Here is a 144179-nt window from a genome sequence, read left to right on the forward strand (position 1 = left end):
TGTTGACATGACATTAAAGTTTGCCTGTATAGGGTGCTGGAGAGGCAGTGCAGAAAGAAACGGTTTTGTTTCCTGGTTCAGGCTTCGGCAGCCTGAGTGGCTTCTCTAGCATCCAGTTCCTGCAGTACACATGGCTTTCTCCAGCACCAGGGTCTTGCATGGCAGCCCACAGCACTCAGTGACCAGCAACCGCATATTCCCTGGCAGTTTTGTGCAGAGCACCTCCAGTAAGACACCTCCCCTTGAACAGCTTTCCCTGGTCCCCAGAGAGCACATTTCTAGCATGCTCCAAAAGGTAGACAGACTTCCGGCAAGTTCTGGTGGCACCATGGCAACTTCCTTGCTTCCAGTAACCTGCAATTGCCCTATCCAATAAGGTCTGAATCGGCCTTGGGTGCCCTATCTCAGCCACAAGGGAAGTGGCTGCTTCCTATGTCTGCTATTTCGATATTCTTTAGGGTTCTTTTTACTTCTTCTTAGCTAATGCTCTGTTACTCCAATCCCATCGTAGTTAATAATTATTTATATTAAAATTTACCTGTTCAAATTACTCTGTGGTTTCTCTAACTAGATTGAACTCAGACTCATACAGTAATATAAAGGAATATGAGAATTAGTCATAAGAAGTTATACTTTTCAAATATCCAACTATGTTCTCTTATGTATAAGCATTGGATTTCACATAGGAAATGATTCAAATGCATCTGACCAATTCTCTAACCAAAAAATTTAGAAAAAGGACAGAATGTATTTTATCACTAAATAATTTCATTTTCTGAATCCAAACAATCAGGTTTATAATACCAATAACTGAACCCCAAATTCCTATCTTACATGAAAGACCATGAAATGAGTTGTTGAGAGGATGAAACGAGAAAAATGTGTGTATGATATATATATATTTTTAAATAACTAAAACTCACAGAGTAACTCTGAGAGAGAGAAATACCTTGGTTTTAGAATGCCCCCGCTAATGTGTGTGCTTATTTTTGAAGATGAGACCTTCTTACGGCATTGGTAATGAGTCAAAGAAATAGCTTAAATGTTTTGCGTAAAACAGAATCATTTAGAAGGGGCTAAAGAGGAAGGGAGAAAATGTCGAAGAGAGGGAATCCCAGAAGCAAGGCAGGAGGCTGCAGCCCAAGTAGAAATTACCGGTGGAAATTCTACCATCGTTGTCCCAAAACACAAGTAAATCTGCTTCTTGCTTGAGTCGGTGTTATTTGGCGTCAGGCACTGGGGCAGTCTGGCAGGGAAATACGGAAACAATGAAGGGAAAGCACACATACAAGGAAAAGTGGATACAGAGAAATTGCAGATAACAAATGTTGGACACATTTTACAGTGACTGACACAAAGAAGGCATTCAATAAATATTAATTTCCTTTCCTGAATTAAAGTATAAGGAGTAATCTCTGACCTTGGGGAGTTAACAAATAGGTTGAGAGTTCAAAGATTATAGGCACAAAATTATCAGGAAAAATATGAGTGTACAATAATTGTGTGGTATACAAATTATAGGTATTGTAGAGTTCTGAAAAGCCAGGGATTGAGAAAAGCTTCTGAATTAGAGTAAATAAGGAATTTGAATAATACCTTGTGTATAATAGATGTTCATAGTTCTTTAAAATAATTTTAAAAGGGAAAGAGTAGGAAATACATTACAAACGGAGGTAATGAGGAAGAAGGAAGAAGAGAAATGAATGTGCTTTGCACATCTATTGGAATGCCAGACCGAGCTTGGGTTTGACTGGGTGACCAATACAAATGAAGTCATTCTAGTTTTTTGCGCAGTGGAGTGACGCGTTTTAGAAAAGATGGTCTACAAGGAGTTAACAAGCTAAATCATACTGAAGAGAGAAAACTTGGAAGGAAAAAGATTAAGGAAGGAGCTGGTTGCAGTCATTCGGGCTGAGGTGATGAAAATCTGGACTCGGTCTTTGGCAGTGAGAGTGAGAGAAATGAGTGGTTCTGGATGATGTTGAAATAAAATCACGAGCTGGGGAAAACACGGCTGGCATAGAATTGATGGCAATCAACAAAATCAGTACAAAAGGACTGCTGCACAGTTGGTGATAGAAACAAATACAAGTCACTTCTTTACATTACCTTATTTTTGCTCTCAGTGTGACTCAGTTCTGTTTGGTCGTCATCTAGTGCCGCATGTGGTCATGTTCCTGGCATATGGAGTAATTGTTTCACTACATCCAAGAGCTTGCTCACTGGGCTCCAGCTGTTCCCTGGTCCACCCAAACTGATCACTGAGCTGTGGTAGATACAATTCCTTTGTCCTGAGGAAAAGGTTTGAAATGAGTCAGAATCTGTTGATTTGTGAATAAAGCAAAACCTTTTACTTGCCAGAGGCTCTGGTTCCCAAGGAGGATGGCACAATGAATCTTGCTTACTTCCTCCATCCACTCCCACTCTACAAATGAGGCCCAACTGGTTGTATGACCCAGGTGCTATCTTGGTCTTTCAAGAGCTAAATAAGGCACTTTGGGGTTCCCGTGTTAGTAAGGCCAGGGAAATGAATTTGTTTTATTTATTTATTTATCTATCTATTTTTTTAACATATTTATTGGAGTATAATTGCTTTACAATGTTGTGTTAGTTTCTGCTTTATAACAAAGTGAATCAGCTATACATATACATATATCCCCATATCCCCTCCCTCTTGCGTCTCCCTCCCTCCCACCCTCCCTATCCCACCCCTCTACGTGGTCACGAAGCACCGAGCTCATCTCCCTGTGCTATGCGGCTGCGGGAAGTGAATTTCTGGTAAGGGGGGGAGATGGTTTCTGCACTCCCCATTCTGTGGCCCTTTCAGTGCTGCTCTGTCTTAGGCTGTGGCTTGAGATCATGACACTTTGTCAAGATTTAAGATTATTCTGGACCAGCTCTGTCCAATACACATATGATACACATAATTAATTTAAAATTTGCCAATAGCTGCATTGAAAAAGTTACACAGGTGAGATTAATCTTAATAACACTTTATTTAACTCACTACAACAGAAATATTATATTGATGTTAACAATGTAAAAAGTATTAATAAGATATTTCACATTATTTTTTTCCTACTAAGTCTCCAAAATGCGTGGACTTCTAATACATCTCAGTTTGGACTTGCCATATTTCAAGGGCTCAATCGACACATGTGGCTAGTTGTCATTATAGTGGATAGTGTCCTCAAGTCCTCTAAATAAGATGAGGTACTTAGATCTTGGTTCTCCATCTGATTTTTTTCTCTTACCAAAGTTTTTGTGACTGGTTTAATGTCTGGAGTATTCTATTACCTAATTGTTAAATAGAGTGTAGCAAAATAATGATTAAAAGTGTTTCGTGTCCTGCAAATCTTTTCTAGCCCACAAATTCAAGATTGGATAAAATCTTACACAAGGTCGACAGTGTGCCTTTCCCTCAAAAACCTTGCTGCCTCTTTGGTCCTGGAAACATTCAGAGGGGTGGTAGAAAAGAATTTTAGAGCAAGTGGATGTTTTCCTGAAGTATTATGAAAAAATATTTTTTTCTGGGTATTTTTATCTCATCTATAACTAAGATATGACCATGTTAGAAATACTGAAACCATAGAAGTCTCTGTGCTTCTATGAAATATTAGGCTTACCACTAGGCTGATACTGTAATGGCACCCAGAGGTCAGTGACTATGGATTTTTCAAAGGAGGGACCCTACATTTAGCGAAGGACAAATTGTGTGCATCATACAGATAAGGAGATTCTGGCATAAATAGTACTTCGGGCTGTAAGATTACGTTTGAAAATATCGAGTAATGCACATTGGATATTTTATTTGAATAAAAGCAAAACTAGAGCAAGTCCTCATGCAGTCAAGCATGGCCCCTCCTGTTTTCAACAAAGGGGATTTTCTTCTTTTACCTTCCATCAGGAAATGGGAGTTTATATGGGAGAAGGCAATGTTGTTGTTCCTTTTTCCTGTTACAGTAGGAACAGGGTAACAACAGAATAAAAGGCCATGCCTCTGTATCACAACAAAAGTAATTTCTCTGACCTTCAGTGTTCGCCAAGAGTGAAATTGTGGGTTTGCACTCATGCCTCAGTGTAACCAGTTGTGGTATCACATTATAGGACAACAAATTCATGCCTGACCAGACTGCGTGTTTGCACAGAGTCCACCATCTGCTTTTCCTCTCTCCTGCCTGCTGTTTCCTTCATCCTTCTTCACAACTTCCTCCCCTGTGACAGTTCATCAGTATGAGCTCTGAGGAGGCAGCATGAAAGGGAGAACTTGCTGCATCAGAGTCGGTGCTAATTAGAGGAAAAGCACAATCCCTTAGCCACCAGATGGTCCAGACAGCCCACAGTCTTTTTGGATCCCACAGGCTCCCATACGACTCCTTGACCACATTAGCTAAGCCTTGCCATTCAAATTGATTGTTACACCAAGTCATCCACCATGAGCATGGGACAGTAGCCAATATTTTATGATAACTATAAATGGAGTATAACCTTTAAAAATTGTGAATCACTATGTCGTACACCTGAAACTTATATAATATTGTACATCAAATATACTTCAATAAAAAGTTTTTAAAGTCCTACCAATGTGGCACATGAACTCCACAGACTTTTTTCTCTCTCTCTAGAATTTGATCAAATGATTGCTTTTATAATTAATTATAATATTCTGATACTATTATATGTATATATTTTAAACTACAAGTTGCTGGTGTAAAAAATTAATAAACAGAAACCTCAATTAAGTACAGTTGGGGAGCCTCAAGGGGGAGCTCTCATGCCCTGGAGGATAGCAGAGCCCAACTGGAAGAAGAAAGCCTCCTCTTCTTTCCTGGCAAGGATTCGGCCAATGAAAAGCCATGGACTCTTTGTTTACTATAGCCCTCCCAACTTCCTTTTCCCCTCTGTAAAAGAGTTCTTCTTTTGCTGTGCGGCGACTTGCATGTGGCTCACATTGTTGCAGATCCTGAATTACAGTTGTCTACTGATCCTGAATGAACCTATCTTTGCTACAGAAATATCTGGCAATCTATTTATTTCCAAATAAATATTTCCAGCTACCAAAATGTTGACCTGTACTGGGACCAGAGAAGGCCTCCAATAGCTCTGGGGTTGGTTAGCAAACAGGTGCAGTATCCACAATAGAGCCCATTGTCACTCACTGCTTTCTTGCCAACCCTGGAGTTTGAAAGCACTTCTTTCTCCTGGATCAAAACTCACATCCTCTTTGCATTTGAAGCTCTCCAGGATTTATTTGAGATCTATTTTAAGGTTTTGTCTTTCCGGTTAAAGCCTTGTTCTGTATATGAGTACCTTTTTGGCATTTTGGTTTGATTTTGAGATCAGTCTGTTTCAACTGAAGCTGGCTAAAAAAGCCTTCGGCCAATTCCTTTGGGAACAGGGTCTGCTTCTCTGAAACTGCTGGTTTTCAGCCTTTGGCCTATTCCTTTGGAAGGGGCTATTCTCTGGAAACTGGCTGAAAAAGCCTTTGGCCTCACTCTTCTGGGACCAAGCTGTTTCCTTAGAATTGGCTGGTACTGCTTGCAAGCTGTTTGAATTGAGCTGTTTGTGCTATAAGCTGTTTAAGCTGTTTGAAAATTGTTCTCTACTCGAGAGAAAAACCTCTGAGAATAGGATCCCAGTTATCTAAATATTTTGAGGGTGTCCCCCTACAAGGTCTCTGGTCAATTTTATGTTTAAAAGCTGTGCTTTTTCCTCATGTTCATTTCTAACAAAATGGACCAACCTGACCAAAGGCAATTTAGAATATCAATGGCCATTATGGAGAACTTTCGGAATCTCTAAATTTAATTTCCTTAAAACTGAATTGGACTGCAATAGCTCAAAAATTTCCAGAGCTTAGTGGAATGCTTATTTCAATTGGTATTTTAAGGCTTCTCAACATTATCAGGAGTCTAAAATTGCTTCTCTGCAAAATAAGATTTTTAAGATTAACTGAGGCACCAGTCACCAGCACCATCTTCCTCCTTTCCTTCTACACCACCCACGTCTCCTCTATACCCTCAGTTCCCTTATACTCATTCTCTTGCCAGACTTCCCCTTTTCTGAAACTCTACCCACTCCCTTTTCCTCTGAACTTGTCAGAAATTGTCCTTTTTAAATTAAGCCTTCTGTGGATTCAGAGGCTAAACCTTTAAATTCTTATATCCCCTGAATCAAAGCTGAACTGCGAGCCATAGCCAAAGATTTTTCCAAAGTAACTGAAGATCCTCACAGATTTGCTGAGGAATTTAATATAGTCATTCAAACTTGTTGACCTGGTTTCTCTGACTTATATCATCTAGTTCATATATTTGTCAGTGAAGGTCAAGCCCAACATTGCATGAAAACCACTAACTGGGAAAATCCTGAAAGATCTCTAAAATTACATATGGGAGACCAGCCCCCTAACTTATTATTTGATCAGGCTCAAGCAATCACCAGGCAACTTCATGGAGTCATTCTTAGGGCTTTTCCAAAGCCTGTTAGTTGGAACAAATTTCAAGTTTGCACATAGAATCTGATGAATCTGTTCATGATTCTTACAATCGACTTCAGATTATTTTTAAAGAAAATTCTGGCTTTTTTTTTCAGATGCTGATTCTACCTAAGTAGCTTTTAACTTTATGCTTATTAATGAGCTGAACTGTGACCTTTCCCTTCTAGTAAAAAGGACCAGAATGGAATGGGAAACTATGCTTATTCCAGATTTAGCTAATCTGGCAAACCAGCTCTCTCAAACTCCAGATGAGTCACCTCAAAAAAATACGGCCAAAATTCTTCAACTCCAGCAAATGAAGTGTCCTAAACAAAACAAAACCTTCCTAGTTTTTTCTACTGTTACAAAGAGCCAGGACATTGAAAAAGAGATTATTGCAAATGTAAGCACTTTAGGCGCCTTCAGCCTTCTAACCAGCCTTTCCAATATCCTCCTGATTCTCAATGACATGGCTCCGAGGAACTACAGGGGCTCTTCTCAATCTTCTTCACTGGCTTGGAGAAACATTTCTCTAGACTGAGGATGACTCTCTTCCAGTCCTAAATAACATCAGAACCACACTCTTGGTGCTCAGCCCCACTACAACAAAGCAGCCCCTGTCTTGGAGTACTAAAACAGTCAAAATAGTGGGGATCTCTAATGAACCTTAAGAAGTTCCTGTCTTTGAACTTATTCCCTTGTGTTTAGACCCTTTGAGAGATACACCCCCTTTCCTCCTTTGTTCCTCCACCCTTATTCATTTATTAGGCTGAGACTTCTTAGAGAAGTATCATGCTGGTATTTCTTTCTCCCAAAAGTGGAAAATAATTCTGAGATTTGACAGTAGTCCTCAAAATAATCAACCAGGTGAATTAAATAACCCTTTGACATTATTTATTTGTCCAGTCCCTGAAGAGACTAGAGCTGTCTCTGAAAACACTGATCTTTTGTCCCTATTGAATAAGCTACCACTTTCCTTATGAGCAAAATCTCCAAATGAAGTTGGCAAAATTCACAGTGTACCTCCCAACAAGTTTCAAATACAATCCTCAAGACCTCTTCCCAAAATTATCAATACCCTATAAGTAAAGAAATCCTATAACGCAGAAAGCCCATAACAAATGATTACAAGGCTCAAGGCCTCATTAACCCTCATACTAGCCCAATTTTCTCACCTGTGAGAAAAACTAAGGGCCAAAGGTGGAGGTTTGTCCAGGACCTCCAAGCAATAAACAACAGTGTTATCCCTTGACACCCTGTTTTTCTAACTCTCATACATTACTAACATCCATCCCCACCAGAAGTAAATTCTTTACTGTAACTGATTTATGCAGTGCATTCTCTAGTATTGCAGTTGGTGAAGCTAACCAATACATTTTTGCCTTCACTTGAGAAGAAAAATAATTCACCTGCACAGTAATGCCTTGGGCTTTTACTGAGAGTCCTAATTCCTCACAAATCCTGAAGTCTGATCTGGAAAACTTTCCCTGCGCTTACTAGCCCCAATCCTCTGGTTTAGCTGAATGCATTAACGACATTATTAAAAAAAATCTCAATTGGCAGAATTGGTCAAGGCCCCCCAAATACCTTGGTCAAAAGCATTGCCATTGGTCCTTCTAAATCTCAGATCCACCCCTTTTGGAGCTCACAAATTCTCACCCTTTGAGACAGTCATGGGATGCCCAGTGAACTTGGCTCCTGCTTTTTTTGACACACGACTGTGAAAAGGAGATATATTCCAATATTGCAAAGGCCTAATTGCTTCTAATAAAAATAATAATGCTTTGGTAGAGCAATATTTTCACAGTGTGCCCTTGGGAGATGAAGACCTTAAGCATCATACCTTGCAACCTGGAGTTTCATCTACTGGAAAAGGCACTTCCAGAATACCTCTCTTCAACCTTTCTCAAAAGGTCCCTATCAGGTACTACTAACCAACCCTTGTGCTGTCAAACTCCAAGGAATAGACTCTTGGATTCACAAGACACACCTAAAGAAAGCACCAAACATTGACTAGATCATCATCTGGTGACCTAAAAGTAAAGATTTCAGAGAATTGAAGTAGATGACCTCTGATAAGACAGCTTTCCTAAAATATCCAGACTAGGCATGTTGGAAGTTTGTTGCCAAAACTTTGATGATGACATAATGCTTCAGATGATCTCCAGTGTCTATGATCTTGATAGCATATGGACTTGAGATAAAAAATGCCTGGGAGTTCTCCTTCCTACTCCTCCTTGTTTCTCTAATGTGACCTTAATAGTTTTCTAATCTGGACACTAGGTATGATATATAAGATATTATACCTAGGAAAGGTCCTTCCTGACAGTAAAAGATAAAAGGTCACTGAAACCAGAAAACCTAACTGTTGATAAGCAATGCATTCAGAGATTTTTTTTTGGCTGTGCCATGAGACATATCCCTGACCAGGGGTAGAACCTGTGCTCCCTGCAGTGTAAGCTCGGAATCCTAACCACTGGACTGCTAGGGGAGTCCCTCAGAGGAAGATCTTGATCAAAAGGGGGAGATGTAAAATATTAATAGACAGAAACATCAATACAATTGGGAGACCAGAAGAGGGAGCTCTCACGCCCTTCAAGGATAGCAGGGTCCAACAGGAAGAAGAAAAAGTACTCTTCTTTCCTGGCGAGGACTCAGCCAATGAAAAGCTATGGGCTCTTTGTTTACTACAGCCCTCTCAACTTCCTTTTCCTCCCTATAAAGCATTCTCCTTTGCTTGCTGTGCAGGGGAACTTGCACTTGGCTCATCATGGTCACGGACCCCAAATAGCAATTCTCTGCTGATCCCGAATAAACCCCTCTTTGCTGGAGAAGTATCTGGCAGTCTATTTATTTCAGGTCAACATTAGAAAAATTATCAGAGTGGAACACAGAATTGATTAGATTATGTATTAATTGAAATTTCACTAATTAGAATGTCAAAAGGAAGTAGACATGAAGTTCAACTAATTCTCACTTTACTAATCCATAAAACAGATACTTCTCATCCATAGTTGGTAATCTTCCCTCAGTTCTCAGGAAAAAATAACTGAATATCTGCAGTAAAATCTCCTATTACTAATTCTCCATGTTATAATGAACTAAACTGCAATTCACGTTGAAAGGCACGCTAAAACAGTAACACAAGGATTAAGCGATAATTGTTAAGACAACAATTGTTAATATCTGATTGTTTAATAATCATGAGCTTGGCCCTTTACTGGTCACACCTGGAGGTGCTCTCTTTGAGCCATATCTAGCTTGGGCCCACAGTGAGCAGCCAGCGAGCACCAAATCCTCTATATTCTTCTTCATGCATTCATTCAGATAACAATATTTATTAAGCACTTACCTTACACCAAGAATTGTTCCTATGTCCTTGGGCTATATGAGTGAAACAAGCCAAAAATGGAGATAGTATGTGAGGTAAAGAGGAATAAGCAATAAAAATAATACATACATATATATTCCAGGATATTGGGAAGTGGCAAAATCTATGGAAGAAAAGAAGAGTAAGCTAAGAAAAACTGGAGGTGGAGGGGGGTCAATTTTAAGGGAGTGATTGAGCCTCATTGAGAAGGTGACACAAGCAAAAACTTGAGCCCATGTTGGTAATGTCTTTCCTATTTTCTCATCCCTAAATCTTACTTTGCTATCGTAATCTTTCCCTACACCGTCTGCCAGACACGTTTGCTCCATAGCACAATAGAAAAAAATAGGTAAATGGTAGAAACAGGCAGTTTACCCAGGCAAATCCACAAATGTCACCTACTGTATGAGACTACTTAGTGAAGAAGACCTGCTAATTCATCATATTCATTTTCAGATTTATCTTTTAAACTTTCTGAAACAATATGAAAAATCACATGGTTCTATATTTCTACTAAGGTAAATATTCCCTTCCTACACTGTGCCCTCAACACCATTTGGAGATGACATGGCAGGGACAGTTATGTGTACTTCCAATTCTTATTCTGTTCATCACTCCTATCTCTTGACTGCCTGCTTTGGGAGATGAGGGCATGTGTTTTCTTATCCATCTATCTGTGTTTCTTCACCCCCCTTCCACTTTCCAACTTTGTTAGCTATACATTTAATTTTATTAACATATAAATAATAAATCATTCTGATCAATAATTTCTGACTACAAAATAGTCTTTTGTGATTTGTCCACATGAATTGTAAAAACGTAAAACCTATAAACACTCAAACTATTGTGACTAGGTAAGTATTGCTTTTGAGCTAAATGGTTTAGCAGGATTACATTTCTTTCTCTGTGGGTCTAACAGAACTTCTCATGCTGCTTAGTAGAGAATGTTTCTAAGATCCTACTTTTACATACCGTCAATTACTTCCATCAGTTGTGTGACTATTGGGACTCCTATTTACAAGTGGCATGAAAAACAATTCAAACTTAGAAAAAATTAGTTATGCAAAGGAATAGATCTGTCTTTAGAAAAGACTGGAGACAGGGGTTCACAAAATGTTAGCCTCGGGTTTTCAAAGACCAGATTCTTTCTTTCTTGGCTCAGCTTTTCTCTCCCCTGAATGATGACTTCAGTACTTTAATGCCTCATTTTGCTGAAATACACCCTCAAGTTCCTTCCTAAGAAAGGATATCTGGGGTGTAAGCTTTCTGAGTTTTCATACTTCTGAAACTCTCTTCATTTTGTCCTCGTATTTGACTCCTATCGTGACTAAGTAGATTCTAGCATGACAAGCCTTTTCTCTCAGAACTTTAAAAACATTCCACCTTTGTTCTGCGGCATCTAGTTGGCAGATGGTAAATTTGTTGTCAGTCTAATTCTTGCTTCTTTTGTAGGCAATTTTTTCTCTCTGGAAGAATTTAGAATTTTCTCTTTGTAATTAATATTTTAGAAGTTCACAGTTATATGTCTTTGTATGAGTTTTTTTCTCATATTTTGCCCTGGGCATTTTGTAGGCCCAGAAGATGTATTTTCTTCTTCATCTTTGGGAAATTCTCTTGCCTTCATTCTATAATAATACTTTCCCTCTGCTTTCTTTGACATTTCTTTCTCAAACTCCTACTAATTGGATGTTGGACTTTCTGAGTTTTTATTCTATGTGTCTTACCTTTTTCATCATATTATCCATCTTCGTCTTTCTGTTCTGAGAGATTTCTTCAATTTCATTTCCCAAAACCTATATCGATTTTTAAAAATTTGGCAATCGTATTTTCAATATGTAAGAGCTTTTTCAATATTAGTTTTTCATAACCTGTTGTCTAAATTGTGGCAATATCTTATTGAATCACAGTGAGGATGCTAATTCAAGCTTTTAAATTTTTTTAAAATTTTAGCTTTATTGGGGTATAACTGACAAGTAAAATTGCAAGATATTTAAGGTGTAAATCATGGTGATTTGATATACATATACATTATGAAAGGAACCCCCCTTGAGTTAATTAATACATGCATCACCTCACATTTTTTTGTAAGAATATTTAAGTTCTTCTCTCTTAGCAACTTTTGTTTGTACAATACAGTGTTATCACCTGTAATCACCATGCTTTACATTAGATCCGCAGACCTTATTCAGCTTATAGCTGAAAGTTTGTACCCTTTACCAAGCTCCCCCTATTTCCCCAGCAGCCACTTTTCTACTCTGTGTTTATGAGTTTGACATTTTTTTAAAGATTTTATGTGTAAGTGTTAACATGACATATTTGTCTTTCTTTGTCTAGTTTATTTCACCTCGCATAATGCCTCCCAGATCCATCCATCTTGTTACAAATGACAGGATCCCTTCTTTCTCATGGTTGAATAATATTCCATTGTATATGTATACCAGAATTCCTTATCCACTCACCTGCTGATGGACACTTAGGTTGTTTCCATATTTTGGCTATTGTGAATAATGCTGCAATGAACATGGGAGTGCAGATATCTCTTTGATATCCCGTCTTCATTTCCTTTGGATATGAGCCAGAAGTGGGATTGCTGAATTCAAGCTTTTTTAAAGGTTGTCTTCTGTTCTCATAATTATCTTCCTGGTCATTTTTTTCTATTTTTCTTGAGTGTCTTTTTTTTTTTTTCCTACTTGTCCTTCTTAGTGTCTTTACTTTTCTTTCATGTTTTAAGGTTTGGATTCTTCTTTTTTTAAAAAAAATATTATCCTTGTCTACTGATGCTTGGTTTTTGTAGCAGACATAAGAATGAGTGAAGAATGGAGAGACCCTGTTATGCAGGTGGGACTTGTCAGCTGGTGGGTTTTGTTTAAGGATAAGAGGTCAGGGAGCCCTTGAGCCGGAGGACTGAATTTACTTTGTTGCACTGACTCCCAACTGGCTCCTCTGGTACTCCACAACAGTAGTTTAGTATCTCTTAAAATTTAATCTTTTGTTTTTTGCCTGGGGTAAATGCTCAGCTGCAGACTGTTTTGCATCCAGAGATGAAGAGTCCGTATATGGATATCTAACTAGCCTCCTTTTTTCCAGCACCATTTCTCTCTCTTACCCTCAGTGGTAAATGCCATTTCAATTCTGGAACTGTTCCATGCAAGTTTCTTTCTAGATGTGTCCCAGGCAGTTGCTATTTCTGCTCTGCTTTATCCACTGGTGATACTCTCTCCATCTCTCCATTGTTACATGCCTTATCCTTTTCTTCCTTTTGCAATCAGTTTAATGGTGTTTCAGAAGGCAGAGAAATTGATGTACATGTTCATTCTACCAGTTTGATCTGGGAATCTCTCCAAATCTTTTATAAAGAGCTTAGAATGTGAGTCAGTGTATTTCTTCCCCCTCCACAAGTATTGCCATAATTTGAGGTAAATTAAGTTCCCAGATACACATCTCAAATGATTCCCTTGCCTCTCACTGTTTTGACAACTATTTATATCTCTAGGTACCTTCCCTTCTTTCCTCTTCCTCAGTCACTACTTCTGGATCCACACCCTAGACCTTGTCAGCACTTTGAACTGAAATCTTAAACTGAAACCTGCTCCTTTCTGGTAACAACTTCTTTACTTCCTATTCTATCACTGGCCTCATCAAGATATCCAGCTTATTAGCCCATCTAATATCTTCCTTCTGCTTTACCTCCTCCTAGATCCAGTCTCGATTACACATTCCATCACTATACCTATATATACCCTCTTGGCAGTAACTTAAACATGGACCAATCAAATCGTGTTATAGAATAAGACTGTTTGGGTTCATGTGCCATTGCTACTGCCCACATTGCTCATGAACACATAGTCATAAGCTATATGACTGTGAGGGAGTTACTTAAATTTTCTGTGCATCCATGTCCTTATGTTTCAAATGAAGATCATAATGGTACTAATGTTCTGAAGATGAAATGAGAGAGTACAGGTACCGGGCTTAGAAAAATGTCAGGATTAATAAAAGTGTTCAGTAAGCATTAGCTATTAGCTCTACTCTAAAATACTAGTGAAGTAGCAGTGTCTTTAATAAGTTTTATCAAAGTATATAAAACACTTACACATTCAATTTAAACTATTTAATATGATCAAGCCTATTGATTAACTACTTCTAAGGAAATGTAATATTTGCATTTTTATTTTTTTAAATTTATTTATTTTATTTTATTTATTTTTGGCCGTGTTGGGTCTTCATTGCTGCATGCAGGCTTTCTCTAGTTGCGGCGAAGGGGGGCTACTCTTCGTTGTGGTGCACAGGCTTCTTACTGTGGTGGCTTCTCTTGTTGTGGAGCACAGGCTCTAGGCACGCAGGCTTCAGTAGTTGCAGCACACGGACTCAGTAGTTGCGGCTTGCGGGCTCTAGAGTGCAGGCTCAGTAGTTGTTGCACACGGGCTTAGTTGTTGCGCGGCTTGTGGGATCTTCCTGGACCTGGTCTCGAACCCATGTCCCCTGCATTGGCAGGCAGATTCTTAACAAGTGAGCCACCAGGGAAGTCCAATATTTGCGTTTTCAAACTACATCAAAACACCCAAAGAAACACGTTGTTTCCGTACTGTTTCTTTTCTAATCCAACTTGACTGTTAACTCTCTGGGCCACTAAGGAGACCTTGCCCTAATTATTAGAGGATAATAAACCACTGGCATCTAATTATAACATCTATTAAGAAAGTAGGTATCAATTACAAACTAGGAGGCATGTTGCTTCATATTCTCCCTCTTGTAACAACTGGGGTTTTAGAAAATAAATCAGATTCAAAAGTAGTTTAAGCTGTATCATTTTTCATTGATGCTGTTATGTCATGTCTTCCAGATCAATAACTATGGGATAGTTACTATGAGCTTTGACAATCTTAGCTCTTCTTTTTATTATTATTATTATTAGTTATTTATTTATTTAGGTTGTGCCAGGTCTTAGTTGTGGGTTGTGCGGTCCTCAGTTGTGGCATGCTAACTCTTAGTTGCAGCAGGCATGTGGGATCTAGTTCCCTGACCAGGGATTGAACCAGCATCCCCTGCATTGGGAGGCAGATTCTTAACCACTGTGCCACCAGGGAAGTCCCAATCTTAGCTTTTCTTGACTTAGGTCTCAAATATCTTTGATGTTGGATATTCTGATGAATCCCTTAATTTAAACAAGTCCCTGGAGGAAGACCTTCTAACACCAGGTACTATATAACTACTGCTGTGATTATCAGACCTCAATTCTAACAAAACTCTAACCAAGTGAACATTTTGGACACAGTCCCTGCAGAGTAAGACTGTGGTCTTTTGAGTCATGTGTAACAATGTCCTCTGAAGATGTGAGATTACGCATATTTTAGCTGTAATTATTTTACCATCACCCCCTCAAGATGTGTTTCAAAAGAAAATCAATGAGATGTTAATTAAAAATTTTATTTATTTATTTTAAAAAACATATTTATTACTTTGGAATCAGCTTCAGGAATTATCATAAAGAAGCAATATAACATAGTAACATTGGTTCCTGTTGGAATCTTGGGCAAGTTACCTAATTTTTCAGGGCTCCGTTTCCTAATCATTAAAGTGAGTTTTGGTATGAGTTAAATGAAATGTATTAAAACACTTTGTATAAAACAGTTGACAGGAAATTTTTACCAAATCTGAGGAATCAAATGGGCAGGCATGGCCTTCTTTGGAGCAAATTTTTATTTTAGAGTATCACTCAACCTTAATTAATCTATTTTAGCTTTTGGTTAATGAATGCATGTCTTTTTATCTCCCTACCCCCAATTAAAAACACAACATCCTTATTTATGCTTTCAGCATCATCTTAACCTTCACACTGTAGGAATATATAGTTGAATGTGCTTTCTCGGAAAACATCTAAATCAAAATCATTTTTGGCAGACACACAGTGGCTATTACTAAATAGTTCTAGAAAGCTCTCTTAGCAAGCTAAGGATTTATGTTATAGTTAACTTATCCAGTGGGCTTACTAAAATGCAGTCATATTCTAAATTAAGCCTTATACGGTCCATCTCTGGAAAAAGCTCACTTGAGCCTCTACTATCCTAATTCTTGCTCTTAATTGTTTACAGGCCAAAGTCATACTTTCTATTTCTGGAGGAATGAATAGATCCAGAGTTGCTTTCTGAGAAAAGTCCCAGTCTTGGCAAAAATAGGACTTGAATTAAGGATCACAAACATGAGCCATGTTTACTTTCTGTCTCTCCTTCTGAGTCCGTGCAGCAGTCAACAAACCCAGAAAAGTAGGTTCTTTTCTACTAAGCACAAACTTAGATTCAGGCTCATTCTCAGTAAGAGCTCCAGAGAGGGAAAAGAAACAAATATGTAAGGACTTACTTGCCAAGCTTGTAGAAGAATGTAAGCTTCCTGAAGATGCACACTGTGGCTTACTCATATTTGTTTTCCCAACAAAAATGTTGACTAGATATTAACTAACTGTATAAAATAAGAATAGTAGTCAGTTTCCTCAATGTTTAAAAAAATGTTAGTATAAGCTTTTTCATTTTGACTCTAAAAGGAAAAAAAGTCAGTGAAGATGTTATAATATTAAAAGAATCTAAATTTTTTTGTGGGAGTACTTGTTTGGATGAAAATTAGAGCATTTACACATTATCTCAAAGAGATGGACATTTACAGTTCTGTTATAAGCAATGTATCCCTAACTCATGGAATCAGATGGAAAAAATCTTGACATCTTTATTTCTGCAGTCAGTCTCATTTTTCTTGAAACCATTCAAACCAGTCAGAATTTTCCAGAAGTTGCAGTTTGAATCACCCAACCATCCAAGGAAAAAACAAACAAAACTAAAGAAATGTGTTTTAGCCTATAATTTTCCTTCTCACTAACAGTTTCAATTTAAATTTCTCCCTCTTAAAGCACCCTGATTTCTCCTTAGATCCTGTCAGAATGATTTTCTTGCAGACACCCACACTTGACTGCAGTCCTAAGTGGTACTCAGACCAGTCACACACATCAGTGCATTTTTAAATGCTAAAGCCAAGAGTAACCATTTTAATCATGCCCTAATCATTTATTATAGTCAGTTTCTCTTCAGGATGTAAAGTCATGGGAATAATTCACTAAAAAGTACTTGCGGACTTTGAGGCTTTGGCAGACTGGGACAGAACTTCTGAGAACACGTTGTGTGAATTTTCCAAAGAAGGCAATCAGTCCAAGAGGACCCACATGGGAGCAGTCCATTTGGGACCTGGCTGGTGACTTTTATCTTGCATTTGAGGATCTCACAATCACACGGAGATGCCTACAAGCGTATAGCATAACTTGGATGTTTATCTTAATGCTTGCTTCAGTTTGTAAAGAGCTGACCCCATCAACTGGAAAGGAAGGAGGGGCTCCTCTCTAACTCAGGGTGGTTACATCTCTCTGCCAGTAAGTGCTTAATGACTCATTTTCCTCAACAGAATTTTCATAAGGCTGGAATTCAGGGAGGGATGTCTGGAGAATGTCTAAGAGGAAGTTCATAAGCCACCATCCTGCTCTTTGCTGGAGAAAGCCTCCCATGGTAATCAGACCAGTTGAATAAAGCAAACAGCAAAAGATTTCAGGAACATTTCCTCATTACTTTTCATGAAAAATCCATGAAAGCTCACCATGAAGTTTGTTTTAGTCAGGTTGAGACCATTACAAATGTCCAAAGAAGAAAACCATTAGTGGAAGAACTAAAAGACAGTAGGTTAACAACCGTATGTATGTGGAACAACAGAATCTATCCAAATGAATTGCATTGAACCAGCCGATATACTCCAAGAAACTGGTGTGTGTGTGTGTGTGTGTGTGTGTGTGCATGTGTATGTGTGTGTTTTAATTCAGACCACCATTTTACTGATGTCAAGTGGACCGATTGCTTTGGATTTATGTAAATTTATCCAAAATGAAATTGTACATACAACTTACTTCTCTTCTCAAATGCTTTTTTATTTATTTTAAAGGCTTTATAATTACTAACTGTTCTCCTCTCTCAGAAGCTATTCTGAGAGGGAAGCAAAAATATCACTTTTGCAAAGCCATTTTCATTCTTTCAAAGGTCTGCTGGTAAATTATTCTTACTGATCTTTCCATCTTTCTGGCCTGTGCATACACACCTAACCCATCCTAAATTTCACCAGATGGCATTTTATTTCTTTAAAGTAAAGCAGTCGTGGGTTTAGACAGTTGAATTTTTAAACTTCTGTATTTACTGAAAGTGCATATGGTGCTATATGGACAAAGAAATTGTGCTGAAAGAAAAACATTTCTGTCTGCAGTACCTCATAATCTCCCAGAGGAAGCAAAGAAATTGCAGTAATGTGGTGTCTTTCTCACAAAATCTTATGTGACTTTAATTTTCTCCCTCTGCTAAAAATGAGAGATATATGTGTACTGTACACACCTGGAATTTATATTATTTTAAATTCTTCTTTTGGTTGCAAATAGAAAGGTTATCCAAAACCCAATGACTTGCCAATGTGATCTGTAAGTGATTTCTAGAAGAAAATGAAACAGAAACCTAAACTTGTAAAAAATAATTAAAAAAAAAAAACTTCTGTGTGGCAACGTAAGCAGATGTTGGTGTAGAATTTACAAGGATGAGAATGCTATAAAACCTCCCTTGAGCCACTCACAGTTCATTTCAAGGCCAAGAACGCCCCCAAAATCTGTTTCTGATTTTACAGAAATCTTTTGAAATTTGGCACGGTATTCAAAAGTCTGTGGAAAGAAAAAAAAAACCCTTGCCCTAGCTTCGGCTTCCAACTACGAAGACAGACTTACTTCTTTCAACGGTTTTCACAGATCCGGTGACCCACGCTCTGAAGTCAGAATTAGCTAACTTTCAAAAACATCTGGAAAAAATGAAGGTTAGTATATGCAGCCTCAGATACTTGCTAAAGCATGGGGGCTGGCTGAGTTGAGCGCAATCAGAGTTTTCTATCGTTTAGAAGGTGAGGATTTGTACATAAGTATGTACTTCCTGGAGTGGGTTGGGATTGGGAAATTTGTTCTAAATATACTGTAGAAACATTTCTCCTTGCAGAGCTGGAAGAATTCCAGCAATTATAGCCAGATCAGTGGAAGACAATCAAAAGCTTTATGGGGAGGGAGAAAGAGGATTTAGGTGTAAACAAAAGCTTGCCAATTCTACTATTTAGCAGAAACCATTTATATGTCTAATTTTCTTTATTTTATGTAGACATGGTTAAAAATTGTACTTGGAGTTGCCACTTCTGCTGTGCTTGCCTTATTGGTGATGTGCATTGTCTTACGTCCTTCAAGAGGTAAGAATTTTCTCTAATTTGCTCTGTCTGCCTAGAATACTTCGGAAAATGCACTAGTGCTTGGTCACAAGTGATCGAACATTTCCTAAGTGCTTATTTTCCAAAGTAAATCTGTTATTTCTAAGAAGACTTATAAGCTCCCAGATATGTTGTTGAGCAACCAGAAATACTGAGGAATTTAAGGCATGGGTAGGAAGAGGTTTCCAGTATTATTTCAGCAATAGAAAAACCTGAGTGCTCTTCTATATCACCCCTACATCTCTGCAAAGTATGTGCTAAATTCCAAGCTTTGACAGGCCTTTAGAGACAATATTTTTAACTAACATTGCTTTCGTTATTGGATTGCCTCATGGAAAGTAAAGATGAGTAAGAATGGAAAAGTTAAAACAGAACCTATGGAAATTTTTATTATGAGTCTTTCCAAAAATTTAGGGAGGCAGTCAAGAATAGAGATCTCGAGAATAGCTGCATAGAAAAAGTGAAATTGTTGTTCTAGATGCAGTAGCCAAGAAAATCAAGTTAGAAGACTAAATATTATTAAGCAAGCGTTATGTTTAGTTATAAATTTATCCTTTTTAGAAAAGCTTAGATTAAGATTGATCTCACCTTGCTAAAACTTGGGAGACTGATGTTGGGGGCTAGTTTGGATTTAAATTAAGACTCTGTCTATAAATATTTCAGTGATATTAGAGAAATAGATTTTTATGAAACTCTGAAAAGAAGCTCAAGTTCTAAACAGGAAAAATGTACAATAATAACAGGTCTTCTGCCTTGGGGTCCAGGGAAAGGAAAAAAGTTTGTATCAGCAAATATTAAAATCTTATGATAGCTAAAGTGGAAAATATCTTTGGTTAAAAGCTAACTGACAGTAAAGGAAGATCAATGACAAGCCTTTAGCTAAAGAAAGTATGAGTCCTGAATGATTTGTTGCTTTAAAAAATGAAATATAGGAAAATATTTTGAAAAATTCAAAATGCTCATGGGATTTTCACAGAATTACAAAATGAAGAGGTTAACCAATAAAACGAAGGCAATGTTCCTGTATCTTCAGTGTTGATTTTCAGTCCTCATTCCTCTCTGCTAGCACAAGATTATTCTGAGGCTGTTGAGATAGCCTGAGTTCACATTTTTTATATTTTTTCAATTTAAAATTATTTTCAGACTGGTGTCTTTCCTCGTTTGGGGGCCATATTTTCCTCACATCAGCAATTGTCAGGTAGTAAGTTAGTTCCTATTGGCCCTTTGGATGTTAATACATTCAAAATTAGTTCCTGAATTTTAAAGAAAACTCCCCAATACTTGAAATGGACACTTTGCTCCATCAGAAACAAATGTTCTGAGAACAAAAGTGTGTGGATTTTATGGTGAGCCTGCACCTTGTCTACAGGCAAGGATGGGTTGCATTTGCACTTTGGAATTATAGAGTCATAATTTCTAATAAGAAATATACTACAGTTATAGTATATAACTATACACGTTCATAGATATTTGTCTAATTATATATAATCCCAATCCTTACCCTCTGCCCAAGTTTAACATAGATATATGTTATAATCTACATATATTATAAAAGTCCTATGTTCTTTATAAGCTAATTTTCTGTTTCAACCAACAGGAGATTCTCAGAGCAAAGTAATTTTCAGATAGAGTGAAATAATCAGTTTAAGCTTCCGATGATATTTTATTTATTTATTTATTATAAGTTTTTTTGAAGTAATTTAATATTTTATTTATTTATTTATTTTGGGCTGCATTGGGTTTTCTTTGCTGCGCGTGGGCTTTCTCTAGTTTTGGTGAGCGGGGGCTACTCTTCGTTGCGTTGCACAGGCTTCTCATTGCGGCAGTTTCTCTTGTTGCAGAGCACGGGCTCTAGGCGCGCGGGCTTCAGTAGTTGTGGCATGTGGGCTCAGTAGTTGTGGCACGCGGGCTCAGTAGTTGTGGTGCACGGGCTTAGTTGCTCCACGGTATGTGGGATCTTTCCGGACCAGGGCTTGAACCCGTGTCCCCTGAATTGGCAGGCGGATTCTTAACCACTGCACCGCCAGGGAAGTCCCAGATGAAATTTTAGTACTCTTTCAGCAACAGAAAATCATAAAAAAGCTGAGAACTATTTTCTTCCATAATACCATTCTTTTTCTATTCTAAATTTGCTGAAGAACTTATCAGAATGTCACTTAAGTAAATTGTACAGGGGACTATTCATTTATCTACTTTCCTGAGCAGGACCGGGGTTGAGACTCTTCTTGCCTTGAGTCAGTGGTCCAGGCAGCCCTGATGTGAAGTGTGCCCTGATGACTTCCCTCTTTTCTCCTCACACCCTGCTCCTCAGCCATCCCCAGTGTGGAACTTCAGGTCCAGTTCTCAGTCTCACATCTGCCCAGTGGCTGGTGAGGGAGGATCTGAGGTGGCAAGGCAGGAGAAGGGAAGGAGAAAGAGGAAGGAAGAATGGAAAAATCAGAGCCAAACAAGCTTCTCTTTAGCCTTCTTTTCACACTTCATCAGAAATCCGATTACCTCACAATTGCCTTAAGTGCCCTCGTATTCCTAACCCAGGATTTATGCGCCAGCATTAAGAACAGTCTTCCTTTGAGAAACTTAAGGACCCCCTTATGAAACACTCATTCATTTATTTATATAATAACAAATGAAGTCCCACTAGTTAGTCCCACTCAACTAATTGAGTTCCACCTGCCCATCATTGTGCTAGTTGGGGAAACAAAGATACTGCGATTTAGACTTTCCTCTGAAAGCACGGTAAGCACCCAGTATGGATGCTCAGTCATCACCACGAATATGAGATCAGGAGTTCACTTAGACCACTGGCTCACTTAAACCACTGAGTGTAAGTGAAAGAAGAAGAAAGGGGCTTTTCCAAGGAGGGAGCAGGTCCCAGGAACACCAATCTCAGGATTAAAAGAGCTTTGGAGGAATTAGGTAGGATTTTAGGAACAAATAGGGCATGGAATGGTGAAATGAGAAAGATTCGTTTAGCTCACTCACATAATAATAAAAATAACAGAAAACTTTGTTTGAGACTGCCAAGTTTTCCTTTTTTTATTTTCACCGAATGGGAAACACATATGAGTTTCCACCCCTTAGACCCAGGCCGTCCTCCTTGGCCTCAGCCTACTCCTTCAACCGATTCCCTTTCTTTTCTCCTGTCTCTATTTTTTCTCTTGAGATTCTTCTTCCCAAGCATCACTCCTCTTCCTGTGTAAAGATGCAACCAAACCAAGAGTGGAAACTAAGCTCCTCGCCTTTTCCTCATTTTCGCCAACTCCAAGGATAAATACATAACTTTTTGTTTCAAGAGATATACAGAGGTGAAAAGACAAAAACCAAACAAACAAAAAGCTAGAATTGGAAAGTAACAGAAGCTACAGAATTTTGCAAGTAAATTCTCTATGGCGTTGCTTCATGATTAATAGTTTCTGAATTCCTGGACCTTTGTGAAAGGAATTGTGGGAGCTATCTGCACTTTTCTTGATTTCTGTCGAGCATAGAGTTCCCTACATGGTGATAAGCAAACACTCAATAAACACTAACTATTTTTTCTAACATTTCTAACATTTTGTAGCAGCTTAATAAATGGTAGCTACCATTTTATTGTGCTCTCCATCCTAGCACACAAAGATGGCAACTAGGCCTTCTGTGTGATGTATTTTAATTTCAATAATGCTCTTCTTAAGTCTGAGAGTAGGGAGTACTTATCCCTGGGCAGCATCCCTGTTCCTATCCCCCACCTCCTTGGATCAAAAACAAATATTTTTTCAGAAATTTTGTGTGCAAGGCCCTCATAAAGGATATTGGCAGCTCTGAGGCAAAAGCAAGATTGAAGAAAGGAAGAGATATGATAAAGGAAGCTGAGGTGGGTGAGGATGCAGAATAAGACTGAGTGAGAGAGAAAGAAGAGGGAGATTATGTAGTGTGGAGAAATCCAAGTTCTCCTGGGCAGGGAGGACCTCTAGTACCTGCTGTGAAAGGAGAACCATCATTAGCCTAGCCTCAGATCTCCCTGAAGTCCTCCTGTCTACCTTTGCACACTTTTTCTTTTATTGTTTTTTTTTGTTGTTGGTGGTGGTGGTGGTTTTGGCCTGCAGTGTTTTATACAAGTTTGTATTAGTTGTCAACTTTTTAAAATCGGAAGATTTCACATAGAAATGTACATTTTGGGCTTCTTTTTAAATATTAGATCTGGCAACATTGGGCCCAAGATAATAGTCGGCTGAGAAGCAGTTGTCTTTAGATTGACAGTGAGTTCTCCAGTTTGCTACATACCCCAATAGAAAATAGAAAATACTTTCTATTTTATTTACACAAGGTACCATATTCACTTACAACATCTGCTTGACTCCTATAAACACTTGGATTTTTAACCTTTGGACTGAAGAAGCTATAGTATTCTTCCTGAGATTAAAAATAGCAATCTACTGAATATGAAAAAACAGAGATTAGCATCCATAGTTATCCATTATCCACAATACCCAGTCCACTGTGCTCCTGGATACTTTGGTTATTTGTTCAACGAATTATTTATTGAGCGCCTTCTAACTACCAAGCACAGGTATAAGGCATGAATGACAAGGTCTCTGGCCTTAGGAAAGGACAATCTGATAATAAACAAGTAAATAAGTGAATTAATAGAGTATTTCAAATTCGTAAAAGTGCTACAGAAAGCAACTGGAGTGGAGGCTGTGTTAGACATCTAGGGCTGCCATGACAAAATATCACAGACTGGGTGGCTTAAACAACAGATATTTATATTCTCACAGTTCTGGAGGCTGGAAGTCCATGATCAAGGTATAGTCAGCTTTAGTTTTTCTGGAGGCTTCTCTCCTTGGCTTGTAGATGGATGCCTTCTTGTTTTGTCCTCATATGGCTTTTCCTCTGTGCATGTGCGCTCCTGGTGTCTCTTCCTCTTCCAATAAGGGCACCACCAGTTCTATCAGATTAGGGCTCCACCATTATGGTCTTACATAATCTTAATTACCTTGTTAAAGGACTTATCTACAAATACAGTTCCATTGAGGGTTAGAGTTTCAATTTATGTATTTTGGGGGGACACAATTCAGTTCATAACAGAAGTGGTCAAGGAAGGCTTCTCTGAGATTATATTTGAGCCAAGACCTTAAGGACGGAAGGACGCAAGCTGGGGGCTAGACCCTCAATGCAGAGGGAAAAGCAGATACAAAGGCTCTGAAGCAGGAAAGTATATTTGGGAAGTTCAAGGAATCAAAAGGAAAGTGATAGCTGTGAGGCCAAAATTATGTAAACAAATGAACACAGGAAAATACATATATACATATGTACTTATGACTGTACACACACATATAAAATTTATAGTGATTGCTTACTTAGGTAAGTAATACCTTATATAATTTATTTCAGAAGATATCTGAAGTCACAGATGATTTAGACAGAATATAAATCAATATTTTATAAGAATAAATATCATTTAGAATGTCTATATTTTAGGCAGAAAACCATTGTTACTATTATTATCATTATTGTTACTATTACTACTATTATAACCGCAACAACCACTTTTCATAAAATAAGATGTTTGTGAGACCAAATTGTCATCAAAGGAGATGTGAATATGTTTTTAAGGCTTAAAATTTTCCCAGTATCAACATTCAGAACTGTGAAACAGATTCCCTCAAATATCTTAAGAGTTTTAAGCTTATTTATTCACTGTTCTTTTGGAGGAAATATGGGGAAGTCTAAAGTGCTGAGGAAAAGTTTCAGAAAGTTCATGGACATAACAGAGCTTTTGAGTTGAGTGTAAACACATCAACCTTGCAGATTATATTTCTCTACTTTGCACTTGGATTTTAAAATCACAGAAGATGAATCTTGGAAAATTCTTTGAGTTTTGTCAAATTCTAAATAATTTAGAAAATAATCCAAGTCTTTGGATGACTCCTATTATGCAGAGGAATTTACCTTTCTCTGATTTCCAAAGCGAATTGTTACAACTTACACAAGAATATCTAGTCACATACAGTCCTTGAGAAAAACATGTTCTAAAGTTCAAATAGGGGAGGTGGAATCAAGGCTAAAGGTTCTTAAGAACCAGAGACAGTCAAACTGAGCCTTAAAATCTAGCAACATGTTAGGCATAAATTAAAATAATATTTCAATGGGATAATCAATATTAATCAGTCTTTTACTTACTTATTGGTTATTATATATAGAGCAAAGAATTTATTTTTCATTTTAGTGTCCTTGTGAATTAACCAAAATTATGTAGTAAAAACAGAATCATTTACAATCTTTATTAACCTTTATTCCTGTTAATAATAAAAAAATAGGGTTGCTTAGTATCTAAATTAAAATTTTTTCAAACTGCTTATGGTTTTTTTACTCGGTAGAAAAACTGATATGATAGGACTCCTTAAAGGAACAGGATAGAAAGACTGTCAAAAAATCAGATAACTTAGAAGAAAAGAACAAATTTCTAGAAAGATACAAACTACCACAATTCACTCAAGAATAAATAGAAAACCTGAATAGAACTATAACAACTGAAGAAGTTGATTTAGCGATTTTTAACTTCCTGCAAGGAAAACCCCAAGCCCAGCTGGCTTCACTGGTAAACTCTACCAAACTTTTTAAGAATTATTACCAATCCTTCACAAACTCTTCCAAAAAATAAAGGAGAACACATCTCAACTCACGCTGTAAGGCCAGTATTGCTGTGATACAAAAAATATTCAAAAACATTACAAGAAAAGAAGTTACAGACCAATAGTAGTTACAGACCGATATTTATTATGAATATAAATGGAAAAACACTCAACATAATACTAGCAAGTCAAATCCAGCAATGTATAAAAAGGACTATTCACCAAGACCAAGTGAGATTTATCCCAGGAATGCAAGGTTTAATATCCAAAAATCAATTACTATAATAAGCTATATTAATAGAAAAAAGGACAAAAACGACATGGTCATTTCAATAGACACAGCAAAAGTATTTAACAAAACACAGCAGTAAAAACACAGCAGACTAGAAATAGGAGGAATTTCCTCTATCTGATAAAGGGCATCCACAAAAACCTCACAGCTAACATCACACGGGTGAAAGATTCAGTGCTCTTCCCCTAAGATCAAGAGCAAGACAGCATGTCTGCTCTTACTTGTGTTTAATATTTTATTGGTGGTTGTAACCAGGGCAATTAGATAAGGAAAAGAAATAAAAAGTATCCAGACTGGAAAGGAAAAAGTAAAACTATCTCTATTTGCAGATGACATTGTTTATAGAAAATCCTAAGGAATTCACCAAAAAATATTGGAACTAATAAACAAGTTGAGAAAATTTGCAAAACACAAGACCAATATATAGAAAATCATTTGGATTTCTATACATTACCAATAAACAATACAAAAAATATATAAATAAATGGAAAGAGATCCTATATTTATAGATCAGAAAACAGTATGTTTAAGATGGCAATACTCCCCAAATTTATCTGCACATTAAATGCAATCCCTATCCAAATCCCAGATGACTTTTTCTTTTACAGAAATTGACAAGCTGATTCCAAAATTCATATGGAAATGCAAGCGATCCATAATAGCTATATTGAAAATGAAGAACAAAGTTGGAGGAATCACACTTCCTTATTTCAAAACTTACTACAAAGCTTACATAATCAAGACCATGTGATACTGGCATAAGGATAGACATATAGGGACTTCCCTGGTGGCGCAGTGGTTAAGAATCCACCTGCCAGTGCAGGGAACACAGGTTTGAGCCCTGGTCTGGGAAGATCCCACATGCCATGGAGCAGCTAAGCCCGTGCGCCACAACTACTGAGCCTGAGCTCCAGAGCCCGCGAGCCACAACTACTGAGCTCGCGTATCACAACTACTGAAACGCATGTGCCTAGAGCCTGTGCTCTGCAACAAGAGAAGCCCCCACTCATCGCAACTAGAGAAAGTCTGAGCGTAGCAACAAAAACCCAACGCAGCCAAAAATAAATAAATTAAAAAAAAAAGATAGACACATAGATCAATCAAATAGAACTGAGGGCCCAGAAATAAGTGTAAAAGCCTTACATTTATGGTTAATTGATTTTCAATAAGGATGCCATAGCAATTTAATGGAGAAAGTCTTTTCAACAATTGGACAACTGGATATCAACATGTAAAAAATGTTGGACCCATTTCCTCACACCATACATAAAAGTTAACTCAAAATGGATCAAAGATGTACATGTAAGAGCTAAAACTATAAAACACTTAAAAACAAAACCTAGGGATAAATCTTCTTGTCCTTGGATTAGGCAGTGGCTTCTTAGATACGACCCAGTGCACAAGCAACAAAGGAAAAAGTACATAAATTGGACTTCTTTGAAATTTAACACTTCGGTTGCAAAAGCTATCATCAAGGAAGTGAAAAGACTACCCACAAAATGGGGGGAAAATGTTTGCACATACATACATCTGATATGCAACTTGCATCCAGAATATATTTTTTAAAAACTCTTACAAATCAATAATAAAAGGCAAATAACCAAATTCAAAAAATAGACAAAGGATAGACATTTACCCCCCAAAAGATATAAAAGTGACCAATAAGCTCATGAAAAGAGACTCAACATCATTAGTCATTAGGAAAATGTAAATCAAAACCACAATGAAATACTAGGAATGAAATTACAGGTGTAGCAAATAGGCATCCATTACAGCCTGCTTAGTGAGAAATGGCTTGGCCTTGGAGGTTCAGTAGAAGTGCAGGGAGTTGAGAGAGATTTTGGAGATAGAATTGTCAAACCTGGGTGCTGGACAAAGGCAGTAAAAGAAGAGGGAGCTCAAGGATAACTCCCAAGTATTTGAATTGAGGAACTACATGGACGACAGTTGCATTGACTTGCAGAAATTTGGAGGGACAGCATGGAATTCCTTTTTTCTTAGCTTTAGACATACTGATTTTTTAAAATTAATTTTTATCGGAGTACAGTTGCTTTACAATGTTGTGTTAGTTTTGCTGTTCAGCAAAGTGAATCAGTTATACATATACATCTATCCACTCTTTTTCAGATTTCCTTCCATTTAGGTCACCACAGAGCACTGAGTAGAATTCCCTGTGCTATACAGTAGGTTCTCATTAGTTACCTATTAGACATACTGATTTTGAAGTGCCTGTGAGATATGCAGGTGGAGGTGTTAAAGAGGAAGTTTAATATATCGTCTGGATCTCAGAGAAGAAATCCAGTGAGGGGTGAGGGGTGGCAGTGGGGGTGGGTGTGAGCCAGCTAAGAAGATGTGATAGAAACCCTGGGAGAATTAAATGGTTGAGGAAGGTGACTCTTTCTGAGGTCCCAAGTAAAACGAATATAAGCCACACCACAACTTAAAGCAGAGATTATAGGAAGATGAGCTGGCAAAGGAGACTGAGTGGGCCTTCAGATATAGACGAGGTTTATTTTCATCTTCAGGGTCACCAAAATATTCGGCATTTACCACCACGTTCTTGTGCATTATGTTGACCATACCCTATGACCTTTACTCCTTCAGAGGTCACGAAAAAAATAGCCCTAATTAACATAGCACAACAATAACATAATACACAAAATGAACTTAAACCTGACAATAACTTTGAATAACATATGTTGATCAGTGCTGCCTGTAGAGAGAACCATGGGAAATTCTTTCAGAACTGAGAGCTACTAGATTCTTCAGTGAGACATTGAAAGCTTATAGCGAACTCTTTGCTTTGACAAAACTCAAATGGTCTCATTTTCTCTTAACGTTCATTTTGAGGTATAATTATTCAACCCCCCTTGTGTGTTGCTTGGTTCTTGACCTTATTTTTGTGTTTGTTTTGTCTTGTTATATCACACGTATGCTTTCACTTTAAATCAAAAGGTAGTGGTAAAGTGTCCAGTCTCTAAAATTAGATGGAGCTGGATTTAAACCCCAGCTCTGTTATGTATTAGGCAAGTTGCTTTAACTCTCTAATTTCCATTTCCTAATCTGTAAAATAGTGTTAATAATAATACTTAGAGAGTTGCTGTGAATGTTTCACAGGACCACGCATGCAGAGTACTTGGTACTTATTAGAACTTAGTAAATTATAACACTTAATACTGGTCTAAAGCTACCTCAGTTCCATTTTTTTCAAAGCCGTCAGTCTTTGCCCAAATATAATGTTAGTTTTAAATAGTTTATTTCCCAACCAAATGTCTCCAACATTTGCCCCTGTGGTGCTCACTCCAAAAACAAACATGAGTTGATGCAATGGCTGGAGACATTGCCTATCTGAGGACAATATCTTTGCAGAGCCAGCAGAGAGACAGGTGCAGTGTGCCTGGGAGCCCACGTCACTTTCATTGGGGTGGCCTCATAAGCATCAGTTCCAAAACAAGTATGAAAGTGAGAACAAAAAGACCTACCAGCCATTCGTGTGCTCACTTAATAAACCATATTTTCTCATTTAATTTATGATGAATATTAGAGCCGACATCAGATGTCTGTGTTCTGATACTTATTTGTAATTTTTTAGGACTAGAAAATTAAGTGGCAGAAATAGAAATAGAACCCTAATAAAGAATAAATACAAAGTTTTAAGAAAGAATTAGGAGAATAGTGAATCATTATTTACTTGGGAATCATTTCTGTGAATTGTCATTTCTCGGATTCATAATTGAAATAATTTCCAGCTGTGCTTTAAAAAGTTGAAAACACAAATAATTAAACTATAGTAAATTGGAGTGTTTTGCAGTGTATAAATAACTGTGCTAAAGATGGGCCAAATTGACTATAGGGGCACTATCAAGAATTAAGTGTTAAGTGAGTGTCAGTTACGTATAGAAGAGAGATATGCTCTCAGAATTCTTTTCTACTTCTCAGCTACTTAGAGTTTAAAAATTATAGATGCCAAAACTAAACTTCCAAACTAATCAAAAGATTATAATTCAACATTGAAACATCATTTGGAAAAAGGCATGAAAATCCACGTATTCATTCAGTAATTATTAGTGGAATATTTTTCAGGTGACTAGAACTTGTTTAGTGTGATTGATGCCATAGAGATGCATTTTATACTGACTTACACAGAAAGGCACACACACACACACACACACACATTCAATACACTAGAATACAATGACCCCTTCCCCTACCAGTGCTTTCCCTGTTATCTTGTTTAAATCTAATCTGGGGCAGAATCACTCCCTTTGCCCTTTCTCCACTGCTCAAGGATCAGCGGAGGGAATGTACCTAAGGAAGAGTCCATCTGGACAATGAGCAAGAGGACTGAATAGGGACATAAACATTACAGGCGACCGTTAACATTCCTTGAAAGCCATGATTAACATTAGCTGTGGGGAGTCTGTGCATGAAGTGTGAATTGCTACGCAGGCCAGACCCATCCACCTACCAGGGGTTTATAAGCAAGGAGCAATTCCACCGACAGGCACAGGAGGACATTGAACCAAGTACAATAGATTCAGTGAAATCACTAAATTTGGATTCTTTGCAGAAGAATCACCTGTGGGGCTTGGTAAAAACTGAAAATCAGGGCCTTATCTCCAGAGATTCTGAATCAGTAGATTTGAGATAAGGACTGGGAAACTTGCTTTTCAAAGAAGCACTCCAGCTAACTCCAAGGACAAAATTTTGATACATATTTAAAGGATGGCATGTCCAGGTAGAATTATACATGAAATTTACAACATGGACAGGAGGATAAAGAGTAAGGGCAGGTGTATCTTTGGGGGAGAATTAATGAAAACAAACTAAAATAAAATCTGTCCAGTTGATTTATTTTTTCATTCAACAAATACTTATCATGCTTCCACTGTATGCCGAGCACTGTCCTAGCTGGTACAAAGAACCAGAACTTGGATTGGAAATTCTAAGTACATGTCTTATAACTCTTAATATGTGACCTAAAGCATTGTCTTAGAGCAGATACATTACTCTATTGCATTTATGAACATGTGGTCATTTTCAGCAGGAAGAAAAGAATGCCTAATTTAAATTCTCCCCATTTGATTTGGTATCACTCTGAGCCCAGCCTGATGCCAGGATAATCACACCTTCTGAGCCCATGTGAGGTTAGGAGTAATCACCTACCCCAAATCTGTGCCACAAGCCTATTTCCGCATAAACACAGCTGGCTCCTCTGGATGTGTTCTGTATATCCCCTTATCACTTCATTGGCGCTGGTGGGGCTTATTATCATTACAGTAATTAGTAGTACAATTAATATATATTTAAACTGCTTTACAGATATTGAGTTATAATATGACATATGTTAAGTTCTCTATATAGATCATTGGTATTTATAGCTACTATGCACCCATTTAAAATAAATGACTAACTGGGAAGTAATATGAAATATAATCTCATGTAACTTTTGAGGATAATCTAAATTAGAGGTTAAAAAGAGTAAATAACCCTTGAAATCTTTTTTGGGAAATCTGATAAGGATCAGCATGATCATTAATGTTAAAAAAGGAAAATGAGTAAGAATTTTTAAAATAATTTGAAACTCTTGTTTTTTTATAAATTTTATTTATTCATATGTGGGATATTAGTACTAACCCTATTTATGATATAATTGGACTATTTCACTTATGGAGCCCTAGGATGACCAAGATGTTCTAAGTATAACTGATGAATTCCATTATATTAGAATAAAAGTTAACCTTAATTACATATACTAATAGCTTAATCTGAAACTGCATTTCCCATACTGTGATTTTAGTAGATATTAAAAAAAAAATCCCAGTGGTCAAATTAGTTTGAGAAACAATGATCAAAAATATTTATTTAAAAAAATATATATTTATTTGAAGACTACTGATAAGCTATGACAATAACAAAAGCTAACATTTATTGACTGCCAAGCATAGAGCTAAACGTTTCATTTGAATTAGCTCACTTAATTTAACCTTCTATAAAAATGAAGATTAATTATAGCTAAGAATTTCTCAATTAAACATAATTGCAAGGAAAATTATATGCAAGGATACTTAAATAGGAAAATCTATTATATAAGTCATTATCCATAATCAAACCATTATTTATGCTAGACAAAAAAAGATATCACCAAGACTATATTCATTTATTGAATTAATATTGAAAAAAGTTTAAAGAAAAACAATTACCTAGTCTTTTGGTATTCACAACACAGGAATTCTCTAAATTAAAATTTTTTTCATCTACATGTTCAGGGTTGTGAGGACACAAATTAAATATATTTCAAAAGGAAAATAATTTCCATTGTAAATAGTGTTAGAATTTCCCCTTGACTATATTAGAAACAGATTACAATTTGCTCTTAAGAGAGTTAAATAAAATTGAATTAAAATACTTAGCAATTATACTACTGCTGTTGCAGTAAAATGGTAGTATTTTATTCATAGAATGGGAATTATAAAATCAGTGGTATGAATTTTGCACAAGACCATCTAATTAAATAGAAGCACTTTCATTATGAATAATTGTATGGCTTGTACAACCTTACTTAGGATGCAAAAAACCTGTACAAAGATGATTATTAGAATAATCTAATGTTATGAAGTATTTAGTGCCTGGTTGCCTAGGGGTTCATCAGCCACTTATGTTCTTATAGCTACAGGATAAGTTTTAGTAAATTGAGAAAATAACTCATGGTCCTAATCAAAAGTATGGAGCATACATACATCAGTGCGAATCAGTTAAAACTGCAGAAGATGCTATTATCCAGTTGGTCAGTTCGACCTCATCACATGGCAGTGCATTTATGTGACTACAAGGTTAATAGAGCATGTTGTGTCTCAAATTTCAAAACCTAATGTGGTAAAATTGGAAGGTATTATCAGCATTTTCTAGTCCAGTCCTTTATACTATAGATGAGCAAGCTGTGATGCCAGAGATTAACTTACTTAAGTCATATAGGAAATTAGTAGTAGAACCATTCTGTAAAGAAGAGGGCACAAATCTCATCCGTCCACCCATCAATCCTTCATTTCATGAATTCATTCATTCAACAAGTATTTATTAAATGCCTATTATGTGTTAGACACTAGGAATGTGGCGGTGAGCAAAACTTAGACATGGTCTCTGGCCTTATGGTGACTGTTTTGAGAATACAGTGGGAGGTGAAGAAATATGAATAAAATAATCACTCAAATACATACAAGATTACAAACCAAGACAAATGTTCTTAAAAAAGGGAACCTGGCCTATGGTAATGTATAAGAAGGGAACCAGACCTAAACCAGGGGATCAGGAAGGGCTTTCCAGAGAAAGTGGCACTTATATTAAACACTAAAGGCTGAAGAGAAGTTATAAGGAGAAGGGAGAGGGTGGGAAGAGGTTCAGTAGCCCTGGAGAAAGAAATCAGTATTTGAGAAACAGAAAGCCCAGCATGTTTGGAGTCTACAAAGTAGTGAGAGTGGGGCAAGAAGGGGCTGGAGAGGTAGACCATTCCAGACCAGCTAGGGCCTATAGTCCAGACTAACATTTTTGGTCTTTATCTTAAGAGTCATAGAAAGCTGTGGAAGAGTTTAGCAGGAAGATATAAATGTATAGCTCATCTTTGACAGTTTTATTTTTACATGAACAAATACCAGATTCATATATGCTATTCAAGGTATAGGACACTTTTCTAAGTTTTGATTCTGTAAGTGATGGCCTGGAGAAGGGGTAAGGTGGGAGGGATGGAGAACAGGAATATGGATTGAAGAAGGTTTGGAAGTTGGTTGCCACAGTTTCTGGTATATCTGACTGTTTCAGGGCTCTATAATGAATTTGTTCTGATAATGGAAATCACGTTTGAAACATAAAATTGTTTTGGAGGGCTCAAATACAGGAGAAATTTGCTTGTGGTTTGTGAGCTACTTTAGGTTAGTTTTTATATGGAAAACCTCTACTCTTGGAATTTCCAAGATCATTTTTATAGATGATGTGGTTTTCTTTTCTTCTGGTCCATTTTCTCTTTATAAAAACCCCTAGCCAGGATAAGAAATTATCTACCTTCATTAATGCCTCTCTTGAGATGTCTGAAGGTAAGGACTCTGGATGATGTCATCTGATCAACTGGGATGCTAAAATATATCACTGATAAATCAGTAGAAATCCAAGCCAAGCATATGTGAGGAACTACAATGAACTGCTTAAAAGGCAAAGTTTTTAGTGAAACCTGCATGGTCTGCAATCCCAGGTTTGCAAGACCTAGAGTTATCGGAACCTCATCTCATCTTTCTTCTTAAAAACCTCTGAAAATTCTTCACTGTCTGAAGAATAATGTCCCTGCTTCTCAGTGTGGTCCCCGTCACACTCCTCAAGATTTTCGCACCAGTGTTTCTTTCCAGGCAATCAGACTACTTCTCTAAGCCTCATTAGCTTGTCTATCCAAAAGGAAATACTACTCAGAGCTATTAAGACAAGAGTTAAACAAGTATTTAGCAATGGCAGATCTTTTCATTATATGAGGAATAACAGATGAGAGACGTTTGAGTTATTCATCTCCTTTTAAGTAATAATATGTTTCCTCCTCCCCCAAAGTTCATAACTCTGAAGGAAGTACAACAAGAGCACTCACACTGAAGGATATTTTAAATGGGACATTTTCTTATAAAACATTTTTTCCAAACTGGATTTCAGGTAAGTGAATTATTTCTTTACCTTTTGTTTTTCTTTAAATGTATGATTTTTGGTTTTTATTTTTATTGCCAACAATTCTCTGTGGTAACATAAGCCATCTTAGTTGAAATGGATAAAAACAGCAATTATTTAGATAAGTCAAGTGGTCAACAAAACATTTTTTCACAGAACTATTTAGACAGGGTTTGTCCAATAGTAATGATGCCAGTACAGTAGTAGCTCTAGCAGAACAGTAAAATCTGAGAGTGCACTGTTAGAATAAACTGATCATATGATAGAGCTTTTCAGAATGGGAAATAAGCACCTATTTAGAAGAGGTCATGAGAATTTTACCAAAAGAAAAATTCCATTGTTGATCTAGATAATCTGAGAAATGAACAAATCCTAAATTGAAGACAAATCCTTTAAGGTCCATAAAATTGATATTTGCATATAGTTTTTCAAAATAGCATGTTGTCAAAAGAGTCTAATCAAACAAGTGGTAAGAGCAACTAAATTGTTTATATTATATATAATTTCTATCTAAAGTGCCACTAAACACAATAGAATATTTTCATTTTCTCTTTAGAATATAATAAGCATATAAAATAGGTTTTTAACTAAGTCAAACACAGCCTAAATGGAATATATATTTTTTTATTGCAGAAGAAACATACAATTTTAAACTAGTTTATTCTCTTTGTAACACAGAGAAAATCCAAATTTACTCCTAAGCACCCTGAACTGGTTAGAATAAGGCTCCTATTAGTAAATATGACATTTTTGTGTAATGTAGAAAAACAACCCCCTTTCCTCCCCTCCACCATCAACTTACTATCATATTTTAAATTTGACAAGGCAATATGTACCAGACAGAGAGGAAAAAGAAAGTCAGTATGTGAAATAAGAGAGGTTTCTCTTTGTTATAAATGTATTTTCTGTTAAGGGAGATCATTTCAAGTTTTGTTTTCCTTCTTGTTTAAAGGACAAGAATATCTTCGTCAGTCTACAGATAATAATATAGTATTTTATAATATTGAAACAGGAGAATCATATACTATTTTGAGTAATACCACCATGGTATGTATCCTCCATTATCTTCCTCCTCAAAAACCTCTGTCAGCTCTTCACTGACCAAAGAACAGAGTCCAAACAACTGAGCACCTGATCTGGACCCAACATGCCATCTCAGCTCCATCCCCCACCACAGTTTTCCTCCCATTCTCTCTTCTAGTCACACTAGATTATTGACCTTGCCCACTCAAATCACCTAGCATTTTCCTTCCTCTGTGGAACAGGTATCCTATGAGATAAAATGTACAAACTCAGTTCTTGTAGTCAGGCAAACTGAGGTTCAAATCCTGGCTCTGTCATTTACTAGTTATGGAGCCTTGGGTAAGATTCCACATTATTCCATCCTCATCATGCCTCAGGTTCTTCCTCTGTAAAGTAGGAATAATAATACCTCTTTGGTTAGTATAAGAATTAAATTAACATTTGAAAGTGCTTAGGACAGTACCTAATAAAGGCTCAGTGACTGGTCCTATGATACATAGGAACATGTTATTCTGTCCTCCTGGACTCTCAGAACTCCTACTTTCTCTACCTTCAAGAGCCTAGTAATCTTTTAGAGTCAAGCTCAGCTATTTCTCCTTCTCTGTGCAACAAACCATCTTATCATTTGCATTCAATCACTTCCTGTTTAACACTTTTGCAATGTTATATCTCTTTTATAAAATTTTCTAAATTGTAATGTTATTTATTTAGAAGTTTACTATTATAAGCTTCTTGAAATCACAAAGTATATCCTATTTACCACATCCTCATCCCCTAATGTGTAGTAAATTTCTTTGTATACAGTAGGTACTTCTTAAACTTTAAAAAAATTGCTTTGAATGTATATGTGGGAGTATATCGATGATATAATATTCTTTTAGAACTACAAATTTATATGGCTCTGTTATTTTTTCTGTATTCTAATCAACTTCTTCATAATTTCAGAAAAGTGTGAATGCTTCAAATTATGGTTTATCACCTGATCGGCAATTTGCATATCTAGAAAGTGATTATTCAAAGGTATTGACTATTTAATTTGGGTTTATCTGATTGTATCTCCCACTAGCCCATAGATTGGTTTATAAAAGTAAGAGGAAGCAAGAGTCTATCTTTATCTCTAAATATTCAAGAAATTGATGCACTTCTAGCTGAGCCCCCAAAGCATAACAGAAACATATACAAATCATTCAGAATTTGGCATTCTTGTCTGGTTATCATCAAGTAGTAGAAACTACTTTCATCTTAAGGGAAAAACTTATTTTGGGGGCACTGATATTCATCAGAAAAAAGTCATTTGGTATCATGAATCATTAGTCAATTCTCACATATTTTAACCTTGTTGATATTTATTATTATTGAAAATGGAAAAATCAAGATATACTTTATTTAATTCACTTGCTTTTTAAGGAACCCCCATACTGTTCTCCATAGTGGCTGTTTCAATTTACATTCCCACCAATAGTGCAAGAGGGTTCCCTTTTCTCCACAGTCAGTATATATATATATATATAAAAATTAACCCTGGTAGACCAGGGGTTTAAATCTGTGTCTTCGAAAGCCTAGTGTAGGAGAATCCCGCATAGCCGGACTATTAGGCCTTACTTAATTTCCCCCTCCTGAATGAAGTTGTGGATGGAAGATAATCACCTTATTTTTTCTACTTTTGCTGGTAAAAGGAAAGAAGAATTTACTATCAAATTCAACTTCTAATAGTTACTCTTAGATCAAGAACCTTTTGTTTTAACTGCCATTTTTCATATTCTACTTGAGATGCAAAACTCCCTTAATACACAGAATGAAAAGTCAAGCTTGCCCCTCCCCCATTGTTCAGACAGCTGATTATTTTCCAGTGGACCAGGTCTTGGTCACCTGCAATCTTCAGAAAGATATGTTTCAATCCACTGGAGCTTCCTTGCCAAAAGTTTGAAAGCCCTTTAGGAAACAAAATCCAGAATAATACTTGCTTTATTCACTAACCACAGCACAAATAAACTTAATGAGAACCGAGCAGTTTTTTTTCTGGAGGAATTATACGCTATATATCTCTTATTTATTTTTTCAGTCTCTACTATTTTAAAAAGCTATGCTCAAAGAAAAGCAAGCATTTTGCAACAAAACTATATGTTGAATAACTTCTCTTCACCCAATTTTAAAGGGTTATTATCATAATAATTACCCAGGTGCAGGGTAATCTTTATGGGACTTGGAAATTATAGTGGTTTTACTTCAATCAAGGTAAAGCATAAGGGGAACATTTTTTAGGGTAGAGTGTGTCAGAGAAATGCTTTTTATGTTAAGAAATGTCTTTGGATATGCTTTTTATGGAGTGAGGGTTGAATCACTGCTGAGATTAGTTCTGGAATTTGGATGAACAGCACAAAAGTCCACAGTAAAACTCTTTAAATGAGACTCATTTAGAATTGAAACATGTCTTTCCTAGTGCTTTGTGAAAATAGTCCTTTTATAATTCTGAACCTTGAATTGAGTGACCTATGATTATATGTTATTGACCTGAGCTTTTGAAGAATCATGATTTGTCTTTGCCTCTTCTTCCTGACAGCTTTGGAGATACTCTTACACAGCAACGTATCACATCTACCACCTTACAAATGGGTAAAACTTCATGTCTTTTTATTAACACTACTTAAGTCTCATATAGAGACTTTTTCACTCCAGACTCTGATTTGAGATTAAGACTGCGTTCTCTTGTTCCTGGTCTTAATTTCTTACTTCTTTACAATATATGTATACCTATACAACTTAAGAAATTCAAAGAACTACTCCTTTGGAATAGTCACCTCTTTTTATTTGACTAATATCTTACATTTTTATACACTCTCTAGTTTTCCTACTTTTGAACACCAAATTATAAATATATAATTTATAAAAGTACATATATTTATAAAAGTAACAAAAATGCATGGGAATGATACAAAATGTTGGGGAGAGGGGGCTCCTTCACTGGAAGGAAGCAGAAGGGAGGGAGATGCAGCATTAAATTTAAATTTAATTGATTTTAAGCGAATTGTTTTTTAAAATGTAAAATGTTAATATCTTTTAAATTTAGATGTTAAATTGTCATCTATTATTTTTTTATCTTTATGTTTAATTATTTGAAATATTTACAGCTTAAAGTAAAAAAAATTAAATGAATGAGTAGGTAGGCAAAGGACTGAGGGAGAGAATTCCTGGCAGAAAGAACAACATGTAAAGGCCCAAAAGGAAATGAAAGCACGGAGTGTTGGGGAAACTCAAAAGTAGGTCAGTTGAGTTGAAATTGGAGGAGGGCATGCTTACTAGTAAGAGGTAGTGTAAGTTTAGGAAGGAGTTGAGGCCAGAAATCATGGACCAAATAATAATGAGGAAGCCATTAAGAAGAGTTTAGATCTCATTCTGATGACAATAGGGAATCACTGAACGGTTTTAGATGGGAAATGACATGATCAGATCTGCACTTTAGAAAAATCTTTCTAAGTATGGACAATGAATTGGTTAAATTACTCATCTTAATGTGATATCCTACTTGCTGTTATATAAAAGTGAAAATAATTGTATGGCTTGAAGAGGCACTGAAAAATCTTATGGTCTATTTCCCCTTTTGTCTAGTAAGAACACAAAAATTTTTTTGAACTTTATGTTTCTACTTCTTTTAAATGTCCAGAAAAGAATAACTCTGATCTTCTTAAACTGTCAAATCAAGAAATAGGAACTGCTATGTAACGTAGACTCTAAATCCATCTAATGCACTCTGAGTCTTTTTCTCTGTATCCACATTGTTACCAAATTCAAGAAGTGTTTATTGAGCACTTACTATGTGAAAAGCATATGTGGGGAGACACAAATGAGCTTGAGGCACCAACCCTATTCTCAAGAAACTTTTAGACTAGTGAAGTGGAAACCTTACTCTTTCAGTAGAATTTCTTAAGGCTTTAATCATTTCCTTGTTTTTCTTTTAATCATTTTGAAATTCTCCACGTCCTACCTATGTTGAGGTTCACCAAATTAAACAGCACTCCAAAAGAAGATGACAATACTAATATTTCAATCATGGTTTGTATAAGCTTTATGGCCTAGAATCATTTTAAATATTTAGCTTTTGTGCAGTGAATTTAATCAAACCACTATTTTGTTTGTTTTCTTCTTGCACAACCATCTAATTTGCCAGATTGGTTTTTTGTCAGGTAAATATACCATAATTTAAGGAGTGGAGAATGACAAATTTGTTGAGATTCAAGGCAAGATGGAATATCACTCATTCCAAGTCTTCTATGTGCCTCCAAAATGTTTATAAAAAATCTACCATAGAGAAAATGAAGATAGTTCTGATTTCAAGCAAGGGAAGGATTACTGAGGAGATGACAGCCTTTGTAAAGCACGCTCCTCCACTTTCTCTCGTACTGTAAAACACAGACAATGACAGCTGTGGTGACCTGCCTGCCATGAAGAAACTGTGCACTGAGATTTTCAGCTTGGTGCTGTCTGCATGCTTGCATAGATGATTCCATGGTATATGGAAACCTAAGGCAGTGTTACAATGTCAAAGGTAACATGGACACTGGTTTGAGAGAGAATTGTAAATGAGGGATGAATGTCTTCTCTTCTGGGACGTTCTTTTGCCTGTGCCCTCGTATGTTGATCTGTTCCAGACTTCCCAGGGGCCTGGTGCTCATAAACTGCCCTCCAGCAATCAGGATTCCCACTGCAGCACCAATAGTCTCCTTCCTCCGGGGACATCACTCTTTCTCCAGTCAAAGCTGATCTGTCCAGTGCCATGTTCCCTCATTGGTTGCTAGGCCTCATACTTCATGACCTAATAAGTTAAATCAAGGTAACGTGTACTGCACATCTTCACAGGTGTCCAAAATTTAAAAGAATGGGAAAAGTAGAAATATCAAGCATATGTTTAGGTCCAGGTTGGAGAGATTTTTTTTGGAGGGGGCAGACAAGGAGTCTTCCTTCAGGCTCTTCACATTATACTTTGGAGGCAGGTCTAGTTTTGCATCTCCACAAAAGCATTCTTGATGAAACTATTCATACAGTCTTCAAGAAGATAATAGTCAAAACTTAAGCACAGCACCCTACAACTCTTTAACACTTATAAAACTCTGAACGCATCCTTGCTGAAGAACTGTAGAAACTCCACAGTGCAAGTCAGTCAACTGAGTATTTGCAGGGCGACTCTAAGCATCAAAGTGAGATTTTTGGTCAATAATATATTTGAAATTTTCCCATGGGTGGAGTGGAGGACTTTCAAGCTTAAGGCATACTGCCCAGTATATGATCTGTTTTTTCAGTTTAGCTTGAGATCAGATGTTCCTTTCCTTTTCTGATTTCAAGTCAGATCCCTGGGGAGATTGTCAAATGGCATCTTATTTTCAAAAATTTGAAATGCATATGCATTCACAGAGATGGCGGTTGTGAATGAAAATGTGGAAGAGTACATATTAAACTTCAGCACAATTATAGAATTTCAGAGCTGGAAGGCTTCAGCAACCATCTCAGCCTGGTGTGTACACATTTTACAGTCCTGAGGGTTAAAAGGCTTGAGTTTAATGAGGGGTCTTCCAAGAGCTAGTGATATGATGTTTAAAAAGTCATATCATTTCTCTAACCTCAAGTTTATTTTTTATAAGATGAGGGGGGTTCCATTAGGTAATTTCTGGAGGTATTCCCACTTTCTCAGTCTATAACCCTTTAATCCACTCACCTCAATATAAAAGGTCAGAAGTTAAATGACCTGTAAGTAACTAGTGAAGAATTCCAGCTACTACCCCATGTCCTCTGTCCCATGTTGTCACATTTTTTCCATTAGGTTTGAAGAAGCAGAAACGATGATGCTTTATGTTTATTGTTTATTTTTTTCTTTTTATACCTGTTATTTGCATTGAACAGCAAAGTTTATTTATTTATTTTCTTTCTTTTCTTCTAGAGAGTTTATAAGAAGAAATGAGCTTCCTCGTCCAATTCAATATTTATGCTGGTCGCCTGTTGGGAGTAAATTAGTAAATGTTTAAATTATAGAAGTGTTTAATCATTCAAATAAAAGAGGAGCCATTTGATTTTGGCCTTTGTTAAATTTCCATGCCTGAAAGAAAAAAAAATACATTTATGACTATTTTAAGTGGTTAAAAACGGGAAGAGTTTTGATAAATTGAAACCCATCTGAGAATTCCGTAAAATCTCAAGCTCATGGATAGACTTCTTTAAATATCGCAGTCAAAAACTTTATCCTTATACTCAGCCAGAATGCGTTGTGCCAGAAAGCTCAGGAAAAATATGGTTTTCACAAGTTTCCCAGACTAGCTTCAGACAACATGAAATTTTGTCCAAGCTCTTATTTAAGGACTCTAAATAAAGATTAGATCTGGCTAGCTATTAATATTCAGAGATTTATTTGACTTTCTGTCAATATACACAATTATTTATTTAGGTAATAAAGGCAACGAATATAATAGCAGACTTTATTCTCTATTTAATATATAGACGTTAAAATCATAATTTTTATGTTATGTTAAAAATCATAATGTTAGTATAAGTTGGTTGGGGTTTCTTGACTTATTAAAATGATATCTTAGTTGTGAGCCTTTTTGCATCTGGATTATCACTCTTTTTAAAAGTATTAGGTGAATGATTAACACAAACATGCAGGCTTTATTGTATTTCTTATGAAATTTCTCCTTGTTAACTAACTTACCACCACTTCTAGGCATATGTCTATCAAAACAATATCTATCTGAAACAAAGACCAGAAGACCCACCTTTTCAAATAACATATAATGGAAAAGAAAATAAAATATTTAATGGAATCCCAGACTGGGTTTATGAAGGTACGTGTATTCTTTTTTTTACTGCTGCCGTTAGGCTTTTAATTGAAAATAATCGCACACGTTTAGTAACGTTTAGATGAGTGGTGTGTTACTGAGATGAATGGTGGCATTTCTGAAAGCTGTTATCAGGTTATGAACAGGACGTGCAAATTCTGAAAGAACAAAATCTTGTTATCTGACTTGCAGAATTTATTTTCATGAGCATTATAAAGTGGTAGTAATTTATATTCCAAGAAGTATATGGTCCTTAGATGCTGTATTAGTACATTTTCTTGGGTTTGCTTTTTTCTTGCAAAATAAACCTTTTTTCCAAAACTAAACAACTATCTGTATTATTTTGCAGGAAAATATTCTCGGCTCTTGGTGCTCTCATGAATTTTGTCCTCTTTCTGGGTCATGTAGTATCTAGGAATTAACTGGACTTTAAAAGGTCTTCTAGTACTTGCCTTTATTAAAAATGTATATAACTGAATTAACTGGTTTTTAAAAAATATTCCCAGGAGAGAAAGTCAACTTTCAAGTTTATGTCACTCTGTAGTATAAGTACAGTTCTCCTTGTTTTGGCTACTTTAGATGACTGTAAAAATCAGGAGTGGCCCCAAAAGGGAAAATTAATTATTGTTGAAATGCTTACTATTTATTTTAAAAGTTACATTTCTGATTAATGTCAATTCCCCAGAAGACTAATTGATGTTTGATATGGGGTATTAAGTTAAACTATTCCTCTAAACCTAGATCATTTATCTTTTGATAACCAAATCATGGCATATGTCACATCCACATTAAATATATTATTTCAGTTAATAAATGGCTGTATACAATGTACTTTGAAGTATTTATGATGATTTTAACAGTACACTGTCATAGTAATTAATATGGTAGTATTTATTTTTCAGAGGAAATGCTTGCTACAAAATATGCTCTCTGGTGGTCTCCTAATGGAAAATTTTTGGCATATGCAGAATTTAATGATACAGAGATACCAGTTATTGCCTATTCCTATTATGGCGATGAACAATATCCTAGAACAATAAATATTCCATACCCAAAGGTATGTGGAATACTTTTAGCAGATGCTTCCATTTCCCTGGTGTCAAAATGAGCAACCAATACCATGAATAGAGGTGGGATCAACAAGTTTGGAGAGCTTCTTATCCTTGTGCATTGTAAGGCAAACATTGTACTGTGCTCTATTATTTATGTGGACATCTGTTGCTTTGGACATCTGGTTGGGCTGGATGAAGTAGTCTTTGCAAAAACCATTGCAGAGTCTTTGAAAAACATATGGTCTAGATCATGGAGGAAAAACAAGCTTAACTTAATTTTAATTTTTTTCATATTTCATGCTCCAAATTCGGGTAAAGTTCTGTTTTGCAATTCCCTCTTGAATTCTCATGTAAATTCAAAGTAGAATGGGAAATTAAAATGTTGAATGTGGTGTTCCTGTCAGGTCGAAGTAAGCCTGAGTTACGGTCTTTTCTGGACATACATGGTAGGTTAAGTTTATAAGCCTAGGTTCTTCTTTGAGGGAATTAGACATGGTGTAAGCCCTCAGTTTCTCATATAAACATTCTAGAATCCTTAGCTTACATACTTCACATGCAGTCCCATGTCTCAAGACAGTCAACCTGTATGCAAAAGAAGAATGGCCAGGTCACGGTGGAGAAACGTCGTATCCCAATTTAATTTAGACAAGAAATCTGAAAGGGAATCAAATCATAAATTCTCCTCTTGCACAAGGAGTGGAAGTGATTTTAGGATTTAGCTCTTTGTTCTTAAGTCACGATTGTTTTCCCTTGCCAAGGGGAACACTGTCATAGATGGAGCCAGTGGGTCCCTATATGTGACAAAGACGGGATGGATATGCATACACACAAGTGGATTCCAAAGCAATTCAAAGTGACCATCGCGAGAGAAATAGAAATTCCAGATAGTCTAAAATTTATGTTAAAAGTCTTTTGAGAAAAGGCAATGGGTAGGAGATGAGTGTTTAGGTAAGAGACCCCTCAGGGTTGTATATAAAGTCTGAAAGCTAAGATGTTTGGAAGTGAGAGGTATGATACTTGGAACCCAAAAGACGTAAAAGAACTTGGATCTTTAGAAGGTGGTAGGGTGCAGGAAGAGATGAAGAAATCTAGAACTGAGGAGAAACTCACATGGACAGAGAAGTCAGGACCCAAATTCTCATGTTTCTTTGAAGGCTGAAGTTGCTGAAACATCTGACATTGAACTGAGAAGTGAGACAACTTGAAAGAAGCAGAAAGTCCCACCTAAACCTCAGAGTGAAACAGGAAGGTGTGAGGAGAGCCTGGACAATTTCTTAGATAAAGCCAAATAGCATGGAGCCATTTATGGCTATATATCTAAATTTTGTGGATTTAAATTGTTTGACAATTATAAGATTCTCTTTTTCTGTGGTAAAGTAACAGAACTCTAAGAAGATGTCTGGGCATGAACTATACTGTCATGTAAATCTAGGGCATATACTAGCACGTAAAGCACAAAGCAAGAACAGCATAAATCCCATGACACTTTATTTTGAGGTGGAATTTTCCTAATTTGGGAGTATTGATTGCAGTAATAATGTAACCAGCTAGTAGACTGTCTGGTAATTGTCCTAGACCAAATTACAGGGTAAAAGCAAAAGGTATCTTTTATTATCTATTCTTCACCCTCTCTTCCCAAAATCAATCCCCCTCGGCACTCCTGTGGCACGTGAAGAAATATTATTATAATTAATTATCCTAATAACAATTATAATGGGAAATATCTGTCTTAAAAGTCAGAAAAGAGAATATCACTTACGGAACTGATTTTTATAGCCCAAATATTTTTCCCTATGAATCAAGGCTCCCTCATTAATCACTTAGAATATGTGTTTTCATTCTGGTTGCACAATATTTGTAATTGCACTGCAGTGAAATTCGTGGTCATGTTATAATTGGAATGTTTTCAACAATAATATACCTAACATAGTTAGCTTATAAAAATATGCCTAAATTCCTAAACTGTCTTTAAAAAGTTGGTGATAATTAGAATTTTATGAGCTTATATATCTCCATTTTCTTCACAGGCTGGAGCTAAGAATCCCATTGTTCGGATCTTTATTGTTGATGCCACTTACCCTGAGCATGTAGGTCCCAGAGAAGTGCCAGTTCCAGCAATGATAGCCTCAAGGTATAGTCATCTCTGTTGCTTCCTACTTTTCCAACTGAATTTTAACACTGAAATTTCTTCATCAAGGTTTACATTTCTTTTCTAATGAGTTTATGACGTATATGCTACAGCAAAAATAAATAAATAAATAAAATTAGCATGCCCAGCTAAATATATAGCAAAATCGAAATTCACAAATAAGTTTCTTAAATTGATTTGAAAATATTAGCCCTTTTCACACATGTAAAGATGACCATGGTGCTCAGTCTAAGTGCTACTTCTGGATATGTGAGTGTAAGCTAGAGACAAACAGAGAGATAGTAAAATTCATATATATCCTCATCCTGGCTTCTTCCAAGTCTGACTTACTTTCTCCCAGGGTTTGTAGATCATGCTTATCACATGTGTATGACAAACAGGAGAAGATACGCCAACTCTCTCCAAATATCAGCGTTTTTCACTAGTATGCAGTCTATTTGAAACGGTCTGGTTGTAGAATTATCTGTTTGGGGATTAACTGCAGGCAGACAGGGACAGAAGCATTCTCACTTCCCCAGCATGGTGCCCTATGTACATCTTGTCTGATTAGTCCTGGTCATTCAGGTTGAAGTGGGTAAAGGGGAGGGGTCCGCAAGCCCTTGTCTGGTGGCCCTCCTTACCCCTTCCCACACCCTATCCCACCGGGGCCATATAATTGATCACTAATAGGAAAAAAAACCTCATCAGAGGCCTCTGCTGGGCTTTGCCAAGATGAATCCCCTCTCAGATAATCAAAAATGGCTTTCATTTTTTAAATTATCCATTATTCCCCACCCTAATCTAGTTGATGAAAACTTGACTGAATACATCTGGTTTTTTATGTGTCATTCTCCTTAGGAGGCAAGCAGAATGATAGGAAGAGCATCATGTACGGAGTCATGAGGCTTGTTTAAGCATCTGTAAAATACTAACAATACCATAGTAATAGCTAACATTTTTTGAGCACTCACTATGTAGTGAGCATAGTCTGTAAGCACTTTAAGCGTTCTCAGTAGATCTGTACAGAAAGCTTTAAAACTGGTACTATTATTATTCCCATTTTATATAGAAACAGAGCCTTGGGTATGTTAAGTAATTAGCCTGAGGTAGTATAACTAGTAGGAGATAAAGCCAGAATCTGAGCCAGAGACCCCTTCTAGCTCTGCGATTCCTTTTATATTAATGTCTAACATTCTGTGGTTCATTTATATTGCTGTCCTCTTAACTACAAGTTCACCCTCAGAGCCAAGTAACCACTGCTGCCTTTCATTGACATCCACTTTGTGCCAAGCATTGTTTGAGTTGCTTTGCATACATCATCTCCATTTTATTAACCTGAATTTCAACCCCTGACCATGGTCACAGCTAAAACTCGGCTTCCAACACAAGCCTGCCTATCTTTTACCCACTTAGCTCTCTTTCAACTAGTTAAGAAGCGAAAATTTGAGTTTAGCTATGGGAAAATAGCCAGTTTAATGCTTTTTCTCCTCTAGATTGACCAGTAGCTTTGGCCTTCCGTCTTAAATTTTTTCCTGAGTTATAAAAATCCCAACTGGGAGAAAACTCAAGTGTAAACTAATTCTATTAGATGAATGAACTCTCTTATAGATATTCTTTAAAAGTCAGCAGGTATATTTAAACTTTCTCTGCAGAGAAAGGAATGTTTTGCCTTCCTTATCTATGGAATAAATATTTCAGATAATAAAATAAATCCTTTAGAAAGCACAAATTAAGAAATTATTTGAATGTGATATTGATTTATGGTTGTGACTGTCTGTTTTGATTTGTTTGCAGTGATTATTATTTCAGTTGGCTTACATGGGTTACTGATGAACGAATATGTTTGCAGTGGCTGAAAAGAATCCAGAATGTTTCAGTCTTATCTATATGTGATTTCAGGGAAGACTGGAAGACATGGAGCTGTCCAAAGGTAAGTTGTATTAAAACCACAGAGGTGTGTTTCTGAAGATGAAAGTACAAGAGTGGTGACTTATTTATAGCTGACATTTTATATTATAAAGCAGAATTACTGCACTCAACTCCCGATTGCAAAAAAACACTCTCTATTCAAAGTTTCATTATTTTTATTAAATAAATAAGATACCTTTTGTTTTCTTGAAAGTCTTTAGCATTGAAACTGAATAGAGAAAAAGACTAAATGAAACAGTGTAATACTGGGAAAATCAGTAGGATGGAAATTTCCATTAGGATGGAAATCCATCCTTTTAAGATTATAAGGTTGGCAGTCAAAAAAAGCAAAATAATGAAGATGAAAAGATAAGAGGGGTCCATTAAGGAAATAGATGTGTTCTATTCAAAAGAATTAGCAAATGGTAGCATGTTCTATTCAGTGTCAAAACTGAAAAATAAAAACTCCAAAGTAAACAAATATTATCAAAGGAAAGCCAAATACTCCCATTTGAAAATCAAACGTAGATAACTAAGAATGACATGAAACAGATCAAATTATCTTGCTATCCTGTTATCTTAGAAGAGTGCTCAATACTGTGCTAATTTTAGGGAGAAAAAACTTAAAAACTAGGCACAGATTTATTGTTGAGTTTTAATTGTTTTTATTGCTCAAATCCAAACATAATCTGTTGAATTAATGAGTCAGAAAACTACTTCACCAATAGAAAATCTTCAAAATAAGCCTGTTCATAAGTACTCATATTAAAGACTAAGAAACACAAAATGTTTTCTTTAAATAGGAAATTTTATGGGTACATTTCATGAGACATCTAATTATGAAGAAATGTTTCATTAAACCAAATATAGAATAAACCTATTTTATAAAGTAAGAAAAAAGCACAAAGCAATCAAAGTAAAACACTAAATTCCATCTAGAAATTAGGACATTATGTTTTGCAAGAAAAAAGTCATATGAATCTGTTTGGAAGTATATCAGGACTATAATAGTCAACATTACTCAGGCTAAAAATATTTTTAAATCACTACTGTGTCTATAAGAAGCTTGACTAATTTTGATGGAATATGCTAGAGCTGATTTTTATCTTATTTATAGTTTGATATACAAAGCAGAAAGATTTTTTTGGCTTTAATGCAGTATCATAGGCAAAAAAAAAAGAAGAATAAACTTGATTGTTCTAGTTAATTAAAAGCCATCAGTCTGATTAGTCAGCTTTGGGTGAATATATCTTTAATGTTTTCATTGAATCTAGATACTAGGAATTATTGCTTTAATTTTACTAGTTTAAAACTATAAGATTGGTCATTTAGATACAATTTTTAGCTCTTAAAACTAGGCATTTAAAACTGTGATTGCTTTGGAATTTGAAATTCTAATTTATCAAATCTGAGACAACTTAATCCAAACTGACAGAACATATAAGATGCTCATTCAATGAGATGTGGAATTCCCTGGAATATAAGCTTTAGTTTTATGGCCAAAATCAATGATTAAGTTTAGAATACCAGGTTTGAATAACCTTAGAATTTCAAAACAACCTCTGTTTCAAAATAGTCTGGTAAGTTCATGGAACATATTTTCAGATTTAAGAAAAACAGGGTTGAATTTTCCAGTAACCATACTCATGACTGGGGGGTATGTGTGTTGTGTGTGTGTGTGTGTGTGTGTGTGTGTGTGTTTTGTTTTGAAAACAAATAACATTTAAGGTTACGTGACTTGGCAACACTTTATTCATGTTGGGAGTCATACCCAAAACAAAGAGGCAAAGGAAACTGACAATAATTGCTTAATATAACTATATTAATAAGATTTATTAAGAAATTTGTAGTTTGGGGGAGAAACATCATAGTATTCTTTCTTCTCTGAAAAGGGAATTAAAATTAATTTTATCTTAATAACTAGAAATAATGAATCAAAAAAGTTTTGCTTTATTAAGTCTTGTCTTAACTTGTTCTCTCTGAGACACTGGCCTATCCTTGTAAGAGAAAATCCAAACTGTGTTTTTAAAATTTATTATTCCCTTGCTTTTTTTGACAGTACTCTCTCGTGGTTCTCTTTCTACTTTACTGACTGTTCTTTTCCTTTCCAGCTCTTCCTCTTCTGACTTCTCTAGAAATCTTATTATTTTCCAAGTTAACGTATTTGCAAGATAGGCTAACTGCTATAACAATTACAACAACAAAACCCCTCCAAAATTTCAGTGGGTTAATACAATAGGAAGTTTTTGCATATTCATGTAACCATCTAATAGTGAGTCCAGGTAAGTGGGGAATGGTGAGGGTATGGGATGGGGTCCCCTGCTTAACAGAGTCATTCAGGAACACAGGTTGATAACATTTCTGCTATCTTCATCTAGTGGCTTCTAAGGATATTCAAGGTTATTCAAACCTGGTCATCAACATTCACTGGGGCGGGGGGGTGGAAAAAGAATGGAGGATCATGTGAGAGGGTCTTACAGATTAAGTGCAGAAACAGCACGGGTCACTTCTGCTCACATATCCCGGGTTAGAACTTATCACATGACCACATCCAACTGGAAGGGGGCCTGGAAAATGTAGCCTACCTGAAGTCCTAGCAAAAACAGGAAATGGTTGCTAATTATCCTACAGTCTCTGTCACAACTCTATTATTCTCGTAGGTGATTTTTATCTAATACCTGAGGTTTTCAATTACCACTTGCCCTACAAGTTCATTCTGAGGATTCGAACTTTTATGTATCTCTGGCTACATCTTCTCTGCTCCACCCTCACTACCGCTACATAGATTTGGGTCTTCAGCATCCTTTTTGCAACATTACAGTAGCCTTCTAATGGCTCTTTGTGCTTCCCTCTATCTTACCCACTTAATCCATTCTCTGTATCATGTTCCCAATTATATGTTTTAAATTGTGATTCTGAAGTCTTTCAAAGGACTTACCTACAGGAGAAATCCAAATTTCCTAGGGTGGAATAAAATTTTCTCTACAGTCTTGCTGATCCCTATACATTTTCTCATCTTCTCTATCCCACAGTCACCCTCCATTCAGCCATACTGAGCCACCTGTGGTTTTCTAAGCTGGCCTTGTCTCTATGCTTTTCATTCTATCTAGAATGTTTATCCTCTAATTGTCTAGAAAAGTCTATTCATTTTTTTAGGCTTATTAAATATTTGTTCAATAAATGATTGATTGTACTATGCTAAAACATATACCAAAATAAGATTCAGTGCAAATTTTAAGATTTCTAGCTGCTTCATAAGATTGAGAAAAGAAAAAATTTAACCTAAACTCCTCTGTGAAATGCCTTTTTACCTACATGACACCAAGTGTTTGGCTTGTGCTAGGCCTCCCTAGATATTGTCATAATTCCAGTCACTGCCTTATGGAAAATTTAACCAGAATTATGAATGGTTTGCAATAAGATACAGCCCTTAGATCATCCTTGTGTACGCCATGGTGTTGTTGTATTAGATTTTGAATATAGTCATCTTAAACTCAAGTGTGAAGTTAGTTGACTAGCAATAATATACTCCGACCAGGAAGCTTAACTTGTTCAAATGTCCAGATTATATTTAGGGAAAACTGTCCTCCTAATACTATGCTTTATTTGATCTTTTTTTTCTTTTAGACCCAGGAACATACAGAAGAAAGCAGAACTGGATGGGCTGGTGGAGTATGATTGCTATCTTTTCCTTATCTTTTCATGAAATTCTCAGCTATCAAAGGACTATTTGAAATGTATCCAAACTGGCACTACTTGCTTTTATAGAAAAATATCAAGGTAAAAAACACAAAGGTAGTGATCCCTTCAGTAATTTTGTGCCAGACAATTTTTTTTTTTTTTTTTTTTTTGCGGTACACGGGCCTCTCACTGCTATGGCCTCTCCCATTGCGGAGCACAGGCTCCGGACGCGCAGGCTCAGCGGCCATGGCTCACGGGCCCAGTCGCTCCGCGGCATGTGGGATCTTCCCGGACCGGGGCACGAACCCGTGTCCCCTGCATCGGCAGGCGGACTCTCAACCACTGTGCCACCAGGGAAGCCCCAGACAATTTTTAATGTGTATATATTAGAATTCTATTAAGAATAAATCATATACCTCATGTTCCAAACTTAACTTTTTCAATCAACTCTCTGATATCCATAATTAATATTACCTCTTTAAAAATACAATAAAGATCATTTTTCAAAAGAGAACACAATCCCTGATTTGCTTAAAATAATCTGAATAATTATTAGCCATTTGAATCCAAGGAAAATAATTACATTGGGTATCCTTGGTTTAGAGACAACCTACCGCTTATTAAATTTTATATAAATTAAAATGATTAGATGTATTTCATATATATGCATATTCATTCTAGTTTTTAAGTAAAGTGGTATCAAATAGGGAAGTGTGTGTTTTGTTATGGTTTGTGATCACATATATCTGGGTTTTTTTTGGATAGTTTTATTCAGTGATTTATAAGGATTTTTTGTGTAAAAATAAATCATGTTTTAGGAAAATATCAGTTGTATCTTATATCCTATATGGAGAATACAAACTAGGACAGATAATAAGTGAATGCTGTGTGGATAGTCCATTTACCACACACATGTGGTTGATTTCAACTAGCATTTGGGTGGGAAAAAAAGGCTGCTTCTTCTGAAATTTGGATACATGCAAAGAAAAAAGAAATTCTTAAGAGCTAGTTTAACACATTAACCCAAGACAAGGGATGATAAAGAATTCAGAAATCAATTCTAAGATGATGTCTTGTAAAACTTTAAATTAAGATGGGATGTGAAGTGAAGTAAAAATCTTCAGATATTGAAAATTCTTTTCTGTATACTTTCCTGGATTCAGCAATTTTAGCTTACATATATTTACTTTCTGTCTTCAGTTAAAGATACTTCCATTTTATTCATTAACTAGAGAATAGTTATTATTTTATTAATTGTATAAGTAAATGTACATTGCATTCTAAAATAACAAGGTAACAAGGATAAGTGTGTAATTCAGAAAAAAAGGAAAATCCTATTTTATTTTATTTTTAATATTTATTTATTTATTTGGCTGCACTGGGACTTAATTGTGGCATACGGGATCTTTTTCACTGCAGTAGGCGGGCTCTTAGTTGCAGCATGCAACCTGGGCCCCCTGCATTGAGAGCACAGAGTCTTAACCACTGGACCACCAGGGAAGTCCTGAAAATCCTATTTTAATTCACTCTTCAACGCTGTACTAAATAACACAGGAAAAATGAGAAGTAGTCAGTGAAAGAACAGGATTTTTAAATTTTTTTGGTTTCTTGGTCAATCAGAAGCTCACCTTCCAGAAAGATAATTCCTAGATCAGCATTTGAAAACTTGAGGAAAGGGAAAAAAATTAATTTATGAGTTTACTGCCATTATAGAGATTTCCTGTAAAGAATGAGGGAAGAAAGAACACTTGAATATGTCCTTTAGCTGCGTTCTCCACGAAGATAGTATAACTAGAGTTTCTATAAAGTAACATGAATGATGTGATTTTACAAATAGATAACAATACCAACAACCTTATCAAAGACATGATCTAAGAATCCATACACATTTATTCTGAAAATAGTGCCACCATTCAAAACACACTGAACTATTTTAGAATGCATCTTTTGAAATCTCCTATGTATAAGCATCTTGAGGAAAACAGTTGTATCTTATCAATTTTTATAGTTTGTATAGCACCAGCCTTGCAATCTCAGCAAACAATAGCTGGATGAATGGATGAATGAATGAATTAATTGCCTTCTAAAGCTTTCGAATGTTTTAAATACCCTCAGTGGAAGCACATATGTGTCCTTTGAGGGAAGATGATGTCTCTACATTAAATCAAAAGTCATGCCAACATAAATCTAGTGAATAAGTGAAATATGTATCTGCAACATATGATTTTGCACTAGATCATTTTTATATCTGTAGCTTTAGAATTCTATTGGGAAAATTATTTTTCTTGTGTACTAATCTCAATCTCTTCAAATGTATCCAATAGTCAGTAAACTTTCTGAATATCAGAAGAGGAATTGTCAAATATTTTTTGAAATGATAGCTTTCAAGAGTAAGTTCACACTTCCCCAAGGCAACTGCTTTCAAGAGGTCAGTCATTAGATTTTATAAGTTCTGACACATCTTTTGAACTCATGACTTTATTTAGTTATAACTCATGTGTGGTAATATGCTGCATAGCTTCCTTTGACCTATAATCAAACCAGTGGCTTAATAAAAGTGCCCAGAAATAACCTAGAAATGTTTGTCTTTCAGACATTTGTTCAAATAATATTTATGAGGGTTTTGGGTAAAGTGTACAGGCTAGTCATATTAATATAAATTTAAAGAGCAATTTTAGAGGAGCTGTTCCTTTAGTATTTATCAAAGAGATTTAAATTGAAAAAGACCTTTGGAGATCACCTATGAATTAGAAATGTGAGATTAAATGACTTGCTAAAAGTAGTTAACATGTTAGTTTCAGGCACAGAACTAGCAAGTAGTTTCTTGAGAACTTTACTTGTCACTTTCCTTTCCTCCTGCATGAGATATTGTGTCTTAATTTGGGGGAAGTACCATAACTTCTTCTTTGGTATTTGATTAGAAAAATAACAACAACAAACTCACTTTGAATACTTATATATTTTTTAACCTGCGGAGAACAGACAAAAAGGAAGATTTAATCAAAGAATCTAATATTTAATTACTAAAATGTGAAGAAGAAACACTGGAAACATAATGCTTAGATTGCAAAGCCACATTTAAATTATTTTAAAGTAATTAAGCAACACACCACACTTCCCTTAGGCGGTTGGCAAAATCCTTTGGCTCAGAAAAATGGATGTTCTACTTGATGCTTGAAAGTCTGTGCTTTTAACTGCATGTGGACTCAGTTTAGGCACAAGCCTTAGATAAATAGTTCCTCAGGCTATTTACCAACTGTGGCAAGAAATTAACTGGTGGTAAATAACCTTACCTTCCAAGAAAAATATTTTAAGTGGCTTTGCACGTAAAGGTGAGGAATTTACCAGCTCATCTAAGCATGATAAAGGGACCTGTGAAGAGGACTTGTTAAAACTGAGGCCCACCTAGTGACATGAGCTTATCTAGGGCTCAGGCGTGACCTGCCTCGAGAAGGACTTAACTCAGGATGCATTATGGACCTCACTCTGGCAAAGTGAAGGCGGAAATATTTCACACTCTCTTTACCTCACCCAAGTTACCTGCTCATCTAAAGCAGCTGTCTTGGATGTCTGCAATAAAAGGGGAGAAGATAACAGTCTTTGCCTAGCAAAATATTCTTCCTGTTTGCCCAATTCTAATATCTTAAAACATAACGTTCTGCCCTCTTATTTTTTATTTTCAATGAAAATGAAGTTTTCAGTTTTAATCTAGAACTAAATCTTTTTTTTAGAGTTCCCTAACTAACTGCAGATGTAAAGAGAGTATTTTTTTTTACTAGGGCACCTTATAATATTTTGTGACCCCAGTTCCATTGTAGTGGTTAAGACAATGGAGAGCCAGTTTTTGTCTTTCATCTTGAGGGTGGGGGGGAGAGGGAGACACTGTAAAGTGGTTACTAGTAAGTAATCATTTGGCTAAGAGGGTAAAGCCTCATTCTAAGATGAAAGAGTGATTTGTCAGACCTAGGCTAGTGAAATTCCATCAGCAAAACTGCAAATCAGAATTTCCTATTCCAGGGCCTCTTGGCTCTCAATCTCACTGAGTCTCAATACACAAAATCCTACCAGGGCTGGTCTTATTATTAACGAAACTAATAAAGGAATCACGTAAGGAGACAGCAGTTTCTCGTTATTCCATTTTACATTTCGTTAAAAACATCAATTCTATGCCAAATAGATAAGACTTAGGACGCTGTATTAGTTCTCTAGAGTTGCTGTAACAAATTACCACAAATTTGGCTTAAAACAACAAAAATTCATCATTCTGGAGGCTAGAAGTCCAAAGTCAAGGGGTTAGCAGGGCCATACTTTGAAGTCTCCAGGGAAGAATCCTTCCTCACATCTTTCAGCTTCTGGTGGCCCCTGGCAATCCTTGGACTTCCTTGGCTATAGCTCCACCAGCTCCAATCCCTGCTTCCACCTTCATATGGCCTTCTTCCCTGGGTCTCTTTGAGTCCACATCTCTTCTTATGAGGACACCAGCCATTGGATATAGGGCCCAGTCTAATCCACTATGATTGCATCTCAGTTCTTACCTTGATTACATCTGCGAAGACCCTATTTTCAGATAGGGGCATTGTCTCAGGCCATTTGAGCTGCTATAACAACATACCATAGACTGAGTGGCTTATAAACAACAGAAAATTATTTCTCACATTTCTGGAGGCTGGAAGTCTGAGATGAGTATGCCAGCATGGTCAGGTTCTGGTGAGAGCTCTCTTCTGGGTTGCAAACCATCAACTTCTTGTTGTATCCTCAATGGCGGAGAGCAGAGCGGAGAGAGCCCTCTCTCTGGTGACTCTTGTAAGGGTACTAATCCCATTCGCGAGGGCTCTACCTTATGACTTCATCTAATCCTAATTATCTCCCAAAGGCCCCACCTCCTAATACAAATACCATCCTTTTGGGGGGTTGGGTTTCAACACATGAATTTTGGGGATACACAAACATTCAGTCCACAACAGTTATCTTCTGAGGTTGGGTTGAAAATAATTTAGGGGAACACTATTTAGACCCCACCAACACCACATCAAATAAGTTGCATTTTAATATCATGAAATTCTAGTCATGACTTTTATCAAAAAGCATCAAGTATCAAATCACAGGTAGGGCCATCACTAAAGAGGCCTACAGCTACTTCCTTTGCTTTCTTTTTGCTCAGAAGTGGGCCCCAGCAAGATGGTATCAGCAAAATAGGTGTTTGTAGCTAAAAGATACCAGTAGTCTTTTGGTTGTTGTTGCTTGGGCAGTTTTAAAGACTCTGAAAGTCTTGGTTTGCTGTCATGTGGAAGCACTCCAGCTAAGAGAGCTGGTTTGGGATAACTTGTAGGAATATCTACTCTGCTCTGCTCTGCATGATGTGGAGTAGCTCTTTCCTCATGGGACACTTTCATCACGTTACCATCCTTCCCCAACCCAATGACTGGGAAAAAAAGGAAACCAGCAGATGTAAAATGAGTCTCTTTTTTTAAGGGAGAAATTACTAGCTAAAATTTGGTGTGAGGACATTTGCATGACTTTGGTTATCTGTACCTTTCAGGATGCTGAGGTGTGGCTTGCTCTGTTCAGGTCACACTAGACCTGTGGCAGGGACTCCTTAGGTCATCCGAAATTCCCAGCAGGTGGAGAGCATGGGCCCTGGGAAGAGGTCAGAGATGAGCAATGAGGTCTGCTCTGCTCCCTGAGTTCAAGGAGTAATCTTCCTGTTGGCTTGTCGTGCGTTACATTTTTCTCTCAAGTCCAGAAGTCTCTTCTTGCCATTAAAAACTGTGGCTAGCAGGTCATGATATTTTAATCTTTAAAATGTCTTTATTGTAGCATTAGCATTAGGTGCTTGGCATCAGACAAATCAAGAGTTAAAAGAGCTTCAGAAGAGTCACTTTGGCCAAAAGCCACATTTTGAGGATTGACTTGGTTAAACATCAACATTCATTTGTGATTCGTTTAACTCTATTTCAAATCACATAACCTCAGAACATAGAAATTCAATCAAACTAAACAATATAAACCCACGGGGATGTAGTAGCAATTAAGTAGTAGTTGGAATATGTAAGTGCTTGTTAGAAGCACCAGAAAAGCTGTCCATCTGAAAGAATGGAATTTCAGGTGTGAGTGACAGAAGGAGGGGAAGCAAGGCATTCTGGTCCCGATAATTATAACTACACGTGGCTTTAAAAGAATCTATAGTTTGGTTTGTCTTCTGAACATAACCTCTGTTCATTTCTTTCAGTTCTTTGTTTCAACACCAGTTTTCAGCTATGATGCCATTTCATACTACAAAATATTTAGCGACAAGAATGGCTACAAACATATTCACTATATCAAAGACACTGTGGTATGTTCCTTCCAAGATTTATCTCCTCAAAGATCATTCACTTGAGGTTGCTCAAATAACGCTCAGCTTCACACAACATAATGTTTGTCTTTTTATAGGAAAATGCTATTCAAATTACAAGTGGCAAGTGGGAGGCCATAAATATATTCAGAGTAACACAGGATTCACTGTAAGTATTGCATGAAGCTTGATGCACCATTCAGGTTTTAATTGGCACTGATGGACATACAAAGGATACGGCACCACTTCTTTCAGTTAAGAGCATTTTTGTTACTTATTCTATAGTTTAGTTCAGACAGCTGTGGTTTCTTTAAGATTGCACATTCTTTAATAACTAGTCAACATGATTTCCTTTTGGAAAGAAGATTTAGTAGGTGGTTATTTCTCTTCTGGCACTTGGTATATAATTACATTAAAAGTATAAAAATTTTAAAATAGTAACTGGTTCTAAAGATAGATTTGCCCCCTAGCACTTGAAGCAATAAGCAAGATTCAGAAGTCCATGATGACAGCCCCTTGATATAGAAATGTTATTGTAGTGATTCACTGTTATATAAGTTTAAGATTATTATCTATAACAGCTATTATTTATTGAGCGATTGTTGTGTACAACGTACTGTAAAGTAGAAATGATTATCCCAGTTTTACAGACGAGAAAACTGATACTTGGAAATTTAATTAACTTGGCCAAGGCTACATAGTGGCAGAACTAGGATTTAAACCTAAAACACATTAAATCTAAGGTTCTTATTATTAACCTCAACATGGGGCTTCTTCCTTCTGGGTCTTTCCTTTTCAGTCCATCCTGCGTACTGTCTAAATAAATCTTCTTAAAATAAGCATTTATGAGCAAACATCTCTAATCAAGAATGTGCAGTTCCTTCCCCTTATTTTTAATGAACTCCAAATCCAGGGCACTCTCTTGTAACCTGCCTGCCATTAGCTGGAGTTCTAAGAGCAAAAGAGGAGGATCATTAGTCCAGCCTCACTGGATAAAAACTCTTTAGAAACCTATTGCTAATCCATGGAATTCTTTGAACTGTCGGCAAAGGAGTTTGGACATTACATGGGGCAGCCATTAAAACCGCGCGTGTAAGAGGAGTGACAAGATAAAAACAAATGGGACAGTTCAGAAATAATATGTTTAGGAGGTAGGGGAAAACTGAAAGCAGGAAGACCCAGGTATGGTCATAATCTAGGCCTGAGGTGACAGAGGACTGAACTAGAAAAGTGGCCATGAAACCTGGACTCCAAGGGAAAACTATGCCTCCTTTTTTTTGCATCTTTGGAACTTGGCATATAGTGCCTGGCACACTACTGTCAAATGAATGAAAGGGAGAGTAGATAGACAGTGAAGAGAGAGGCTGAACAGCACTGGTGGGTCAGTGGCTGTGAGGGAAAAGGAAAAGGAAAAGGGAAAGTAGACTCTGTTCTAAGTGTTAGAGATAAAGACAACTGTGAAAACTTTGACATGGCAAGAAAACTGCAGGAGGCTGTTTGGAAAAGCTACTGCATAGTTTATTCACAGGTAATTTGAGGTGATGTGGGAAAGGCAAGTATAAGTGATGTTTGGAGTCCCGTGAAGTCAGTAAAGACATTTAGAAGGATGCTGGTTTAAAAGGTAAAATTAATACTAGGAGTAGGGTGTATTCTGTTGCTTTTTCCTTTTACTGGGGATAACAAGGTTTTTATTTCAGTGAGGATATACAAGTACCTGGGTTAATAAAAAGTTCTGAGAATTAAAAATTAGTAACCAAACCTAGGTTATTCCAAACTTTTAACATTCGAATAATAGAGCTCGTCCTAAAAATAAAAATAAAAAATTAAAAGTCAGTTACTTTGTGATATTCAGATGAACTCACAGAGGAGGAAAAATCATGCCACTAAATTGGATTTCCCACTTCCTGGCTATAGTAAAACAGGTTAAAACTGGGACCCAGATACTTAAGTAACAAGTGTGTTCTCTTGTGACTTGTTCTGCTCCTGGGTAAATTCACGTGGCCCTTTGTGTGGTATCCCTGGGTGGACGAGTTTCCTGATTTATAGAAAAGTTATCTACTGTCAGTGCTTCTGTAAACTAAGTTCTAAAGATGTTCGGAATCATAGACAAAATTAAATAGTATAGCATAAAAAATCAGTAAGCTGTTAATTATGGAAATGAAAGGGGTGATATTAATCAAACATCCTAGTTTATTTTGTGTGGCTCATAACTAATGCCTCAGAGTATAATATACATATAAGAAAAAAGAGTACTCAACATAATTTTTCTCCTATAATTTATAAACATATTTATAAGTATATTTTATGTAGCTATAAATATATTTATATATGAATTATAATTTATAAAGTCAGAGTAAGAACACAAAATTCAGAGGTATGAACAGCAGGGATTTGTGTACATAAGTGCCAATTAATTGTTTCATAAATGAACATTGGACTATATTGTTTACTATATTAGTATTAGTATTAACAATTCTATCACCATTTAGTCATCAATACTTATTTACTAACTTCTGAATATATTTTCAGGTTTTATTCTAGCAATGAATTTGAAGGCTACCCTGGAAGACGAAATATCTACAGGTAATTTATATCAATTTATTCTAGTATTTTTATATATTAAAATTTAAATAAAAATCTGTCAGAGTCCTCAGAATGTATAGAATATTTTTAAAAGGCCGAAATGTAATAAAATTAATTTGTGAATTAAAATAAAATATTAAGACTGTTGTACACCACATCAGTATAAAAATATACACCCCCCCAACATATTAGCTGACTCAAAATGTTTGTTTTCAAAAAGAAAAATCAAGAAATTTTAATGCTGACATAAACATGGTACTAAACATTTCAACTAAATTTAGAGGTAATTGAGGAAATTCATTTTCCTACTGTGTACCAGGCATTGTATTTATTCCCATAATGTGTGCTTTCTTTTAATGTGACTTGCTTTGTCATAAGCCTATTATGATTGGAAAGAATTCACCTCTGTTCCTAAATTAGTGTTTAAGTTAGTCCACTGGCCCCCATGGTGGCTGGAATGGTGCCCTTTAAAGCCCCTTCTGGATGTGGAAACAAATACAATAGCTACCATGGGCTGGTGGTCTGCTATAGGCACATTTTTATCTGCTTTACATATGTAATTTCATTTCATCCCCACAACAACTCTATGAGGCTGGTGGTATTGTTGGAGCCAAAATTTATACTTGGGCATGCTGACCTTAACTCCTTACATTAACTGCCTACCTAATGTTTTCCAAGATCACACCAAAATATGAACATGAATACTACTAACTGTAGCTGAGAAAATAAGAAATTTTTCCCTCTGCTGCATTCCTCTGTTCCCTCCTGGATCATGGCTTCTCATCTGTTGAGAAGACTCCCTCTCTGATGATAGCAATAGCTCTGGCCACCTTCTAACATGCCCAAGGCAAGGTCAGGGGCAGCAGCAGAAGGAACACTGCAGTGGCCACAGGGTAACCTTACTAGCCACAGCAGGACTCCAACTGTGCCTCCATCCTGGCATAATTCCACTTGGTCATCCCCAAATGAGACTCTGAGCGTTTGGGGTAAAGCCTGGGAGGCTGTTTGTTAAAGCCAATCACCCAGAGAGTGGGCCCAAACTTGGTAGGTACAGGTTGGCTTGTGTAGGAATGTGTGGAGGGAACATTTCCACGAAGAGCTTCCATGAGCCCAAATTTCCTGCCAAATAAAATGAAAGCCACAGGAGCTACTTAGAACTGTGTTTCTTATTTGCAATTGGCTTATTACTAATTTCCCCTTCTAGATATATGATAAGGACAGGGACCCCTCTTTTTGGTGATACTGTCAGATCTTCATTGTATCTTTTGCCGTGGGAACACAGGAAGAAAGATGGGACGTGGAAGAACTATGCATTCTCAACCACTTTGTAAAGTGTAAGAAAGTGATGGTTAGGAGAAGTGACTACTTGGCTCCCATTCGAGGTGTTAGATATTTCTCACACCGCAGGAAAACCACAGAGGGCTTCTCTCTCAAAGTCTGTGCCTATTCAGGCAAAGATGGACTGAAAATCAGACAAATCAGGATCCTGTGATTCCCCCTTTACTTTAAACGATATTGGCAACAGAAAAATAGAGTGAGTTGGATGTCAATATGTAAATTAGTCATTTTACATGGAGTAGTACATTTTGATAAATACAATCTCAAAATTTCAGCTTAGTTTTATTTTCATTTTCCTCTAGAATTAGCATTGGAAGCTATCCTCCAAGCAAGAAGTGCATTACTTGCCATCTAAGGAGAAAAAGGTGCCAATATTACACAGCAAGTTTCAGCGACTATGCCAAGTACTATGCACTCGTCTGCTACGGTAGGTAACGGACCTAACGCGTTCTCTACCCCCCTCTGCCACTTTCTTTGTCCTCGTCATCACTATCTGATCAATCCTTAGCTACAGGTTACTGAGCACCTGTTATATGTGAGGAACTGATCTAGGTTATCTTATCTAATGCTTATGGGGAAAAATGTAAGGAGGATAGGAAGGGATTATTATCTCCGTTTTTTGCAATTGAGGAAACAGACCTTCTGTTAAAGGTCCACACTGCTGGTAAGCGTGAGAGCCAGATGGGAGCAAGAGTCCTTTGGCTGTAAATCCCAACCTCTTACCCACCAAGTGCCACAGCACCATGATGTTGTATTGCCAAAACAATATCATAAAAAGAAGTGTCCTCTGATAAAATGGTTGCTGGACTTCAGCCCCATTTACCTGCAGAAATGTCAATCTCCTATAGCCAGGGAAAGAAACCTGAGCTCTTTGCCTTGGAGGCCAGCAATTCTTTGAACTATAGCTTCAATGCAGATGGAAAATGAGCTTTTGTCACCTAGTACGTTCTTTCTAAATTTGGGAAACATGATAAGTAATTCATTCAAGTATAAAATAAACAAGTAATAAAATGTACTAGACATTTCCTGGATGTTTAGGCTATATGTCCATTTAGCAAATACTTTCTATCCAGATAATTTCATTTTATGTGTAACCTTTCATCTATATCTTGGACACATAGTAAAGATGGTTAGGCCATCAGTAGATCAATGAGATACATTAGGACCTTGGTAATCATCATGGGGATTAGGAAAACTGATCTGTAAAATATCTACCCCTCCATTCTCTGTCCTGACACCACCTCCCTACCCCCATTAAGCCCTGAGTTTCCATGGGAGTTGAGGGGGGACAGAAAACAAAGGGGGTTATTACCAAGCATATGCCACTCTCCTGTTTCTGGTATCAACTCCCCATATTCAGGTGGGCAGCTCAGAGAATAAATAGAATCTTTGACTGATTGAGATCCCTGCTCAGTTGTAGAGGACCCTGAGGTCTCCTTTACTTCCCAGGTGGAAGACCACCCTGACATGCCACTTCCTCAGTCCAATCACCTGGGCCCAGAACCTCAGCCCCAGCCGTGGAAATGAGTAAGCATTTTAATCCAAACCCTCCCTTCAAGATGGCACAAGATGTCAGTTTAATACAACATTTTCACAAAAGGTTTGGTCAGTGGCATCTCTGAAAAGTCAAAAGATTGTTGTTCATGACCATATGTGCTGATTGTGGTTATGGCATTTCAAGGTATACATTAAATGTCCCTCTCAAGTTATGTGCAACATTTTTCATCCCAAGCTATGTGTTTATGCAGCATATATTGAAAGCTTACATGCCAGGCACATAGTATCATTGAACTAACTGTCCTGAGTCATCTGGTCTATTTTCTCCTCTGAAGGCAGAATCTGCTTTCCTTTCATCTTTATATTCATAAGGCCAAAAAGAATGATGAGTGCATAATAGACATTGAAGGTTTGCGGAATGAACATAGGTTCTAGGAAAGATCAAAACATTGCTGCCTTTTGCAGAGTGTACCCAAAACCTCATTTTTATGCTGATATATTTACTGATAACGACATCAGTGACCCTACACATAGGAACATGCATTTATATTGATATGCATTCTGCATTTGTACAGTGCTTTAATGCTTTTTGAAAGCACTATACCACTTTTTATATCACTTTGTTTTCCTGAGATCTACTTGAGCCTAAGTGCCCCCTGAAGAGTAAGGAATCAAGGACTAAGCTCTCATCAAAAGTTGGTGAAAGACTCCTTTCTAGAACTTGAATCGCCTGACTTTTCCACACTCACTCTTCCTCGGCAGTATGGTAATTTCCCATTTAGCAAAAAATATACTGTGTGGGAAGCATCACATCGTCTGGTGTTTTTGAAGCTCCAGTAAAATGAGTCACTGCACCATCATAGGAAAAACCTTGAAATCTTTCCCTTTAGGACTAAGAGTAAAGCTTCATTATGTAACTTCAAACTCTCCAAAAGGGATGGTGAGTAAATCCCAGATAATAGGATTTTGAAATAGGTAAAATCATACTGATGATGCTGATGGAACAAAAGCAATGCAAAGGATGCTTATGCCACTAGGACCACACCCTCAGACCACTTGTGCCAAGGGCAGTCAGTCATTAGTTTGTCTCATAGCTTGGGCAAAAGAGATATATATGCCAGTTGTCTCTATTGGAACTGCACACCCATGAAAATTCCATAAGGTCAATGTTGATTGATTGACTAAAGTCTAGAAATTCAGATTCATGTCTCACTGCCTTACATTCTAACAAAAAATATAATGTGTATTTGTTCCTTTTAATAACGTTGAAGGAAAGCTAACCAAAGTGAAAATCTCTGAAATTAAATTCTGTAAAATTATGAGACTCCACACAGTAAAGAACTGCTGGTTTTGAGGGAGCCTTATAAACAATATCGCTTCTCCTTGCTCTCAGGTTAGACTGAAGAGTCAGGCAGGAAATCAATATTAGCTTTATTACCTGTAAAGGGTAATTGGAAAATGTGGCTAAGGTGTGAAGCTTCCTAATACTGCACCCCAGAATTACAATTACTCACACAAATATGGGTACAACTAGACAGCCACTGGCTTCGCCCATGGGGCTGGCCACTGTCATACTTATAGCACTGGAACATATCAAAACAGTCCTGTTCTCTGCAGGCTGAAAGATGCCAGGAACAAGGTAGAAGAAGGAGCTACTCATACTCCGGTTTGCTCAGAACTTACCACATAGGTCATTCCCCCTCTCCTTGCTTGGGACCAAGGATGCTCTAATGGCACTCCCGCCACAGAGGAGGAAGCATCAGGAATGCAAATGAACATCTCCCAAACTCCGTGCTTGTTGCTTTTAACTTCTTGGCTGCCTGAGCATATTTAGCCTTTAAAAATGTATTTCCAGGTATTATTTATTCTATAGCTCCAGTAAGTGATAGTGTTTACTATTTGTAGATTTTGTTAAAAGGGCCAATTTCTGCACAGAGAACCTAAATTCCATGTTGGAATATATGGTGGACAGTGGTTTGCCACCCAGACATCCCATCTTCAGGTCTGAATCACTCATTTCTCCAGCTGCTGAGAGGGCTGGTGGCAGACACCTCCCAGCTGGGCCCCCCACTCCCACCCCAGAGATTGCTCTCATCCCAGGCCACAGCCAATTACCACTTCATTTTGGGGTATAAAAGCCAGCTCAGCTGGCCCCATTCAAGACAACTCTGCAGGTCATACATCTCCAGAGCTCCCAGTGGGGTTGGCTGAGGTCAACACCACACCCCAGATGAACTTTTGGTGCACAAAATTCCTTCTGGGTCTTTTTCGTGGGGAATGTGACCCATCACAGCATATTTGAACAGGAAATATTTTCTATATAAATTTATTTCTGCATATAGTAATTAAATGAAAGAAAAAAATGATGCTGGGTTCTACCTACCAAAATAAACTGAACATCAAACCAAGAAGCCAGATTGAAAATACATTCTAGGTACTGGAGAAGGTTATTTGATAATAAAAACACAGCTAAAACTGGCCCATACAGCATATCTTCCCAGAAGGCCGTTTATCACTGCAGCTTCTGGGACCCATTTGTGTAATTAGATCTTAACTATTTAGGATCACTCTTGGAAAAGTGCACAGGCAACTCTTCTCTTATGTCTGTCCTTTGATTGGGCTCTGGTCTCATGTGTTCTTTCAATGTAACTTAAAAGGTGATGCTTACTTCTCTATGGGGAGAAAAAAAATTGTTGCAGAATTAAAAGAGGTAATTGAGCTTGACAGTAATCACAAATACTACCAGAAGTTCTTGTTGAAAACTAAATGTTATTTTAAAACTAACCCATGTTTTTGTTTTCATCCTATGCACAGGCCCAGGCCTCCCAATTTCCACCCTTCATGACGGCCACACTGATCAAGGTACTCTCTCTCTCATGCTGTTATCTTGTCTTAAGAAATCCTGGACTCTTATGACACTAGAGGAAGCAAGAGAGTTTCCCCACACCAACAAGGGAAACAGTGATGGATTCTCTTATTGTATAGCTTATGATTATATAGATCAGCCTATTCTTTGAGTCAAACCTGATCATATGAAATTTAATAATTATTTGCAGTAAGAACCTGGCATAATGCAAATATATTAGAGGGATTAATCCTGTCTTCCCCAATCACCCTTATCAAAAACACAGAAGCTTAGAATTGGAAGGAAACTTAAGATTTTTAGTACAATCTCCCTCCCAAATAAGAAGACCTGTTTTTTTGGTAACATCCCAAACTGGAGAAGAGTTCCAGATATAACTCCAGTTCGAAGCAGAGGGTGACTATCACGCTAGCTTTTTTGTTTTAACAGCTACATCACACTGTTGCCACGTATAAGAGCCCTGAAATTTGGAGGCTCTTTCCATTTTCAATTTCTATCAAGACAGAACTCCTCCATCCCGATTTGTGATATTGGTTCAAAATAGTTCACAGCTCAAAGATGACCGTTTTTGCTCTCAATGGAGATACCGAAGTGTATAACTGCCCTGAGACTCTTCCTGCGGTTCTCTGTTATCTTTTGATTTACTATTAAACATTATAGGGTTGAAGTTGATGGAGTCTAGGGACAGTGAGGGACTTCAGTACTCTGCTTTGGAATTGGTTTGGCTGCCAGCCCAATGGCCTAAGTATAGGTGAAGATAAGGCAATGAGGAAAAACAGAGTAGATTCAGGAGCTCAGGACAGGACAGGCATTGTAATAATGACACTGTGAATTTAGTTTCAGTTTGAAGTTTTGCGTTTTTTTTTAACCTTGTGTCTAATAATGAAATACTTTTAAGAATAATAGATTGTATTTCTCATTGCAACCTGCAGTGAGAGAAATTTTAAAGCAAGAATAGTTTGGAATTTGTAAGTTTTTGTTTTAATGGAAGTCACCATAAATGTATAATTCTCATTTTATCATGACCGCAAAATAAAGGTCAGCTTCCTTTTTTTAATGAGTTTCTACTTTCTTACTATCCTTCTCATATTCTTGCCAGATACAAATTTCTGTACTGTTTGCAAAGCCTTGTTACTTCACCCAATACTTACAAAACAGGGACAGTGTTCATGTCAGTCTCATATATGTCATATGTATTTATATGTTTTCTAACTCTCAAAACATAATGCAAAGTCTTTTACAGCACAGTTCTGCAAACCTGCCTCATGATGAAATTCTCCAGAGAGGTTTATTATAAATACAGATTCTCAGGCTGTCCCCAGAAATTCCAGTTCAGTAGGTCTTATATTGGGCTAGGGAATCTGTATTTTTAATAAATCCCCAAATACGTTTTGGAGTTGCTTTTTAGAGCAAATGATATTTCTTCTATTTAGTTCTAGTTTTCTCAGCCATTTTCCATTGCATTTGGTGCCCCAAATTTTCATTCAATAGATATTTATTAAGCACTATTACATTAAAACAGACACTGTACTAGATACTAGATCCTTAAAATGAACAGATACTGGGTTAGATATAGTCCCTGTCCTCAAGGAGATTATAGATCAGTGGGGAATGCAAACGTGTGAATGGGCAGTTACAACACAGTGGGGTAAGGTAATAAGATAGGGGAAATAGAGATAGCATAAAAACATATAAGCAGGGCACCTCATCTGGGGTAGGGGGCTTAGGAAATGTTTCCTAATGATAGCTACATCGACTTTAAGACTCATAAATATAAAGGAGGGATTGATGCTCTTTGGATGTCTAGCTTGCTCAAGTGGATTGGTATTGATACTCTTTACTGAAGGATGGGATTCACAGTGCAGAGAACATTTTGGAGAGAGGATGAATTTTGTTTTCAATGTTGAATTTGAGGTACTGATGGCATATAACTAAGAAGAGCTGTCCTGGAGTGACATACTGGATGTTGGAGGATTGTTTGAACTGAAGAGAATGATCATGAAGTCATTCATTTATGGAATACATGGTTACTAAGTCCATGGAAATGGATGATGCAGCAGAGTGGGGAAAATGAGGGTGGGCAGGGGTAGTGGAAAGTGAGCCTAGAGTAAAACTGTGCAGAAAACCAACACAAGAAATGCAAAGTGAAAAATGAACCTGTAAAGGAGACCAAGGGGGAACAAGAAGGAGGACAACCTTGAGAGTATATGGAGTCATGAAAGGCAGGGGAAGAGAGGGTCTCAAGAAAAAGAGAGTGCTTATCTGTGTCAAGTGCTTCAAGGAGTGAAGCAAGACCTGCTCTAAATCAATGAGCTTAGCGAAATAAGGATGAGCATTAGCTTGGTCAGAGCAGTTTCATTGGAGCAGTGGAGGTAGAGGCCAGACTGAAGCAAATTTAGGTCTGCATAGGAGGTAAATAAATAAAAAGAGACTATTTTCAGTAGGTCTGACTGATGAGCACAGAGGTGGGATAATGACTGGAAGAGACTGATAGAGGTTTAAGTTAGTTTTTGAAAGCTGATAAACATTTGAGCATGGTTGAATGCTGATGGAAGAAATTTGGAGACCAAAAGGGGTTGAAGGCATAAAGGAGGGAGGTCACTGAGAAGGTGGGCAAAGTGGAGTCCAGAGACAGGTGAGGAGATTAATCTCCAGCATTGTGATGAGAGAGAATGAGGAAATTACCGATGTAATTATATGAAAGTTTGTAGAAAACAGTGCAGTGGCTTCCTTTTCTCTGCGAAGTGGGGTAAAGTCATTGGAAAATAACAGATAGTACTTGAACCAGATGCTATAAAAACCCAGAAGAGTTGACACTTGACATGGAGGGCCCAGTTGAGGCTTAGTTGCTTCGGGCAGAGCAGATCTTCATTAAAATTACCTAACTGATTGAATAACTTTATTTATCAGATTTTCTGCAGATTCTTCACATAATTTAATCAATGAACAATATGTCATAGTTAATATGATTTAAACAAAAATCTCACATGTGATTCATCATTCTTACCACTTGATTTCATTGTAATGAAAAGTCTTCAAACATTTGGAGAGCAGATACTACATATCATGCACTTGGTACTGAGCATGCTGAGTGCTGAGTATACAGTGATGAGTGAAAGAAGGTAAAAGGTACAGTCTGGCCTGTAGCACTCCTTGCCACATTATGCATTGCTAATGCACAGCCACATAGAGAAGTCCAATTGCCACCCCTCCCTCTCCTCACAGACCTTTGAAGTTCCATATTGCCTCCAAGGGGTGGGAAAATTGCACATTTACTATCCATAAAAATGCAACCCTGGACTGTAGAAGCTTTAGTAAGATTTTCCATTCAACTCGTCATTTCAGTAAGTCATGAATCAGAAAATTTCAGTAGCTAGGAACAGAATAGAAAAGGAATCAAGGTCAACCCAACCAGGCAACATCTGCGTGTTGTCTCTGACTTCCAGTATCTGTCTACAGAATGATAAACATGGTCTACATAAATAAATTTTGCAGCCATTCTTTGTGCTTACTCCACATAGATTCCCTTTATCCTTGACAGTTCCACACTGAGAACCCACACAAGAAGGAAGAGCTGGCTGCATTGTGGTTATAATTGAGTATACATTTTATTTTATTTTTTAGTTTTAACTTTTTAAATTGAATTATAGTTAATTTACAATGTTGTGTTAGTTTCAGGTGTACAGCAAAGTGACTCAGTTATACATATATACATGTTCTTTTTCAGATTCTTTTCCATCATAGGTTATTATAATATATTGAATATAGTTCTCTGGGCTATACAGTAGGGTCCTTGTTGTTTATCTATTTTATATATAGTTGTGTGTATATGTTAATCCCAAACTCCTAATTTATCCTTCTCCCCGCCCCCGCTATCCCTTTTTCTAGTTGTAACTTTTAAGTTGCCACAAGTATCTCTTTCCTGATAGATTGTCCAAAGTTAAAATGAAATGTATTATGTATCTTATACAACTCATACTAAAACATCTTTACTTGTTCTAAGATTAAATATAACACTTTGGAGCAAAATGCCATGAGTATATGAAAGCTGAGAGTTACAAGGGAAGTGGTTTGGCAAACTTAGTGTAGTTACAAGTACTCCCCCCAGCTCCCCATCTTCAAGGACCACTTTTTTAAAAAGGCACAAAAACAAGGAGACCACGGGACTGGCATATCTCAGAAGTCATCCAGACCCTCTTATAAAAAACAAAGGCACATGGACTTCCCTGGTGGCGCAGTGGTTGAGAGTCCGCCTGCCGTGCCCCGGTCCGGGAAGATCCCACATGCCGCGGAGCGGCTGGGTCCGTGAGCCATGGCCGCTGAGCCTGCGCTTCTGGAGCCTGTGCTCCGCAAAGGGAGAGGCCACAGCAGTGAGAAGCCCGCGTATCGCAAAAAATAAAAAAATAAAGCCACAAACTCCACTTATTATACAAAAATCTAACTCCTCTCTAGACGATACCTAATATCTATCCAGGTCAAAACAAAACTTACAAAAAGTCCTCCACTGCTAGAAACCCATTCGAATGTATCACTGATCTTCAGCATCAGGAGATCGATATATTTGTTCAGTTACAAAAATTAAAGTGTGAAACATAACTAAGCTCAAAGATAACAGTTTTTTTAGGAGATCTTTTAAGGTGAAAGACAGAAATCATAGTGTGTATATACTGTTGTTCTTTTAAGATATATAACTACCTTGAAAGAAAGGATTTGAAGGAATAGGATGCACAGTAATTCAATTACAAAAAGAAAAAAAAAGGAAGAATATCACAAAGAGAAAAAAAAGAGGAAGAAGATCCTATATTAAGCAAGTACAGCAGGAAAAGTTTAAGAAAGAAATAGATATAAAAAAATCACAGAATTAATATTTGACCTTACACATTGAAGATTTTAAAACAAACTTTGTAACTATAATACATACTTAATTATTTTAAATTTGAGGTTTCAGCAATATAGATTTTGCTTCTACCACTTCTTCAGTAAAAATATATTTTTTTAAATGTCACCTACTCAGGTCATGGCTTCATGTTGTAAAAGAAAAGTTAGAAACAGGAAAATGTGGCTGAATAAACATTGTTACTTCTGTGATTCTGCTCAGAATGTATTTTGATGCCATCAGGGTCTGTTTAAGAGACAATGACTGATGTCCTTCATAAGTTCATCCCTGCTTTAAAGGCTGGATTAAAAATATCCTTGTCAATATGAAACTCCTTGAGCAATCCTTATACAGTTTCAGTTTCATCCATAGTAAAGCCAAAGACATTTTAAGAAAGAATTTTCCTATGGAATTTCTATTAATTAAAAATGAACATTTTACTTTTTTTTAAGAAATTAAAATCCTGGAAGAAAACAAGGAATTGGAAAATGCTTTGAAAAATATCCAGCTGCCTAAAGAGGAAATTAAGAAACTTGAAGTGGATGATATTAGTAAGACCTTTTAAAAATTTCTCATGAATAGATACGAAGCTGAACACTTATCAGCTTTTGCTTTTTTAAAATAAAATTGTAGGGTAAATATTATAATCCAATCTCTACAATATTACAGGATCTTAATTTTAAAAATCTTACTGTCACATTAAATTTTTATGAAATATCTTTCATATGTTTGTGAACAGGTTGATCTTATACTTTTCTATAGCTCCATTTCAACACTGATATTTTTAAAAAGAGTTTATTTAATTTTAAAATGTGTGCTTCTAGAAAAATAATAGTTCAACATTTCTAGCAATTTGTAAATTGGACAAAAATATGTAATAAAAATCAAGTAAAACATAGTCTTTGTTCTTAACAATTTACTAGTTATAAATTGATTTTATGTTATATATTGTTATTAAAGAAAATAGATAATGCTATGAGTATAGTGGAATGAAGATTCTTCTCTGTTTTTGTTTTTCAAGCTTTATGGTACAAGATGATTCTTCCTCCTCAGTTTGACAGATCTAAGAAGTATCCCTTGCTAATTCAAGTGTATGTAATATTTTCTTTGGTTTAAAAACTATTTACTGAAAATATGTTGGATTAAATACACATTTGTGAGATAGAATGAACCATTCTCCTCTGTAACAGTTCCTATTGATGCTGTTTTTATATATTCCCCAACTAATCAGAGTAAATAAAATATGGCTATTTAAAATAGCCTGAGAAAGTTTTGAGATTTTTAGATGGACTTGCTTGCATTTACTGTTTTGAATTTCCTTTGTATGGCAAATTGCCTAATGTGTCAGAATACCTTTGAGATAGAGAAATTGCAGCCAAAAAATATTGTAAATCATCTTAACATCTTATGTAATTGAGTTAGAAATGAAATAAGGGAATGGAATACATTTTGTGGAATCACACCCAAAATCAGTGCTGACCTACACACAATTTGCTTAAAACACCATGCATTTTTTTTAGTATATCTTATGCCTGCTTTTAGCAAGTGGCAGGTGGCAGAAATGACGAAAAACCCACACATATTCCTTGAAATGCCAACCCTAGATGTATCCGTTTTGGGGAATAGGAGAGGCTGTGTCCCAAAACAACTTCCTTGTAGCAAACCTCTGGGAAAAGCCTGGTCCTCTCTTGATTTTGAGCCAGTTCTAATGCCACTGTTATTGAAATTTTATCATACAAATGTACTGGGAAATACTAAAGGCAATTCTTGGCCATGATGGGAAGTTGAGTTTCACAAAGGAATCAGAGATTCTATCTTTTTCTTTTTTTCTGTAGGTATGGTGGTCCCTGCAGTCAGAGTGTAAGGTCTGTATTCTCTATTAGTTGGATATCTTATCTTGCAAGTAAGGAAGGGATAGTCATTGCCTTGGTGGATGGTCGAGGAACAGCTTTCCAAGGTGACAAACTTCTGTATGCAGTGTATCGAAAGCTGGGTGTTTATGAAGTTGAGGACCAGATCACAGCTGTCAGGTGAGCGCCTTCTCATTCAAACAGAAACTGATGTCAGCAAAAGTCATGCAGTCATTCTCGGGTTTCCCCATCCTTAATGTCTTAAATTTTTTTTGTCCATTTTCCTAACTTCATCTAAAGCTATCATTAACCTTAAAGTGATATTTTTACCCAATATAAGAAAAATTATTCACGGAAGAGAGAAGAAAAATGATTTATGGTGAAAGATGATAAATACTCTTCCCACGTTTCAGTCATTCTAACAGACTTTCATTACCATGGCTCACAATTAACAGAAAACTTTGTATAACTCTAGGGATGGTCTGTAGGAAACCAGGCATCTGAATTTGCTCAAGCCTTGTGGATTCTACCTCATAAATTTAGAAATGGCTCAAGATTTCATCAGCACTATATACTTATAGATATTAGCATTCTTTTGTAATTAAACTAGCTATTTTAGCAAGAATGTGTTTTCCTATTTTCATTCGACAAAAAATTTCTTTTACATAATAGAAATCTACCAAAACATGCAGGGGAAAGACAGATTTATAACCTGAGTTCTTCTTCCCAACTACATTCTCAACCACAATTTATGGCTCAATCATCTCTTCCTGAAACAAAAAGAATAGAGTCACCAAAATTGTTCCTAATTTGGAAACACTGTGCAGGATTCTTCTGGATATTTCTGTATAGTTGTTGGGTTTCTGTTATTATGATGTGAGTAGGTGAAGTTGGGGAATACTAGTTTGTAAATGTAAAAGCTAACACAGGCTGACTGTACTCTTAGTCATGGATATATGTGCATGAGTGATGTCTAAAGGTCAAACACTGTTTCACAGCAAAGAGCAATTTAGAAAATTAATTAGTATGTTTCTTTTATCATCTTAATATCATTAGCAGTTATTGATTTCAATGCAGCACACACAACACAGATTATATTTAACAACTAGGAGCCAGGCCCAGACAACACTTTTCTGTATTTTTTTGTCTCTAACCAAAGCAGAAGAATTTTGACTCACAAGTAATTATTTTTTTTTAAATAGAAAAGTAATCATAACCCATATGCTTTCAAATTTTTCTTTCATTCTATGAACAGTAATATACACACACTTACACCTAAAACATTCAATTAAAAACAAAGTCGATTTGAGTTAAATCTGAAAAATTGATGAATAAGTTATTAAATAACACTATACAATCTGTAGGCATCATTCACACCTAACTTCTAGGAGGCTCCGTCTTTCTTACTGATCCAGATTTTTGGCCTTTCCACTATTTTAACATTTTTGAGGGAGTCTTCGGCCTGATAGAGAGTCATAGAAAAGATAGTTCAAAGAAAAACTCTGAGATTCAATCGTTCATGTAAAGACTGTGGTACGCCTTAAGAATATTAACACAATTGTCAGCATTATAGACTTAATTCTTTACGGTATTGTTTTTGGCATTGTGGGTCACGTCACATTTATTTGTATTTAAACCATGCAATAAACACCAAGGGCATGTAATCCTGGGACAACATCAAAAGACAGAGATGTAAATTATGGTTTGTAATTCAACTTTCCAAAGTTGGTAGAGCTAAAAAGTGGTTTGTTTTGGCACTGGTTAAAAAACAATCATCATTAACATCATACATCATTATATTTTTGTGCATTTATTTACCACCAAAAATGCAGCATTCAAATTTAAGAGGAATACCTTAAGAAACAGAACAGATAGAACTGATAGCTTCTTAATGTTTTTCCTTGGATGAAATGAAAATTTAAACATGAAACCCATGTATAGACCGTAAAAAAAATTGTTATTTCTGGTGTCCAACATATAGGACACGAAGCCACAAATTCTATTGATTTTCACAATAATATAAATGTCTTTGGCATTTAGAATTGAAAGGAAGATGGACCAGAGGCGGTAATTGGCTACGTTTACCTTCACTGAGCCATTTTTAGGATGGAACCTGAAGAATGTCTTCCTACTATAGATCAGGCATATGTTCGCTCATTGACTCAGCCATTCAAGAACAGATGAAATATTAGTATATGCTATTACAATACTCTGTATAAAATTGTGCAATTTACAATCTCAACAGTCAGTGCACTTACAGTTTTTGAAGAGTGAATAAACCACATGCACTCAAGGGAACACGGCTATTAGATGGAACTTTTTGTATTCACCTTAGTGAACAGGGGCAGCTGTATGGCAAAGCACATATACGGCAGTGGAGATGCCAGTTGGGACTGGCCTTGGCTTTGCTTGAAACCATTATTCTGCAAGAAGGAAAGGGAAGCCTTGAAACCCTATGCTTTGAGAAAACAAAAGCTAAAAGAATAGACTTATAGTGAAAATTCTAGAAATAATTCAATCACATATCTTCCTGAGAAGTGTTTTAGTAATCAGACACTGAACGTCTGACTTGAGGAATTGGGATTGTAATTCCTCTATGGTAGTCCTCAAATTACCTCCCCTCAAAGAATGAAATTTTTCCCTGGAATCTCTTATGAAATGCAATCTGGCTAAATTTTTTATATACCAAAAAATATCATAAGTACATATTTGGAAACAACAATAAATACTAGTCAGGGTCAAGAAACAGAGTCAAGCAAAGCAAAGCAGGAAAAAAAGAGAGGCCCTACAACCGCGCAAATTTTGAATATACATAAGAGAAAGCCCCAAAGGATATGCTTGTGAGGTCAAAGCTTAAGGAAAACGGAGACCTGCTTTATTCAGGCTCCTCTGCAAGTGGTTCATATGTGAGACCCTTAAAATTTCAGTAGTTATAGGATCAAATATGCTCATTTGGGGTAGGTTTGGCATTTTTGACATTCCCACAATTTTGAAATTTTATATAACTTCAGGGTTAGCAGTAAAGAAGGATTATATGAGAAAAAAATATATCATACTGTTATACATGGTATCAATAAGAACATTTCCAAAATAGAATAATAGTAATTGATTACTAAGGTTTTGAACTGACCTTAGATTTAGGGTATTTTTATGAGAAAAAAGTTGTAAAGTCCAGTCCAGCCTCCAAAATTAGAAAAAATGCTTTTTCACTTGCTATTAACATTTTGTTGATTTAACCACGTTGTCAACAGTATCTCTGATAACCCTCCTGGAAGCTCTTCAGAATTTGGAGGTAAATTTTATAGAGGTTTGTTGGTCTCAGTTTATCTAGCTAACCTTTAACCTAGTCCTTCCACAGTAAGTGTTAATGTTTCATTTCCATGTTAACTATTGCACTATCATTTCCTGTAAATGTCATCCTTTTGGAATAAGCTTAGGAAGGGAGCTGTTAAGAATTTCCTGTTCCCATGTATCACCTGTTATTTGCTTTTACCCCAAATGCAAGGCAATATGATTGCTAGCTTCTGGGAGATCATAAAATCACGATTGATTTTATGGCTCAGAACTGGCTTCAAGCACTAGCAGCAAGATAATTTTTTTGACAAAGAAAGTGAACCTTCTTTTCTTTCACTTGGCTTTTGAAGTTTGTGGGAGAATTGCCGAAATGCCGCAATTTGCTGCCCGTTTTCTCTACTTTACCGTGACCAAGCGTCAACACAGGTAGCAACTTTCCGTTTGCTACTGCGTTTCTCCCCTGTAGACCCCTCAGTGTCCCTCAGAATCAGTGTCGAGTAAGCTGTGACTGACGGGGCTTCTTCCCATCTGTTTGTGCCGGGCATCTGCCCAACTCCTCTATGCATCAGAAACATGCATTTTGAATCCATGCAACGAGCAAAATGGTTGCTGTGAAATCCCTTTAAGAAATTCCATTATTTAACTATGCAAATCGCTCGGTCCTAGTTCCAGAGAAGAATGAGAAAGGGCATTAACGTCACTTAAGGCAACCAAAAAAATAGTATTTTTCTGGGGTCATGAGTGTCACTTTTGTCTCTTCCCCTCTTTTCCTTCACTGTCCCAACCAGGCCTCTATAATGGCTCATCCACTTTGCTTTTTTCTTCCACTGCTTCTGCTTCTCTAAGAGTTTCTTGAGTTTTTATTAAAACGCTCCCCAAATAAATCACAATTGCTCTAGAACACCAGCCATCAAGGAAGCATGGAATAAATTAGCCTAAAACACTCTCTTTTTGTACCAATGACGTAGTTAGATTTCTGAGGGCTTCCCAGGACTTTTTGAAGGTTGTCTTTCAGCATGGTCCCTTGCTCCTAAGGATAGATTTATTTTCAAACTCATTTTTAAATGGATTTCCCTCAATTTCTGTGAGGGAAATTGAATGAATAATGTTCATATCCTGAAAGATGCATACAATTGTCCAAACCATGATGAACTGAGGGTACCTAAGTGTGAAATGGGAGAGGGATGGATGTTTTTCCATGGATGGATGTGACCAAAAATGAGACAGTGATTATAATGCATGTCAACCTAAATAAAAGGTTAAAACAAGGCAAGCTCAAAATTGTCAAAAAAAATGAGTTTATTCAGGAATAGCAGAGGAATTGAAATTCTGGACTCACAAACTGTAGCAAGCTATGGGCCCATCCATTGAGGGTTTGGGGAAGGCTGTATTTATAGGGAGGGAATGAAAGAGGGGAGAGTTCAGTGAGAGTCTATTAAAATCGAAACAAACAGAGACCAGCTTTGACTACTCCCTGGGCAGACAAAACCAATCCCATCCTACAAACAAAGCTCAATTCAGCATATTTTGAGAAACCAACCCAACTTGGGTCATTTCTTGTTCACGCCTCTGGAAACCATAAGCAAAACTTCCCAAGGTTGATATGAGGCAACCCTTGACTAACTCCCTATCGTTTAAGAAAATTTCAATATGACCAGTTTTATGGAAATCAGGCATATATGAAAATCAGTCTCTCACTCCTGAGGGCACACGTGTGCAATTTTTCATTTATATTCTTCAGTCCCATTTTAGGTTGAAATTCTTTTACATTAACATCTAAGCAAACAAAATCATAAGAATTAATAAATTTTAAAACAGCAATAATGAAACCCTTTTTTCCAAAAGCTGGAGATTTGGAAATTTGGTCCTAGTCATGGTGCTATTACTTCTGGTGTTACTATGAGCCAGTCTCTCTTTTTTTTTCTTTAAAATATCTTAAGTGCATTTAATAGTAAATTCAAAAACATGTGGCTATAGTGTTAGCACCTGAGTTAACCATTTGTTTGTTCACTGCATTAAAAAACATTTTCCCCTTTCAGTCTATTCTCATTTGCTGAGTATGAGCCTGTCTCTTAACCTGAGTCCCAAGTAACTCACCAGCACAGTTAGGGTAGGAGGCCTTACAGCCCTGAAAGTATTACTCAATAGATGTACCATAGAGTCTAAAGGATCCTTTTACCCCTTGCAGTAAGCATGATAATGTTCTTTTAACTATTTGTAAATGCAGCCTGATTATGCAAGTGTTTAAACAAAGAAAATGTAGCGTTTCTATTAAATCTTTGGATTAAATATGCTTGTGTAATGAAGTAAATGTCATGTGTACACACTTAAAATTCTAAAAATTTGTTTCTTTTCCTTTAGAAAATTCATAGAAATGGGTTTCATTGATGAAAAAAGAATAGCCATATGGGGCTGGGTGAGTTGTTTTGTATGTTTTATGCCTGTTATTTGGTTCATCATTTTCTAAAGTGTTCGCTTATAAGGTTTCTCATGAAATGTTAATGTTGCAACATAATTTAATCTGTCAATGGAAACAGTCAATTTGGATAATCTGGACTTCAAAGTGGTGGCTTTAAGTGTTTGTTCCTTTTTTTCAATCATTTAGTTTCTTCCCTGTATAGCAAATTAACTCGTAATTGACACATTTTCACTTAATTTCTGGTATTAGAGTATACTGAACTGAACCATATTCATCAGAACTTTAATTTCTTTTGTTATTTTAGGGTTAATATATTTCTTTTCTTTTATATGTCATCATTTCATTTTCATGAAGCTAAGATAAAGTTTGAAATTATATATCTTAGCTGTTTTGATTCTTTTTTTTTTCTTGCAATCAAATTCTTTTACCAGACCTAACGTTAATTTGTGCTAACTGGAGAGAAATAATTATTTATTACTAGTTATAGATCATGGAGATAATTTCCCACGTTTGAAGAGCTACACAGGTTTTTTAAACACACATTAAAAGGAAGTGGCAACGTTTATCAGTCATGGGCAATGAAGTCACTGGAAAGTTTAGAGAAATATGGGAAAGAGTTTAGATTTGCCCATTATAAATTATGATAATTACCCTTCAAAGAAGATTTCCTGTTTCACTTTTTGGTCTGAGTTTGTACATTTGCAAGTCAATTTGCAGCCATTTGTGCTTGGGTTGTTTTTCTTGGCTGTTTTCTCTGAGCGCGGCCTGCACAAGATGGAGGGAATGAAACCCAATATTGAAGGGAATCTGCAGGATTCCACTCATCTCTCAGCTCAGTGACCAGATGAAGAGCTGTTATGAATTTGTGGAAAGTTGTTACTTCAAGCCATTTGGTCCTTCTTAAAACTATCAAATGTTAAGTATCTAAACAGAATGGAATTCAAATGGGTGGAAATAAATGAAATATTTTTATAGTGAAATATTTCAGATAAGACCTTTCTTACCATCCATTTTTATGAAATTTCCTAAAGTAAATCCTTGAAAGATTCACATTTCGAACTGAACACTTACATATAATATTAACATTTCTCTTACAGTTTCACTTTGCTTTTACTTCAGTCTTTGAAATAACTGAAAGCCACCTTTTAACTTCACTTCTAGAACATTCTAGGTATAAGTGGTTTGGTAGAGAACCATGTGTGTGGGATGATTTAAGAAACCCACTCATCACATGAAGGAGAGTGAGCTTTATCCATGGCTCTGTAACATGTTTCTCTTCTTATTTTTCTATGTTTCTGTGATCATTACACTCCATTCCTTAAATGTCAGTGTTTTTCTGGGTCTGGTCTTCATTCTTGTTGTTCTTCACTTCCTTGGGGAAACCCATGTGGTTTCAAAGATGATGATGACTGCCAGATGCCTGCCACCAGGCCCCCTCCTCTCTCTTCTGAGCTCCACATTTCAAATGGCTACTGATTGTATTTCCCAAATGTCTTACAGAGGCCTCAAGCTTAACTTGCCCAAGTTAAACGTATTACAGTCTACTTTAAAACAAGTCTTCATCTTTAATAAGGACCTCACCACACACCTAGTCATCCAAATTAGTAAGTTCAGAGCTATTTTCAGCTTCCCCTGCTCCCTGACACCAATACTCTGTTGATTAGTAAATTCTATCAATTCTGCCTTCAAACATTTGAGTCTATTCTCATCATCCCCACTGACATTGCTTTAGTTCAAGTTTCTTTATATGTAATCTGAATCAGAGCTCCTCAAACTTTAGCTTGCATAAGCATCACCTGGAGAACGTTTTAAAACTGTTTCCAGGCAATTCCCCCGACCAGTACTCCAGTGTGGAATCTGAGGGTCCACTTACATGGACCATAGATTGGGTGGTACAGGTTTAACTATTCCAGTTGCTTCTTAACTAGCCTCCTTGCTTTGGTCTCACAAACTCCAATGTTGCTAATGAAGTTATTGTTCCAAAACACAATTCTTGCCATGTTGCCTTTTTGCTTACATATTTTCTAGGGCTACATGTTGACCTCAGCCTAGTGCCCAAACACATTTCCTTGCATGCAAGGCCCTTGGCAATCTGGTTGCATCCTACTTTTCCAGTCTCTCTCCCTCCCTCCACTTCTCCCCACTCTTTCTTTTTTTTTTTTTTTTTTTTTTTTGCGGTACGTGGGCCTCTCACTGTTGTGGCCTCTCCTGTTGCGGAGCACAGGCTCCGGACGCACAGGCTCAGCGGCCATGGCTCACGGGCCCAGCCGCTCCGCGGCACGTGGGATCTTCCCAGACCGGGGCACGAACCCATGTCCCCTGCATCGGCAGGCGGACTCTCAACCACTGTGCCACCAGGGAAGCCCTCCCCACTCTTTATGAATAATTTGTTTTATGTCTGTGCTTCCTTTTTCCCATGTGTTGATCAGTCCTGTTCCCTACACCTGCAATGCCCATCCTCTTCTCCCATTCCCCATGTCTTCCTCTCTCCAAAACACAAAATTCCTACTTGTTCTTTAAGACCCAACTCAGATATGAATTTTTGTGCTCCAATAGCTCTTTATATTACTTTTATAGGAACTGCCATGCTTTATCTTGTTTGTGCATTGTTTGCTCTCACAAGAATCAAGGAATGGACTTTGTCTTTCTTCAACTTTGTTTCTCAAATATTTAGCACAATATTGTCCATCTCACATATCTATGATGCTGTTTAAAATGAATTTAATCCTGTAAGTCAATGTTCCCCCAAAGGTGTCATGTTAGTATCAGGAAATTTGGGGGAAATGTTCTCTGGTCTAATAGTTTGGTAAACTATGAAGTCTATATAATAGTGTATATAGCCCCTATAGTAGAGAATCCTGTTAAATTTTGTTTAATACAGTATTACCAAAAAGTATTTGATTCCATGGGTGCCTCTTTTAGTAGTGGTCTTGAAGTCAGTAGGGAGTGGAATTGGAGCCTTAGAAAGATACTCTTGGCTGCAGAATGAAGAGCAGCCTGATGTTGGGGGAGAGAGTGGTCCAAAGGGCTAAGAGAGCAGTAATACGGGCAACAAATACCAAGGGCCTGAATTTAGGCAGTGAAGAAGGGGACAGGAATAGGTCATAGCTCTGAGTGCTCTTTTATAGTATAATAAGCAGACACCTATGGGAAATTGGAGAAGGGAAAGAGAAAGACGTTGAGAATGACCATGTGGGTTTGTTTAGCTATCACTGTGTTCCATAAGTACCTGTTTCTACGAAGTATTAGCTACCTTAGTGGTCTGAGAAATACTCTAAAGCTAGCCATGCAATTTTTTTCTTTGGTCAATTGGTCAATAAGTTGCAAATCTTACATTTCCCTCCATTATCCAGATTAAGAAGGGGAGAGAAGGCATTTTTATCTTACACTTTCATTTTTCTGGCACCAAATTAAAGTCCAGTAGCCTGTTTTTTAGCTTCCTCTTAGACATCCACTATGCACACAGCATTATGCCTAGGAAGTGTCTGTTATGACAGTCGTTCTGACCTGGGCAATTTTGTCCCTTAGGGGACATTTGGCAATGTCTGGAGACGTCGTTGGTTGTCAGAACTAGGGGAGTGCTACTAGCGTCTAGTGGGTAGAGGCCAGAGATGCTGTTAAATATCCCACAAGGCACAGGACAGCACCCAACAAAAAAGAATTATCCAACCCAAAAAGTCAATAGTGCTGAGGTTGAACAACCCTAATTTATATGAAGAAAAATTGAAGCAATTATTCTGACAATTGAAGAGCAGCAGGGGTTTTGCCTAAATTATTAGAATAACAACCTCATTTATGGGCTTTGCTTTGTTAATATAGACCTAGCCAGGTGGTGTTGAATAAGCATTAGTTCGTGATTTAATCTTAGCTCCCTTCTCTTCCAGTGACTAATTATAAGCAATTTGAATTGCTATGTGTGATCAACAATGTAAAAGTAGGACAAATGCACCTCTAATGAAACTATATTAGACTCTGAACTTAAAACTTCCCAAAGAGGTTGCCCTAATGTAGGGATATAGAGGAAGTGGCTTGTCGTCAGGCATCCTGCAGTTGAGTCTCAACTCCACCGCTTACTCTAAATTTATTCTGAGCCTCAGTTTCCTCATCACGAAATGCAACAATAATTTCCTCATCAAGTCAGTGTGAGAGTTAGATGAGTTAATAGGAAAGTCATATATTAAACAAATATTTATTCTATTCCCACTGTGTTTCAGATTGTATTGTCAGTGCTAGGGAGACATTCATTAACCAGACAGACAAAAATCTCTACCTTTATCGAGTTGGGAATGGTTGGGGAGAAAGGCAATAAGCAAGATAAATAAGTAACATATACAGGATGTTAAACAATGATCAGTGCGATGGAGAAAAGCAAAACCAAGCAAGAAAGGAGCAAGGAGCATCATACAGGATTGGTGCAATTTTAGATTAGAAGGACAGGTGAGACTTTTTTTTTTTTTTTTTGAGTTAAGACTTCAAATGGGAGGGAGTGAACCATGCCAATTTCTGGGGATAGAGAATTCCAGGCAGAGGGTGGCAGCACTTGCAGAAGTCCTGGGGCTAGATGACTCTTGGAGAGTTCAAAGAACATCAAGAGGGCTTCCCGAGGGCTTCCCGAGGGCTTCCCTGGTGGCGCAGTGGTTGAGAGTCCGCCTGCCGATGCAGGGGACACGGGTTCGTGCCCTGGTCCGGGAGGATCCCACATGCCGCGGAGCGGCTGGGTCCGTGAGCCATGGCCGCTGGGCCTGCGCGTCCGGAGCCTGTGCTCCGCAACGGGAGAGACCACAACAGTGAGAGGCCCGCGTACCGCAAAAAAAAAAAAAAAGAACATCAGGAGAGCCAGTGAGCAAGAGGAGGTGGGAGGGGGGAGAGAAAGGACACAGAGCCTGTGGGACCACAAAGACTGTTGCAATGACCTTGGCCATACAAACATTAGCTAGTTATTATTATTGTCTGTAGGTGAAATGTTCCAATCTGCATTATAGCTCCCATCAGAGTACTATTCCATAAATCCCTCAAAATTCTGTGCCCTTCTAAGAATGTTTTTAAAGATATCCTTCATTTAAACAAAATGGCAAGGCATCTAAGTGCAAAGGACAAAATTCTAGAATTCTCATGGCCAATCTGCTCCGTGGGTTCTTTTCTTTCTGCAGCCACCCACTCTGCCTTGGAGCCCCACCCATGGGAGAGCAGAAAAAAGTCAGCTCGGGTGGTTTTTTTTCTCTTTATTTCTACAATAGAAACAGCTTTTCTAAGCTGCCTGAGAATTTCAAGTACACCTTCTTTTATTGTGCTGCTGCTACACTTGTTTGCTTTTACAAATTCCTAGAGGCAATTTGTATTCATGTTGAAAGCATGACAATTTTATTTACATACTGCCCTATTATCTAATCACTGAATAGATACAAGTTAATATTTTATAATTCCTAAGATTTTGGATAGAAATGTTCAAAACCCTTTTTACTATATGCAAATGCTTTAATTTCAAATGTCACTCCATGCTATTTTCTGTTCTGGGGCATAGGAGAGGAGAAGCAGAACCCAGTATTATAATTTGCAGTGATCACACTTTTCCAATAAAACCATAAACAGTAATCATATTTCTAAAGGACTCAGGCTTACTCTACTTTCATTTAAACCAAAAATTAAGAAGGAAGAAGAAATCTTTTGTTTCAGTAATAGTTGTTGCTAACCTGCTGATCAAAACAGATTATTTTTATGTTTTAAGTGAAAGTTTGATCCTGATAGAGAATTTTCACTTATCAAAATGATTTTTAAACCCACATGTTCCTTCTATTTTAAAATATATTTTTCCTCTATTAAAACACATTTTAGTTCTCCTCCAAGTATAATGAAAGGAGGCCACGGTATAATTGGAGCTGCCACTTTTAGTCTGTGTTTTGTAGCCAAGGGTCCTCAATAAGATTCCCCAGAGTTGGAAACAGAAGACTGTAAACTAGTTAGTTAGCATTCTTTCTCTAACAATTGAATTCAGCAAGATGGTTTAGTTTATTCCCTCAGGCCATGTATTTCACGGATTAAGACTAGACCCAGGCCACTGACTGCTGCCTGATTTCGCCACGTCTGTCTCCTGTCTCTCCCTTGCTCTGTAGGGCTCTCCCTCCCACTCTCTCTTTCACCCTCTCTCAAGACTGACTTTTCTGTAGCAAAGGATGATAGGATCTCTCCAGACCGGAGGGCAAATGATTCCCAGAAGTTTGTGGCAATAAAGTCCTAAAAGCAAGGCACACCCTTAGTTAGAGAGTCGCACTGTCCTCTTTTGATTTGTAAGGTTGTTCCTGTGTTGGGGCAAGAATAAGCCCTGAGAGTCACTTCCTAATCTAGCACACACATTTGGGGTGGCGGGGAGGGGGGAGGGGGGAGGAGGGTCTATGTCCCAGAACACTGCTTAATCCATGCTCCTAGAGGAAGCATCTCTCTCCCAGCAGGTTAATACAGACAAATTTTGCCTTCCAGGGAGGGATGAGCTTTACCGTGACACTCTGTTCGTTTCTTCATTTTTAGGAAAAGGTTCAAATTTTCAAGTGACACAGGCACACATCTCCTTCTGTTATGAGGGTCACATTTCTGAATCACCTACCAATTCCCTGGGGAAGAAAATTGATGAGTGCTAAACCTACTCCAGACTCTGCAATTTGTATCCCCTTTTGTATTACTTTATTTTTCCATTAAGTTAGGGAGGGGGACATGTAAGATTTTTTAAGACACCAGTGACTTTTCCTCCTTTGCGCTGCTATGCCAGAAATCCTCAAAACAGAATACGTAACACTACCTTATACACAGACTCTGGCCGTGTCTTAAACTACTCAAAAGGTTCTTGTGTCCTGCCCTTGCTGTTCTGTTATGAAAATAAATGAGTAAATATACAGATATTAGTGCTGCCTCACAGGAGTTTTTTGCACGTTGTGGGAAGTATCTTGCTTTTACTTTTGGGGAATGATCTTCTTTTTTGTGTATTTTTTTAAAGTAAAAATCCTGTTTTTGCCATAGCAAGGTCCTGGTTGGAAAAACATAGAGGGGGAAAAAAAGAATTTTGCAGAAAAATTGCAATTATAGTATCTCTTAAACTGCCCACACCATGTTCGGATCAGCACACCAAGTATTTGTAATTGACTAAGCTGAAATTGTTGTCATGTCTGGTGGAGTTTGCTACCAAGAGTGCAAGATAGACATTTAATCTACCCTATCCATATTCCCCAGCTCCCATCAGCACTTACTGTGAGTAGAATTGCTATACAAATACCTTAGAGAGTTTATGAGAGCCAATCTGGGACTGACTTGTAACAATGTCTCTATAGTCCTACGGAGGGTATGTTTCATCGCTGGCCCTTGCTTCAGGAAGTGGTCTTTTCAAATGTGGAATAGCAGTGGCTCCAGTCTCCAGCTGGGAATATTACGGTATGGAAACATTTCATAAATATTGCTGCGAAAACATTTAACACATAATTACTCTATATTTAAGGTTGCTAGGAAAACAAATTATGCAGTAAAATTCACCCCAGCATCACTGGGAAAAATATAATCTATAAATGAGGTTGTTTATATGATTCATTATAATCATGTTGCAATAATCACGGCAATTTTAAGACGAGGAAGGACTCTTCCAAAACCCAATGTAAGTTATTCTCTTCCAGAAACCGTGTGCCCCCTGATGAACCAAATCTTTAAAATCAGAGTTAACCCTGTTTTCACAGACACACACAGGTGCAGCTGAATTAGCTTTTAAGCACACCTTAGGGAAAGTCAGGACGTGACCAAGCAAATCACCGCCATGCCACAGTTTGCAGCTGCCTGTTACATTGCTCTAGAAATCAAAGAAACAAAAATTTGTTCAAGAAGTACACCTTCTGTGTGTGCCTATTTTTATGATGAACATCAATGCAGGACGATTATTTGGAAATAACTCTAATAAATGCACGAAAATTAGCTTTCATCAGATCCTCTTCCCTGTGTTGTGGTGGAAATGAGACAATTATGACTTGTAGGGAATCTCCATTCAGAGAAAAACGTGTGTGTTTTGGGGGAGGACTTGGGGGACAAAGTTCCATCCCAAATTAATTAAGACACCAATAAATGTACTAGAGGTGGCTGCATTTGTGATTTCTTTTAAAATATAATGAGGTCATTCCTAGCTCAACATTCCCCCCACTGAAGAACTTTGGGTAGAAGTGAAAAAGTTTAAGAGCAGCTCTTTCTATCGTTAGCTGCTCCTGTTTCCACAGTCTTCTCCTGCATTGCTTCTCCAGCCCTACTGAGGCAACTTGCAGAGCGAATGACTTGGGTGGAGCGTTACAGTAAAGGGCAGCAAGAACCTTCCTCGGCAGCTCCACCTGGGAGATTGAAGAGCAGTTATCAAACTCGGGGGTGGGGGGTTCTGGTTGGTTAATGAAATGACACATATCACATGCAAACAACACACTCATATACTCATATGTTTTACAGCATCTATCTACACAGAGCGATTCATGGGCCTCCCAACAAAGGATGATAATCTTGAGCATTATAAAGTAAGCATTTTCTGTTTGATTTAGGTCATTAATTTATTTCAAATGTGCTAAATAATTGTAAAGCAGTCATTCAGAGTTTACAGTTTTGCTGGGTCCCCAAAGCAAGTAGGATGATCTTTTGTCAGCTGCAAAACACCTCACTAAAAAGGAATTGACTCCTTTTGGATTCTATTTTTCCTTTCCCCATCCTCCTTCCCTAACTTCCCTTTTCTTCATCCCCCTCCCCAGCCCCTACTCCTACACAGCTTGAGCGGGCATCATTTATGCCTAAGGTCTCACTCATATGTAACATATGACACATAAACTTTCAGTTTTTCAAACTAAGAATCAGATGGAAGTAATGCAAATGATGATGAAAATGTGTTGCTCTGACTCTTAAATATTTATCAACCAAAGCAATACATAATTTCAGTATTGGTGCTAAGTCCATTGCACAATGATTTAGCTAGTTTTCTATTAGAACTTGCAGCAACTAAAATGTTAATTTTTCCCCTTTTCCAGAATTCAACTGTGATGGCAAGAGCAGAATATTTCAGAAATGTAGACTATCTTCTCATCCACGGAACAGCAGATGGTGAGGTTTAAGCAAGACTCTTACACATAAAAATACTGAGCCAGCATCACTTTGTTTAAGAAACATTAAGCATCCTCCTATTCCTGTGCTCAGGGTCAATACCTAAGAGTCAGGGACATTTCCATAAGCGAGTGTGATTACTCACTGCTGACAATGTCAACTGCACGACTAGATAATTGTTGGTGTTCATTTCCAGGCGGTACATTGTCACTCTGTGCTTTCTGGTATTTAACAGCACTTTAACTCTCTCTCTTTGTTGCAGATAATGTGCACTTTCAAAACTCAGCACAGATTGCTAAAGCTCTGGTTAATGCACAAGTGGATTTCCAGGCAATGGTACATAATTTTGTTTCACTCATGTTCATGGCCTTAGACCCCTAAGCTAAAAGGAGGACTCTTCTTCTTTTTTTTTTTTTTTTTTTAACACTAAAACCTGACAAGGAGGCTGTTAAGGTAGAGTAGACAGAACATTAGCAAATGACTCTTGGATTTTTCATGAACTCCCTGAAGGACACTAGTCAAACCATGTCACCTCTGTTGATCCCAGTTGAGTCATATAAAAAATAAAGGCATCCACAAGATTAGAGGATCTTCTAGCTCAAACATCCAATAGTTCTGTGGTCCTACGTATTAAGTGTAGCTATGTGCTTAGAGTCCCTGTAAAATCTGAGAGGCTCAAAGAAGCTAGAAGATTCTATTTATTCAGTAAGAAGCAATCGCAGAATGTTATGAGACCTCAGAGGCTCCCTGAAATCAGGTGGTTCCACAGAGTTAGAGAATCCTTCCAGCTCTGTGTTCTCAGTGCCTGGCGTGGGGCTGGCCCATCACAGAAGGTCATACTTTTACTGAGTAAATGAATAAATGAGCTAGCTGTGAAATCCAGTTGCATGAAGAATGGGAAATGGAAACAGAGAGGAAAATAAGACAAAAGCCAAAGCAAGGGACACAATCCCTGGTGGCTATTGTTCCCCCTCTTCAGGGAACGTAAATTCTCCCTCACTTGCTTATGTTGCCCAAGCACCTAGAAAAGGAAACCTCCATCTTTTGGAAATTTGGTTTCTTAAAATAATTTAAAGAGGGTGAGGTGAGATTTTTCTGATCTTTTTTTTTACCCCATTCACCCATTTTTGAAATCGTGACTCCCAAAGTAAATTCAACTCATAAGTATATAGCATTACATCAATAACCACTAGCCACCTTTATTCAGTGAAAGCAATAATCTTACTGGCAACTCTCCAGCAATAAAGTTTAAATTTGTAATACCATCTCCCTGTTTTTTTTTTTAATGATACTATTTTTAACTCCTATGGAGGGTGTTTACAGTTACATGTATTGTGAATTTTCTGCAACAGATAGGAATTAGATTCATGGAATTTTTGAGCTAGAAAGAGCCTTAGAGAAAATCAAATCCAACCCCCTCATTTTTCGAATGAGGAAACCAAGCTCCAGAGAAGCAAAGTAACTGACCTAACGCCCCAGCTCTGGAACCCAGGATGCTGGCCGCCGTGGAAGTTCAGCCACCGAGATCTCAAAATAGAAGTTTGAAAAATATGAAACAGTAGTGAAGGTTAATAAAAAGGCTTTAAGTCTTCCTGTTCTAAATGTTTGCCTGTAACCTATTTTATTTATGCAAGTGTTCTTAGGTAGAATTCCAGCCATAATATTATAAAAATTATCAGGTCCTGAGAGAACAAAAAGCCAAAGCTGGATGCATTGTGTGTCTGCAGGAATAAAACAGGTTTCTTCCCTTTGTGTTTCAGTGGTACTCAGACCAGAACCATGGCATATCCGGCCTGTCCACGAAGCACTTATACACCCACATGACCCACTTCCTAAAGCAATGTTTTTCTTTGTCAGAGTAAAAACGATGCAGATACAAGACTGTATCACAATCTGAACACTTCCTATAAATGCCTCAGACTGTTTGCTTGTTTTACTCTTTATGCTGTTAAATGTTGGTGTAAACAAACAAACGAATGTTGTTCTGAAGGCTGACAGAAAATTCAGAGGACTCAGAAGTTCAACCTAAATATTGTTTACATTTTCTGGCACTCTGTGAAAGAAGAGAAAAGGAGGCCATACCTTTTGCTTTGGACACAGACAGTGTTTTATCACCTGTTCGTTTGAGGGGAAAAAGAATAAAGTCAGAAGTTAAAATGCTATGATTTTCTCAGTGTGCATTAATTTCAGGTTCCGGTTTCTATCAGAGAAAGAAATGCTTATGTTAGGCAAGTGCTTGAATAATATTAGGGTGGTCATGAAGGAGAAGAATCTAGAAGCAGTTTTGGATTTTTGTAATTAGAGCTCCAAATGCTGGAACACACAGCTCAGAGTGTGCAAAAGCATTGTTCAGAAACCAGGTTGGCAATGCATTTTGCAGAGGCACCCTGACGTTTGCACTCTGTACTGTCCCTCCAAGAAATGTTTATTAAATTTCTCCCAGAAGATTTCTTCAACATTGCCAAAAGCATTTGATAAAGATAAAGTCAGAATTTTGGATCCAGGCTCCTTTTAAGAAATGCTTCAAATTTGGAAATGTTCCTATTTTGGATCCCTTTTTAGAATGAGTAATGGTTAACTGTTTTCTGATTGCTAAGCCACACCAAACTAAATAAAACAAAAAATCAGATAAAATGGACTTCAACAGCTGGAGAAGGAAAATGTTACATCTGGAGCTTATTCTGGGGTTTTAGTTCTATGTTACAGGGTTTATTTTGGAAAAGAAAAAAAGAAGAGCCATAATGCCAGCAATCCCAAAGGCAATGCTCTGTCAACAACTGTCCCCGTCAATTAGAAACACAGGCAGTACGCCATCTCTGTGATGGCCACGGAATTAAAAAGATCCACAACAGGTCACCAGAAGATGTCTTAAATGAATGCTGAAAGTATCATGAAGCCGCTGCCGAGAGGACTTTCCATTGACGTGGTTCCCAGCATTCAATTGCCCTGGATGATTTTTCCCCATCCTTGGTTTGATTCTTCCCAGTGTCAGGTAGAAGACCCTCACACCTTCCGTCATGCTGTATAACTAGAAGAACCAGTCCAGGCATGGAAACTTACAGCAGGCAGGGACCTCAAAGGTCATACACCACAGACTCTTCTAGAGTTTTCAGACCTTTCTCAGTCCAGCATTCTTTCTCCCATGACTTTCTGAAATCATGCTCCCATTCAGGCCACAGAGTCCCACCCACCTCACCTGTCAGGAAGGGTACTTCGTGGAGGTCAGGGAGCCCGGGCAACACCCTCACAGATTCAGGACTGGCCACAGCCCCTCCTCTGCACATCTATACAACTGCTGATGCCCTCAGGGTCAGAGGGAAGCTACTGCTCTCCTTTTCTGTTCCACATGGAGCAGCCTGTGAAGCAAGCCCAAGAGATTTCTGCATAATTTTCTCCCCATTCGCTCTCTCCAGCTAGGAAGGGGAGACGAGCCAACAGCCCTTTCCTAACACTCTGTTAAGGGAGACAGCAGGGCAATTTTGTAATTATTATTTGTATAATAAGGAAGTCTTGTTACCCCAGCTTATCTTCCGCCTTTGTGGAATACGCAAACCTGGTGTTTAATATCAATGTGCAAGAAGTGGTTTCCAGCCTCAGGCCTTGGCTCCCACTGCCACAGAGGCAACTTCTACAAGACAGATCTAACTGCGTCATTTTCCCAAGTAGAAACCTCCAGGGATTCTCCATGGTCTGTAAAATAACATTGTAGATATTCTATGTAGAACATTTTCATCATCACAGAAAGTGCTATTCGATGGTGCTATCCTAGAGGAATCTTCACAGACCATATCTTGGAACATAGCATATGGTAGAAGCTCGCCAACCAGTGAATGATTGAACGACTCTGTCTTCATGGAAGACTCGGGTTTTCTACATCACCGTTGATGCAGCCTCCCCTGACCCCTCAGGCGCGCCTCAGGACTATCAGTGTGTGTTTATGTACTTATTCATCCATTCAACAACCATTTATTGAGGCTGTCTGTATACCTCACAAGGCTTTGAGGACATAGTGCAGAGCAATGCAGCAACTAGAGTGGCAGGGTTGTTTTTTAATTTTTTTTTTTAACGTTCACATTTTGTACAGCTTTACTAGATTTTTCTTTTGGCTTGGAAAATAAGAGGTACATAAAGTACAAAGATTTTAGTAGAAAATACGAAATTAAAAGGGATGATTAAACGTCTTACCTTTTCCATTTGTAGGAAGTGAATTATAATAATAACTATCGTTTGCCACATTTTATTCTTTCATATGTGATTTGGGGAGGAGGTTGTCCCAACATCCCAATTCATGCTGCAGGGTAGAATCATCCTTCACATATCACAAACTAGGGATTTTCATGCATTCATTCAACAAATGCAATTGCAAGCCACTGACTCAGGTACTATAGGTGACCCTCCCCCGCAGGTGACATGTATGTTAAACAGTATGCATATCTGTGGGCAGAGCTTAAGGCTTGTAAAGATGAGATATGAATGTGAGTAACTACAATGCAAGTTCAAATGACATCAGTACTCTGGGGGTGAGATTCTAGTAGGTGTAAGAGGAAAACCATAAGAAATGATGCCATTTCAAAATAACCTCAAATGTCAACCCTGCAATGCTGGCCTTAGAGCTATTTTTAAAGGTTTCAAAATTCTAAATGATCATCAAATATTTGTCAGAGTGAATGAGAAAAAAACAGCAAAAAAATGGGTATCTTGTTAAATTTAATACAAATGAGGGAATTTTGATTGAGGTTTAAATTTTTTAAAAATCTTCTCCAAAGTATAAAATGTATGATTTATTTCCTTCAAGAAACATTTTTTGAGAACCTATACTGTGCATGGAAGTATTCTGGGTACTGCAGGGGTTACAAAGATGAATGTATGTGACAGGTTCTCCATTTCTAGACTGTTTCAGTAAAGGCAACTTAACGAATCTGATTTTCCCAACATTTAAGCATTTTTCAGAAACTGACAGATCTTTATGCAAATGTTGTTGCCAAGCTGTTTGTAATGGTGAAATTATACTTTGACAGTAACTATTTAAAATATATTAAACCCAGCTAAGGTTTTTTTTTGAAATGTTGCCAATTAAGTGACTTTAATGAGCTTCTTGATGGTAATGTAATTAAAATTCAGATGTTCTAATTGTAAAAAAAAATACAGTTCTGGGAAACAACAGTAAAATAAGCAAATGTGAAATGAAGTAGGGCTAATTTAAACGGTGATTTTGTGGTCTTCTGAGAAGATTCCACCAAAACAACATTTTCAATTATCCTGTTTGTAAAGAAGAAAGAAGGCACCTAACAGATATTTTAGATGTATCCAGTAAAGTAGATATTTTGAGTTTATCTAATAAAACAGATTTTAAAATTCTGAACACAGTAAGTCATTCTCTGCTTGTGAAAGAACTGCTAAAAACACTTCCTTGGCTTTATGAACAGGTACCCTAGCAATCTGAAGTGAAATAATTTCTAATTCAGGGAGAAATCAGTGCCTGGACCTCACCAAGCTATTCATGGGGAAAAAGATCTGGCTCCTAGCAAAAGTCTCTACTGACCACCTGCTCAGATTATTGGCGTGCAATATTAGCATGCTGGTCACAGACACTTCTTTTTGACACACAGGTATGTCGTTGGCAAGCTAGAGCAGTATGATTTCATTCTATTGGCCTCTAGTTAATACCCCATTACTTACTGTGCTCACTTTAAAAGTGGCTTTGACAATACATGATTTAACACATATTCGTTGGTGCAGCGGTACAGCCTTTGCTCTGTGGTTATACAGAGTCCATATCACATTCATAAGAGGGAGGGGTAATCAAGCGAGGTCATGCTGCCATGGTTTGACAACTCACGTTCCTACTTTCATAATTACTGGTCATTGACAAGCAAAGGCAGGATCATCTTTGCTAGCCATGATTTATTGGGGGTAGGAATTTTTCTCATTGTTACAGAAAGTGAATTTTGAAATAAATGTCTTAACAAATCATTTAAAAGGATATAAATGTTATTTATTCGCTAAAAAGCTACTATTCATTCACTCATGATTCCGTTTGTTATTGAAACATCCTTTCAGATATTCATGGACATAATAGAAAATTTTAGGTAGGTCATAAAATTTGTTTGTAACACACTGACACTTGGCTAAATTTCCAGCTGTAAGAGATGATGCTTTACTATATGCAAGTACTTTTATATACCGACAGGAGACAACGCTGCTTTCTCATTTTCTTTAGAAGATTAAAGCAATACTTTGCAATATTGCAAATGCCTCCCTTTCAAATGAAATACAAGATAGCTCACGTGCCAATTCTTTTAAATATAATATGTTCATTATAACTTATTTTAAAGGCAGTGGACTGTAACAGGTAAGGGCACAGATGCTAAAGTTAGACTACGTGGTTTCAATCCCAGCTCAGCAACGTACTAGCTGTGTAATTTTGGTGAGTGTTCATACATTCTTTCTGCTTCGGTTTTCTTATATGTGAAATGGGGAATAATAATACTTCCTATCCCATAGCATGATGTGGAGGTTGAAATTAGTTGTTATTCATAGAGCTCATAGTGTCTGGCATATAGTAAGTATTTTGCAGGGGTCTGCCTAGATACATAAAGTAAACCAACTTTTTAATTAGCATTTTCAGTAAATTAATTCTCAAGAAATTAATAGTTTAATCTGAAGCCAATCATTTCTTTCCCATATCAGTGAGTTTAGTAGAAGTATGAGAATCATCCATCACTTAAAAATGAATCTCTGTCTTTTTCTGAAACAATGTGGCCTTTTAAGAAGAACCAGTACGATGAGGAAACTCATCGACCCTGAATGAATCATTTGACAATAGTAATATTGTCAATATTTGACAGTAGTAGTGGAAACACCCTGGGGGAAGACAGACCACCAAGGAAATGTGTGCTTGAAGGACACGGACAGTTCCCTCACCCAGCTTCACAAAACAACCTACAAAGCACCACACGGGTCCTTCTGCTCTGGCTCTATCTCCACCTGCTGCCCTCCAAACTCCAGCCCCACTGGTCTCCTTCCCGGTTTTTTGTGAAGACCAAGCTTATTTCTGTTTCAGAGCCTCGAATGTGGATTTCTCACATTTTCATTTGGCTGTGTCCTTGCCCATCGAGGCCTCAGCCCACGTGTCAGCACTTTAGAGAGAACTTCTCTAGCTTTAATGGTCACTGGATTTACTGTTGCTTCTTCCACAGGCAGAGACTTCCAACCACAATATCTAATTTTGTTTGCTTAACAGCACTTATAACCAACTTATAACTTGATAGCACTATAAAGCATGTTTATTTAGATATGTGCTTGGTACTTAGTTCTCCCACTCAAATATAAGCTCTCTATAAGGAGTGACCCTATCTGTCTTTTCACCTCTCTGCACCCAGGGCCTTGATAGACTTTGGAATAAGGTAGAAGGAACTTGATAAACATTTGCTGAATGTATTCCCACATTTTGCCAATAGGAAGGCCTATGAAACTAGAATCCTTATGTGTGATCTCACAGTGGAAACAGATATCACCCTTTCTGGAAATGAGTATGTAATAGAAACCTGCCTTTTCCCCTTCAAAGCGAAGAGAAAGAAGAACATCCCTGAGCAGCAGGTGATCCACAGTCGGGAGAATGGGGTTAGGGAGGACATGAATCTTAGCCAGAGGTCTAAGAAGTTGGTCTTTGGGACTTCTCTGGTGGCGCAATGGTTAAGAATCCACCTGCCAATGTAGGGGATACGGGTTCAAGCCCTGGTCTGGGAAGATCCCACATGCCGAGGAGCAACTAAGCCTGTGCGCCACAACTACTGAGCCTGCACTCTAGAGCCTGCGAACCACAACTGCTGAAGCCCATGTGCCTAGAGCCCATGCTCCGTAACAACAGAAGCCACCGCAATGAGAAGCCCACGCACCACAACAAAGAGTAGCCCCTGCTCCCTGCAACTAGAGAAAGCCCACGCACAGCAATGAAGACTCAACGCAGCCAAAAATAAATAAATAAATTTATTTTTAAAAAAAGTAGTAAAAAAAGAAGTAATCTCTGAGAATGTACCTTAAAAAAAAAAAAAGAAGTTGGTCTTTGGAACAAAAAATAATTTGGGTTAGGAAATAGAAACCAGCCTACTGCACGGACCTACCCCTGATTCTCACTGCCCCTAGATGACTTCGCGGACTGGGTAAGTTTAGCACAATATGTTGAGACTGAAAAAAGTCAGATAAGTCTCTGGAATGCTATTGATTATTTTAGCATCTTTCATTTTTTTTAAAGCATTTTTAAAAATATATTTCACTTAATTAATATATTTCAAGTACTAGAGGTTTCTTTCACATTGTAAAACAAAGATACTCATGCTTTACACTGTTTCTATCTCCTGATCAGATAGATCATAAGTTCAAACCCTGAACGTTTGATTGGTTGGTTTTCTAAAATTCAGATTGTAAACTTGGAGTTATCAAAAATAAACCAGTGAAATATATCTTCCAAAAGTTGTACAGTTAAGATCATATTTTTCTAGGTGACCATTCAAAATGGGTGAATTGAACTTTCCAGGATCCAACTGATACAGCTAAGTGTGGCCTTGTGTATCTTACAATTCAACAACACAATTAAAAAATGGGTAAAGAACATGAATAAACATTTTTCCAAAGAAGTTATACAAATGACCAACAAGCACATGAAAAGATGTTCAATATCCTTAGTCATCAGAAAAATTGTAGATCAAAACCACAATGAAGTACCACTTTACACCTACAAAGATGGTTATTGAAAAGAAAAGAAAAGAAAGGAAAAGAAAAGGAAAGAAAAGTATTGACAAAGATATGGATAAATTGGAGGCCTCATATACTGCTGGCAGGAATGTAAAATGGTTCAGCTGCTGTGGAAAACAGTTTAGTAGCTCTTCTAAAAGTTAAACATAGAATTACTATACAACCCAGCAATTCACTTTTAGTTGTAACCTGAAAGAACTGAAAACAGGTTCTCAAACAAACACATGTATAGGCATACATGTCCATAGCAGCACTGATTCACAATAGTCAAAAGGGTGCAAACAGCACAAACGTCCATCAGTGGGTGAATGGATGAACAAATTGTGGTATATACACATAAAGAATACTATTCAGCCATAAAAAGAAGTACTGATAGATGCTACAATGTGATAGATGCTCGAAAACAAGCTAAGTGAAAGAAGCCCAGACACAAAAGGCTACTGTATGATTCCATTTATTTGAAATATCCAGAATAAGTAAGTCCACAAGACAGAATACAGATTGGTAGTTTCCTGAGGATGAGAAGAAACTGCTTAATGGAGAAGGCATATTTTCTTTTGCAGTGATTGAAATGTTTTGGTACTAGATGGAGTTGGTGGTCACACAACATTGTGAATGTGCTAAATACCACTGAATTGTTCACTTTAAACAGTTTGGTTTTGTTATGTGAATTTAATCTTAATAATTTTTTTAAAAATCTAGTTTTAAAAACTCTATTTGTAAATGTTTTTAGCATAAGTAATCTATGATAATTATGGCACCCTTCTAGAATCAGTAGACTCAAGTTTTTAATCTAAAAGAAAGGTATATTTTAGGAAATTAGGCTCTTGGGTGCTTTATAAATATTTATTTTGATCCATCCTCATTGCCAATAAAAGGAATATTTTTATTCTCAATTAAAGAAAAAATTAAAATTTGTTATACTTATTTAACCAGTTGTCATTCACACCATCACACCTCTGGATGTGGACGAGAGAAAACCCATAGAATTCACCCCCTGAGTCATACCTGACACCTCATGAGCATTCATAACAGACTTTTCAAATACCAGATATTCGCTTGTCTGCCTCTTAAATTCTGTTCTTCCAACTTCCTGCTCAACCGCACTCAGTATAGCAGTTCTTCCAAAATGACTCTTTCCAATACCCAACCTCAGGCTGCCTCCTTCTTTGCTCCTTGCATTCTGTTTTCACATCAATCTAGAGAAAACTATAAGAACAAACTCTCTGCCAAGACCTGTCTCATTCCCTTACTCTGCTCTCAATCCTATGTTCTTTCAATGTTCCAGCTTCTTCATCAGAAAGTGAAATCTGTAGGTGTTGGAAAGGGTGAAAAGTCAATTGGGTGACATCTCCAAAACTCATGGATCTGATTCTTCAAAAATGGAATCTCCACAGTCACTTTAGAAAGCATTCTGGCAGTCTCTTGATAAGTTAAACATAACCCATCAATTCTACTTCTAGAATTCTTCTTTAAAATTCTTCTAGAATTCTACTTTACCTAAGGGAATTAAAAGCATAGTCCAGACAATTATTTAGAGCAGCATTATTCACAGTAGCTCAAAAGTGGAAACAAGCCAAGTGTTCATCAATTGATGAATAGTTAAACAAAAATGTTATGTATACATATAATGGAATATTATGCAATCATAAAACGCAATGATGTATTGATTCATGCTACAACATTGATGAACTTTGAAAATATTATGCTAAGTAAAAGAAATTACATGCATGTATTGAGCAATTCCATTTATATGATATGTGCACAGAATAGGCAAATATACAGAGAGAAAGTACTTCAGTGGTTGTCAAGAGCTGTGAAAGGGGCAGTGGGGAATAACTGCTAATGATACAGGGTTTCTTTTGAGAGTAATGAAAAGGTTCTGGAAGTAGACAGTGGTGAAGGTTATACAACACTGTGAATAAACCAAAAATCATACACTTTTAAAAGCTAAACTATAAAATACCTGGAATTGCCAATTGTTTATTTTTTAGTCCTCTTGCTATCTTAGCCATCTGGTGGCTGTGCATGGATTCAGACAGAAGTCAAGGCAGATTCTGAGGAGGTTAGGAGATTCTGCTGGGATTCCCACCACTGCTTTGTACAGCCTTCCTCTAGAAAGGTAGTAGGATCTGGATTCAGATCCAGATGCGGCTTTAAGCAACTTGGTTACCTGTTCTAAGCCCTTGCTTCGTTATTTGTAAAATGGAGGAAAAAATATTTAACTCACTGTATATTATGAGGATGAAACAATAATATATTCAGAGAGTTTTGCTTTTAGTAGGCATTAATAAATGGTAGCTATCTCAATTATCTTAGAGTACTTACTCCTCAAATATTTTCTACATTGGTTGCCTATAACTAAGCCAATATATGAATCACAGGTGAAAATGTAAAAAAGCAATCACCTAATCAAGTGGCTGGTATAGCGTGCTACCCCTGAAATGAATGGCTTTACGCTTTCATCCGTGTGCTAAGTCAAACGTTGCCCTGAAATTATAATTTATACTTGATTGTTTTCATTAATGTCAACTGTCCTAAATGATACATTTATGTAGGACAACTGTCCAGAAAAACATTAGATGCAAATTGCTGCTTAATAAATCAAAGCCAAATTTAAGATATTCAGTGAGTTGCTTTTTGCTGTGCATTATGCCTAGGGTTGAGAGGAAGCGGTGGAGAAAAAGGTCTAATATCCAGACTTTGACTTCTAGAGTTCGCTGATCAGTGTTTATGGAGGAGGAGGATGCTGACCATGCACTAGATTTATGAGAAAGAAATGGAGAATCTACCTTTCTTCAGCATTAGACAGGGCTCACAGTTAATACTCTGGTGTGCTCTATGAGGATAAAAAGATTTTTATTAAAATGGAAGTGAAAAATCAGTCTTTACTTCCTCTGACAGCATTCCAACAAAGAAACAATTTACTTTTCAGTCAGAAGGAGTCAGGATTAGAACTCACTACTGAGGCCATAGAACTGTTTCTGAGTTCAGAGATAAATTATTTGGGGTAATTTATTACAAAATGAAATTGTAGAAATTAATTCTCTATGTTTGAAGAATAAAATAGTCAACCAACGGATTGTTTTAAATTAGATAAAATTCTACTTAAAAATATGATAATAGCCTAGAGGGCTTTATAAATTAGCCTTCAGTCTATGCTTATATCATTTCAATATCACCAAAAAAGTGGGCATATCTTTGCAATACATCTGATAAAATATGATGTAGCAGCACCAGCCCTGATCAAGCTTCAGGCAGAGGGCAAGCCTGATTATAAGACATCATGAATAAAAAAAAGTGTTCATAACTCCATTTTGCATTTTCAACATTTTTTAGGATACAGATTTCAAATTTTAAATATTCTAATGGCTGAGGTTACTCCTTTTTACAGAAGTCTTTGAGAAATTGCAATGTTTTAATTGGTTCACATTAAAGACTCTTAGAAACTTTAGGGAAAAAAAGTCTTTCCAGATGAGCAAGAGGTTGGATAAATGTAATGACATATGGTTTGTTTTTTATAGTCACAATATGCGAAAAATAGAAGCATAACACATGTATTCAATGATATATATGTATTTATACATATAAATATATATTCTGATTATAAATTATGAGATACGATTATTTTGTATCAATGTGATTTTGTTTTCTTTCTCTTTCTTGTTCCCTTTATGAATAAAAATAACAACTGAAACTTAGAACAATTTTAAACATCTCATTATACCAGGGATCTAGCAAGAGATAAAATCAACATATGCAAAGCCATGATGCCGCACGGTCCCCTCCTCAGACTTGTGAGCTGCGCTGTCTACAGGGTCTCAGAGCCTCAGGGTGGGAAAACTGTCCGCTGATCTTATTACGGAATTTCCCCTCACCCAGCAGGCTTCTTTGGAATCATTCCAGATGAAAGGGTCATGACCTGTTTCTTAAATATCTCTCAGTAAAAATCTATCTCACATCCTCTGGCAAACTCAGAACTCGCCTTGGAAGTTCTTCTTTTATTGCCTCTGGACCCCTGCGTTCATCAAGACACTCAGGAGATGTGAAAGGCATCTGACCATTACGTTTTATGTACTCGATTTTTACAGTTTCAAAGGGTTTCGTTAAATCACTCGCTATTTTTTTCTTCCAAGTTAAAAAAAAAAACAAACCTGAGTTAATGTAAACTTTTCTCTCACATGCTATAGACAATTTTTTGGGGTGGGGAGGGGTGATCTTTTGCAGGCTCGTGGGTTATTTTCAGAAGACCCTTGTTATGGAGAAGAGGAATAGCATGCATATTGAGAGGATTACCTCCAAGAAACCAAAATGGACCTCAAACTCATCGGGAAAGTGTTAGTGGTCACTATTAAGTCTTACGTGAGGGCGGAGGCGTACCCTAGGGACAGGCCTTGAAAATGATGGAGAAGGAGCTGTGATCACTATTCCACTACCTCTGAATGGTGGTTCTCATACCCTGCCTTCTTGAAGTTGTTTTTCCATTACCCAGGCCTGGTCCTGTGCTACCAATTTACCTCCAAGCTTTGTTGCCCCCATGTGTCTCTGAACTTCATTTACCTTACCTAGCTCATCCTTGGTAACTGAAGGGTCAAACTCTTTAGCTTCCAGAGTAACTGATTAATTGGTGCTAATGGCCCACCCACACATTAATTTTATTATAGCTTTGATTTAACTTTTTAGTTTGGAAAATTTCAAACGTGTCTAAAGTAAGTAGAATCACATAATAAAACCTCATTGTAATAACTCATCAGTCAATTTCAACGATTATCAATATTCTGCCATGCTTCTCCATACCACTTTTAATTTTACTATTTTTTTCTTTTAGTTAAAATTTACATAAATTGAAATCACAAATCTTAGCTGCACTATTTTGACAACTGGACATGCCTTGGTAAAACACACCCCTTTCACGATATGGAATATTTCCATCTCCCCAGAAAGTTACCCCCAGACTATCCTCCTCTTCCAAGAGACAACCACAGTTCTGCGTTTTATTTAACCTTAGTTTTGCTTCTGCAACTTCTACGAATGGATTCATACTGTATGCAGTTTTTTGTTTTCTGTTTGTTTGTTTTGCAGTACGTGGGCCTCTCACCGCTGTGGCCTCTCCGGTTGCGGAGCACAGGCTCCGGACGCGCAGGCTCAGCGGCCATGGCTCAAGGGCCCAGCCGCTCCGCGGCATGTGGGATCCTCCCGGACTGGGGCAGGAACCCGTGTCCCCTGCATCGGCAGGTGGACTCTCAACCACTGCGCCACCAGGGAAGCCCCTGTATGCAGTTTTTTGTGTCCACCTTCTTTCACTCAGCATCATATCTGTGAAATTCATCCGTATTGCTGCCAATATCTGTTATTGTTCAGTAGGTTTCCATTATATGAATTCCATACCATAATTTGTCTATTTTTTCTTTTGTTGATGGATAGTTTGATTCTTCCCAGTTTTTAGCTGTTGTGAATATTTTTATACATGTCTTTTTGTGGATATACGTTTTCATTTCTTTTGGGTAAAACACCTGGAAGTGGAATTACTAGGTCAAAGTGTAGCTGTACAGTTAGCTTTAAAACTTAAACTTTCATCCCTTTTTAAATTGCATTTTTAAGCATTTTGAATGAATAATTAAATAAAATGGTAAAAAATTCCAGACGGCATAACAAATATATATTAAGAAGTATTCTTTGTACTCTGTTCCTGTCTAGCCCACTGCTCCACACTGCCTCCTACGTAAGCACTTTTATTAATCTCTTGTGCATTCTTCCAATTTTTTTAAACACAGTGATGAGTAAATAAACATACATTTGTCCCCTTCCCTCTTCTAACACAAAAGGTAACCTACTATATATCCATAATACACCTTCTTATTTTCACCTAACAACATATCTTAGAGACTTTCCATATTGGTGAATAAATAGGTTCCTCATTCTTTTTATAAAAACTGCTCTATCCATGGCCCCTTGGATTGGTTCCAACTTGTTACTACTATACATAGGCTGCAATGAAGAAACTTTTACCTACGTCATTACATATATATGTAGGAATATAGATGGGATAAATGTCCAGAATGGTGCTTTAGCCTTACTAGGCCAAGGATGATAGGTATTTGTAATTTTGTTAATGTTGCCAAATTGTGCCCCAAGCGTGTTGTGACATGTTGTAATCCCATCAGCAATGCATGAGCGTTCCCCTCAACCATAGTCTTGCTACCAGAGTGCACTGTGAACCTGGATCTTTGCCATTCTCAGGCATTTCAACTCAAGTTTCCTGAACAGCTGAGGAAAATAAACGTGCAAAACCCCGGCACCCTATGATTTTGTGCGGTGAGGTCCTAAGCAGAATCTGCTACTTAATTTGTGCGGCCAAGTAAAAAACAAAAATGTGGAGTCCTTGTTCAAAACTTATTAAGAATTTCAAGATGGTGAGAGTAGAACATTAAGCCAAGCATGCGGCCCTGTAAAGAAAGTAAGAGAGCTTTGAGGAGGAACTTATTTTACCTTAAAATGTGATGTACGTTTTTGCACTCCACTCCATATAATAGTCATGTTTTAAATTACCCTTATCAAGTCAAATTGACCTTTCAGGAAGGCATATCATAGCTATCACGTGGCCATACCTCAGGTGCCACTACACAGCCTGATGGGAGAACTCTAGATGACTTCTCCCAGAACTTCCCTGCTCCCAGACAAGCTTTTTTTTTTTTTTACATCTTTATTGGAGTATAATTGCTTTACAATGGTGTGTTAGTTTCTGCTTTATAACAAAGTGAATCAGCTATACATATACATATGTTCCCATATCTCTTCCCTAGTTATATAAATGCAGGGCCACCACTTTCCCTGCCTCACGTCTAAATAACTGAATAACTGTGATGATGGGAACTGAAGGCCAAGTGGATGTTGACGTTGGGACAGTCATTGCAAGAAGATCCACTAGTCCAAGTTGCACTTGTTGTTTGTCTTGATTTCTGACGATACAATGTCTGTTAGGGAGCCTGATTTCCCCTTCCAGGGGAGGAGAGCAGTGCCTTATTCAGCGGCACTCTTAGTGTTTCTGCAGTCTCAGAGCGCTTATCATTAATGGTATTGGGGACCCCCAAGAATCAGTGTTGTTGGGCTGGAGATGACGCTAGAGGGAACTTCCTGAAAAATCTCGAGATAGTCACTTCTGAAATAACAGAAAGCAAGTGGAGTGGAGGGAAAAAAAGAAGTTTTTTCGTGATATATTGGGAGAGGGCATTTACTGAGATGCCAGGTGCCATGTTAATGCCCTTAGATACGTCATTGCAGAGCCCCCTTCTTCAGGCTGCTCCCACAAACAAGTAGCATCTGCAAAGGAAAGAGAGACAGACAGACTGACAGAGGCAGAGAAAGAGAGGAAGAAACATCTACTCAAATAGGCAAAGTGAAAAAAATAGAACTGAATGCCAAACAATTTAATAAAAATATATCCAATATACTCATGAGGACTGAAGCCAGAGGGAAGAACAATTTGATCATATAGTAAACTTATCCACACTCAAATCATTACAGCATGTGTTAAGTGTTAATCCAGACAGCCCTGAGGTGTGCCACAGTTCTCTGCTCTTTCACCCCCTCTGCTGGTGAAAGCCATCCTCAGGTCGAAACACGAGCAAGCACCGGGAGAAGGTGAGGAAAATGAGATATGTATTTTACACAGTTGTGCTTCTCAAACTTTAATATGCATATGAATTGCCTGGGACTCTTGGTAAAATGCAAATTACTTACTAAGTCTGGGCTTGGGTCTGAGAGTCTGCATTTCTGGCAAACTCCCAAGCGGTGTTGGTCCTTGGACCACACTTTGATTAGCAAGGCTAACATTAATGATATACCATCAGTAATCACCAGCACAAACACTTCTTCCTGAGTTCCCCCAGCTTCACAGAGAACTGATCTCTATGGCCTTTAAATAGCTCTACATCCAACAGTGGGTCCAATCCACAAAGTGAACAATTTAAATTCATCGGGAATGTTTCTACAGTTATCTCAATGATTTACTTCTGTACCAGTTTCACCATGCAGTCGATTATATTAGAATATTGGAATCTAGTTAACACATGTTGCAATGATTTGGTCAAATGAAAACAAATTTTTATTTTAGAAGAGTCATTTAACCAACACTCTCATTTCCAAATAGGAAGCTGAGGCATAAAGAGAGTATGTGACTTGACTGAGGCCACACAGCTTGTTTATAGCAGCCAAACTAAAATCTAATTACACCAACACTGTCCTCATGCTGTCTGTCCAGATCATTTCCCTTTTTTCTCTTTCTCTAAGGTGACCAGACTCATATCTGCTAAATCCCATAGGTCACTGAAGTCCTAAGTGGCAGGTCACAAAGCTCAGTAAATATGACAGTACACACAGTAACTCATTCTTTTGTAAATTAGTGTCCAACTCTCTTATCAGCAGAGTTAGCCTTTAAATATCCATTAGAAGGAAAAAGAAATACTAGACCCTGTCTTATTAGCATCACCTATCTTGGGTGTTTAATCCTCACTTTGCTTTACCCTTTCTTCCTGAATCCCATTTTTAACAACAGGACACATTAGGTCTTAACTGATATTCTTTAAACTTCCCCACCCAAATAATACAGTAAGAAATACAGTAATTAATACAAATTAATTTTGTATAGTGCAGATGAGAAGATTCTTAATAAGTATGTTTTGAGTGAGTGATTTATTATTTGGGTAGATGAAAGGATGAATAGATTATTATACTAAGATAAATTAATCGTAACTAAATAGCAAAGAGGGGCTTATCAGACCCTCGAATAAGGCTATGCTCAAAGTGGGTTGGCCACAGACTATGTAATTTCACATTCTTTTGTCTGCAGCATAAAAATTCACTTTAGAGTACTTAAGTGATTTTCATGCCTGACCAAGAGTGAAAGGTGAATCTCCAAGCTGCCCTTTCCATCATTCTCAGCAAAAAAAAAAAGGAGACAAGAGTAAATAAAAAGTTTCCTGGTCTCTGACTTCCCACCCAATATAAACATAGAATGCAGATGAGCAAAGTGAGTGAGCGAGTGAAATTGTTTGTAACAAAAACCCATTATTCACAGATGAAAAATTTATATTGTCAGCGTAATATCTGTGAGGCTAAACAACACTGGAGAGGATATAAAAGCAGTGCGCTTTGGTGCAGAACTACAGAGCTCAGGACACTGCACACCAGAGTCCCAAAAAGAGGGCTCTCTTTCTCTCTACCCGCTCTGTTCCACCTCCTGGTGTCAGAAGGTAAGATTAATACTGACAGATTGTAAGACTGAAAATCCTGTTTGGGGTACAGTTTTCATAAGGGGGCAAAGTATTATGAATTATAGTGCTGTTTTTTCATCTTATACTTTATTACTATAATACACAGGGCAGAGTTGAGATGAAAAAGTGATATAAAATGCATTTACATAAACTTCAACATATTGTAGCCGCAAAGTGAGTTGAAGAAATAATTCAACGTAAAGATACAAAATGAAAGAAAAACAAAGATTCAAATCAATGCACTTACTACAAGATTGAACTGTTATGAGAACTGCATTTTAAAAATAAGTGGTAACATTTTGAAAAACAAGTATTTTTCTTTGGATTTGATAAATGTGTATACTATTGTGAACAGAAGGAGCCTTTTAAATTCAGCAGAAACGTGTCCATTAGAGAGGTTATAACAGCAATGGCTCCTTACCAATGAAAACGTATGGTTTTCCAAAAGCGCAGAATCAACATCATCATTCAAATATTCAAATAAGGCTGATAGGGCTATCAAAAAATCAAAGTCCATGAAATCAGCTCTTTGTAAATAAGACATAGCATATTTTGTGCAGAGAACAAATATCATCGATTACTGGGAATTCTGTGGATGGAGCTGAGTAAAAGCATAGATTAATAATTACTTACTATGTATTGAGGACCAATAGTAATAAATAAAATATCTAAAATGTTTACATGTCAAAATGAAATTATAGTAAATACCATTAGATAAAAAAATCAGATGTCCTAAAGTACCTCCTTAAGCTCTTAAGGATAAAGAACACTTTTATGAAGATCCTCAATGGGTAAATGATTACGTGGTATGGTTTCTTTTCCACACATACTAATTAACACCTGTGACAGGAAATGATCTAGCCAGTTTTAAAAGCATTTGGCCTAAAGCACCAATATATTTAGGGATATACTGTATGTCACCTTGTCTAGGTCAAAGATTAATCTTTCTAAAAGACTTTCTATTCAGGAAATACTATTGGTACCATATCTCCTTTTAAATTTGAGTGGAAAAGTAAGGTTCTTGTAAAACTGCAGATTCTTTCTGTAGGCTGACTAAAGCAGGGGTGGGAAGTAATTGGAAAGTCTTCTCTTATTGAATAAGATTTTGATACCAAAATAACGCAAATATTTGCTTTCTCAAGTTGTGGTATTCAAACAACCTTATTCTTAAATTTTTCACAGTTCTGTTGACTTTTACACAATGAATAAATACAATTTTAAAAATCAGTTACTTCTTTCAGTAGAGCTCATTCTGCTGCCTGGAGAGGATTTCGAACATTCTCTTCTGTATGGTTGTTTCTTCTACCAGCTCTCTCAGGGGCAGAATACCACCTGCTCCGTATCTGCCTCCAGAGGACGTCATAGAAGATACTGTAAAACCGTTAGGGACATTGTGTGGAAGGAATTACAGTTCTCAATTGACTTTCCAACAATGACGTAATCCTAAAGAGAAATGCTTGCTTTAATTTTTAAGTTTCTGAAAGCATAAATTTATCATTAAAAATTATAATCAGAAGACCCTGCCTATATATTTGGCAAGGTTTCCAAAGTTTGCCAACCAGATAAACTGAAGCACAGCAAAATGCCATATTAGTAATTGAATGTTGATGAATGAAGAAGGATGAATATGTAATGCCTATTGTGTGGCTTTGTCTAACTGACCTCTTAATCTAAAAAGAGTTAATATTTCAAAGGAAAAAAAAAATCACGCCGGTATTACAGTCTCCACGTTTTAGTGCCAAAGACTGATAGTAAGTGTGGCTAAGATGTTAAAGAAAAGACTGATAGTTTAAAATGATAATATTTATAAAATACTTATTTCAAACCAAATGCCATTTGCTAAAAATACTCATTCAAATATTTTATGGATAAGCATGATCAAACTTGGATTGAAATCCCCACTTCTCAAAGTAAACACGATCGGTTGAAAGTAGCAGAGGGAAGTTCATGACAAACACTGGACTTGAGGTATTCATTCAGAAAATAGGGGTGCTTGTCCTGTGGGGACATTCTGGCCACATTCATGTTGGTCCCACCCCACCCATCCACACTGCATCATGATGTCCTTGGCATCCCATGGCTTCATGAGGCATCTGCTTGTGATGTGAGGTATTCTACAACCTGGTCTAGGGTGTCACTAGCAGTGAATGACACGTCCTGGACTCAGTCCAATTATAAAACAACCAGGGGACTTCCAAGACTTCAGAAGCAAGCATTAATTTTCTTTATGACAGTGATCTCTTAGTTTCTTAGTTGTGATTGTTCAAGTTGCCAAAAGCATTAGTTCTTGTTGCAAATTGCTTGTCTTTAAAATGATTTTTTTTCCTTTAATTTAGAACAGGTCAAAGCACCCTAAAATACCTCAAATCTGTTGGCCGCTTTATAATTACAAAGTCTAGACCAAGTTACACTATTTAAAATATAAATGAATAATACATCTGAACCGACAGCTGGTATGCCAAGTTGTAGCCTGAGGCTGCTTTAAGATGGTTGAAATGCAGTATAATGTAAATGCTTGGAAGTGAAGGACTATTAATTGAAAGCCAGACTGATAGTGAAGAGGGTGGCATTACGGATAAGGCGCCATTCAGGCTAACCATATGTAGCATATCATCTACAGTGGGTATTTTCAATGTTTATCGTGGACATTTTTAATTTCAATTCTGGAAATGAGCCTTCTAATCATTAACAGAAGTGTCCTACACTAATGAAAAAGCTTCATAGTGCTACACATCTTTTGTATTCTTTTTAGCCACCAAAAAAAAAAATAAAAAAGAACTGCAGGAAAAGTATAATCTAATATTTGAATATTTGAAATTACTCAAAATATAATCAGAATAAAATTGATGACTAGCTTTTTGTTCTATTTATAATATTTACTTAGTCAAAATTGAACTAATTTAGTCTGACTGGTTTAAATATGGTTGAGGGTCTCTATCTTTCCCTTGACTCTGTGTTCCAACAGGCAGCAAAAATGAAAAGCATTTACTTTGTGGCTGGATTGCTTGTAATGCTGGTCCAAGGCAGCTGGCAACGTTCCCTTCAGGACACAGAGGAGAAATCCAGGTATTAAATCGTTAGACTTGAACTAATATAGCACTATGGTTAGAATACAGCCTGAGATAACTGTGATTAGTAAATAGGTCTCAGTAATTTGGAGTAAATACTCTGCACAATTTTCAAATGTGTAAAGTATCATTGTGATAAAGCCTTTTCTAGAGTACAGATCAGAGTATGTCGTTTCATAACGGAAGGGGTGGGCAATGTTGAAAAATACGTTACATGGGAAATTATAGCTCTTTGAAATCTTCAGCTAATACTCCCCGTTCATGCATTACTCACACGGCAGAGTAGGTCATTTTAATCATTCACACCAACTTTTCCTCTTTTACTCTTTTCTAAAAAATAACACTGTTTCTTACTAATTGTAAAAGTCATACGTGCTCATTATAAAAATATGCATGTACTGTATATAAATATATCCTGATCAGTTACAGCTTTGTATTATGTTCTGTCTCTTAGCATTGTATTGTTAGCTTATTTTTATTATATCATTACAAATATCTATTAAGTGTATGGTATTTAATGGCTACATACTATTCCACCTCATAAATATACAATATTTATTTAGCTACTCCTGCTCTATTGAATACGTAAGGGTTCTTCAAATTTTCCCACAAAGAATGCTGCAAATAACATTTCTCCCTACATTTCTTACTATTTTTCTGAGGATTTATTTCTAGTATTTATTTCTAGTAAAATAATCATGTCAAAGGATCTGAATGAGTTTAAATATTTTATCTTGCCAATTTGCTTTCCAGAAAAGTCATACACATGCACACTCCCATCAGCATTATAGAAATACTCCTCTCATAATATCCTCCTCGGTATTTAATCCTTGCTAATTTGATAGGTAAAAATAGTATCTCATTTCTATTTTTGAGTTTTAATCATATTGAATATTTCCCCACATAGCCGTGCCAACCAACTGTTGATTACTGGCATGTGGATTATCCACTACACAGTTTCAAATTAGCAAGTGGGATTTTTCTTGCCTTTCTTCGAATTTTTAATTGTCTTTCCTTCACCATTAGCTACCACGTAGCCAGGTAACGGAGCTACTTTTTTATATTAATATATGCGAAACAGAATTCGGAACATAAATCTGCTGCCCCCCAAAAAACGGTTTGGTATTCTTCACTTTTAAAATATTCAAGGCGTTGCTCTCTTCTGGCATTATTAACATAATTACGAGTAGATGAAATTGTTAAAAAAAGATTTATTTAATCCTATTTCAGAAAAAAGAAGCCAGTTGAAAAATCAATTGCTAGAATTCCAAATCGGAGTATATTCAACTCTGGTAAAACCATGGAATTCCCATGGCAAATTAAGGTCTTTCTGAACTGCCAACTGAAATACTCAAGGAACCTGCCTTCCAACTTCATGTGGTTCTGTATTTTGTAGAGAAGCTGCTTCTCAAGTGAATCTACTCTTGAGGAGAGATTTAATTGCACCAGTCACTCTTCTTCACAGATCATTCCCAGCTCCCCAGACCGACCCGCTCAATGATCCAGATCAGATGAATGAAGACAAGCGCCACTCACAGGGCACGTTCACCAGTGACTACAGCAAGTATCTGGACTCCAGGCGCGCCCAGGATTTTGTGCAGTGGTTGATGAACACCAAGAGGAATAAGTAAGAGTCTGAACCTGATCAGAAATTTGCACACAAATGTATTACTTAAAAATGTCTAAAATTCCTCCTGACTTTCTTAAGTTATCCTGCATATCAAATAGTGCCCATAAGCTCTTTCAATTTTGATGATTTTCAAGGTTGGTGATGCTATCCTTCATAATGTGCCTCTGAATGTCCCACCCCTCATCCCTCCAAAACTCTTACCCACCCTCCAATGGGACATAGAATTTAAATTTTCCCAACTGTGGTCTTAGCAATATTCACTTCATGCCCATTTTCCTCTAAAATTGAAAGCTGACTTTTGTGGACCTGCAAGATTAGAAATCTAATCCTGACCAAAAGATAAGAGCAAATTCAACATTCCCTTGTAGGATTCAAACTCATGACTATGATCACAAAGTATCCTCTAGCCAAGTTAGTCACGGTAAGGAATGGAAACAGATGCAGTCTTTTTCTTGTAGAATACAATCCAAGATACACATTTAAAATTACAGCCTAGCTGCACAGCATAAAGATAGAAGAAGGTATATAAGAACACAAGCCTATCGCAAGGCATACATTTTAATGCTGGATTTCCTTTGACAGTTTCGGGGTTTTTTTTTGTTTTGTTTTGTTTTTTGCTGCATCCAGGCTACTGGACGAAATCAGCTGCAAGAGTTTCACAGGGATGGTGGAATTTCACAATTACTTTGGAGGGTGACCCACAAGGGGAAGGGAGTTATACACACAAAGTAGCTGAAGGAATCTAAAAATCAGGAAAAGGGAATAAATTTGTCTGGATAGAATGGAGAAGGGGGACAGAGTGAGACGAGCCAGCAGGAAGAATAAAAAAGAGCTGTTGACCAAAAATCCTTAAACTGGAGAGTACAAGAAAGATGGTAGTCATGGTCAGAGAAGACACTGCGAGAAGTCCTTGTTAAGGATTACAAATGAAGCCATTGGTGAAATGGGAGAAATCACATATTTGAAAAAATGCAAACAACTATGTTCATTTCTAGAAAGAGAATGCCATGACTTGGTAAACTAATGTAAAACAATCCTAGCTCCCAGGCAGTTTCTGTTGTGTTTAAGGTGAAACCTTCCAGGGCTAATATATGATGGAGCAACTGACCATCTATCTGGTCAACCACCTCCACAGAGCACTCTGTACACATTTGAGGGTGATACGGGGTCATCTTCTTAGCTTTCCTCACTGCTAGCCCATCACACATTTCCTTTAATCCAATATCATGTGGTCTTTTGATGACATTTTGAGATGCTCGTTTGCTTTCCCTTGATTCAGTTAACTAACTCTGACCCCATATGTACTAATGACAAGCTGCTGCTTTGTTTGCAGGTAGCATAGCAGAGTGGATGGCCCCCATACATTGAGACGGAAGAAAATGCTGCTTTAATAGTCAATGGCCCAGATAAGCAGGGCAGGTGAAAATGGGTCACTAGGTGGAGTGAGGGAGCTTAGCTCCCCATAATTTTTATTAGCCCCCCATCAACCTTCACTCCAGATAATTAATGTAGCTTCCAGACAAGTCCTCTACCCACCCTCATCTCTCAAAACCACACAGAATCCCGAACCCAAAGCTGCCACTGCTTGCTTATAGGTGAGAATCATATTTCTAAAGAGACAGATCTTCAATTTAACTTTCACATTTCTTTCAGGAATAACATTGCCAAACGTCATGATGAATTTGAGAGACATGCTGAAGGGACCTTTACCAGTGATGTAAGTTCTTATCTGGAAGGCCAAGCTGCCAAGGAATTCATTGCTTGGCTGGTGAAAGGCCGAGGAAGGCGAGAGTAAGTCTGTACATTCTTATTCAACTTTTCTTCTTTTTTTTTTTTTTTTTGCTTGATGTGAAAAACTTAGAATACGGTTATCTATATATGGATCTGCATTACAGAAGCCATTAGTATAGTCTGACAGAGTAAAGAAATAACTCCTGTTGGTGAGAGACAATTTACAAAAGTCTCATCGGTTTTATCTCTGTTAGCAAGTATTAATAGAGTCAAACAGGTTACTTTTTATCCCCCATTATAGTTGTATTATAATTAGGGTATTAATTTGCCAATCCAGGACACTTTTGAGAATAAACAGAGTGCTTTTGATAACTACACCAGGAAAATAAGCTTAAACTAGGACTGTCCAGGAAAACTAGGGATAAAGGAAAAGAAATAATGCAGAAAACTTAGTTTCACTTTAAATATTTACATAATTTATGTGTTAGTAAGTAATGTGTTAGTAAGTATTGAGGTAAAAATGGGATAAAGACTGAAAGGAATTAAACTTAAGACGTTTAATGAAATGACATTCAAAATACAGATATGTGGCAACATCCATATATGTAACAATGTGCCCATTTTTTAGGGACGTCATAAAGATAACCACTAAATTATCACAGCTGAAAATACGCCCAAGAACTTTAGGTACTTTCTTGGATCTTACCACAACCAATCAGACCCCTGAACCATCCTGTTTTCTTGTGACCATTTTGATTGACATTTGAATTATGAGAAGCAGGAAATTCATGTTCCACTCTATTTTTATTTTTAGTGAGACTTTAAAGAGCTCTCGAGGCAAAAGGGAACTAGTATTGTTGCTGATTTTTAAAACATTAACAATCAAATTTACAAAATCAATGGGAAAATAGTCACACAATCAAATTTATAAACTCAGTGGGAAAATAGTCACTTACACTTGATGCTATTTTATAGTGTTTTAAAGGCATACCAAAAATTCTGCTAAATAAATCAATCGAAGAGAAAATCTGATATAGACTAAGGTTTAATCCCTTAATACTGCACTTGGCAAGGCTGTTTTGATAATCACTAGTTTTATAGGCTAGAATATATTTTTATGAATTATAAACAAATTAATAGTCTCAATAATAACTTCTGTGTTGGCAATACACTAAAATCTTTGAAGCAGCTGGAATATGGAAAAGGCCTTAGTTTCAGGTCCCAGCTCTGCGCTATTCTACCTAATTCCCTTTCTGATATGCAAGTTTCTATGAGGCTTTTCGTGATAGGCCCTCTGTAAATAGAAACATGGTTTTCTCAGCGATGCTTACACATGTTACCAGTGATAGGCAACCAATAAGCATTTATTTGAAACGTTTAACCAAGTACTGATTTTACCTCTCTTTTTCTCAGTTTCCCAGAAGAAGTCACCATTGTTGAAGAACTCCGCCGCAGACACGCCGATGGCTCTTTCTCTGATGAGATGAACACAGTTCTCGATAATCTTGCCACTCGAGACTTTATAAACTGGTTGCTTCAGACAAAAATTACTGACAGGTGATTTATTTTAGTTTATTCTGAAAACCATCAACATTTTCATAAATATTATCATACTGCTACAGGTTGTTCCTATGTGGGGAGAGAGTCTTTACTCTCTTGATATATAATCAAAATTATGAATCATTCAAGAGTACATTATTATATTTGTTTTCTGTCATTACAATTTTATCCATTCACTCATTTATTCCAAACACATTTCCTGAGTGTCAATAAGGGACAAGGCATTCGGAACACATTGCAAATTGCTGTGTATGTTGAAATTTTAGCACAAAGTAAAATGCCAGTATATATGGTATTAAATACTTAATGTAATAAGCATAGCAGTAAAAATTTACATGCCAAAATTAACCACTTATCTTGGTAGGTTGTAGTTGCCTTTTTTATAATTATTCATACATTTTATATTTCTTGATAGGGACACTTTAGGGTAAGCCATCTTCAAATGTAAATATTTGAAAACTCCAAAAGACAAAAGGATATATAAGATGAAAAGACATAAATAACTTTGATCAAAATAAATCATTGAAATATTTCCTGGATAAGTTAACTATATCATCTGTGTATTATACTATGTTAAGTCATTTTCTCTTTTTTTTAAATCTCCAGGAAGTAAGTGTGTCATTACTCAAGTTCATCTTCACAATATCACCTGCCAGCCATGTGGGGTGTTTGAAATTTTAAGTTCTGTAAATTTAAGAGGTGTATTCTAAAGCCATATTGCTTTGCATGCCAATAAATAAATTTCCTTTTAATATTGTGTAACCAAAAGATCATGAGTAAATAAACCATTGTCAAAATAGTGCTAAAATGTCAGCTTTAAAATAAAAAAAATGCAGAATTCTCTTATTTTTTTCTTATTTTGGATGAAGCACCCTAACCTGCTTACACTTAGCAATGAAATTGTTGTTCTATGATATAGTTTGTATATATAAATTACTCCAATCACAACATATCTGCGTTATAATAATAGGATAAGGGAAGGACTGGTAGCCACAGTTGTGAAACTGAAAGTGAACTTTCTTCTTAAAACTTTTGTCATAAAAAGGCTCAGCTTTCAATATATAAAAGATAGACTGAATAAAAATTTCAAGCTTCTTCACCATGGTCTGTTTTCTCTCTTATTTGTGCTCCTACTCCTTCCAAATACCCCTGCTTCCTAAGCTGGTAGCCCATAAGCCAAATCTGATGCCCAGCCGTGGTTTCATGTTTAAGTTGTTATACAGTGCTTTAACGTTTTTGGCCAACATTGAAAAATCAAGGTATTTTACATTAAAATGTTGATTTCTTGAAAAATTAGGTCCTCAGGAAATATTAGACCCACAAAACAAATCTCTTCTGAAGCTGAGAGCCAGCTGCCTTCTTCTGAATGGTCACATGCTTTTCAGCTCGCTATTGTGCCCCCTACACACACACACGCACACACACACACACACACACACCTGTGCATGTTATACATTCACAACCAGATAATGTACACAGGTAGCCACTTTCCCCAGTCCACTTTATTTATACATCTTACTTGTCTGGCACCTGCAGACATTAAATTTGTCTATCATACCCTGTACTCTTATCTCCCTGTCCTGCAGTGTCCAGTATCTTGGGCCAGTCTGATGCTCATTGCCATGCCAGAGACATTTCTTTGCTGTATACAGACAGCATTGCCAACTCTCTTTCTCTCTTTTATTATTGAGATATAATAAAGACATAACATTGTATTTGTTTATGGTGAACATGTCAATTTGCATTTATATATTGCCATATGATTACCACCAGAGCTTTAGCTAACTCCTCTGTCAGGTCACACAATTATTTCTTTTCTGTAGTGAGAACATTTAAGATCTAGTCTCCTAGCAATTTTGAAGTATGTAATACTGTATTATTGACTATAATCACTATACTGCCCATTAGATCTCCAGAACTCAGTCATCTTCTAGTTGCAAAGGTGTAACCTTTAATAACAACTTCCCCACCCGCTAGGTCCTGATAACCATTGTTTGTTCAAGAGTGTGTTGTTTAGTTTCCACATGCTCATAAACATTCCAGCTTTCCTCTTGTTGATTTCTAGTTTCATATCATTGTTATCAGAAAAGATAGTTGGTATGATTTCAATCTTCTTAAATCTACTAAGACTTATTCTGTTACCTGTCATATGACCTATCCTTGAGAAGGTTCTATGTGCACTTGAGAAGAATGTGTATTTTGCTGCTGTTGGATGGAATGTTCTATAAATATCTGTTAGATCCTTTTAGTCTAATATATAGTTCAAGTCTAACATTTCCTTCTTGATTTTCTGTCTAGATGATCTATCCATTGCTGAAAGTAGGATATTAAAGTCCCCTGCTATCATGATATTGTTGTCTATTTCTCCCTTCAGATATGTTAGTATTTGCTTAATATAGTCAGCTGCCCCATTGTTAAGTATCCATATTTTTATGATTGTTATATCTTTTTGATAAATTGACCCCTTAATTATTATATAATGACCTTCTTTTTCCTTGTTACTGTATTGGCTTAAAGTCTATTATAAGTATAGCCACCCCCACTTTATTTTGGTTTCCAATTGCAAGGATTATCTTTTTCCATCCTTTCATTTTGAGCCTATGTATATCCTTAAAGCTGAAGTGAGCCTCCTATAGGCAGCATATGGTTAGGTCTTGTTTTTTTATCCCTTTATACACTCTGTGACTTTTGGTTGGTGAATTTATTCCATTTACATTTAGAGTAATTATTGATATGTTAGGCCTTATTAATGTCATTTATTAGTTGCTTTTTAGGTGTTTTGTAGTTCCGTTGTTTCTTTTTTCCTCTGTATCTGCTTACCATTTTAAATTAGTGATTTTCCATTTTCTTCTTGTTAAACAAAAAAATTGCTTATTAATACAAAAGCACACACAAAGTATAAAGCGATAAGAAATTTAAATATCTAAGTCAGAGCAAACAGGTGGCAATTCAACATCCAGAGTTGACAAATTGCTTGAAAGAAACTGCAACAGATTAGATTCCCCCTGATAAAGAGGGAATCTTCAAAGGTGAAGAGGGGCCAAGGTATAACAGCTTTTCAAGTTTCCTCTCCTCACTGAGAATCATGAGAGACACTCCATTCAAGGGGAGGTGTCCGATTTGGTGCTTTTAAGGCAGGTCAAAACCCTCAAAATCTAGAGGATTGAAGGGAAAATGTGTCTTTATTTCTGGATAGGTATCATTTGAGGCAGGAACAGAGCTTTTTCTTTAACAGTGCTTTTGGTCATCTTTTTGGCAGAGAAGTTTGTCTCTGAGGCATCTGTTAGTCTTTACTGACTTTTTTTGTAGCTCTGTTGACAGTTCCTAAAGACTTTCTGGTGGCTTTAGGTAAAGCTGTTGGAAAATCAAACATTTTGCAAACATGTGATGTTGAAACCCAAGATCTCCCATCTAAGACTTTGACTGAAGTCCTAGACCCCAGCTTCAGTCTCTCCTTAGAAGCCACATGGATGCCTGGTTCTCCATTTTCCTTAATAGCAAAGATCAGAGTAGTCATTCTGGATTAAGCAAGACTCAGTCTCTTTTTCTGTTCTGACTGCTTTTCTTGATTTTCCACTCTGATTCCCTTTTCTTTATCTTTTGTAAATCTACTCTAGGTTTTAGTTTTCTGGTTGCCAGGAAGCTTACATAAAACGTCTTATGGAAAAAGTTCATTTTAATATGATAGCCACTTAACTTCAATCACATATGAAAACTCTACACTTCTACTCCCCGACCTTTATATTTTTTATGTCACAAGCTATGTCTTTTTATATTATGTGTTTGTTAACAAATTATGGTAGCTACTCTGCTATAGATGCTTTCTATTGCATTTTCCATTTCATTCATTAGATTCTTCAGCTCCAGAATTTCTGTTTGGTTCTTTTTTATGATTTCTATCTCTGTTAAATTTCTCATTTTGTTCATGTATTGTTTTCCTGATTTTGTTAAATTGTCTTACTGTGTTTTCTTTTAGCTCATTGAGCTATTTTGAATTCTTTATCGAGTAAATTGCAAAATTCCATGTCTTTGAGTTTGGTAATTGAAGATTATTGTTTTATTTTGATGATGACAAATTTCCTTGATTCTTCATGTTTTTGGAGTTCTGCATTGATGATTTCACATTTGAAGTAGCAGAATCACCCACAAATCTTTACTAGTTCCTGTCAGGTTAGATACATTGATCCTTTGTCCTATTATATCTGGGGTTTCTCTGACCTTCTATGGATACACCAACTCCACACTTCTTGCCCCCCTTTGTGGCAGAATTCTTAAGCTTTTATGCCTTCTCTGGTTCTTACTACTCACCAGGTGAGCTGCTGGAAACCTATCTCTTTTTTCCAAAAAGTAGTGCCACAGCTCAAGTTTGTGATTTCTTCCTTGCCCACAGACTTCGGTCTGATTTTCTGAGCACACTCCATTTGCCACACTTGGGAGCCCACACAAGGAGCCAGCAGAAGAGTGGGGCGAGGTGTGCGTTTACTAATTGGGGCATTGAGGATGCCTGCAGTTCTGATGGGGGGGATTCTCGCAGGTGGGCTTCCTGTGGAGTCCTGAAAGCAGTCAGCAGGACTCTTTAATGCCCTTTGATATTCTTATCTGCCTCTCTCCTCATCTCTCATCCTCCAGTCATGGATGTCCTCGCCTCAGTACTGTGGGTATAGCTGGAGAGAAATGGGTTTCTCCAGTAGCTTCCCACACAGCTGGGGTAGCCTGGCACTCATTCACCACTCACCTTTTCTCCCCCAAGAGAGGTTGCCACCAGTTAGTTCAGCCCTGCGCTGTGTCACCTTGGGGGAGGGACAGAGCTGGGTGGTTCCTCTCACCCTCTCCAAAGCATCCAAATTTGGTTTTGTTTTTGCTCCAATGGAGTGTTGGAATAGCCCCTCAGGAAGGCTAGACCTCTACGAAGTCTCTCTTATCTTGGATGGCTGCCCAAGTCAGCACTCTCCAGGTTTTCCTCAACTGCCGCCAAGGGGTGTTGGGGCAGGTTCACCAGCTCCTGCTGGTTCGCAGACTGTACAAAGGTCTGTCTTCCTTTTGCCAGACGCACAGTTGGGAGACTCCTTCCAGATCCCTTGACATATGGTGCTTGATCCCACAACTCTATAGACATACTTTTGTTCATAAATGGATGCTGGTTTTTGGTTGTTAAAAAGGGGACAGAAAGGAGGAATGTATTATGCCAAAATGATGCTGACATCAATTTGAGTTGGATCCTCTTTCTCTATCTCTAAAGTGCCTGTAAGCCAGAATTTCCCAATTACCCACCAATAAGTTTCCAAAGTTTATAAATCACTTATATACTTTGACCAAAAGGAGTAATATCTGTAATATCTGTAATAATCCTCTCACCCATTTACATAATGACAAGCTTTTCCTGATCTGGATAGAAAATTTAAGATTAGCATTATCTAAGTAGGTTTAGTGCCAGCTGTGGGAGCCTGAGCAGGTAATTTAAGCTGCCTGGGCCTAAATTCCTTGTGAGAAAAAATTAGATTAAAAGTGCCTAATCACCACCATATCTTTCAGAAGTCTTTGTTTATAACTCTGTATTTGTCTTACAATGAGTTCTCAGTAATAATAGGATCCTGAAGTATACATCTTAAGATCATTATTATGGAGCTACTCAGGGCAGAAGTTACCTTTGTATGTATCAAGATTATGTCACTCAGCTTCTCCAGAACCAAAACTAACATGTTTTCCTCCAAAGCATCTGAAAGGGGAAGGCTCATAGGCTGCACAAGCTCTTTCCGAGTAGGTTGTTGTTCGTATATTTGCTTGATGTTTTAGGTAGGGGATGGCTTTGTGGATTGTTAAGGCATTCAACTGATAAGATCAATGTACTGTATTTTTCACAGTTCTGCGCTAACAAGCTCAAGGCTATTCTATGGGACTTCCCTGCTGACGCAGTGGTTAAGAATCTGCCTGCCAGTGCAGGGGACACGGGTTGGATCCCTGATCCAGGAAGATCCCACATGCCGCGGAGCAACTAAACCCGTGCACCACAACTACTGAGCCTGTGCTCTAGAGCCCACGAACCACAACTACTGAGCCCCACGTGTTGCAACTACTGAAGCTTGCGTGCCTAGAGCCCGTGCTCCACAACAAGAGAAGCCACCGCAATGAGAAGCCCGCTCACCACAACGAAGAGTAGCCCCCGCTTACCACAACTAGAGAAAGCCTGCATGCCGCAACAAAGACACAATGCAGCCAAAAATAAATAATAAATAAGTAAATAAATTTATTTTTAAAAAAAAAGGTTGTTCTACGATGTCCACCATGGTTTCTTTTATGCAAATTGTTGCCTTTATTCTGATACCAATGTATCACAGGTGACATAACAGGCTCCATTTGGAACTGACGTTTGGTTTAGAAACTAAACAGATATGTGTTCTTGTGACACCAAGTCAAAAGCTTGAGAACACCTCCATGCCCACTCCAGTTAAGCAGCAGCCTTCAGAACCAGGGATACAAAGGAGAGGAGGTAGGCAGCTAAGGAGACTGACACCTAGCTGGAGTGAATGGAAAAGGGAAGCATAAAACAGGAAATGTGAGTCAAGCCCAAAATAATGCCAAAGGTCAAAATCAGAGATTAATCTTCCCTCAGGTTTAAAAAGCAAACTAAGGGACGACAGTGGGAAATAAAGCTAAGGTTGGGGACTGCAAGCCTAGAAATGAAGTTGAATATATTAGTTACATATTATGTTTACCTGTGTGTAATACAAACCCAATCACAGAGACTGAACTAAATAGGAGGATATATATTTTTTACAAAACAAGAAGTCCAGAAGCAGGAAGTCCAAAAGTAAGCATATCAGCAATAACACCTGCTCTTTATTCTTCTGCTTTGCCATCATTAGCAAATGGCTTTCCTCTCACAGTCACCTCAGATTTGAAAAAGGACTGATCCATCTCCCAGTTTCCTGTCCATTTTTTAGGGAAGATACAGAGAAAAAAAGGATGGGTAGGAGGATAAAGAGGAAGAAGAAGAGGAGGAAAATGAGAATAAGTATCTAAAAGGAGAACTGACAATCAGGAAGGGAATGCACAAATTTTTTTTTTTCTTTTTTGGCGGTACGCGGGCCTCTCACTGCTGTGGCCTCTCCCGTTGCGGAGCACAGGCTCCGGACGCGCAGGCTCAGCAGCCATGGCTCACAGGCCCAGTTGCTCCGCGGCATGTGGGATCTTCCCAGACCGGGTCACGAACCCGCGTGCCCTGCATTGGCAGGCGGACTCTCAGCCACTGTACCACCAGGGAAGCCTGGAATGCACAAATTTTGAAAAAGCAAAACATTCCCAGGAATCTCCAGAAGAATTTTGATTTTTTTTTGGCCAGAAATGTGTCTCATGACCTCATCCTGGCTACAAGGAAGGCTAGGGAATTTTGTCTTTCAGATGAATATGTTGCAGCCCATACAAAACAGGATTATATTAGTAAGGGAAGGTAAAAGAATGAATATATGTATGAAATTAGAATCAAGCGGTGCATTGCCACAGTCAGGGTTGAGATGCCCAAGCCACATTTTACTGAGTGCCACCTTTGTAGTTTGAAGTTTCATTGGCCTAAGTCCAAGCAGGTTTGCAAAACCCTGGACTCCCTCTGAATTCAATGTGATAAAAGTAAAACATCCAACAAAGATTACTGTAGAACATTTAGATAAGACTCATACAAGCATTTTATATCTTTAATTATAGAACTAAGATTAAATAATGGGGATAAGACTATAAAGCAGTCATGTTGAATGAACCAGGCAGATATAAATATAAAAGAAAGCAGGGGTTGAACTATTGGCACCAAAAGTTAAAACTCCAGCAAAAAAATATTAAGGAAAAGAAGGACACTTTAAAATGCTGAGTGTTCTGAATCTTAATGAAGACCTATGACAGCTGTTAATATTTATGCACCCAATAACACATCAACCACTTTCATAAAGCAGAAACTACATGAGATTCAAGAAGCAATAGTCAGAAATACACTGGTAAAAAGAAATCTAAACTCTCCTCTCTTAACTCAAGATAGAGTCAGGGAAGAAAAATATTAGGATACAGATACCTAAACAGCATAATCAATAAGGTAGATCTTATAGATCTAAATTGAACTATGAATTCTGATGAAAGAGGATACATGTTCTTCAAAATGGAATGGAAAAGTCACAAAAATTGACCACATTGTTGGCCACAAAGAAAACCTTAATTATACAAATAATTGTACAAATTTTGAAGATTGGAATCATTCAGACCATAGTGGAATCAAGTTAAAAATCAAAAACAAAAGATAGCTTAAAAATTCACAACTGCTTGAAACTAGGCAATCACTTCTGAATAACCCATCAGTCAAAGACATCATAAAGGAAATCAAAAAATACTTTTGAACTGTACTATAATGAAAATAAGATAACTACAATGAAAGATACAACTAAAGTTGTATTTAAGAATAAGACATAGCTTTAAATGTGTTTGTTAGGAAAGAAGAAAGTTTGGAAATCAATAGCCTAAGCTTTTACCTCTAAAAGCTGGGGGAAAAAGGACGGCAAATTTCAGAAAGTAAAAGAAAGGAAATTTTAAAAAACTAGAAGAAAATAATGAAATAGTTAAAAATTGGTACTAAAAATTAACAAAGGCAAAAGTTAGTGCTTTGAGTAGATTAATAAAATTAATAAATCCCTAGCAAGACTAGGCAAGGACAAAAAGAGGAAAAATTACCAATACCTATAATAAAAGGGGACATCTCTAAAGATCTTACAGACAATATCATGATAATAAGTATATAGTATATAAAATTCTATGCCTGGTAAATTTGACAATTAGATAAAGTGGACAAATTCTTTTTTAAAATGTTACTTAAATAGACACAAATAATAGGAAAATCTTAATAGTCCTGTCTATTATGGAAATTGGATCTGTTATTTTAAAAACTTTTCCAGAAAAGAGCTCCAGGCCCAGATGGCTTAACAGGTGAATTCTTCTAAACATCTAAGGAAAAAAACACACCAATATTACATAAATTCTTCAAAATAAGGAGCAAATATAAAACATTTCCCGCCTCATTTTATGAGACCAGGATAACCTTGATACAAAAATCTGACAAAGATTTTACAGAAAAGGAACACAATAGATCAATCTGACTGAACATAGGTAAAAAAATCCTATATAAAACATTGATGAATCAAATCTAGCAATATATCAAAGAAATATTACAGAACAAACAAAGAATAAGAAGAAACAACAATATATAAAATAAAATGAATTTGAAAACAACCACTGAAGTGAATGAAATTAAAACAAAAATGAAACTATTGAAAATGTCTATGATTTATTAGAATAAAATGTATTTGAAAACCTAGAAGAGAGAGATGAAATTTGAAAGAAAATGTAATTTTAAAAGTTGACATTAGTAGAGATTAAAAAAGCTTAAATAAACCAATTTCCATAGAAGAAATGGACAAAAATATCAAAGAATCATCTCATAAAAAGTCACCAGGTCTAGGGGCTTCCCTGGTGGTGCAATGGTTAAGAACCCACCTGCCAATGCAGGGGATACGGGTTCAATCCCTGGTCTGGGAAGATCCCACATGACACGGAGCTACTAAGCTCATGCACCACAACTACTGAGCCTGCACTCTAGAGCCCACGAGCTACAACTACTGAGCCCACGTGCTGCAACTACTGAAGCCCGCGTGCCTAGAGCCCATGCTTCTCAACAAGAGAAGCCACCGCAGTGAGAAGCCTGCACGCTGCAATGAAAAGTAGGCCCCAATTGCTGCAACTAGAGAAGGCCCACACACAGCAACAGACCCAACACAGCCAAAAATAATAAATAAATAAAATAAATAAATTTATTTTTTTAAAAAGTCACCGGGTCCAGATGGTTTTGCATGGATCTTCTATCAAATTTTCAAAGAAGTTGGTAATTACGATACTTCATAACTTATTTCAGAGGCTAAGGGGAGAAAAAGAGAAGACCAATGTTCTAATTCTTTTTATAAAGTGAGTGTAACATTGATACTTAAGTTTGATAAAGATAGAAGAAAAAAACCCAGAAAATTGTGAGCTAATTTCATTTATGAAGTTGATTTTAAAATCCCAAAAATCGGGCTTCCCTGGTGATTGAGAGTCCACCTGCTGATGCAGGGGACACGGGCTCGTGTCCTGGTCCGGGAAGATCCCACATGCCACGGAGCAGCTGGGCCCGTGAGCCAGGGCCGCTGAGCCTGCGCGTCCAGAGCCTGTGCTCCGCAACGGGAGAGGCCACGGCAGTGAGAGGCCCGCATACCACACACACACACACAAAAATCCTAAAAATCCCAGCAAATAGATTTCAACAGCATATTAAAAATATTAATACACTATGATTAAATGTAATTTATTCCAAAATTATCAAGGGGGTCCCATATTAGAAAATCTGTCAATATAATGTACCATATTAAGAGATCTAAAAAGAAAAAAATTATCATTATCTCCACACATGCTGCATATAAAATGTAATTAATGCATTACACATTTATATCAAATTTGTAAAAGCCAACAACCAAAATGGTGGCAGAGATATGGCACTGGAAGTCTCATATATTCTGGATGATAGTATAAAATGAGATGAGCACACAGGAAAACTGTTTGGCAATTTGTTATAAAGTTAATCATATATGTACCCTATATATATTACCAAAAGAAACATTATTATAAACAACTTAAATACTCATACATCTATCCATAGGATACTGGTTGAAGGAATCAAGTTACTTCGACAAAATGGACAAACTGCATAGCCATTAAAAAAATGTGTATTTGTATGTATATGATTTGAACAAAGATGTTCTAGTAGCTTTCCTAATAGCCGAAATATTGGAAACCCAAATGTCCATCAACAGAAGAATGGACAGAAAAACTGGTATATTCATACAATGAAATATTACACAGCAATAAAAAGGACAAATTATTATGATGATACACGCAACAAGACAATTAATCTCACAAATAATATGTTACACAAAAGTAGCCAAAGACAAAATAGAACATACTACTTGATTCTATTATAAGAAGCTTAAGAGCAGCACAGACTAAGCAATGGTGGTAGAATAGCTTAATGGCTGCCTCTGGGGAGGGAGGTGTGGCGTTCTGAGTAGAATGGACACCAGAGAGCTTCCTAGAAAATGAAAATGACGGAAATGTTCTATTTCTTGATTAAGATGTGGGTTACATGGAAATGCACATTTATCAGACGTTGGCAAAATGTGCACTTAAGATCTATGCAGTTCACTGTGTATAAATTGTGCCTTAATAAATAAATTTAAATATGCAAAATCTATATGAATAAAACTATATTAAGATATTAGTTCTAACTCAAAAGCTCGGCAATACACTCTGTTGACAAGGATGTGGGTACACAGAACCTTTCAAACGCTGCAGACGAGCATACAAAATGTCATTACCCCTTCTGGAGGAGTATTTGACAATATACCAGAACTACTTAGACGTTTGCCCTTTTCCTCAACAGCCCCAGTTCTAGAAATTTACCCTAAAGATACACACTAAAAAATAAAAATCTAGGGCTTCCCTGGTGGCACAGTGGTTAAGAACCTGCCTGCCAATGCAAGGGACACAGGTTTGTGCCCTGGCTAGGGAAGATCCCACATGCCATGGAGCAACTAAGCCCATGTGCCACAACTACTGAGCCCACTTGCCACAACTACTGAAACCTGCACAGCTAGAGCTCGTGCTCCGCAATAAGAGAATCCACAACAATGAGAAGCCCGCGCACCGCAACAAAGAGTAGTCCCTGCTCATGGCAGCTAGAGAAAGCCCGTGCACAGCAACAAAGACCCAACACAGCCAAAAATAAATAAATAAATTTATTTTAAAAAAATAAATAAAATTTAAAAAAATCTACTTACGTACAAAGTTACTCTTTGTGGATATTGATTATTCATTGTAAAAAATTAGAAATAACCTGAATACCCATATGATACTAGTTGAATGAATCAAGATACATCCATGAAATAGGGAACTGTATACCCATTAAAAAAGAAGAATGAGTTTCAGTTCATAAAGATAGATTTGTTTCCAGTAGTATTAGCGTAATTGTTGGGGAAGAAAAAGATTTTCCTTTGCTCTTCTAGTTTCTTCTGGCTGGTCTAAACTTAAATTAACATTAGATTAACAGGAGAAAATCAAATTTCATTTCATACATGCAGGAACCCCACATACATGAGAGATTCTTGGTAATAACTCTTTTACTGGGGAAAATCTCCAATCTAAATTCTTCTAGGTAGTTAAGGGAGGGACAGTAGTTTTTCTTGAGCCTATAGGGTCTCCACTGCCTTTAGCTCAAAATAATCCACATGCCAAAGTAGCACATCTTGGGGAGGCCTGTTCTGAACCCTTATGTAATAATTCTGAAACTTCTAGGAGAGAGACTCTTAAGGACATGCATTTTTACTGACTCCTGGACTGCCGTCAGGGGGTTCACAGCCTGGCCTTGACACTGGCAAAAGGGTAATTTCATGATTCAAGGAAAGCCTCTCTGGGATGCCTCCATCTGGAGATAGCCAGCTCACACATGTCAATTGTGGTCACTTATGTATCTCTGCACATGCACACACACACACACACACACATACACAAACACCAAAAGCACATTATAATAGCATTGCAGACTCTTTATCCAAGTTACACACCTGTTCCAAGGCCCCACATGAGCCACAGCCCAGAGTACCAGACATAGCCCTGGAAACAACTATTCCTCCAGAGATGCCATACCCACTAGCAGAATGGGACCACATCACATCAGGACATCAGGTAGTGACTGACTGGGAAAATAGGCACAGCATCTTCCTCACCCTGGTTCTAGACAAAATGGTGGCAGATAATTGCCCCCTTTGCTCCCAAACAAAACTCTGGGAGGCTCCCAGGTGGGGGCGTGTTCCCTGGGGCGATAGACCTTACTGCTATGGCAAATGATTTTTATTTGACGGCCACCGCCCTCTCCTGGAGTTAGTAGGTATGAAACCACCATTGTGGATACAGTAGGTCCCCTACATATGAATGAGTTCCGTTCCGAGAGTGTGTTCGTAACTCCAATTTGTTCGTAGTCCAACAAAGCTAGCCTAGGTACCCAACTAACACAATCGGCTATATAGTACTGTACTGTAATAGGTTTATAATACTTTTCACCCAAATAATACATAAAAAATAAACAAACAAAAAATAAAGAAAACATATTAAATCTTACAGTACAGTACAGCAGCTGGCATAGAGGGGCTGGCATCGAGTGAACAGGCAAGAAGAGTTACTGACTGGAGGAGGGAGAGGAGGTGGGAGATGGTAGAGCTGAAGGATCGTCAGCAATAGGAGACGGAGGGCAAGCTGCAATTTCACTCAGGCCTGAACATTGATGGCACAGGTTCTGGTTCCTTGCTGGATTCAATCCTATCTGCCTTCCTGAGAAAATGATCCAGTGATGTCTGGGTTGTAGCTCTTTTTTTCTCATCATAGATGACACGGTAGTACTGGATTGCATTCTGAACGGCTACTGCAACCTTCATGTACTGTTCTACATTTGGGTCCTGTGCCTCAAGAACTAACAGTGCCTCATCAAATAAACAAAATCCCCTCGCCATTTCCTGCATTGTGAATCTCTTCAGTTCTTCAATTACTTCTTCTTCCTCTTGTCTCTCTTCGTCCTTTCTCTGGGCCTCCAATTCCATCAGGTCTTCATTAGTAAGCTCCTCGTCTTGCACAGCAAGGATTTCAGTGAAGTCGTCCTCTTGCAGATCTAGCTCCAGCCTCTTGCTGAGGGTCACTAAGTTGCTGAAGACCTCTTTGGACTCATCATCCACCTTCCTATATCTACGAAAATCGTGAACAAGCTGCGGGCAAAGGTTCTTCCAAACCCCATTCATGGTGACGGCCGTAACCTCACTCCAAGCAAAGTCAAGGTTTTTTATGGCCTTGTAGATGTTATAGTCCTTCCAAAATTGTCACAAGGTTGTTCTTGATTCATCACTCGCCTTTACTGCCTGAGGAAAGTGTGACATAAATAATATTTCTCGAAAGTCGCTGTAACTCCCTGGTCCATATGTTGAACAAGCAACGTAGTATTAGGGGACACTATTAGGGGACAGACTCCTAATGGCTGTTTCCTCCTGAAATGCTGCTTCCCATTGTGTAATCTCCTTCTTAAGCAGGTACTCATTCACTTTGGCCCACCAGACATTGTCGAGTCAGATCAAGGTACCATTTCACTTTCCCAAGCTGTTCAGTCATGCCCTACATCTAGCTAAGATCCATCCAGAACATGGAATCTTATGGAATTTCCACCTAGCTTACTGACCCCAAGTGACCAGACTTATAGAGAAGGACAATGGCCTACTCAAAGACATGTTCCTCAAGCTTTTAAACAATAAATGACCACCCAAATAAACAAAATTTTTACCCCCAAGTTCTCATACTCCTTAACTCCTGGACTCCAAGTCTCCAAACCCCTCACATCACCGACAGTCTTCTCCAAAGACTTCCCTACTGGTACTTACAGGGAACTCTCACTCCCTCCATAGCAGAGAGGAGGTCATTCAAGTCTGCTTACAGATAAATGCTTCCCTTGTCATTTTGACTTTTCAATAATCTCACCATCTTTCACATACTGGCAACCCAACTGAGGGTGGATTGTGCAATATGACCCTCTTATAACAGAGAAACCAAGGGAACAAAATTGTTTAGAAATCATGATTATACAGATATCATTGGCCCAGATGATGGCCCAGTACTAGACATGAGGTTCAGGCCACTGGCTCTGCCTCACTATTCAGGTAATAAAAGTTGGTTAATTAAACCAAATTCATCAAAAAGTTTACAAGAGATGGAAATTATAGCTCCAGAAGCCACTAGTGAATAACTGTGTGGGTCTCAGAGAGAAGAACACAGGCCCTCTGCCTAATGGATGCCAGTCACATTAGGAAGTGAAATCCATAAAGGAACCCTGGAATCCAGGTCACTACAGCACCTTGGGGGAGGAGGAAACAACCTACTGATCCAAAACAACTCTACCTTTGATCAGAATCCAGATTACTTGCTCTGAAGGAGGCCCCAGCAAGCTAGTCCAATGCAAATACTCTCCTTTATTATGGTTATTGCTCTTAATTGTGTACAGCCTGGATGATAGAGTTGCTAGTGGACCCCCAGGCCTACTCCTGTCCCAGGATATGTGTGGGAATACCAGCCAGGTGAACAACTGCACAGGAGGATGGCTGAGTGACAGGGCCTGTTGGAAGGGCTTCGGCCAGCGTGCCACCAGGAGTGGATTCTGACTCAGAGCTCACTTCCTTCTATATTAAATGTCTCCAATGGAAGCCATACTTAAATGAGCTGCTCCCACCTTATACCATGCTTCAAATTATATCCCAGGCAGAATGGCCTCCCAGTGTAATCAAATCAGACCCATCTGGCTGGCAGGTTTGTGCCCTAATGGTTCTACTATATAGTCTTAACAGGGCGATCTCTGGATTTTAAAGCTGCCATCCACAAAACGTTCCTACAATTAGCCCATCAATATGCCCAGAAGCTATGTGCATCATAGATGGAGTCCGCACAAAGCTCTGTCATAGACATCACACACTCCTTTGCAAGGAGCCCCTGAGGATCCTACAGAGCTCACTGAGATCTGCTCAACTAGTGGTCGATCCTGTACTTGTAATTTCATCCTGAGATAGGCCTCTAGCATATATACTTAGAACTTGACAGCAGCCAGCCACTCCTTCATGTGTCCCACCCAGAAAAGTCACCTTCCCCCAAGTTGGCCTTCACCACCCCCAAGACACCAGCGCTTCAGAGGATGTCACCCCAGCCCAAGAGGTCACCATTGGAGATGACAGCACCTCAGTCAACACACCTCAACCTCACTAGACATTAGGATTCCAGTTGGTCAGCTTAGAGGAGCCTGTAGAATACTATTTTTCTGAAATAACTAACTGCTTGCCCTGAGAACCACGCGTCTATCAAAACACTTGCAAAACTGTAAGTCTCCTGCCAACTGCCTGGCAGCACTAAACATCATTCACCTCAATGTCAAGCCAAACAGTGTATTCGAAACCATACTAGCCATAATAAGGTGCTTCCTCAAAACACCCCTAGCTTGACCTGCTTAGATCCCAAGGTCAGGGACTTCTGTGTTCCCTGCTCAGTGTCCTAGATTACAGCCTTTCTTCCCTCCTGATGCATCCATGAGAGACCCTGTTCCCCTGTTATTCCTTCCACCCTCACTGGCATCTCCTTCACACCCAAAATTGCCACCTCTGAGATGAACAGTAACATGTTGGTAAATGTTTAATGGCCCATTCTTAGGGGGTGGGAGGGGAATGAGGAGGAAACACTTGATTTGTAGTTACTGCCAGTGTTCATGGTGTGAGTACCCCCACTATGGCCAATCTCACACTGAACATGGATTTGGGAAGAAATGTGTGCTATTGTTACTCCCCAGTGTACGAGCCCACAGCATCATTCCACAAGATGAGAAAAAGTGATGAATTAAGGATTACTTCTCAATTTTTAACTTCAGCAATTGGGTGGTGTGGCTGAGATGCTACATCAGGTGAGTGAGAGCCATTGTAATTTGGACATTAAAAGTGAATACATGTGGGAATGCAAGAATACTAATTTTAGAAGAGTGGGTTACCTCTGGTTAAGAGTCAAGGGAAAGAAGCAGAGATTGAGCCATAGTACTTCAATTGTTATGGAATTTGGAAGTTTATATTTTAGGGTTGGTGGTGCGTATATTGGTGTTCATTAGCCTTCCTATTTTCTTAAATGTCTTAAAAGTGTCACAGTAAATTATAGAGGAAATGATGATAAGGAAAGAGAATGAGAAGGAAAGGCTATTGTGTTCCAACTTCTCAATAAAATACCCATAAAGACAAAATAATGATAAAAATAAATAATAATACCAATAATCTATTATTTTGTAGCCATGGCTGGTGATTCTGATTGCACGTCTATAAACTGAGCTCCTCTCATCACCTTAACAGCTCTCACTGCATAATATATGCATACATAGACTATATTTCATCTACTCATGCCCAATTAGACATAATATTCCAGGACACAGGCGTGTTTAAGAGCACACTGGCTCACACATATTTTAGAGCAGTCACTGTGACCCTCACATTTTAGCCCCCACCTTCTGTCTAATTTCAATTTCTTTCCTTATTTTCTTCCTTTGGCCATCTTATTGCTCTGGATGTCTTTGGCTTTTGACCCAGATATCTATGTTTCCTACACATTAGCAGTGCCCTCTGTTTTCTTCTTTTATCAGGAATGAACTGGAATATCATAAAACAACTTTAAAGATTAGAGGGAAGCAGCAGGTTGAAGAGAATTTCAGTAATTCAGTTGAAAAATGATGAAGACTTGTGAAGAACTGATAGTGAATAGAAAGGAAGATGTAGGCAAAATCTTAAGGACGTGGCATGAATATAAGAAGACAGAATAGAGTCGCATTCTAGATTTCTGGTTTGGCATCTAGGTAGCGTCCTTCACTAAAGAGTACATACTGGCTGAGGAGCAGGTTTTAGAAACTGGAGAGAAAACAGTGGGTTTAGTTGGAACATATAAAAGATATCCAGCTGAATTCTACACCCACTCCTACCCCGTGAGAACCCACTGAAACTTGTCCCACCAAAGAGTAATGGAGCAACAGAATTATAGTGGATTAAGAAGAGACAAGAAAATGAGGGGTGCAGCCAAGTAGAAACCACTGTGGTCTTTCAAGTTTTGCCCGAAAGGAAAAGGGTAGGAACAGCTGTAATGTTTATACATAAGAAGGACATAGGAACAGTATGGTTGGAAGACGGGTGGGATTTGATGCTATCTTTGCATAATGTTTTATATAGAATGGAGAAAACTTACCAGTTGTTCAGATGGAAAAAGGAGGAGAGAGAGGGCTGGTTAGTAGAACTAAGGAGTGGTTGTTGGTTGATTGAATATTTGTTGGTTGGTTTGTTAAGATGAGATGACTTGAGAAGAAATTTGTATCTCCTCCCTCCCAGCCTGCGCAGACCACATGGAAAGCAGAACTGGGGAAGGTTGCTATTCAAATGAAATTGCACTCTCTTCTCTTTCAAACAGAGAGAAGTAAGAGAAGGAACAGGGCACAGAGATAAAATACCACCCTTCATAGCTTAACATGTCAAATTATGTAGGTAACCAAAAACAACGACTGAAGGACAACACGAGTTCAGAGACTTTCATAGGGCAGAATATGAGTTTAAACAATAACTTTGCTTGAAACTAGTTCTGAAGTTTTTCTCTTTACAAATGCTATTTCCCCAGGGAAATCACATGTCCCTGCCAAGACAGAGAGAGTTCTTGCCTTCCCCCCTAATGTTTTTGAGGGATCCCTCCCACTTTTCCAATAATTATCATTTCATTTGATGTTTGAAATCATTTCTATCTGACGTCTGGAACAAACGCATGGCATTTCTAGGGAACCAGCTTTCTCTTTTTTTTTTTTTTCAAGAAAGTTACATTTAGAGTAACACATCTTCCTTGAAACTTCATGGCGCTTCACATTCTTAACAATTTTATACCCCAGCTAGAGAAATGGAGCAGAAGGCAGTGGCAGGTCAACTTGGTGGAGTTGAGAGAAGATGGGCTTTAAAATGAGGCATACTGAGGCTTGGATGTCAGTTCTATCGGTGAATGAAATGAGGATAATAATCCCTACCTCATTAAGTGAGACAGCACATTCCAAGCTCACGCTGTAGTCCCTGGCAAATAGAACCCTTTCAATAAATGGAATCTTCTATTACATAAATTATTTTAAAACGGTTGATAAGAAGTTAAGGTTATCAATAGTCTAGTAAATACCCACTAGTTTTGTTGTGGCTTTGGGTGATGGGAACATAATACTAAATAACCATTATGAATCCAAAAGTGGCCTGTTAAGGAAGTTCAAGACAAGCACAGATATTTTCATGAATAAAGCTGTATTAGTTTCTTATTGCTGCTGTAACAAACTACCTCAAGCTTAGTTGCTCATTGCAACATGAATTTATTATCTTACACTTCTGCAGTTCAGAAGCCCAAAATGGGTTTCAATAGGCTGAAATCAGGGTATTGGCAGGGCCACACTCCTTCCAGGGGCTCTAGGGAAAACTCTGTTCCCTCGCTTCTTCCAACTTCTTAAAGGCTGCCTGCAATTCCTCTGCATTCCTGACTCTTCCTCTGTCTTCAAAGTGTCTCTCTCCAATCTGTGCTCCCGTCATATCTTTTTAGTCGCCTTATCCTCCTATCTCCCTTTTATAAGCACGCTTGTGATTACATTGGGTCCACCTGGATAATCCAGGATAACCTCTGCCTTTCAAGATCTTTAATTTAATAGCATCTGCAAAGTCCCCTTTTCCATGTAAGGTAACATAATCACAGGTTCTGGGGATCAGTATTCGGACATCTTTGCAGGGACATTCGTTAGCCTACCACAAAACCCAAGACAAATTATACAGATATGACATATAAAAAACAGCAGTTTGACAGTAAAAGGCTTGAGATTTATTGTGGACCATAATCTATGCCAGAAACAAAAAGGAAATGCTGTAATTTAAACAGCAAATACGATGCTGGGGTAAGATAAGAAGAAAACTTTGCTGTTTATCTACAGCTGATTTGGATTTGAGAAGAAATGCCATTACCAGTTTTATATAGTGAGGTATAGAATAGACTCTAAGGAGAAAAATCTTAATTACAAAAATCATCGTAGAGGGAAAAAAGTAAGTCTTCTGAAAACTAAACGAATTGCAACTGTGTAGCTTGGGGGGGGTAGCATAAATCTTAATAATTAATTGTGGGTGTATGGAGTGTGAGCCCAAGATACTTAGCAGGAAAGGTTGATCTTGTACTCTCCATATTCACAGAGAGCTGAGAAAAAGAGGAAATGGGCCAAACCGCAGTGAGAAGCTGGGCTTTTAAAAAAGGAAGTTCTTGACCATGAAGATCAGACTACCAAGGGAAGCTGTGTAATCCCCATCCTTAAAGAGCTTTAAAAATAGTATAAACAGCCATCTGCACAAGATGATTTATGCATTGACCTTCAGGAGGCGGGCCCAGATCATCTCATGAAGTCCCTTCCAAGTGTGGGATTCTATGATTTAATCAGTATGTGATTTTTCTCAGCTCCACATTTTGTGAGATAACCAGCAGATGGAAGCCACAAATTCCCCAACATCATACCAAAATCATGGTTCCTCATACTGGTAGGGCCCGGTCAAGCTTGCCAAATTGGCATTGTGTGTAAAAATCATTGAAGGACCCACCTCAAACATTTATTTATCTCCTCGTGGGTGTCTGGACCACCCATGTCCACAAAATTACAGATAATCCTTACATTGATTCACGTGCATTCAGCTTTCATTTAACATAAGAGAAAGTTGCATATGTTAGAAGTATTTGTCTGGTTTTGAAATCTGAAGTGGTAGCTCTTCAAAATGTTATGAAAAATGTACAGAACCTCATCAGAGCAGAAATTAGACCAATTGGACACTGTGCTCTGAAAAGATTCATGGCTCACTTGGACCTCAGTGTTTCGCACTTAAGTAACAGATACAGTTCTCTATGTATGTTCATTTGTTCATCGAACAAATATTTGAGTGCTGACTGTATTCCAGGTTATGTACAAGGCATTAGGATGCAACGGTGAGGCAGACTCTGTCCTTCCCTCATGGAACTTAGAGTCACCTGGGGGAGACAAATAAATAGGCCATTTTGCTGTAAAGGGATAAAAGCTATAATGGGGTTAGGGACATGATGCAAACTTAGGAGGAGTAACCAACCCAGTTTGAGGGGACTTACGAGGGTTTCAGGAGGGAATGATGCCTAAGCTGGGATCTGAAGGATAAATGGGAGCTGCTGGGGGAGAGCGTGGTGGAGAGTATTTCATGGAGAAGGAAGAGCCTGGCCAAGAGGCGGATAGAATGCCATGGTATGGGAAACGAGAGTCTTAGCGTATGGCTGGAGCTTGGAGGGCAGCAGAGGAGGGTGAAAGGTGGATGGGAACAAGGAGAGAACGAGAGAAAGTCAGTGATGAGGCTTGAGGGATCATGAGAGACCTCATAACCATGCTAAAGAATTTGGACTTTTACGCAATGGTAATGAGCCACCCTTGAAAGATATAGATCAGGTGTGTCCTTTCGAAAGCATTATTATGGTACGGTTTTTGTTGTTGCTGTGTTTTTTTTTTTTTTTTGGTTGTGCTGGGTCTTAGTTGTGGCACACCTGTGGGATCTAGTTCCCCGAGCAGGGAGCGAACCCGGGCCCCCTGCATAGGGAGCACGGGGTCTTACCCACAGGAACCACCAGGGATGTCCCATATGGTACAGTTTTAAATCCAAGGGACAGAAAAACATACTGACATTTGTTTTAGCAAAAGGAAGTGTTTCTCTAAAGGATATTAGGAATATAAGGAATCCAAGTAGGAACTGAACGTCCAAGCTGAGCGAAGGGCAGAGATGTTTGTTGGGAGCTACGGAGCCAGGAGTGGGAGCAAAGTGGTGCTTCATTTATCTCCTATTGTTGCTTCTTTGAGCTTCATCCCTTCCACTTGCTTTTTCTGTTCCTCCAGTTTCATTAATGGTCTCCAAAAGCTCCTGAATTTTAAGCTTTCAGACTGGTCCAATGCTTCCATGTCTAAATCCTAAATGCCAATGGAGGGGACTTCCAGGCTCATCTTTAATCTAAGAGCTCATCTCTTGACCAAAGAGCCGTGCCAGGGAGCAGAGGTACATGACAACAGGGCAGCTGTGCTGCAGCCACTTGGATGGGGAAGGAGGGCTTGTTCCCAGAACCTCAAGGGCTGCTTTGCAGATTTTCCCCAAGTTTCCTTACTACAACTTAGATGGATTGATTGCAAACCTGGAGGCAGAGCCAGTATGGACATTGTTGCATATGTGGCGCTTGTATCTGGGGTCAATGAGAGGAAATGAAGCCTCCATTAATTCCAGGAACTATGCAGCCACATGAGGCACCAGCTCAGAGCAAGCTCTGGACCTCCATCAAGTACCACAATCCAGAGAACAGGTTCTGGGAATGTGTTCTTATTCAAAACTATAATTACTGGCAGGTTCAACTCTCATATGTGAATTTCCAAACAGCACACTTTTACTCAAATTGTTCTTTTGTTTCATCGTGCTACTAAAAAAAAGTATGACAGGTTGGCATGCTTGTTTATGTGAATGTCTGCCACTGTAATTTCTTACATGTTAACTTAGGATCACTATATAGGTTATCATTTATAATATTCTCCGAAACAGTAAAATCATCTTATGTTTTGAGAAAACTTTCTTTAAATTTGTGAAGTATGAGGTATAAGCCTTTTTATTAATGAATAATTTACCTCCCTCAAGTCTGCATTTGTTTTAAATTTCTGCCAATAGATGCTATGTTAAGCAATATGTATGCAGTTACCTATTTCACCACTAGATGGCATTCTACATCTTTCCTTCTAATATGATCTCAAAGTAGCTTTTTAGAAATGGGATTTGCTTTTTGTTTTTGTCTATTGTTTTTCAAAGAGTTAATAGTTTTTTGGTACCATTTATTGAATGTTCATTGTGTCATTACTTATTTGTAATACTATTTTTAATCATATACTAAATTTCTATATGTGCTACACATGTTTCCAGGCAATTTTATTATTTTACCTGTCAATTCTTATTACAACACCATGCTGTTTTAACTACTTTAGTTTTACAATACATTTTAATATCTTTTATCACCACCATTACTCCTCAACTGTGTCTTCAATTTCAAAATCTTTTTTTTTTTTTTTTTTTTTTTTTTTTTGTGGTACGCAGTCCTCTCACTGTTGTGGCTTCTCCCGTTGCCGAGCACAGGCTCCAGACGCACAGGCTCAGCAGCCATGGCTCACGGGCCCAGCCGCTCCACGGCATGTGGGATCCTCCCAGACCAGGGCACAAACCCATGTCTCCTGCATCGGCAGGTGGACTCTCAACCACTGCGCCACCAGGGAAGCCCTCAAAATCTTTTTAATCCATTAATTTATCCACATGAAATTTGGAATCATTTCACTGTCTTTAAAAAATTACTGGCACTTTTATTGGAATTAACAATAATTTTGACAGTAAATTTAGAAGTTAATTTTGGAGGAGGTTACATCTTTGCAATATTTATTCCATTAAGTATAACGAATGCTTTTGAACCAGTGATGTAGATAAGAACATATGCAGAGTTCTTGGCCTATGCAAGTGTGTGTGTGTGTGTGTGTGTGTGTGTACAGAATAAATGATTACATAGAGAGGGACATATTCAAATATTCTTTATAGAAGGAGAAAAATAACTCCTCGTGTACAACTGTAGCAGATGGGCTAAATAAATTATTGTATTATCTCAATGGAATATTTTGCTCCACTACATATAGTGATTTCAAATGATTGTCAAGTGAGAAAATGCTCATAATAGAAGGTTAAGTAAATATAGTAGATATGAAATTATACATATAACAATTTAAAAATAGAGACAGAAGTAAATAGAATATATGCTAACTCATTCTAAGAGGTAGAATTGCAACTAATTCATATTTTATTAACACTTTTCAGAATTTTCTGTATTTTCTACAGTGAACGTGTATTGCTTTCATAAGCAGAAAAAAAAAACTTCTAAATCTTTAAAACAAATAGATTTCATGGAGAGTGCAAAGATATATCATTTTCTTTATATCTATACATACAGATTTATTTATTAACCAATTTTTCATAGAAATATTCTTGCAGTATTCAAAGAAGCCTCCTATAGCTCAAAAAGTTACTTTGTGATACTTTTTCTCCATATGTTCCCTGCTATTCCTGTGGAGACATTGTCTCAAGTTGTAGGTCACAGTCTCCAGAAAGCTTCTCCACCTTGACTTCTTTTGCACAGGTCCAACCTTTCAACCTTTCCCTGAGAGCAGGTCTTCATCTTCTAGTAAGTGTTAAAAATTAGTGGGTCTCAAACTTTCCGGTGTCAAGGCCCCTTTACTCTTTTAAAAATGATTGACTATGCCAAAGAGATTTTGTTTATTTAGGTTATATCTATTAATATTCAACATATTCAAAATTAAAACAGAAATTCCTACATATTTATTTTAATTCATTTAAAATAAAAGAATAAGGAAGAGGTCGACCAAGATGATGACATAGGAGGCTCCTGAACTGCCCTCCTCCCATGGACATGCAGAAAGTATAGCTACACGCAGAGAAATTACCTCTGAAAGAACTCCAGAAACCCTACGCATCAAGTGAATGACATGTACCAACATTGAATTGGGTAGGAAAGGCTGAGGCACACTCTCGCCATAAACCTCACCCCTGGTACAGTGTATACAATCCTGAGGGCACTCCCAACTCCCAGATTCTCCCTAAGGAGTGAATGATTTAGACCCCACATCTAGTGCTCCAGTTTTTAAGACTCCCACCTAAGAGATGGGTCCCCAAACACCTAGCTCTGAAAGCCAATGAGGCTTGCATCCTTGAGACCCTCAAGACTACAGCAAACAAAGCAACAGTTCTTAAGGGACAGGCAAGCACTCACTGCAGCTATCTCCCCAGGGCTCAGCACAGAGGGAGCAAGGAAAAATGCCCATTTCCAAGTCTTTCTGTAAAAGGGCTCCACCTGCAGACTTTGAAAGCAGCTGCCTGAGGGTCAGCCTTCTAATTTAATATACATCTAGGAAATGTTTGTGATCATCCCTGGAGGATGCACACTCTCACTACTTTTATTCAACATCATATTGGAAGTCCTAGCCAGAGCAATTATGCAAGAAAAAGAAGTAAAAGTCATTCAAATTGGAAAGAAAGAAGTAAAATTGTCTCTATTTGCAGAAGACATAAGATTATATATAGAAAATCCTAAAGACTCAACCAAAAAACTCTTAGAACTAATAAACAAATTTAGTAAAATTGCAGTATATGAAAATAAATATACAAAATCAGTTGCATTTCTATACACTAACAACAAGCCATAGAAAAAGGAATTAAGAAAACAATCCCATTTACTGTACCATGAAAAAGAATAAAATACTTAAGAATAAATTTAACAAATGAGGTTAAAGATCTATGCACTGAAACTTTAAGTTATTGATGAAAGGAATTGAAGAAAACACAGATAAACTGAAAGATATTCTGTGCTCATAGATTAGAAGAATTAATACTGTTAAAATTTCTATGCTTCTCAAAGTGATCTACAGATGCAATGCAATCCCTATAAAAATGACAATAGCATTTTTCACAGAAATAGAAAAAGCAATCCTAAAATTTGTTTGGAGCCACAAAAGACCTCAAATAGTTAATGCAATCTTGAGAAAGAGGAATAAAACTGGAGGCATCACACGACCTGATTTTAAACTATATTACAAAGCTATAGTAATCAAAACAGTATGGTATTGGCATAAAAACAGACACATAGATCAATGGAACAGACTAGAGAGCCCAGAAATAAACCCATGCATATATGGTCAATTAATTTTTGACAAAGGAACCAAATACATACAATGGAGAAAGGGCAGTCTCTGCAATAAATGGTGTTGAAGAAACTGCATTGTCACATGCAAAAGAGTGAAACTGGACCCCTGTCTTGCACCATACAAAAAAATCAACTCAAAATAGATTGAAGACTAGAATGTAGGACCTGAAACAGTAAAACACTTGGAAAAAAATATAGATGGTAAGCTTCTTGACATTGGTCTTGACCATGATTTTGGGGGGTTGACACTAAAAGCCAAAATAAACAAGTGGAGCTACATCAAACTTAAAAGCTTCTGCTCAGCAAGGGGAGCCATCAGCAAAATAAAAATATTTTAAAACTATATATCCAATAAGAGGTTAATATCCAAAATATATTGGAACTCATACAACTTAATAGCAACAAATCAAATAACCCAATTTAAAAAGGGGCAATAGACCTGGACAGACAGTTTTCCAAAGACACACAAATGGCCAACAGGGTACATGAAGAGATGCTCAACATCCCTAGTCATCAGGGAAAATGCAAATGAAGATCACAGTGATCTATCACCTTAAATATGTTAGGATGGCTTTTATTAAAAAGAAAAGAAATCACAAATGTTGTCAAGGACACAAAGAAAAGAGAACACTTTTACACTGTTGGTGGGAATACAAACTACTATGGAAAACACTATGAAGTTTCCTCAAAAAATTAAAAATAGAACTACCATATGATACGAAAATTGAACTTCTGGTTATACATCCAAAGTACACAAAATCATATCTCAAAGAGATATGTGTACTCCCAAGTTCACTGAAGCATTAGTCACAATAGCCAAGATATGGACACAACTTAAGTGTCTGTCAAGGGATGAATCAATAAAGAAAAAAAAATAGGACTTCCCTGGTGGCACAGTGGTTAAGAATCCACCTGCCAATGCAGGGGACATGGGTTCAAGCCCTGGTCCAGGAAGTTCCCACATGCTATGGGGCAACTAGTCCATGCACCACAACAACCGAGCCTGCGCTCTAGAGCCCGTGAGCCACAACTACTGAGCCCGTGTGCTTAGAGCCTGAGCTCCGTAACAGGAGAAGCCACTGCGGTGAGAAGCTCCCACACCGCAGCAAAGAGTAGCCCCTGGTCTCTGCAACTAGAGAAAGCCCATACACAGCAACAAAGACCCAAGGCAGCCAAAAATAAATAAATTTATAAAAATATATATATATGTGCATATACGTATATGTATATTATTCAGCCTCAATACAGAAGGAATTCCTGTCATTTGTGACATGTATGAACCTGGAGGATGTTATATGAAATAAACAAGACACAGAAAGACAAATACTGCATGTTATCACTTATATGTGTAATTTAAAAAAAAGGACAAAGTCATAGAAACAGAGTAGAGAAATCGTTGCCATGGGCTGGAGTGTGAGCAGAATAAGGAGAGGTTGGTAAAATGGTACAAAGTTTCAGTTATAAGATGAATACGATCTGAGACTCTAATATATAACTTGGTGACTCTAGTTGTTGACACTGTAATTGTATAATTGAAATTTGCTAAGAGAGTAGAACTTAAATATTCTCAGCAAAAAAAGATAAATATGTGAGGTTATGGGTGTGCTAATTAATTTGATGAGGGAATCCTTTTACAATGTTTACATATCTCAAATATCCACATTGTAGACTTATAATTTTATTTGTCAATTATACCTCAAGAAAGCTGAAAAACAAAAGATTCTGTCTGAGACTTCAGCCTCATCTGAGGTTCTGCTGGGGAAGGATATGCTTCCGAACTCACTCAAGTTGTTGGCAGAACACAGTTTCTTGCTGGCTGTGGGTTGAGGGCCACCCTCAGCTCCTTGAGGCGCCTGTAGTTTCTTGCCACATGGGGTTCCCCAGCATGGCCACTTGCTTCCTCAAAGTCAGCAAAGGAGACAGCAAGCACCTCCAGAAAAATGAGCACTGCAGTCTTATGTAAGAGAATCACACAATCATCTATATCCCACACATTTGGCATATTCTATTGGTTAGTGTCTTCAGATATGTTTATGGAGGGGGCTGGCTGTAGGATACTTCAAATAATTTATCTGTTAAAATGAGGAAAATTCTTCCTGAGGAGGGGATATTTTCTCTGAGACCTCAAATGATAAAGAATCAGCTATGAGAAGATGGAGGTGAGGAGCATTCTGGCAAGCAGAAACAGAAAGTGGGAAATGTAGTTATACACACAGAGTTATCATAGTATTATAACTTTGAGCTTTATTTGTTTCTGTGTCTGTTTTCTCTATCAGCCAATGAGCTGTACAAATTATCTCAGGATGTTCAACATGTATTATACAGTAGATAATCAGTAAATCTGTTTAATCAATTGGTGAATTTTTAAATAAATAAAATGAAAAAAAAAGCCCATTACAAGTTAACATAAATAACAATTTTTATGGAGAAAAAATCCTAAATTTTCCAAAACAACAAAAAAAAATAGTCCCCAAACGGTGTTGTCTTACATTTTTTGAAATTTCTTTAATTTCTAGCTTAATAGAAGACAATTGGATTCTCATGTCTGCTTCTGAACTCAATCTATTGTGCTCTCATACATCACATAGCCTCTAGAAAACTCCACTATACATTCATGAGATAAAAAGGGAAAATGGCAAGTGACATCTTAGTATCATTAAGCGAAAAGTTATGACTTGAAAAAGTTCTTGAGGAATTCCAGCCCACACTTTGAAATTCATTAATTAGCTGTATTAAAACAACGGAATTATCATTACTCCACATTCTTCCCTCTCTCTGTTATAATACTCATGTACTCAGCTGAAACGGAAAAATGATGATGAGAGTAAGAATACTAGCATAAAACATGGTCCCTCATTGTCCACTTGACTACATGGAACAACTAGGAGAACATTTTAAGCTAGACCTGTGTGTCATTCTAGAGTTGACTGGGTTCTTTGAAGTCATCTACCCAAGCCCTACCCCACCACTGCCCCACACCATTACTTGGTTACCCCTTGTTATTCTTTGAAGATAGTTTAAGATTCACTCTTTCTAATTTTACTCCTCTCATACTTCTCAATGAGTTCAATATCCAATAGGTGATGCTTTCCATGTCTGTCCTCTCAATTCCTTGCCCTCCCTTCTTTCAATGATCTTGTCCTCCTCTTCACCCTGGCCACTCATTCCCAGGGATGTAGCCTTGAACTTATATCAATAACTGCAAACCCTCCACAATCTCAGTTCTAAACAGCTTACTTTCTGGCCAATAACTACCCTTTTTTCCTCCAGTTCACTTCCTATACCCCAATTCCAACAATCTCTCAACTCCACAAACACCTCCAATCCACTGATCCTACAACTTTTACTGGTTCTCCTTGTATCCTCACTCACTTTCCCTTCCATGGTCACTTATTATAATCACCCTGTAAATCTGTCCCCAACATCTTTGCCTTGCTCTTGCTTCATCACACTCTCTAGGATAAAGCCCCATCCTGGTTAAATTCAACATTCTGACTCCTCTGTGCCTACACACACACACACAGATGAACAGGTCTAGAGAAAAATCCACTGATGACATCAATCTAGATTCATGATCACCAATATTATGTGGGTGATTAAACCATCCAGCAATTATATTGCATTTCCCTGGATCACTTACTCTTCTACTCTCCTAAGTGACTGTGTTAACCTTCTCTCTCCTCAAACTCCAATACCTCCTCCACCCTCATTCTCAGATGGTGACTTTGCCTCCTATGTAACTAAGAAAACTATAGCAAGCAGAAGAGCCCCTTCACATCTACCCACACAACTGAATGGGTGCTTGTGCTTCACTTTGTTTCTTGCAGTACAATTGAGCCTTCCATGTTCCTAAAGACCAACCCCTCCAATGATGTGCTAGAACCCATCCCCTCTAACCTACTTACTCAAGCCATTGCTCCAGCAATTCTTCCTCTCTCTCCTGTCTCATCCATTTCTTCCTCTCTACTGGAATCATCCTACAAACTTTTATTTCTATATTCACTGATTAAAAACTCTCTTCATCCTATTTCTCTGTCTAGCTATTTCCCATTCTTCTCCTTCCCTTAACAACAACAACAACAAAAGTCCTTGAAAGAGCTGTCTATACTTGCTGCCTCCAATTGAGCTCCTTCTGTTCTCTGTTGAACCTACTCTAATTGAGATTTTGTAAACATTACTCCCCCAAATTTGTTCTTATCAAGCTCACAAGTAACTTACATGTTACTAAATCCAATGATTCATTCTCAGTCTTCATCTTCCTTGATTATCTGCATTTGATAGGATTGTTCACTCTTTTCTTCCTACAGATTTTTTCACCTGGCTTCTAGAATACTTTGTTCTCCTGGTTTTCCTCTGTAGAACTGCTGTAAGTGCAGAAGGGAGAAGAGTTTTAGTTGAAATGGAATTGCACTGGTATCTGTAGTCATTAGGAGATTGGGTTAGGGTGAACAGTCAAACAGAGAATTGACAAATTATTTCTTTGACATTCAATTCGTCATGTAATTTCAAGTGTAACAGATATTGAACAAACATGATCCATGATGAAATCACAGCACCTCTGTTTTTATGATCCACTCCCACTACACATGTGTTGAGTGGAGTTGACCTTCCCTTGTCCCTGAAAGGGAAGTGCCTGTCATACTCAGGCACACCCCAGGACTTTCCTAGACATTCTCAGGCATCTATATCAGGACAAGAACATCCTGCAGTCACTTCAGTAACAAATAGAGTTAAATTCAGTAATGTGAATATCTTACATAATCAGAAACTGGAACTGATTTAGCACTAAACCTTTTCCTGCTCCCTTGCTTGGGCTGCTTCTCTGTGGGTGGCTTATTCTCCATGTCTCCACCTTGTGCTTTCTTTCCTCCCTCCTGGTGCTCTCTCCACAGCTTGCCAGCCAGTTTCTGGTTTACAGCAACAGCCAGAAGAGAGAGAAATGATAAAGGACTAGGAAATGTCCTTCATGAACTGGCTTTGTTTAAATATTTAAAATGTTTATAAGTGAGTCTTTCTTTCATGCACACCTTCATAGGTCTCCTGTAGGGTCTCTCCTTGGATGCATCCCCTGGGATTCCTTTGTCTCGGTTGAGCAGATACATCTTATTATGGGTTGTCAAGGGTAGGGTGACCAACCATTCCAA

The 144179-nt window shown here is 37.5% G+C and overlaps 2 protein-coding genes and 1 pseudogene across 3 annotated transcripts; 2 read left to right on the forward strand and 1 right to left on the reverse strand.

Annotated features, from left to right (window-relative positions):
- Positions 1 to 18414: 18414 nt before the first annotated feature.
- On the forward strand, positions 18415 to 89685 carry FAP (fibroblast activation protein alpha). Its single transcript, XM_029225403.1, has 26 exons — positions 18415 to 18722; positions 19055 to 19139; positions 34647 to 34745; positions 35710 to 35804; positions 36726 to 36800; positions 38341 to 38393; positions 41710 to 41782; positions 42487 to 42607; positions 43504 to 43658; positions 45681 to 45784; positions 47576 to 47711; positions 51317 to 51361; positions 57600 to 57704; positions 57803 to 57873; positions 60234 to 60287; positions 61928 to 62052; positions 65937 to 65984; positions 71314 to 71412; positions 71883 to 71952; positions 72697 to 72891; positions 78367 to 78421; positions 85741 to 85840; positions 86885 to 86949; positions 87451 to 87523; positions 87786 to 87859; positions 89284 to 89685. The coding sequence occupies exons 1-26, from the start codon at positions 18717 to 18719 to the stop codon at positions 89383 to 89385; spliced, it is 2283 nt and encodes a 760-aa protein (XP_029081236.1). The 5' UTR covers positions 18415 to 18716; the 3' UTR covers positions 89386 to 89685.
- A 15761-nt stretch (positions 89686 to 105446) lies between these two features.
- On the forward strand, positions 105447 to 114637 carry GCG (glucagon). 2 transcript variants are annotated; one of them, XM_029225690.1, is made up of 6 exons: positions 105447 to 105528; positions 108515 to 108615; positions 110083 to 110244; positions 111901 to 112038; positions 113392 to 113535; positions 114145 to 114637. In XM_029225690.1, the coding sequence occupies exons 2-6, from the start codon at positions 108524 to 108526 to the stop codon at positions 114149 to 114151; spliced, it is 543 nt and encodes a 180-aa protein (XP_029081523.1). In that variant the 5' UTR covers positions 105447 to 105528; positions 108515 to 108523; the 3' UTR covers positions 114152 to 114637. The 2 variants fall into 2 exon arrangements, with proteins under 2 accessions (XP_029081523.1, XP_029081524.1); XM_029225691.1 differs by lacking the exons at positions 105447 to 105528; positions 114145 to 114637 and having other exon boundaries at positions 108522 to 108615; positions 113392 to 113539.
- Positions 114638 to 116453: 1816 nt separating this feature from the next.
- LOC114897061 lies at positions 116454 to 117055 on the reverse strand (annotated as a pseudogene).
- Positions 117056 to 144179: the final 27124 nt, after the last annotated feature.

The sequence above is a fragment of the Monodon monoceros genome, unplaced genomic scaffold (assembly GCF_005190385.1).
Source record: "Monodon monoceros isolate NGI ecotype Baffin Bay Population unplaced genomic scaffold, NGI_Narwhal_1 Super_Scaffold_16, whole genome shotgun sequence".
Lineage (NCBI taxonomy): Eukaryota > Metazoa > Chordata > Mammalia > Artiodactyla > Monodontidae > Monodon > Monodon monoceros.

Bases quoted from the DNA above. Each gene is read 5' to 3' on its own strand.
- FAP (XM_029225403.1), top strand. The intron at 65,985-71,313 runs GTACTCTCTCTC...CTTTTTTTTAAG, and splicing joins TGACGGCCACACTGATCAAG to AAATTAAAATCCTGGAAGAA. The intron at 85,841-86,884 runs GTATGGAAACAT...TATGTTTTACAG, and splicing joins CTCCAGCTGGGAATATTACG to CATCTATCTACACAGAGCGA.
- GCG (XM_029225690.1), top strand. From the start codon at position 108,524: ATGAAAAGCATTTACTTTGTGGCTGGATTGCTTGTAATGCTGGTCCAA. The intron at 108,616-110,082 runs GTATTAAATCGT...TCTTCTTCACAG, and splicing joins GACACAGAGGAGAAATCCAG to ATCATTCCCAGCTCCCCAGA. The intron at 110,245-111,900 runs GTAAGAGTCTGA...CATTTCTTTCAG, and splicing joins ATGAACACCAAGAGGAATAA to GAATAACATTGCCAAACGTC.